Consider the following 144,179-nt stretch of genomic DNA (forward strand, 5'->3'; position numbering starts at 1 on the left):
GATTGTCAAAAAAAGAAAATAGAAAAGCAAGCACACACTTATTATCGTCGAAGAAAGGACAAATAGCCCTCATCACCAATTAATTTGGTTTCTCCACAACCAAAAGGTTTGATATTTTAAAGTACTATGGCCTAGACGTCTCTTGTATTCCTGTAGTGAAAATATTTCACTAAACATGAATTAAACCACCAAACCATGTAGGCCCCTTGATTGATACCACTGAAGAGCAGATCATAATCCCAATGATGCAACAAACAACACACTCAAGCAGTAGAGGTAAGACAATTGAAAGTTGCAAGTTTGCCATTTATTACATGTTCATCCATATTGATCCAAAGGATTTGTATTATTCCATCCCTTAACATGTTTCCAATGGACTTGATTTGTAGTGGAAGGGACCATCAAGGAGGTCCATGTCATTAGCATGGATAGAAGGACAGAGCAAGTTCTTCCAAATCTTACAGTGAAGAGGCTTACCTTACACACCATATAGAGAGATGCACAACAATGACACAAAGTGGTGGGCAATAACTGAGGACACAACATCCTATCCTGAAAGCATATAAACTTGTTCATCACTGAAGTAACAACAAGAATGTTTTGTACTGTGCAAAGGGTGAAAGAACTGAATGTCTTGGATTTGGAGTGACAACGAATGTGGCCCATGCACAGAGAGATAAAGAAATGATGCTCATGAATTTCTCATGGTGTGATTAGATGACGTCAAAGTTTAAAAACATTCTATCATTATACAATATTAATAGTGATGTGTCACCCTTTGTAGAGAAGAAAAGAATACAAGAACATGGACTAGCCATACCAGGGGACGTGGTAGCTGGAAACAAGCCTGACTTGTGGTTTTTTCCTCACAAAATACAATGTCAATAGGAATGGTCTATCTTTTTGCAAGGGGGAATACAATTCGAGATTATGAACCTACAATGGTGGAGGATATGCCAACCACAAACATAGGTGAACTAATGTGCCTTAAGAATGCTATCTATAATAACATTTTGAAGGAAGAAAATGTTGCTAATCATGAAGTCATCATGTAGAGGGCCAAATTGAAAGTCACATGGAAGTCCCCCTTGCAAGACATTTTCTCCTACGAAGCTACAATGGTGCAGGATGTTCCAACCATACACACAAGTAAACAAATGTGTCTCAAGAATATTATCTATAGTAACATTCGATAATAAGAATATGTTGCTAATCGCAAAGTCAATATATAGAGGTCCACACTAAAAGCAGCATGGAAGACCCCTTACAAGTTACTACCTCCTATGCCACTATGATAGCGAAGGTGGAGTGGCATATTGTTCTTTGAAACCCATTCGAGACAGGAAATGCATTATGAAGTGATCAGCCAAGTGAGGCATTCTCCCAATTGGTAGAGGTATTGGAGGAGGTCAACCAGGACGAGGTTGACGAAGAAACCAAAAATACAGCATGTGATATCATGGTGGTTCGTCTCCCTGAAGCTAGTGTTGTGCAGGGATTGGGAGATGAGATTCCATCATGGAACTCCCATATTGAGACAGAGTTAGTCGATGCCATGCATCTAGCTGATCGTGTGCTCAAGGACACATGGATGTTACTTTTCCTTGCCACCACAACACATTCCATGGTAGAGCTCATCGAGTAGGTTGTGGAGGATGGATGTCGACGACGGATGGAGTCAGGGTAGAAGTATTGGGCCTTATGTATGGTGCACAAGTTGTTCATTGCGAGACACATGTCAATGTCATTGGAGGTACAGAGGTGAGAGTTTTAAAGTTATGATATGGTCATGTTGGATACTGTTTACATATCATACTTACTAACTCCATTCAATGAGTGTAATTACTAAAATTAGTATTTCATGTTTAAATGCAAGTACATGTGATATATATTCTAGTGTGTGCATGCGTTCACATGTCACTTACAATGGTATTATCCCTTCAAAGTTCTGGTGCGCAGATCGGACTCAGATAGCTCACGTGGTGAATCCCGGAAGGTCCCCAAGAACAAAGTACTCTACTTTTTAGCACAAAAACCCATGTAAAAGCAAGCACGACATGAAGCAAGAGACAAATTGGGTTCAATCTCCCCCATGCCTTGTGTGAGCGCTTCACAAAGCATGTATTTAATGTATATTTCCAATCTTCATGCTCAATAATAGCCCAATTACAAAAATATGATAAGCTTTTAGCTTTTGAGTTTGCTTTCTACCAAAAATAGGAAAATAAAGCTAATGGACGGTGCCCATAGAGTCTGGCACGCCCAATCTCAATGTCCAAATAGAAATAACATATCCAGGCGCATAAGCGCATACAAAATAATAATAAATAATCGATGTCTCTATAGACATAACAAAATATAGACGTGGCGCCTATCAAAATATAATACAAAGGTCGAAAACCCGCTAGACTCCAATGCTTTCCTCCGCCACTGCTGCTATCTCTACACATCAACTGAAGCATTCACAATCGTTAGTAAAATAACACAATTAAACCGACAAAAGTGAATACCTAGCAGTCTTCAGCTACATAAATAAATCAACTGGTTAGAAATAAATCCTAACCTTAATTTATTACGAGTGCGCACTCTAAACTCATAAACGTTTATTAATTTAATATGCATTTTGCGAAATCACCCATGTACACACTAAATTAATGAAACGCCCGAAAAGGACAGGCGTCCCCATCAACTTCTCGCACAAAGAATCCTCTTTGCGTATGAGCCCCGGTCATCTAAGTTTACAGAATCCACTGTAAAACCTCACGGAATCCACCGTGGAATATGCCTCCTGGCATCATACCCCCGGGGTGGGATAGCAATTGACCTCAATTGCTATTAGCTCAATGTGGAGCTAACAGAGTGGGGAAAGCATTTAGGTCTCTAGCGTGCATCCATTGTGCTTCCTCTACAGGATGGTTCTTAAATTTCACTAGATATCTAGAATACCTTCGGCCAGTTCTAGTGGTCATGTAGTCAGTGTCTATAATGGCTTCTGGTTCAAGTATTTCAGTCTCTTCTTCTAGTAAAGGTGGGTTTTCATAGACAGGGTGGATAGGTAATTGTCCTCTAAATGGTCTCAATAAACTAATATGAAATGTATTATGAATTTTCCAATGGGATGGCAGTTCTAACTTGAATGCATTGTCATTAATCTTATGAATGATTCTAAATGGTCCGTAGAATCTAGGAGCTAATTTGACAACTGGATGTCTATCTACACTTTGCAGTCTACGCTTTTCTATTCTAAGCCAAACATAATCATCAACTTTGAAATTCATGGCTTGTCTTTTCTTGTTGGCTTGTTTGGTATAGCAATCATATCCTTGACCTCATCAAAAATAGTGTTATGCATAACAACAATATCATCGGCACTTTGTATTTTATTAGACAAAGAGGCAACAGGTGTAGATAATCTATATCCATAAATAACTTCAAAAGGTGCTTTCTTTGTAGATGTGTGCGGTGTATTGTTATATGCAAACTGTAATAAATGTAAATGAGTATCCCATGTCTGAGGTTTAGAGATAGTGTATGCACGTAAAAGATCTAGAATGGTGCTATTTGTGGCTTCTGTTTGTCCATTTGTTTCTGGATGAAATGCAAATGAGAAATCAATCTTTGTGCCTAGATTTGCAAACAGTGTAATCCAAAAATTATTACAAAATCTAGAATCTCTATCTGAAATAATCGCTTTCGGCAATCCATGGTTAGTAAAAACAGTTTTCAAAAATAACTGTGCTGCTTGTGATGCTGTTAAAGTTTTCTTACATGCAATGAAATATGCTTGCTTACTAAATCTATCGACAATTGTCCAAATCATGTCATGGTTAGATTTAGTATTTGGTAAGCCAGTAATGAAATCCATAGATATATGTTCCCAAGGTTTAGATGGAATAGATAAAGGCATTAATAATCCATACTGTTTACCATGATGTCTTTTTATTCTTTGACAAATCAAACATTCAGAGACAAAATTAGATACATCTGCATCCATATGCGGCCAATAAAAATCTTCAGTTAACATGCGTAATGTAAAAATGATACCTCTATGACCTTGATATGGGGGACAATGAATTTCATTCAAAACAAAAGATCGGAATGGAATAGTAACACACAGTCTCTTTTCAAAGAACATGAATCCATCATTATATGACAATGAATCAATAGGAATGAAATTATTTTGAACTAATTTTTGCCAATCAGAATGAAAAGTAATATCCTGGTGATATGTGTCTTTCATAGCAATCAAAGAATCAAAAGATATGATAGAAATGTTATGAATTGCAGGTCTTCTACTCAATGCATCAGCAACTACATTTTCTTTTCCAGGTTGGTAATGATAGGATGGAAACTTTGAATGAATGAAGCCCATTTGATATGACGGTCAGAAATTTGGGGTTGGCTAAGTAGATGTCTAATGCTTTGCTGGTCGGTCTTTATCATGAATTCTGAACCCATTAAATAATGCTTCCATTGTTTTAATGCTTGTACAACTGCTAAGAGTTCCTTGTCATAAGTGGAATATTTAAGCTCAGAGGGTTTCAGCTTAGAACTAGAATATGCTATTGGATGGTTGTCTTGCATTAGCACGGCTCCTATTCCTGATCCGCTAGCATCAGTCACAACTAGAAAGAATGGTCTGTTAAAGTCAGGCAATTGTAGAACAGGGGCATTGGTCAATACACGTTTGAGTAAATCAAAGGATTTCTGCTGGTTTTCAGTCCATTGATAAACAATGCCTTTCTTAAGAAGTTTGGTCAGTGGTAAAGCAAGTAATGAGAAATTACGTACAAACTTCCTATAGAAACTAGCAAGACCAAGGAATGAGCGTAATTCATGTACATTTTTAGGAACAGGCCAATGCAATATTGCATCAATTTTCTTAGGATCAACTTTTATTCCTTCTTTTGATACAATATGACCTAGATATTCTATTTCTGTCTTAAAGAATTCACTCTTGTCAGGATTTGCAAACAATTGATTTTCTTTCAGTAATTGAAAAACTAATGATAAATGCTCATAATGCTCTTTTTCACTTTGACTGAACACTAAAATATCATCAAAGAAAACAATCACACAATATTGATATTTTAGAAAAATACGATTCATCATTCTACTGAAAGTAGCAGGTGCATTAGTTAATCCGAATGGCATGACTAAGAATTCGTAATGGCCAAACTGTGTCCTGAATGCAGTCTTAAATATGTCGGATCTATCTAACCTCACCTGATGATATCCAGACTTAAGGTCAATTTTACTAAATATAGAAGATCCTTGCAGTTTGTCCATAAGGTCATCAACTCTAGGTATAGGATACCTATTCTTTACAGTGATCTTATTTAATGCTCGGTAGTCAATACACATTCGATAAGTATTATTCTTTTTCTTGACTAAGAGCACAGGTGCACCGAATGGAGAACTGCTAGGTCGAATTAAACCTCTATTTAGTAATTCTTCTACTTGACTCTGGATTTCTTTTTGCTCTATTTGATTGTGCCTATATGGGGCTTTGCAAGGTGGTTGTGTGCCAGGTATTAGGTCAATCTTATGGTCTTCTGGACGTGATGGAGGTAAACCTGGTGGTAGGTCTTCTGCAAAACAGTCCTTAAAATATGCAAGAAATTCCTTATGCTGAGGGTGCATATGAGTTTCTTTTGCGTGCAATTCATTCACCCAAATGAGATATGATTTAGTGTTCTTGCGTAGTGCACGTTTTGCTTGAGTATGCGAAAGCAGTGGAAACATATGAGATGCATGCATACCAAATAATGTAATAGATTTTCCTTGAAAATTAATATTCATTGTGTGTGTGGAATAATCTATATTGGGATTATGTTGGTGTCTCCATGGCATTCCTAGAATAATGTCGCTAGACTGTAATGGGACAACTAAGAAATTTCTTCTTTCAATATATGGACCAATTTGAATTTCTAAATCTTGAACTTCTTGTGTGCCATTGTACCTAGTACCTAAAAATGCAGCTTTTATGCGATAGTGCGTAGGTACTGTATGCAATTTCAATTCCTTTACCAATTTTGCTGAAATAAAGTCATGGGTACTACCGTCATCATGCAATATAATTCTTTCTTTTCCATGCATCATACATTTCATAGTCAACAATGAATGTGAAGTAGGCATACCTGGTAAAGTGTCGGAAATAGTAGTAAGATCATCTTCTTCTTCAGTGAAATCTGGCATATCCTCATGCTCTTCTTCGTCCATAGCTCTAAGGTAGTTGATATGTGCTGATGGCTTCTTTGAATGACAATTTGCTGCGAGATGCCCTGGCTGGTGACACTTGTAGCATATGATGGGCTTGGCTTTGGTTACATTATTTGCAATGGCTAGTAGTCTGGGTATATTTGGATTTGCTTGTGGAATAGGCTTAGGATTTGGATTGACAGTGGATGGTAATGCAGGTGGTTTAGGCCAATTCTTGCGGAAAGATGGTGATGAGAAACGACCTGGATTAAACCTTCTGAAATTGAAATTGAATTGTTTAGATCCATAATTACCGTTTGCTTGGAATGGCTGTGGTCGTCGATCTCTTCCGCGTAACTTATCTTCAGTGTCGTGAGCTAAGGAGATGGCGTCTTCAAGGGTAGCAGGCTTGAACATATTCACCTCAGCGTAGTAATGTCCAAGAAGTCCAGACATATACTTCCGCTTATGTGTCGTCTCTGGTACGTCTTCAAGCATGCGTAGCTGTAGGAGTGCATTCCAAAAACGCTCTGTATACTGTGGAATAGGCTCACGATCGCGCTGTTGGAGTAAATCCCATTGCTTGATAGCCTTCTCATGAAATTGCGGTGGTAGAAAATTTTGCATGAACTTCTTCTTGAAATCTTCCCATGTAGCAGGACATTCTATGCTCTTGAGGACTACAGTCCACCAAAGTGATGCTCTGTCTATCAGATGATTAGTAACACACTTGATTTTATCTTTCTCGGGATAAGTTTCCTCATGGAAATAGTCATCAAACTGGCTAATGAATGATAAAACAGTCTTTCCTTCTCTTATGCCATTGAAAGTGCGAAACTTGAAACTTCGTTTACTTATCTTGGATTCCTTGCGAATGGTTTGTGCTTCAAGAGTGGCGTCGATGGTACGGCGAATCAAATCTTCAGCTTGAGGTTCTTCTTTATCAGTGGACGCTCCTTGTAGCTTTGTCAATTGCGCTTGCAAGGCTTGCCTAGCTCTTCGCTCTTCTTCCAATTGCAACATGATAAGATCCAGCTTTTGTTCCATGGTAGGATCGGGTAGGTCGTCTTCAGCCATAGGATCATCCATATGTGGGGTAGTCATCCTGTAAAACTCAACAAACCTTTCTCACTCAAAATCAGTTAGCGGGATGAGCGTAGCTCAAATTTGGGGTTACAAGGCTATGTATTTTTGGGTATTTTCTTCTTCAATTTTCAGAAATTCTGCAATATTTCTGTCTCCGTTTGCTGAAAGTACTTCAACGAACTTGTAGATAGGTAGAACAGCTTGCTGCGAACAACTTTCCAGTTCAGAGTTTTTGCATACGAACAAGTCTTCTATGAGTTTTAAGCACTAGTCAATTCTGATTTAGTCTGACTTGCAGAGTTGCAGACTTAGCAGACTTGCAGAGTTGTGAACTTGCTGGACTTAGGCCGACTTGCAGAACTTGCAGTACTTGATTAGAGTCGACTTACTGAACTTGACTTCTGGAGCGCGAGACCCGGAGTATATCGACTTCTGTGCCCTGTATAACTTGCAAAGTATGGAGTGACTTAAGCTTAATGAATTAAGCTTAAGCTTAATAAGCTTAAGTTATGGAAGGAAGAAGTATGGCAGCAGCACGTCGTCAATTTTCGTGGGGAGGGGGGCCGTTTTTGCCCGCGCGGATTTTTCGGGGCCTCCTCTTGCAAGTCGACTTGATGATTGTGAAGCTTTATAAGCTTCTTAAGCTTAAGATTAAGCTTTAAGGTAATAATAAACTTGATTATGAAAGATCTTATCTCTGTTTGCAACGACTTGATGAAGAGAATGGATGAGTGGTCCTCCGCCGACAGAGCCTGGTCCTTCGCGATCTGACAGTGGAAATAGGGGTTCTTGATCGCCAGAAGTCTGCCTGTATCGACGGTTCGCGACGAGATTGACTGTAGAGGCCGTTTGTTCCTGGAGCTCCGCCTTCGCCCGAGATTGGTAGCGATTGGAAGCCCTTGATCTCTGCTCCGCTCTGATACCACTGGTGCGCAGATCGGACGCAGATAGCTCACGTGGTGAATCCCGGAAGGTCCCCAAGAACAAAGTACTCTACTTTTTAGCACAAAAACCCATGTAAAAGCAAGCACGACATGAAGCAAGAGACAAATTGGGTTCAATCTCCCCCATGCCTTGTGTGAGCGCTTCACAAAGCATGTATTTAATGTATATTTCCAATCTTCATGCTCAATAATAGCCCAATTACAAAAATATGATAAGCTTTTAGCTTTTGAGTTTGCTTTCTACCAAAAATAGGAAAATAAAGCTAATGGACGGTGCCCATAGAGTCTGGCACGCCCAATCTCAATGTCCAAATAGAAATAACATATCCAGGCGCATAAGCGCATACAAAATAATAATAAATAATCGATGTCTCTATAGACATAACAAAATATAGACGTGGCGCCTATCAAAATATAATCCAAAGGTCGAAAACCCGCTAGACTCCAATGCTTTCCTCCGCCACTGCTGCTATCTCTACACATCAACTGAAGCATTCACAATCGTTAGTAAAATAACACAATTAAACCGACAAAAGTGAATACCTAGCAGTCTTCAGCTACATAAATAAATCAATTGGTTAGAAATAAATCCTAACCTTAATTTATTACGAGTGCGCACTCTAAACTCATAAACGTTTATTAATTTAATATGCATTTTGCGGAATCACCCGCTATGGAATCACCCATGTACACACTAAATTAATGAAACGCCCGAAAAGGACAGGCGTCCCCATCAACTTCTCGCACAAAGAATCCTCTTTGCGTATGAGCCCCGGTCATCTAAGTTTACGGAATCCACCGTAAAACCTCACGGAATCCACCGTGGAATATGCCTCCTGGCATCAAGTTCACAAAAGATGACATTATTGCAAATGAGTGGATATAAGATACCTTAGGATTAGAGGTCGGTATGAGATCCAATGTTGTTAAACCATTGCAAAAATGTTCCATAAACATTTAGTAGATTCATAATCCCTTATATGAATACCACATATTGTAGGTGGCATGCAACGTAGCAGGGCTTTTTGGAGCTCATTCTTGCAAATGTATACAAAAGAAGGGGATATCATTTTAGATTGCAATGCAAGATGCGGTGACTTTGTATCAGTAGTGCTAAATTTCAAAAGACAAATTGCATGATTTTATCGCTTTACTGAAGATGGAAGATTTCTAAGAGCAAAACTAACATGTTTACATAAAATTGTACAATATTTGGCTGTAATGTAGTGCTCTTTTTTGTGATACCAATACATGGGTGCTTACCCTTCTACACATGCATGTACAACTACCTCCCACAACTTGAAAATTAATTGTGTTTGATGTGAATGGGGTGCTTCTATATAGGCAATCAAAGCATAAGGGATCATTATTGGTGAAGCTCCTGGAATTGGGCAAGTATTGGGTGATTTTATGACCAGGGCTCACAAAGTTTTTGAAGAAAATATCCACATTGTTTGACATTGCCATTGGGAGCCCAATGAAGGAAGACAATCTTAAGTAAGCTACTCCAACTGGTTAGAAGTTAATGTGTGAAGTCATCAAGGCAAGCACCAACTTTTGTATTTCAATATGGATAAGGCAAGTGTAGAGCAACTCCCACAACAACTTCTTTCGAAAGGAGTTACACAACGCCCCTTTTCTTGAAATATTTTAATGACATTGATTGGCTACCAACAATGACACTATTTGTGGATGATAGCATGGAGAAGATACAAAGGAACCCACCCAACACGTTTATATGCTCGCCCCCATTTGAGGGAAATTCCATGGAAATAGTCCTCCTGGAGCACATGCTTCCCCACTTGACCACCCCCATTTGAGAAAAACTCCATGGACATAGTCCTCTTAGAGCACATGCTTCTCTACTTGACTGAGCTAGCATGCTTCCATGGTTCAGTCCTAAACTTTGTTAGGGATCACTCATTCAACCCTCTAGCGATGGAACTCGATCGATATTTGATATGCATGATGAATATGTACTTTCAAAATTATGTAATTGTGTTTATTTACAAGCGCAATGAAATGAGGATGAGAGAGAAAAGGAGAAAAAGAGCGAAATATGCAAGTGATAGAGATTGTGTATAGGCCTTCAGTCAAAAAGTGTCTAAGACAATGGACCTCATGCAAACCCTTGACCCTTGCAAAACTAAGAGGGTTGTGAAAAATGGATGCATGACCCTTACAAAATTCAGAGGGGGAGAAAGACAAAAGTCAAGAGCCTAATACATCATTGAAATATTTATAGAAAAGCCTTGCCCCTCAAGTCTATGGGTTTGAAATTCACAAGAGTAACTAGAGATTCAAGGGTATTCCCATCTAATCAAGTGATATGATGATACAACTAACATAAAATCGGCATATCTTAGGGTAAAATTATCACAAAATGAGAGCATGTGATTGATGCACTCATTGACAAAGGAGTAGATCATAACATCTTAAGCTACAATGTATGAACTAAAAACAAATAACTTGATCTTGTGTCGACCCATGCAACAATTAGCCTGTACAGAGGATTCCCATATTTCATCCTAGGCAAATGAAAAATTCTCATGAGCATAGAGACTAAAATCATATCCATTATGTTTTATGTGCTTTCAAATCGACAATATGTAGGGAAGAAAGTCCTACCTTTAGAAGAACTTCCAAGTGGGTAACCAAATGTGAGGTTGACAAGGAACAAGCTTTGGCAATTACAATGCATTAGGATAAGCACAAGCACAACCAACCATACTCATCTTGGCCTAAACCTCCACTTGAACTAAAGCCCAAAACAGTAATTAGACCTCTTAAGGAAATGGCAGATGAGCAAGCTTTTGCAAGGAAAATGGAAATGTCACAGATTGCCTTATAGAGTTAAATGCTAGGTCGAAAGTATTCACACACATCTATGTCCATGCTAACACAGGCACAAAAGAGCACAATGAATACCTAGCATGGCCACTAACATGAAAATAGAAAGAATATCTCAACAAACACTATGGTCAGCTTTTAGATGACCTCATGGGACAAATCTTTGACAAAGAAGCCAAAGAACATCATTCAACCTCCATATTCCATGATGTGCTCTGACAACAAAGCATGTTTGAGATACAAGAACTAAAACAACGAGCAAAGGGATGAAGTCCATTCGAGAAACATAGCTTTGATGGCCAAACATGTAATGGCTATCTCGAAGGAGAGACGAGCCACATGGTAGTCTCAAAGGGACCCAATATATGTGGACCCCACCTCCTTTCATGTTCTTTCTATTGTGAGAGGTATGGACTTAGCTAGACCAATCCTAGAATATCCCCTACTTGACAAAATCCTTGTGGAGGAAAGTTACATGTTATGAGTAAAATTGGGCAAAGAACAATACTTCTCTACGTTGCACAATAATTGTCCTTGCTAGTAAAGCTAGCGTGACTCCTTGATGCATGTGCAGTGCTTGAGTATAGCCTTGGCTTCTACAATTGGCTTTTATCACCTTGTAGTGACATGGAACCATAGCATGTGACTATATACATAAATAAAATATGGTTTTTAATGATTGTGTATAAATAATATATCGAGTAGGCAAAATCTTGCACACCCGTACAAGCCATGCTATCAAGCTAATACATCAAGAACTCAAATCAATTCAACTTAATCCACATAAATGGTGAATCTTTTATTCGAGCTCTTTTGTTTTATTCAAGGTGGATCAACTACATGTACTATCAAATCTTCACCAAATGAATGCAAGGTAAAACAAATTATTGCATTGGTATATTGATTCCCCAAGCCATCAAAGGCTACCACTCCTTTTGAAGAACCATGGGTTACAACACTACTAAGCAATGGATTCAACGGAAAACCTAGTCAAGACCAAGACCTCCAAGACCATGATCAGCAAAGGCAATCCCCCACATGCAAGCACATATTGGACAAGCATGCCTATTGGCTACTTTTTCTTTCCATGGTGAATGTCCATCTCCAATGTGAAGACAAGCCTTCATCAACAACAAAGGTTCCCCTCAATAATTAGGTTTCAAACTTCAATGACCACGCTTCAACCTTCATGGTACCAAACTTGTAATTCTGAGATATACCATATCAATACCTCTTTAGCACCAATTGGGTTTACTCCCTCCTCAAGCCTCCTTACCCTTATCTTCTTATCACATTTGTGTTCTTTGGCTTGAGGTATATGATGGGTATGCAAGACTTGCTATAGAACCACTGGTTTGCTTCCAATGAACTTGAATTTGTGTTCTCTAAGTTTTCCAAACATGATCATGTTGGTAAAGTTATTGGGATGCTTTTGGAACTTGATCAACCATATCCATATGCAATCAAATTTAGTAGAGTAGTTCGTTTCTTGATTGCTTGCCCAACACACCTTATCTGGGCAACACTCAGTTGTGGCATTACTAGTGATGCAAATGAATAGTGGATATCTTAAATTACATCCATAAGGTTAGTGATCTTAGTGGTGAGTTGATGAAATTAGCAATTAATAGGATTCACAACCCTCCCTTTATGGTTTAACAGTATACCCTCAATATGTTGCTTGATTTTCTTCACTCCCTCTAATTTGTGGTTGGTGAATAGGATTGTCATTACTTGTGCCATCACCTTTAGACAACATAAATTTTTGGATAGGTATTGCTGATGTTTGGACAATTCCCACTAGTCTTTTGGAAAGGGCTTGTGTCTTGAATGGCTACTAACTACAAACTATTGTTGTCTAGCAAACTTGGGCATGGCACACTTAATTTCATCTCTACTATGTATGGCTTAGGCAGTATTTCATCTTCCTATGTGCTTGCCTTTAAACTAGCAACAACCAAATCAACAAAATTTCTAACATATTGCTCTGAGTGCTATTGTGCAAAAAATATTTTGCTATTGTAAGGAGTGAAAGGTTGATGCTACTGCTCATAATATGAACAATCATCATATGCATGTTGACCATAAGTATGGACATGTTGTTGCCTTTGCTCAATCATTGGATGCATACCAATGGTCATGCTATTCATAACTCCCATGGAAATGCCCATGCTGCTACTCATAATCATGATGATCCTTCCTTTTAATAATAGCCATTTGAGCAACTTAAGTGTTGGTAGCTAAGATGACTAAGATCAACTGGTCCATGTATTGTGTCTCTCAATTAGTCCATTATGTCTTTTAGTCCTAATAGTTTTTTGTTGCCATAGAGTAGCATTCAATGCATTCATTTGGGGATGCCAAGAGTGAGAAAAGAAGTTGGAGCTATGTGCCATTACTTAGTTTATCTAGCGGTTTCTCACTATCCAATGGACCTCTCAAATACTCATGACAACCTACTTCAATGTTTGTGTGTTCTTACTTCTTATCCTGACCTTTGATTCGTGAAATCCTACTTAATTAACCCCTTAGATACTACATGATAGCTTTCTTCAATGTTTTCAAATTTCAATGTTGTAAGTCTTGTAATTCCCTACAAACACAATTTCCTTCAGTATGTATAACAATGTAGGTGCTTGCATTATGTAGTGTTAGAATTAGTGTTGCATCCACTACATAGTCAGGATCCACCATATCTGGTGCTCCTCTTAATGGAAAGTGATTAGTCTCTGTGTAGATGGCAGATCACACCTCAAACCTATTGCTCACATAGTTTTTAATGATGCATACTCATGGTAATAGCAAATCTAAGGATAACAACAATCTTTAAAACCCATGGATCTTAAAGGGTCTTTTCCACAATTCTTGCTAGGTGTATAGAGTGGACCTGAATGAAAATACTGGCACCACAAGTCTGGTACCCTTAGTTTAGCATTCAAGTGCTCCAATCTCTAGTTTTAAGCTACAAGAGCTTTTAACCATGGGCATTTAGCCAAGGTGCAATATTTATTGATTTACCAATGGATCTGATGAAGGCTTGATGCCCATTAGCAAATGCGATGGTATTCTTTCTGTGCATCAACAAATGTAGTAGGAAATCTTTGCTCCATGAAACCTGACAATTTAAATGCAACATTGTCTTCTTATGTTTTTTGGGAGTGGTATGGCTATCAATGGTCACTAGAAACTATTGAAAAAAAACAAGACACAAATAGGTCACTTTTAGATCTACAAATAATGCAACACGCTGCCTCTTCTTTCGAACATGTAGTAGACAACTAGCAACAAGCTTCAAATAGGTTGTTATCTAGGAATGCTCTTTAGAACAAACATACCTTGGATGCTATTCCTAGAGCTCTCACAATTGCCATGATTGTAGGCATTGGAAAATGTTAAGTTTCTACTTATAACACCTTGAATACTATGTGCAATTGGTATGACTTGAAAAGAAGGATAGTCAAAACCAATGTTGCAATCATAAAGATGGCTTAAATGACAACATACAAAAAAACACATCTCTCAAGAAAAAAAAATGATTTTCTTATCATGTGTACTTCCTTCATCTTCACTAATTGCTTCATGAGACGGAGACCCTTCAATCCAAGAACCTTTAACTTTTAATGCCTAGTAGTAGCCAAGAATGTGGGGATCATGGACATGCAACACCTAGGGGTTGATACAGTAAATGTAGTGGTGATTGCAACCTCTTTTGCTCCATCCCTACATAGTATGGTGGTTCGTGATGATGAGTTTATGAAAAACCGGTGCATGTTACCATGTTGGTCATCAAGGAACTTGTACCACTTAAGGATGATACAATGGATCACTTCTATGACACATTGGATATATTGGATCATTATTATCCTTTTGACCCTGATGGCAGTGCAGCAACCCATGTTTGTATGGATGACCCCTACACTCTAGATGCCTACAATGCAAGTTAGCTATTTGATCCCAAGAAATAGAGTAGTACTCTATTAATCCCTCATTCCTAATCTTTAAATAGTCTTGATTTCGGTTTTTTAGGACAAAAACAAAAAACATTTTGATTTTGGTTTTTGAGGACAAAAACATTTTAGGTTGGGATGGAATGTAAAGAAGGGAAAATATAAATGCCTGAGAAAAACAAGAAAAAATACCGGCTATAGCGCTAGGTATATAAGATGTATGGGGTTTCATTTTTACACCATTAGTTAATACGAATACCCTTTCATCTTCATCTTCTTCTCCTTCTACTTTTGTGGATTTCTCTCCCTTCTCTCTCCTCTTCTTGGAATTCTCTCTCTTGTTCCTATATTTCCCTCTCCTCTTTTTCTCATTTACTCTCTCCTCTTTGCCTCCTTCATTACATTGTGGAGGTTAAATACCCTCTTGTACTACATTGAAAACCAAAAGAAAAAATAAAAAGAATAAGGTAAATATGCTTTCACAAACATGGCACCACACCTAGGGGTCATCAAGTTAGGTACCCTTGGTGGTCTTGGTCGATTAGCCCTAGGTATATCAAGGGCAATATACACCTAGGGAGTCATAGCTCTAGAACTATCTCCCCAAGTCACTAGCACACATCTCTTCATTCCTTTTGAATCTCTCTCTACCACTGTAACATTATCAAAAGCAAGACAACCAGCAAGTCAACCAAGAATCACCCAATATACTACAGTCTCTACCAATTGGTGATTCATAAAAGGAACCGATCCACTACATCCATGACCATGAGCTCCATGCTACTCAACATAGCTCAAGGTTCTCTTCATGATTACCCCTCAACTTTCTTGTCCCTCAACAATGGCAATACTTCCCATCCTTTACCCATCAGCCTAGTGCCTTACCTTATCAACTATCGAAAGAGGAAGCCATGATGTTTTTAATGTAATAGCCTATGTTAGTAGGTGCACTCACATAGTAATTGCACCATGCCCTATACAAGGATTGGGTCCTCAAATGTGGAACAACACTCTGAGCTTGATTGGAGTTTGAACCATCTCCCAATCAATCAAAAAGTCATGTGCATGCAAAACAAACTAGTACTCCCCTAGGGAGAGAATGCATAGGAGGCTCTCCCTTGAAGGTACAAGTAGATGTGGCAACTTGTAAATTCTAATGTGAGATAAAATCAATCACTAGTGACTATCTTTGACCATCCCATTTAGATCCAATCAATCTAGCAATATAGAATCCCAATCTCAAGAGCCCCATCTAATATCAATCACTGTCTTGCTTGACATCCAATAATGCAACTCGAATAACCATATTGAGCTTCAATGGCAACCACTACTCTCCTTCAATGGCCACACCACTATCTCACCATTCCTTATCTATGGTGCAAGCTAAAGCATGATACCTTTGACAAAGAGTGCCATGGGATTGGCACTCAGCTAGGAGGGTGATAATGTTAACCATACAAAACAAAACAAGCAACAAACTATCAAAAAGCCATAAATGGCAAGCATCAATAAAGGAAAAAAGGCAACAAAAGTGCAAATATAGCAAAGATGTAAGGGATCAAGAATATTTTAGAAATTAGTCCCACTCACGACATGGGTGCAACATTTTCTAGTTAATACCATGGCCATGCAATTATTTGTGATATTATTTTAAGACTTGGATTCAATGCCTATGCAAGTTGTCATATTCTCTAGTGCTAGAAAGAAACCATAGTTTGGCAATGATGTGGGCACTAGCTTCTATTTACTTTTGGGAAATGAACCAATGTAATTCAAATATATATACATGCAGTAATAAAATTCAACCAAGAGCTAAAAAGGAGGTACAAGCACCCAACTTTGAGTGGAACCTCTAAACTCAAACCCTATATATAAAATCCAAAAAGCAAATGGATAAGCTCAATCTTGTGTGTGCAAACTTGAGAGCTTGCTTCTCTTTGCTTCTATCCTACCCTCTTGTGCATCACATTGAGAGTAAGATTGTGAGAGTTGTCTTGCATTCTTCTCTTCTTCCCCTTGTTCTTCCATAGTTTGGAGGTTGAGAGGTGGAGTCAAGGTGTGATTGGAATATCTAGTATTCTTCTCCACATTTCCTCTCTTCACTAGAGCACTTAGGAGCGAATCAATCATGACAGAGAGGTGGAGTGGATCAAGGAGCCACACTTGGATAATGAGGCCACAGTCAAGGCTTTGAATTCATTCGGATTAAAATGCATGAGGGTGAGAAGACAAGTCTACTAAGAGTCTACTACAAACGCCTTATTGTCTATTTTCTTTCTTGCTAAGGATAATGAGGAGAGAGTAGATAGCTTTGAGAATGGAACATGAGTAGACTGTTTGAGAGACAATCGATTCCAAGAGCATTGAAGCTCCTAAAACAATAGGAGTCTAAGTCTCACTTGTCATGTGTGTAGCTCGACAAGAGAATAGCATCCATAACCATTAAGCTAGGGGCTAGAGAGTTGTATAACAACCACATACAATAAATATTTCTAAACTTGTGAGCCATCACATGACATTAATGTTAAGAGCTCTCATGGAAACTCTAGTATCATCCATTAAAAGGCACATTGCAGCCTATGAGATGAGGTTGTGTGGTCCTAAGAGATCAGTGGAAGGGAGGAGAGAATGTAAGAGGAGAGGAGTAATTAACAACCTATAAAGGCTTGAAGTGCATCATCGTTTTTGTCACATCATAGCAAGAGAGCTATGCTCCATTTGAAAAAGGGTGAGAGTGACAAGACCGCCACTTTTGTAAGACAGCTCCAAGCCTAGAAAGTTGATCAAACCCAAGAGAGGGGAATTCAAGGTCCCCTTATTTTCAAACGTATATATTTTTCTTTGTTGACAATGAACCTTTGAAGATAGCCCCCCCCCCCCCCCCCCCCCCCCCCCCCCCCCTTTTTGATAACTATAATCCCTTAAAGGAACATCCTTATCAATGAAGTAGTAGTCATGAAGAAGGAAAATAGTTAGTGAGTGTGTATTTTCTAAAGAATGTGATCACTACTTCAGCTCATACACACAAACATGTAGAAGCAAAATAGATAAACTATGTACTTATTGTTACAACCCATACTTGCTGGTTAATGAATGGGTAGTTGTATCCAAGGGATCGCCACTTATTGATACATGTGGTCTTGAGATATGCACCAATCCTAAAAATTGAGCAATTGTCATAAAAAGTATATGCTTAACTTAAACAATCAATGCTCTTATTACTCATCTATAGTGATTAATATATATAGATGAGTTTTCTTACAATCATTATGAGTGAAGTAACTAACAAGGAGGGATGCATGAGGTAGCACATGTGGCATCATTGTTGGAGCAAAGCATGGGTCCAATTTGTAAGAGGAGTACTTTACACACTTAGGAGGATGGACAATTACTCCCATGCTTTGTATATCAGATACAATTTAATGGTAAAACATCTTTTTCGTTATAGGATTGGTATGACAAAATCATGAGGATGACAAAAGAATTCCACGTTTAGAAACCTTGTCACTTGAGATGTGAAATCTCTAGTGTTGCTATAAAAGAATCAGTTGTCCTTCAAATTAAACACAAGGGTTGCATTCTTATAAGTGGAGAAGGTGGATGCTTCTTCATGTGAGAAATATATTGGGTTTAGGGAAATTGACTGAGAGGAGGTCATCATAGTATTTAAAGATATGGGCAATGTGCTTAGGTATTCCGTGGCATTTGGAGGACACTAGCTCTTTGCAAACAATATATAGTCAAATTAAAAGAGACATAGGTTACACCATAAAGGGAACAATTGAAGCCCATTATAGGGATTCTAGAACATTACAATTTCTTAACTCTTGCTAGTGTTAGGATAATTTTGTTAATAATCTACAAGTTGCAAGTGGTGCAATACTCAAGGGTAGGTTAATAGAGTTATTCTTCATGTGTTAGTCCATGCAATGTTAGGTTGTGGGAACAAGAGGAAATGCATTTACTTCATTTGGTGGCCCAAGAAATGATTTACTCTATGTTAGTAATTAGCATGTAAGTGCCATTCTTTGAAATGGATTCATAGCATTTGATAATGTTAGCAGAGTACACACTGGATAGAATTCAATATTCAAAAGGATTGTAATGGGATGATTAAAATAAATGCAACTTTTTCATTAAGCTTAGCAACTAGATTCATCATGACATATCTTTGTGAATCAAGTATTGTTGTGAGTATATTCACTAGACAAATAAATTGCTACATCCGAGAGCTAGCAAAAATTTATTTTTATGGGCTTTGAAAGTGCCCATTAAGTAAGGGAGACAAATGGAAAAGAACTTTCTTCTAATCCAACTTTTTGGCCACCTCATCTAGTAACACGTCCTCTTTCCAACTTGCTTGTACCCTTTTTAATCACTTTCTCAATCCAATTTATTAGTTATGCACTCTCTCACTTCATTAGTTAGAGTAAAAAACCTAGCGGAGATGCTATTCGTTAATTTCCAATCCAGTTAAGATCCAAAATGTATCCCCATGTTTATGACGTTTTTCATTAAACCTATTACTTACATGTTGTCCCATCTCGTGGACTACAACAAGGAAACTATGGTAGATGATATTGAATTGAATCCTAACCACCAATGACTCTTCAAAGGTTTGAGAATTAATGCCCTTAATAAGCCCCTTCCAACACAAGAATTGTTGGATGGTTTTGCAATTAGGAATAGTCCCATAGTGGAGTGGTTGATCTTGTGTATTTTCTTCCAAAGTAGTAGCATAATTACAATAAAAGGATAAAGGTTCTAGACCCTGCTCAAATTAGAGGCCTAATCCCCACTCCTCCAAGTGGGTTATAAGGACCAATAGTGGCACATGGTGGTGTACATCATAACTTCAATCATGGTTCTAAACATGTGAGATTGTTTTGAGACCTTGGCACTTTTTACTTGTTCCATCATGTCACCAAGGCAAAGTGCCAATTTGCATATGTGACATCCTTAGTCTTTATGATGCTTCAAATGGCATTATGATCTAGGTACAATAAATGTACATAAGTCAAATAAAGTTGTTAATATACACAAGTCTAACAAAGCGGTTGTATCACACATGAAAAGCCTCATATACCCATCAAGCGTGGATTACTAATATTACTAATATTTCTTACCTTTCTTAATTTAAAACCATTGTCATTTCATTGAAAGTTGTGAGCTACAAGTTTCATAGCTTTATGCTACAATTTTTGTGGGTTGTGTATTTTAACAACATATTTTATGAGTAGACCTTGTTTTTATCTTCAGAAACATGACAAATCTTATAAAGTAAGGTAGGAAGAATCACAATAGCTAGAACGTAAGGTCTTAAGTTGCTTTCGTTTTGTTGTATGTTTCTTAGCTTCAACTTCAATATTTGGAGTTGTCTATTTGTATTAATCCCTTGTCTTCGGTGTTTGAGTTTTCAAGGCTCATGGGTATTGTAAAGGGTTATTTGAAAGTGCCTTTAGTTCACCATCTATTTGAATTGTGGGACACTATCATAATCAAATAGTATAAATAGCATTTTCATCATGACATGTCCATACAAAGCTTCTCCTTAATTAAAAAAATTTGCCCTCTTTTGTAAATGTTGAGTTTTTCATACTAGATTTGTAAAACTTTAGAAGGTTTGAAGGTAGCATAAGCATTTATTCCCCGAGTAGTTCACTATATGTATACCCTCTATATCACGTGCATTCAAGGCCTATTTATAAATATCCTTATTTGTGAATTTTTTCTTAATAAAACATAACCCTTTTCTATTCAATCTGTAAGTAACCCCTTTATATGGGACCCTTCTATATGTAAAAAATGTGTAAAATTGTATTTTAAAAATCCCTTATGTTGAACTCACATGATACTTACATATATTTATGACTAATCTCCCTGGGATTTATTCCAAGACATGGAAACTTGCACAAGGTTTGTTTTATGTGCTTGTCTTGATTACTTTAAGCCATGGAGATAATGTGTGTAGGTTTGTGTAGTCGAGCTTTATGAAAAATATCATTTTTGACTTCATGGGCAGCAAAAGATTCATTCAATGTAAAATTCATTCATGACCACATGCTTAATGACAATAGGAAATTGGTTAGGAACTATCAATCAACCCACAAAACGAACCAAGGTGCTAAATAGTGCAATCTCACTGTAATAAGCCTCCACATTTGTGACAAATGCTTCTATAAGAAGGGAAGCATTTGAGTGCATCACCCTGCACCTTGCTATTTAGAACCTTATGTTCTTATGCTTCTAGGGTTCTATGTGAGCTAACTTTGATGTGCACTATTCAAAATAACTTCTTCTTTTAGAGGAAACAAAATGATCCCTTTTTGGAGTGTTGTGCTTGAAACATGCATATTGTCTATTTGGATGGCACCTTGTGCATGTTTATATGTGCCTTCAAACATTTAGGTGTTTGTACTAATGTTTGATCTTTATAATCTTTTTAGCCAAGTAGGGGGTTTTATGGGTGTAGTTTTTCCATGGAAGTACTTTACATTGACCGGAAAGAGTTTCTTTTTTCCTAGAGAAGGGCACAAGTACCCTCATCTTTTCTTGAGAATGATCGTGCAAACTTGATAAGCCAATATAAGTCATTATAGTAAGCAACAAGTCTCATAACACATCAACCTTTTCTTTGACTTTTTGATGGCCTTCACCTTGACCTAGCTTAAATTCTTTGTTAGTTAACATTGGGAAGAGCATTGGCTTATGTAATGGTGTCCACACCAAACCCAAATTTGATATTATGGAAATTTCAAAATCTAAGAAAAGGAACCTCTAAATTTGAGAAAGAAACTTTGTAATATCAAATATAACTAATAATGTGATAGCAAAAGTTGCAAAAAATTCATGGAAAAGCCTTGGAAACAATCTAAGTGGAAGTTTTTTGTATCACCTCCAAAAATTGATTGCAAATTTTTACTTGGTTAGCATAGTATCAAATTCTAAATCTTTGATATATCCTTGCACTATGTGGTACTACCAATGATTGGTGGCTTAGAGTGGATGACTATGCCTCTATTGGAATGGCAATTGAAGATGAGAGAAGGCACATTATCAATGGAGCCATAGGGGTCAAATACATTATACCTCTACATTTGATAACTTGGTGCATGAGCCTTTGAAGATTTACATGCCTTTTGTGAATACATGAAATTTAATAAATCTCTATTGACAAGGGTCATGGAAGTACACTTGATTACTTGTTTTCGAAACTATGCAATATAATATTTTAGGACTCAATACTTACTTTTAAATAGGCACCATCAACCAAGTCAAATCTATAATTGAAAGCTTCACCTTGAATGGACTTGGCTTGTAGATGAACTTGAATAATTTGAAACACTTTGTGCTAGCTTGAATGCAACCTGACCAAAACTCTTAAATCTCTAGAATGGTATAAATGGACATACCTATTTGCATCCAAGAGCTATATTGTGTTGTTAGAGTTTTTTAGCTAGCGAATTAAAAACCATAAACCAAGGTTGTTGATGGACCTTGCTAAGCTACTTTTGTTGGAAGACCAATTGTTTATAAAAATCATGAGGTGAATAATAAGTGTAGATAATTGCAAGGTGATGCCATATCTATCTTTATTGCCACAATATAAGGGCATATAGAATCACAATATCCATCATAATTGCCACGAAAAAGTGTGGTGATCAAAGTGCTACTTTTAGAGGGCTAGGGTAATGGACCCTAAGACCATGGGCCATTCCTTTGGTGATGAGCCATTAAATAGGTGCTCCAGGGGGGCTATAGGCAAGAGCTCATTAAACTATTGAGGTGCAAGAGAGCTATCACTTTATGACGCATTCATCTATTTCCTTAAGAAACAACACTTTTAGAGGGCTAGGGCAATAGACCATGAGACCAAAGGCTAGTCCTTTGGTGATGAGCCATTAAACAGATGCTCTAGGGGGGCTTTAGGCAAGAGCCCATTAAACTATTGAGGTGCACGAGAGTTATCACTTTGTGATGTATTCATCTATTTTCTCGAGGAATATCATGTGATTACACAAGCACGACCTAATACTTAAGACATTGGTTGACAATGAAATAAGCATTCTCCACTAAGTCCAACTCTGCAAATCTCCAACAAATGTTCCAACACAAGAACTCTTCAATTGTGAGCAAGAAGAAATGAGAAGCAAGTTGTGCAATTTCATAGAGAAACAAGTGTCTCACAAAACCAAGTTCATGAGCTAGTACCTTAAACTTTGAAGTGCGTATGCTAGGATGGTATGCACTTTGCTTGACAAGGGAGGGCATGGCCCCTACCTTTTTGAAATTTTGAAAGAATTCTAGTAGCTCTCCAACATACTATTTATGGTGTTTATGTAGTGATACACACTGCACAATCATAGAATACAGTCTTTTCCCCAATTCAAATTGCTGAGTGATCTAACCATTCATGCTTTTGTGCTCGTAGCAACGCTATTTGCAACAATGCCAAGCAAGAAACATCAACATTGCAAGGGCTCGTTGATTCAAGCAAGCTCAATAAGCTCTTCCATGTTAGTGTCCTATACTCACAATTTTATTATTTATCGTAATTGCATCGTCTATCTAGTTTTGAGAACTCCGCTAAAGGCTAACCAAGTAAGACCAGTTGTATAGGCTCTCCCAAAAAATGGTTTTCTTAGGAAGTATCACACATATGATGTGCGTCTTTAGTAATGGATATCTATGTGATTGAAGGCATCACGCTAGTATACGGGTGGCCCAGCTCCTCGACCTGCCCCTAGGGCTTTGAACTCACACCCCCATCGTTTGTGGGTCTCTTTTGGGGCCTGTAGAAAGTATCAAACATACACTTGGTCACTCTGTTTTTATTTCTCCACATGCTCTAAGCCTGAGGATTCGAGTGCTAACCCATCATGCACACTTACTTATACAGGCTGAATGCTGTCGTCGTGTTTGGTATCACAGGCCTGGCCGTCATCTGCATTGCTGCCTGCATGACAGATTTGCTTCACAGCTCAAGTTCCTCAGCCAGCATCCAGGTCATTCCATTCCATCAGCTCCTTTTCTCAATCAAAGATGGCTTCCATCGATTCAATTTCCTGTTTCTTCGTCTGATCTTGCTTTTGTGGTTGTTAATTGTGCCGTAAGATCAAGATATCAATCTGTGGCTGAAAGATCACGCAGTACCATGGTGAATTACACCACGGAAACTAGTGCTTGAGGGGCAATCTGGTCATAATCATTTGAATGCTGATCACTCGTCCATTCATAAAAATTTACCGATCGAAACAATCACCTGAAGTCCAATTTGCGCATACTCATTCAATGAAGATCACTCGTCCATCCACATAGAAAATTACAGACAGGAACAAATACTTGATGGCCAATCTAGGCATGGCCATTTCAAAATGATACACAATTACAAACATAGGCAAATACCTGAGCGTCAACATGGGTATAATCACCAATATGTCACTTGTCCGTCCACATAAACCATTACAGACATAAACTGATACTTCGGGACCAATCTGGGCATAACCATTTGATCTAGACCATTGCTTGCCCCTTTAGCTGCCAAGACTTTGTGCAAACTGTCTTGTTGGTCAGGTGTATGGTTGTGTATTTCTAATTTTGGATGCAGGCTTTTATGAGCCCCAGATAATGGACTGGGAGCTATTAGCATTAGATGATGCACTCTAGTGGTGCCCTTTTCCCATAGTCACAAGAAATGGCCATTTCTGGGCTTGAGAGTATTGGAAATGGTTGCTGTATACCATGCCTCTTTTTGGTGCCATCTTACTGAATATTAGGACTGGCATTGTGTGACTATTCTGCTTTCATGTGTCTGCCTTTCCCACTCTCAGCATTGGACCACCGCCACCACCTTAGTTCCTAACTTTGTGTCTTAGGGAAGCATCATAAGCCCGTGTGAAATTGCCTGCCCATGCACAACCCTTGTCTTGGATCTCATTTTGTCTTGTGTCCTCCTGCTGCACTTCAAGCCTTCAAGGCCTCATCTCTAGTATTTTCTTGGTTATTTAATCTCTGCACTGATTGATTGCTCATGTTTTCATGGCCTTCTTTAGTCTCCTCTAGTTACCCTAAGATGTACAATTTTCAATGTATCATTACAAGATATTCTTCTCACTAGATAGATCTAAACGTGTTGGGAAGCATGCAAGTGAAAACTGGAAAGGAAACAGTGATTTTAAAATCTAAGAGGGCAAGTTGGTGGGTTACTTTGGCATGCCTGTTATGGGCATTTTGAACTTTGAGTCCATTTTCTAGGCTTCACAAAAGAGTCTCATTGAGGGCTTATTGGACTTCCCTTCCAAAATCCCCTTCTTATGCTCTAGGTGTTTGACTAGTAAACATCATTGCACACCTTTTCCGGAGGTGACTTCTATACAGGCATCTACATTAGGGGTGTTTCACATTGACTTGTGTGGCCATTAGAGGATGGCTTCCTTAGGGAAATCCAAGTATCTTATGTTCTTGGTTGATGACTTCTCTAGATATGTGTGGCCTTATTTGTTGGAGTTTAAATTAGATGCATTTTTTATCACCTCCCTCTCTTTGCTTTGTTGCTTCACACCATTTTGACATGGTATCAAACTCCAAGTCTCTTGGTTCTAGTGCTGGTCGCTGTGTGAGACAGTCACACTGAGACTGCTGTTTCAGGTCTGATCACACGTGTAGACTGCTCCAAAATTTGCGTTTTACTGTTGTCTTGATCTGGACAAGCCTGGGCATTAGTTTCTTCAGCTGGGTGGTGGTTTTTAGCATCATGGTGGCCTGTTTTGCCAGTGCTGAACCTGTGTTTTTACAGCTGTACCTGCGTTTTATCAGTTCCAGCCTGCATTTTGTTTGTTCAGCCATCATTTTTATCATAGCTGCTGACCCTTTGATCTCTTGTGCAGTCACGTCTCATCTTTTTTTCACAGGCTTCAGCTTCTTCAGCCTGCATTTTCAGCCTGTTTGCATTTTCAACCTGATCTCAACATACTCAAGGGCAGGATCAATTGTGTCGGTTGCTGTGCTTTATTCACCACACTCTCTTCACATGTGTTCCTCTCTCTTGCTTGGACAGTTCTCTCCTTGCTTGAACTATTGGAACTCTTGGAGTTGGGCTGTTCATTTGAAGTGCCTCTCTCTCTCATTCCCCTTACTTTATCTTCTTTGCATCTCATCTATAATGGCTCCTCTATGCTGTAATATTGATGGCAAGCTTAAAGGACTCGAGTATCTAACTTGGAGTGCCGTAATGAAAGCTTGGTTTGTGTAGAAGCAACTCTAGTACATCATTTTAGGATCTGCCTTGGATCCTCGAAAGTCACCTCCTCTTCTATTAGATTGGAATGAAGACAACTATGAGGAAGCAGTCCACTGTCCTCGATTCTGACAATGCAGATGCCAAGGCATACTCAGCGCCCTTCTTTGATGCATCTTGAAGGAAGTCTTGGCAATCATCTCCCATAGGACATCTCCAGAGGTGTGGGAGAAGCTTTAGCTTCTGTATGAGGCTCCATTGACCATGCAAGCCGTGACTCTCTATGGTCAATTGCAAACTATTTGGTTCAAGGCAGTTGATATGATCTAGTCATTTCTTCTTAGGGTGACATATCAGCCTCACAATATGCAGTCCTCTCTTCGTGAAGCCCATCTTGTGGGCAATGTACTCTAGAAGCCACATTCAGAGTTTGATGGTGTGGCCAATGTCTCACGAGCTTAGACATCGATGACACTTGCCTATTGGTTTTGATCATATGACCTCGATGCTACTTGAGCTTGAGGTTGCTTTGCATTTATAGGAGAGATTACCATCTTGTGTTGGCGACCACCCTTTTGCTGCTTTGGCTGCTTTAGAGAAGGGTGCCGAGTGGTAGAAGAAGAGTCAGTGCTACCATTGTAATAAGAAGGGGCATCTCTCAAAGGACCAAGAAACTAGGAGAATCGTGAGAGGAGGAGGAGGAGAAGAAGAAGGATAGTGACTTCTTCAATGAATTATCATCTTTAGATTCAAACTTTGACTTTGGCAAGGTGGCGAGGTCGTGCTATCAAAAGTGGATGTAGCGATGGAAGCGTAGAAGATTGTTGTAATAGACTGCGCAACATAAGAGAAAGGAAAGAGAGACAAGGAGAAAAGAGAAACAAAAGGACATTGTAAAGAGAGAACTCAGAGATATGCTCGGGAAATGGAATCCGTATACCAAGACATGAGATAGTGGGATACAATAGTGGGTCACTAACTGATATGGGCACTGGCACTAGCTCCCTCTCTCCAATAGAACCTGAAAGTAACTGAGTATGCTAACAATGACTGAGGAGGAGGAAGCAATGGCCACAATCAACAAAAAATCAGCTAGCTGAATAATACTAAAATAATCTCTTTTGCACAAATCATGCTTTCATGACAGCAGACAATGCGAGATCATCAGGGCCATGAAGTTTATCATTAGTAGAGTAGTAGGGAGGTGCCAGAATACAACATAGATCGTACTTGGCATGAGTTCACACAATGTAAAAATCGCTGATCACAAAATAACTGCTGAATATGGGAAAATCTGATTATAAAACAGCCAACAGAGGTTGATAAGTGTATCACCCAGACTACGGGAGGCAGAAAAACTGAAAATGCAGATGCTGATTAAAAAACAGCCAACAGAGGCTGATAAGTACATCATCCAGCCTATAGGAGGCAGAAAAACGCTGGACGGCAAAATACAAACAGTAGGAGCAACAGCAAGTGATGAATAAAATAATGCAGAAAATACAACCTAGACAGCCGAGCACAAAATTCAAGCTGCAGAGGAAGAGAAACAGGCTGTTTTGCTCTAGAAAGAGGTTGCTTGGACAACAACTAGCTATAGAAGGCTGATCAGCACTAGGAAAGGGTGAGAGCAAACTGGCCACAGCCAAAAACAGCACCTAGAGCTTGAAAACAGACATTTGATACCATGCCAAAAGTGGGTGCAGTGATGGAAGCGTAAAAGACTGCACAACACGAGAAAAGAAAGAGAGGCTGTGAGAAAAGAGAAGTAGGAGAACATTGCAAAGAGAGAACTTAGAGATATGCTCAAGAAATGGAATCCATATACCAAGACATGAGATAGTTGGATCCAACAGTGAGGCATTGACTAATGTGGGCATTAGGGCTGGCTGCCTCTCTCCAATAGTACTTGAAGGTAACCAAGTATGCTAACAATCTGGTCAGCTAGCATAAAATGACTAAAACCTCATAAATCAAGTGCCAAAAAAATTGCACAAAATAAACTCATGTGCCCAGCCAACTAAAGCACATCCAAACTCACTCATGAGTTAATTAATTTGCTAACTTGTGTCGGCCTTTGTAGCTTTCTAGCCCTAGTAGTACTGTCGTCTCTCACAACTCCCAAGTGCCAAAGAGGGAGTGTGAGAGGGTAGTGGTGGTGGGGGAGTTGAGCATCATCCATATGCAAGCATGGTGGACTCTTGAGTGTGGCTTTCCACAAGCATCAACTAAGTTTGGTAGATTAAAATCCTAGGGTTGGTTTGCCTTTGAGGTTCACGATGGGATGTTCGTTGACAAAGAGCCGTCTTTGCTCCTAGTTTGTTCTTACATGAGGGGACACTTTGGCGGTGTGGTTGAAGGGCGGAAATCCATGCTCATGACATGCTTTTTGAGAGTTCGTTTGTGCTAGAGTATTGAGATTCAACTATTTCTACTCTTTTGGTTATCGGTGGTATTATCTGATAGTCATTGTTGTATGTACTTAAATCGTAGTACATGTTATTGTATTGATCACCCACGATTTGAGCTGCATATTGCTGTGTGTGACCAATTGCACACTCTTTCAAGCAGTATGTTGTTGCAACTAGCAATTCCAATAGCCTACTGCCCTTCCATTTTCAGCATCATCTCAGCTTCAATTGGTAGTTATAGCCCTTAGGATTTGTCTTCAGTGGACATCACTCTCTAGCTACTCCCTTAGCCCACTCCCACAAGAGTCATCATCGTTTGCAACATGAAATGAAGTTCCTTACTTATGGCATTTCTGATGAGAGCAAAACCCAATAGACAAATGACAACTGATATTTTCTCATTGTTGTTGGATAGCTTTGCCTTTGAGCTTCTTGTACACACTTTCATTCATTAGCAACATTCATTCACTATAAATTTATCTTCCTTCTCTTTTTATTTTTTTACGTTTTATGTTTTGCATTTTGTGTTTTTGTTTGAGTTATTGTGTTTTAGTTGTGTTCTAACATTCTGGTGTTTTAGTCATGTTTGAACATTCCGTGTTTTCTCCTTGCAAACCCTAGCATATCTTCACAAGACCACCAATTGCCCTAATGGCTCCAACATTCGCTCCACTTTTTGCCCCATGTTGGCGAATTCCCCTTGGCATTAAGACATTGTCAAATAGAAAGAAGTCATCCATCTTTGGAGTAGTGAGCTCTTAGCGAAGTAATGCTGCCTCCAACCATGTCACCTTTGCCACCACACATGCCGCCTCCGCTTGGATCATGAGCTCTTTGTACAAAACCCTCCATGGTTGGAAAAAGAAAATCCATGTAACTTGCTATTTGGAATCCTTTGACTCCAATCCCTTCCTACTCATCATTTGTTGGCTATGATACCAACTATAAGGCACTAGGTCTTAAATGTACAACTCATAGAAAATATAAGAGAATTCTGAAGAGTGAGATTTGAACAATGCTTTTGGTTCCACTTCATTTCTGCCAATTTAGACTCTTTTGATTGGAAAGAACCCACGTCTAATGAATTTGTTGTTAATCTAAAAAGGTGGATTACAAACTTAAAACCTTAATTAGCCATTTAAAACAGCCCCAAAACTCAAAATTACCAAACTTTATATTTGAAATTACCAAAGTGTCTATGTCGCATAAGCCAACACATAAACTTTGGGAGGATCCCCATCTATAAATATGAGGCTGCCTAGCCACTCCACATTATCCTTGTTTTGCAGATCCTTCATCAGCTGGCACTAGTTTTCTGCTGCTGTCTACACACCTCCTTGGCGGATACCTTAGTTTGTGGTGCAGCCAGCCCTCTACCAGCTCCCGATGATCCATCTACTCAACGAGATTGCTGCATTTTCTGCAGGTGCTCTCATTGGAGCTTGTCTATGAGATTGGCCTGCATCACTAGCCCCCTTAGGCTGCATTTACAGCTGTATAGACGTGGCAGATTGCTGATGTTATCAGTTGTGCACTTGCTAGTCCCAGATTAGGCAGTAGGAGGCTGCATTTTGCTGTTATTGCACCTGCCTGCATCATCTTCAGCGTGCTACATATAGTTTTCGAGCTGCTGCCCTAGCATTTTTGCTTCTATGCAGGCTGCCTTATTGCCATTGTATCCAATCAACCTGATCCAGACATTATGATCTGCGTTTGCAGTTGCCGATTGCATCTAGAGGTTGCTGCTGCGTCTCGTGATCCATTTACAGTACCATACATTCCTATTCATCTCTATCCTGATCCATTCCAAGACGTGAAGGTTTGAGGTTTTGCATAGTGTGTTAATGACATTCATTTTTCATTCGTGCTTCTTACTTTGAGTTTCTCTTCACCTTTGAGTTCTACTATTCTATCATTGTGTTTGTTGTACACTTTGTGTTTATCTTTTGTGTTCAATTGTTTCTTTACATGGTATTAGAGCTAGGTACTCTCTAAAGAAACCTAAGCCTTGATTTTAAAATTCGACATTGGAGACAAGAAAGAACTTTGAAGGGAAGATGGCTTCAAACACATCTTCACCACTTCAATCTCCAAAATAACCTATGCCAAGAACGGAATAGGAGTGCTAGTCACAAGTAGCTCTTAGAGATTTGGACACACGTTGAGATACTACTAACTGAGATCTCAGATGCTGAATACAGTTTGATTCCCATGCATTGAGCCCAACAACTTCTTGAAGGTAACAATGATCTACTCTCTTTAATGATGAGTGCAAGTTTAAAGATATTGCAGGATTGTTGGCGCCTCAATTGGGATGGGCCCTCCTTGTGGAGAAAGAAACACCAAGTATCTACTTTTCCTCCAACCTAATCCATCTACATTGGTGCAAGGTACACTTGATGTGATAAGAATAGCACATTAGGAGTCAGGTTTTCTTGACTTACCCTTTCTTTCAATGCGGCGGACTCTTAAAAAGCAATAATGATGGGTTTCCAAGAAGTTAATAATCAAGTTAAGATTGTTGATTTGGTTGCTCAAGTCAACTTTCAGCAGCTTGCTTGGGGTGAATGCCAATATTATTGAATGGTGAGAGAGCAGTGACAATACTTTTTTAGCGAATAAAAACCTTTAGTAGACTGTCATGCTATATGAATTTATAATAGCCAAAGTTTTGATCTTGCTTTACACTTCCCATTTCTGATTTCTATTGTTCCAGCTTCCAGCATAGGGCTTCTTTTTTCTGCTTTTAGAACTAGCCAAAGCTGTGTTATCTGAATGTAAAACTGTATTGAGGAACTAATACATCTGTGGGTTTTGCAGGTTATCAAGCATGATGGTTTGCGGAAGTCTTATGGAGGCAATGATGAGGTGACTTTTTATAGGGTGCAAATTATAGGAAGCAGGGGTTTCTCTTGAGGGCTCCAAATTTCTTAGGATGCATGGATAGGAAATCCAGGGAATGTCCGCATCTCAACGACTGCACACATTGAAAAATTTTTGCATGTGCAGCCATTGAGAATGGTTCCTTTTTAAGCATCTTCTGCCTCACAAATCCAATCACTGAGCTTTCCTAACTTCTATTTCATTGCAACCCATATTTCAGTAATTATTTCACAGAATTTGCCAACAATCACTGTCTCACCATTGAGTTTGCATTTGTTTTTTTGTAAGGCACATTACATAATCGATATTAGATAAGATTGGGAAACCAATCTTGCTAGAACCTATGACTAAATCATGAAATTTTTGCTGATCCTTCCACATTTCTGTAGTCACAAGAATGGCTGTTTTCTAGCCTGACATTTGTATTACCATTGTTGTTGTATGTTTCCCAGGTTCTCTAATGTTTGGCCCAAGTATTACCCAAAGATTTCTTCATCTAGTACTTGTTGGTTGATCTTCTCACTACCTTTGGCAAGCTATCCTAGTGTGAGATAGACCAGAACCATTTCCAAGTTGTTCCCAATCCCCTTTTTTCCCCAGGAGGAAAAAGCTGCAATAATTGAAAGCTTAGTGATAATCACCACTAGGATAGAAAATTAAAATACTACACAACAAATTGGTCTACGTGAGAAGAGGATAAAACCAAACAATAGAGAAGGGAACATGCTCCTAAATGGTTCTCTGCTTGAGGGGAGATATCAGCAATACAATGCTAGTAGACAAGCCAGTTTGGTGGTTTGTAATTCCAAACCATATGGGGAACCCCTAAATGAAGATGGTGCTAGTCGTCGAAGTATGTAAGGCGGCCTCTGGCCTCCTGCGCATATGATCTGAATCACCCTACAGCCACTTTTGTCTACCTGTGAGGGTGTGAATGATGTCTTGGAAGTAGAACTGTGCTGCTACTTGATATAGCTGCACTGTGTCATGCTATCCTATTGAAATTCTCTCTCAATTATGATGGTTTCCCTTTCTCTAGGGCCTCTTCTTCGTGATTTTGCTCCTTGGAAACTATCATAGTTTCTTCTCTTGCATGAAGTCACTCTTTAAAGGCTAATTGCCGGTTATTACCTAGCCATTCCCATTTCTTAGTATCGAGTTGTTGCTATTGTGGGCAACTTTGGCAGTTTCCATTGCTGTTTCCATTTCATGTGATTTTCTCTTGTCTCTTTTGTGCCTCGATCCTATATAGGAACTCTTCTTCATAATTTTGCCAATTGGAAAGTACCATAGTTTCTTTTTGCTCCATGGTTCCTTTCCTTGTGATTTCTTTCCAAGTCTATTTTTCCCACCATCAATCATGATTGGTAAACTCTCTCTTGTCTCACTATAATGTATATGCATATTCCAAAATCAATACAAGAATTGTAGTTATCAATCAACTATGCTTCTTACTGTGCCTTGCAATTAGAACTTACACCCTTTGCCAAGTCAATTCATTGGTGGTTATAAGTAGTCATGTCAGTTTTCTTTAGACCGGAGGTACCCCACAAAGGATAATTGTTGAAGCCATGCATCTTGACAATAACCCTTGAATCCCATAATTAGAAGAGATGGTTCTCCCTCTTAGATCCCCATTTTCAAGGATGATCATTCAACATAGTGTGAGGTGGATGTGATCATGGCCACTTTCAATGATCATAGTATAAGGGGAGGTAACCTTGTGGTCTGCAAACTGGTTTGACCAGCTAGACCTGAAAACCCTTAAGTTGATGGAGAAACTTCAGTCCCCATTTTGTTGGAGCATCTTTACACAGCTAGAATTTAGACCCATATCACCTTCAAACCCAACTTAATTGAGGTTCTAAGTTCAATTTCCTACAAAAGTACAAATGTTGGTCTCTGATATCATAGTAAAATTGAGATAATGGTCTCTTTGTTTGCACTATTGTGCAATGAATAGGATGTTTGTGTAAATTAGTTTGACAATCTAGAACCCAAAACTTTACGATGATGTCAAAAACTTTCTTACATAGGTAGGATTCAAATCCGATCCCCTCCCTATTTGCTTGCTCTTGTTTCCCCCCCTAGATTGAAGCCAAAAACCTTAGGATGATGGAGGATCTATAGTCTCCCCTTTAATGGGAAACTTATCTATACAACTTGGGCTAGCACTCAAATATACAACTTGAGCTTCTTGTTAGAGATTTGGTAATCCCTTGGACAGGTATATGCAGTGTACGGGGCAGATTTATGCATTTCTTGATCAGGTCGGGCAGTTTGGGCAGTCACCAGTAGTTGGGCAGGCTTGGGGGCAGGTTGATCAGGTTGGACAGGCTGTACAGGCCAAGCAGGAGTGCAATGTGGCATGCATCATTTTCTTGTGGCATTATTCTATTATTTTATTGCTGGTGGTTACTTTTGTGCAGCAGGCTGAGATGTATGCACACAGCCCATTGTACATGTATGCATTCTTATTCAACATTCATTTACCACAGATTTTTGTGTTCTTCTGTTTCTTTCTCTCTCTTTCTCTCCTCTTTGTGTCCCTTTCTTTCTTTCAGTCCGGTCATACCCTTCCACATTCGCTACACTTTGACATGGTATCAAAGCAGTGTTGAAGGGCTGATTAATCATGGGCAGACCTGAAGAGGAGAGTTTAGTGTTGCAAAAGGTTGCGTTTTCAGCGTTGAGGGCGAGCGGAAGGGTTGTGCATTGACAAAGGCTGAAATAAGTGGAGAAGCATGGGAAAGGAGCAAAGTTACTCATTTTTTGTAGGTTTTGTTGTTCGTGAAGGTAAAAAAAGACTGTATTTTTAGCCTCTTGCTGCAAATTTTGAGTTTTCATCGCCTGTAATGGTTGAAGCGGGTTTAGATGACCGGAGGAAGCCCTTGTAGGCTGCCCTTTTAGAGTCAGAGGGGACTGCCCTTGTTTTTGTGCAAGTTATTTAGGTGAATGTCTTTTGAGCTCAATGTAGAGTTTCAGGCTATTATGGACCGTAAGGTCCCTTTGGTACCAACTCTTTCTTGAGAAACTCGATGGGAAGAATTACCACATAAGGCAAGTAATGATGCTTGCTACCTTGGAGTCCTATGATTTGGTGGAGCTCGTGATAGAAGCCATAGACCATCCTATAGCCCGTGACTAATCCAAGCTATCTTCAGATGGGAAAGTTGAGTTGGCAAAAGTATAGGTACATCAAGATAAGCTGAATGCCTGCATCCAATCGTTCATATTTCTCTCATGCATATTGGCCGTGATAACCCACATAGAGCATTTGACTATTGCTTGGGATATATGGTTGGAATCAGATCAATTGTACAATTGGATGACCGTAATGAAGTGGGTGTCTCTAGAGGTATAGATGTAGACATTGAACCCGACCAAGTCTGCTTCCATGCAGGAGCATGTCAATAAGCTTTGGCAATTGCAGATACAAGTCCGGAACACAAGGAAGGCAATTACCTCAAAGGACATGGAGATAACTCTTCTCTCACAGTTATTACCCTGATTTAGTGCATTCTACTTGGCCTTGATTACTTTAGGGCAAACAATCATCCCTAAGTGGGAGGAGTTGGTTCTGATAGTCTTGGATCAAGAGGAACAACTCAAAGAACAAAAAATTCCAAAGGAGGCATTGACATGTCAATTGACTCAGAAGAAGGGGAAAAACAATAAGAGAAAAGACCAAGCAAGACAAGGCAAAGGAGTCTACTTGCCACATTTATGGCAAGATAGGTCATTGGAAGAAGGATTGCCTCAAGAAGGACACCAAGAAGGAGAAATCTGTGAAGAATTGAGGAGTGGTGGAGGTTGCTTTTTTGTTAGCAACCTTCCTATATTTGGAGGTGATTGAGGATTCGACCCCGATAGCTTTTGATGTAGCAATGATGGCCCTAGAGACTCGTGAGTGGATTGTGGATAGTTGCGCTTTTTGCAACACGACTCCTTCTATAGATAGTATTGCTGCATGCGACCGATGCGTTGGCAAATTCTCATTAGTAACAACTCTTCAGTCCCTATCAAAGGCAAAGGTGATATGTAGCTCATTTTGGATGAGAATGGTGGTGCTCAAACATTAGAAGTTCTCTATGTGACGGGTTTGGGATATCATCTAATTTCAATGAGGAAGATTTGTGCACTTGGCCTTATGGTCAAGTTTGATAAGGACTTCTCCTGAGTTCTTGATGGAGAATCAAGACAGTCTTTGTGTAGGTCACATGGAGAATGGACTCTACAAGGTGTGGACTGATTTCAAGGATTGATTGATCTTCGAGAATAACCAAAACTCTTAAACTTTATTTCTTTTAGTTTCCAAAACTTTTGTTTTCAAAACCCATGGAAGCTTGAAATCAAGAATGGTTATTTAAGTATAACATCAATTTGCAAAATAAAGAGTTACTTGTCCAAGGGCAAAAAGTTGTTCCTTTTTAGAGCCTCTCCTGTTTTATTCATATACTCATAAAGGAGACCCATGGTTCTATCCTCCATATTGGTGATGCGTAGCACTATGTAGATAGGATTGAGAGTTCTCACTATAGCCTCCACCTCTTTCCACCAAGTATCATTCATGACATTGTGCTGAAATGCCATGGTCTTTGGATACTCATACTCATTCCACCTCTTTCCATCAAGTATCATTCATGACATTGCGTCAAAATGCCATGGTCTTTGGGATAATCATACTTATCCCACTGCATGAACTGATTAAACTATATAGTGTGTACCAACTCCTTGTGAATGCGCACCAACCTCTCAAGCACAATGAAGATGTAGGTAAATCTAGTGGCAAAGGGTTTAAAGAGCTCAAGTGTCTAAATGAGCGAAAAATGGTAAGGACCTTGGGTCTCCTCACAAAATTGACTATACTTGTGGCAATGCTTAAAATGACCTCAACCCATTGAATTTTGCCTACATGCTCAATCAAAAGATTAATAGAACGAGAAATACATGTTGAGAAGCCCACTTCTTCAGTTTACACACTTCATTTAGGATTCTGCATTAATAGTCCCAAAAAGGGCTAGTGTCTACATTTTGGCCACTTTTTCACTAGGCGCTCACACAGTGGTGCGCCACCCTAGACAGCTTATACCTATAAATAGGCAATCACTTCATTCATTCCTTTCTCTTCAGTCATTCTTCACTACCTTCTTTGGTCACTACCATCACTTCCCTTCTCTCACTAACCCCTTCAACTGCTCTCACACCCCTTCAGGAGAACATTGTGATTTGTGGCTCGTGGCTGCCTTCACCCTTCCTCTTCTGCTTCAGGCGCCTTGTTCCAAAATGAGGCCTTGCATTTGGAGCATCTTCCACATGGCGTCACCATTCTTTCCTTGGCGTCAACACCCTTCCCCTTCAGGCTCCACCTTCACTTGTGTTTTTTAGTCTAGAGGTCTTCTCTTTGCCTGGCATCAACATCTCCAGCTTGGCGTCAGCATCGTAGCCTTTGTCGATAGTCTTCATCATCGAGGGTCAATGATTTTATCACTCGTCTATCACAGGGACTGCTCGAACTTGCATTTTTGCAGCCTGGCTTATCCTCCACTTGGCGTTACTTGTTTGTCATAGAGGTTGTTGGGACTCGCGCTTTTGTAGCCCAGCTTATCCTCCATCATTTGGCATTATCATTATCCACTTGGCATCAACATCTAGGCTTCTCTCCCTGTGTTTGATAGCTCTGACACTCTGGGATTTGCATTTTGCTGCCCAGGTCACTCTGTAGCATCGGAGGATTTTAGTTTGCTCCCTTGACAACTGTTGATCATCTTCAACGGCATCAAAAGACTGTGGTTCCGTCCCTGGACATCTATTCTTCACCTTCCAGTGATTACTTAGATAGCCCACTATCTGAAGCACTGCATTTTACTCCCTTCACTATACAAATTTCCCATAGGTATTATTGCTTGATTCAGACAAGATAGTGCAGTTATTTTTGAGCTTCGGCTCCGTTGTATCAGCTTTTCTTCTCATAGCATGATTTAGTGCATCATCACCATGTTCTTCGTGTGCTTCTAAGTTTCTCTTCTCTCTTAGTGTTTGTTGTACACACTTTGTGTTACTCCCCACAAACCCTACTATCTTTTTGCACTGTCACTTATTTGTGTTAGAGCATACTTGTTATTTTTGACATCATATGGTTTCTATACAATGGCTGGAAACTCCTCCTCTAACATGCTTCCCATAGAGAGAGAATTGTTTTCATTATTATTGACAACTTGCATAACATATTCATGCCCAGGTGACATCTCGCAAGTGCTACCATATAAATGCACCTATCATGGTAAGGCTTGGCAAAGAAGCATCCACGGCCTTCACAAACATAGTGCCCTTATAGCATGAGACCATGACATTATAAATATTTCTCCTATGAACGTCAGACCATCCATCACACAAGATGGTGCACCCATACTTTTTCCATGTATCTTTTAATGGCTCCAACTAAACCTCAATGCATGCCTTCTCCTTTTTGAGCTCCTATGTGTGTAGTGCCTTTGAGGATAGGCCCTTCCATTCACATTCAATGTGGTTGATGGCTCTTATGGTTTGCTTCCATTGCTTTGTTATAGCCACATGGAAGGGAATGGCACACCTAATGAACAGTCTCATCAACTTTGAGTTGCTTTAGCTCTAGCTTGCTTTTGTATAGTAGCTTGCATGCTAGCTTTTTGTAATGACCTTTAAAAGCACCTAAAATTTTAGGCTTAGGCAACAGAGTCCTTGTTGCACGTGAGTCAAAGACCGAAGTTGAAACTAAGACACTTGTAGCAGGAGTTGATGCAACCCTACTTCTCTTTGATGGCCCAACTACACTTGTGCTACCCTCCTATTGAGTTATGGCTAAGACTTGGTCTTGTTCTACATCAACTATCAGAAGACCAAGTTGTTACCTCCTCCATAGATCAAGAGAAAGATTCACATCTCTTGGCGCATTTGCACATGAAGCTGTGTCCCTTCTCGGCACATGAGCAAGATGGTCTTTGACCCTAGTGACAGTCCATGTTTTCACCATGCCACAATAAATGCATTTCCATGTTTTAGATCCACCTAACCCATCATAGGGGTTTAAAAGAGTAACATGGTGCCAATTAGGATCGGGTGCCATGGTAATTTGTTAGTTGCAAGCTGCCCAAACATTAAACAAACAACACATAAGCCTAAAATAGTGTGCAAATGGCCGGCTATCTTGGCTAAAAATTGCAGAAATTCAAGTCTAAAATCTCCAGCAAAACAGGCTGAATGATTACAAACAAATGGCACACAAGGCTGAAATAGTGTGCATACATCTAGCAAGACAAAAATTTTCATATAACTTGGCTGAAAATTGCAGAAATTCAGCTCTGAAATCTGCAGGAAAATAGGCTGAATGTTCATAGTTGAAGCTTACCTTTCGAGAAGAGAACTTTTCAGTGTTGCTGAGGTGATCACAGGCTGGTGGGCAGAAGTTTGGGGGGACTGGGGCAGGTTTGCAGCAGGCGAAAACAATTAGGCAGGAGGTGAAACGAGCAGGTGAAAATGAAAATGCAGCCTGAAAAGGGGGTTTTACCTTGCCCATTGTCATGTTGCTACACAGACACTGTGTGAAAAACCCTCGAGTGCATTATCATCTAGCTTTCTTATTAATCTAGAGAGTCAATGTCATATTAGTCATTAGTGTTAGTGTCCATAGTATGGATGGTTCAAACTTTCGGGATTTTTGAATAATTTTAGTCTATTTTTGATATTTTGGGCATTATTTTTTGTAAATATCCTAAAAAAGTGTAGAAAACTTCTAGAATAGGGTGTGCTGCAAAAAGCAAGTTGCTTTTCAACTAGTTTTAAAGATCTCATGCAAAAAGAAGGGCTCTCGAATTTGCACGCAGATCACAGTTTTTTGGCAGTAAACAACACTTAGGACAAGGAGGGACGAATGATCTGGGAGACTTTTGATTAGGTGTTCTAGAGTTTTACCCCCTTTTGGAGCCAATGAAAGCATTAGATTTGTTGTCTGAGCAGCAGAGTAGAAGTTAGTGTTTGGTGCAAGTTTTTGGGTATAACATAGTGAAACAGGATATGGTGAAGGGGAAACTCATTGTAAATAGGTTTTCTTAATCAAGGATTGGTTTTGGAATACTTTGAGCCTCTGATCTCTTGCATGTGTGTTGCTTCATCTCTCATTGGTCTCTACTCTATGTAATCTCTATCATTGTCTCTGCTCTCATATAAGAATCTTCTTGATCCATTACTACCGCTAATTTTGCCTTAAGAATCTCTCTAACATCATATACATCTATCCTCCATTACTACTACTATTCACTCTCATAGCCAGAGATCTGGTGTCTTCCCGGTATACGCGCAGATTATCTTGACATCTTTTTGGTAAACCCGATGTGAAACAGCCGGGGTGGGAGTTCAAAGCTATGATGAGTCCAACTACAGGTGAAGGTGTTGTGCAGCAAGAAGACACGTTGCAAATGTTTAGGGAGTTTGCAATGTATATGCAACAATAACAAAGCTTGGAGAGGATGGAAGAAGCTATAACAAAGGCACTTTAATCAATGGTAAACAAGATAGATCAATTTGGAGGTCGCAATGTATTTAAGTATGTCAAGACATATACAAAGGAGATGGAGAAGAACAGGGTCTCGGAGCAACAAATGATAGCAAATTTTGAGTGGGTTTTTGTTATGGAGATAAAAAACAAGGATTAAAGAGATACAATAGGCACATGCTAACATTTGGGACAATTTCAAGAAGGGGCTTAAGGAGGAATACTTTATGGAATATCTAGAGCGGGTAACAATGAGGACTTTCTTGGAGTGGGTTGCTAGAGCCAATAAAGGGCTATCGCCTTACAGAATTGCCACGAGAGTTTGAGCGTAAATACTCTCTATCATTGAATATGGAACAACAATTTCTTGAGGTTGAAAAGACTGAACTTTTCTTGCAGGTTGCTAACTCTACACCTCAAAGAAGTCTTGAAGTACCTTTGGAAGATAAGGATGTTGAACAAGGATTGAAAACTGAGTGGAAAGAGGTGGAAGATGTTGTTTCTTTGCTTGCAAAAAGACAAAAACAAATGGACAAGATGATTATGGCTAGTATTATTCTAGCTTCTACTTTAGCGGAGCAAGTAACGAAGCCAATAACTATAAGTCCCAAAGTTGCAGACTTAGTTTTGGATGAGTTGGTAAAAGGTATGTGAGAGTTGTAATTGGAGTTTTCAAGACTTGAAGAAAAAGGACAACCCTTTAAGCAAAGACCTCAAACTCGTTGAGGTTCTGTTTCGAGATGCATATGGTGTGATAGTACTGATCACTTTCGAAAGGATTGTGATTCATTCAAAGATGCATTAGGTAAAGGTGTGGTCTTCTTTAAATATGGTAAAATTCATTTGTGGGAGACGGGTTTACCTCTTGGTACCAACTTTGGAAAAGGTGGTATGAGAAAACTTGTGGATGATACGTCATCTAGACATGCTTTAGCTGTTATGGAAACTGCTACATATGGTTTGCAAGTGGAATGTGTATTAAAGAAAGAGGTTGAGATGAATGAGAAGTTTGAACAAGTTAATGAGCTTTGACCTTATGCAGTAAAGACAATAGAAAGAGGGAAGGTTGCTAGGGATGCTTTGCACGAAGTTGGCAATTGTATTCGACAAACAACAGGTTGGGATGATCTTATAGACTCTTTGTTAGTGTATGCATATGTTGCTAGGAGCCAAAACAATGAAGCTATTATTGAAGAAAAGCACAAACGAGAAGAAAGCAATGAAGGTACATCAAAGAGTGCAACAAGGGGAAATGGAAGAAAGGACACAGAGTTACCTCGTGATGCAACTCCACATGATGTTCCTCCACCCGAAGTATCTATGGACGATGCAGTAAGGGAGAAAAAGCATAAGCAAAACAAAGGTAAATCTAAAACTCCAACTTACGAATTGCAATGTGACATTGAATTGGCTATAGATGTGAAGAAAGTGTTTGAAGAAAGAATTCTCAATAGTAAGGTGGAGTTTACTTTGGGAGAGGTACTTGGAATTGCTAAATGTGAGTTTTATGAGGAGATCATTGATATCATCAAGAAGAAGTGTCAAGTTTCAGGAGATCTTATCAATCCTCACTCACAAGGAGATGGAGAGACCTTAAAGTCCCAAGGGATACAATGTATACACGAGGTACACGGGGCACATGCACATGAAAATAAAGATGCAAGAAGCGTGGTGAATTGTAATCAGTTTTCGAGACAGATAAAGCAAGTTCAATTTGAGTATGATGAAGAATCTAAAGTCTTTCACAGAAGCCATTATTCAAGGAATCATTGGGCCAGGGCTACGACAGAGACTCTAGTTAAGGTTGGTGATCTTGATGAGCCATGTGCTATACTCATAGATCATGATTTAGAAATTAATCCGATGTCAAAGAGTCTCTACTCCAAAGGAAGGTGGCTGATTGATACAGATCATGGGTGGAGAATTTAGGCTGTGAACAACTCATCAGGGGATTTGTATGGTGCTTGTCCTAATGTGAAAGTGACTATTGGAAAAATTTGAGATAAGCAAAATTTCTTTGTACAGGATATGTCTCCTTGGACAACTATATATTACTGTAGTCCGTATGGAGACTAAGGTGATGGATGATGGTTCTGCTTATGCTAGAATAAGAATTTGTGATGGATAGCGTGCTATTCAGTTCTTGACCGTATGTGTATAGTGGATCGTGAGAGGAATCGAGAAAGCCTTCGTGAGCATCCTTTACTAAAGATTTGAGGAAAGGTCAAAAGTTTCATTGGCATGAATCACATACAAAGGCAATGAGGAAATTGAAACATTTATTGTTATCTACACCCACACTAAGGAAAGTAAATTACGAGTGTGGAAGGGCTATCATTGTTATAGTGGATACTAGTCCAACAGGAAATGGGTGGGCTATTGGACAAGATGATGAAGAGGGAAATAGATATGTTGTGCGGTTTGGAGCCAAAATCTTAAGTCCTTGACAATGAAATTATCCACAAGCTAAGAGGGAATTATGGGGAGTGGTCATTGCATTGAAGTCTAATAAAGAATACTCTATTGGTACATCAGTGGTTGTCAAGACAGATTGTCTACCTTTGCTTGGGATGATCACTAGTTGCTCAACTCCGGATATTGCTATGTTGCAATGGATTGCTTACATCAAGTCCTTGAACCCAAAGTTTCACCATATAGCAAGTAAAGATAATCCAGTTGCAGATATGTTATCGAGAGCTAGGTATGAGAATGAAGAAGACATAGTTGTTGAAGGAGAGGATGTTGGTATAAATTTCTACTCCACTTCTTAAAATGAGATCATTGTTGTTGTTCATCTTCTCTTGAATCATTTTCAGAAGACATGTATGATGGTGAGTGGCTACTTATTGGCCTCTACTTGAGCACTTTGACTAAGCAAGAGGGATGGACTGATTAGTAGTTCAAGAGCATCTGAAGAAAAGCATATGGGTATTTCTTGAAGAATGGCCATCTATGCAAGCATCCAAAGCAAAGAAACAGGACTATGATGAGAATAATATGTGATAAGGAGACTCAACAACAAATTATCAAAGAGTTTCGTTAGAGTCTATGGGTTGGTCATTGAGGTGTGCGGACCACTTTTATGAAGATCAAATAAAGATATTGGTGGAAAGGTATGTATAAAGATGCGTTGCAGTTTGTAGAGACTTGTGCTGCTTGCCAAAAGTATTCCAATGTGCGATATTGTGATGGTCTACATTCTACCTATCCATTAGCCATGCATTACAAATGGGCGGTTGACTTGGTGACTATGTCTATGGGACTTTGGCAAATGCGACACATTGTACTTGCCAAGGAAGATCTAACAAATCAAGTGGAATGTTGGGCATTAAGAACAAAGACTACAAGTGCGGTATGTAAATTTCTTTTGGAAGATGTTATTTGTCGCTATGGTTGTATGGGAAAGATAACTGCAGATCAAGGAGAGTTGGATGCAGAAGAAGGTAGGGAATTCTTATTGAGGTTGGGCATAAAGCTTGCTCTCACTTTAGCATACAATCCTAAAGGCAATGGAAAAAGTGAACATGGGCGTCCACTTATTATTGAAGCTTTAGCCAAGGCATGCAGAGGTAAGATTCGAGAGTGGCCCGGGCTACTTCCGTATGCTTTATGGGCTAATCGCATTACACATAGTACAGTGATCGGATATATGCCCTACTGAGTTGATGTAATGGCCAAAATGGTTATGCCTATTGAGGATGTTATTACTACTTGGAGTGTGCTACCTTGGGAGAATGATATGAATAGGAAGGACCTTCTTGCTTTGTGGATTCAACAGCTAGAAAGGAGGCCTAAAGATATTGAGATTGCAACCATGTGTTTAAAAGATGCTAGGTTGAAAAATAAAGATAGGTTTGACAAGAAACACAGGCTTCATCCAAAGCCCATTGAGAAAGGAGATTGGGTGTTAGTCTATGACAATAGTCTTGACACTCAACATAGTAAACTTAGAAAGGTTTCTAAGAGATGGTTTGGTCCTTATATTGTGAAGCATGTACATGATAACACAACTTATTCTTTGTGTGAGCTAGATGAACATGTGCAAGATGAAGAACAGATTTATGTTGACTTGGATGATCAAGAGGACGATGAAGATATAGGGATGGAAGATGAATATATTGATCCAGATAAAGATTGTGACACGAACCAGATCAAGTGCAGGTTCAGAGGGAATGGATGTCATGTCACTACACAAACGCAGTGTGAAAAACCTTGGAGTGCATCATTATTCGGATTTTTTATTAATCTAGAGAGTCAATGTCATATTAGTCATTAGTGCTAGTGCCCATACTATGGACGGTTCAAACTTATTTGACAATTTTAATCTATTTTTGATATTTTGGACATTATTTTTTGTAAATATCCTAAAAAGATGTAGAAAAATTCTAGAATAGATGTCATGCAAAAAGCAAGTCGCTTTTCAGCCAATTTTGGAGATCTCATGTAAAAAGAAGGGCTCCAAAATTTGCACCGCGTGTAATCACAATTTTTAGACAGCAAAACAACATTGCGGATGGTGAGGAGGGAGAAGGATCATTCCGGGAGAATTTTGATTAGGCGTCCTAGGGTTTTATCCCGCTTTCGCAGCTAATGGAACCATTAGATTTGCCGTCTGAGCAGCAGAGTAGAAGCTAGTGTTTGGTGTGAGTTTTTGGGTATAACAAGGTCAAATAGGACAGGTGAAGGGAAGACTCATTGTAAATAGGTTTTCTTAATCAAGGATTGGTTTTGGGATACTTTGAGCCTTTGATCTCTTATATGTGCGTTGTTTCATCTCTCGTTGGTCTCTACTCTATGTAATCTCTATCATCATCTCTGCTCCCATACAAGAATCTGCCTAATCTCTTACTACTGTTAATCCTAGCTTAAGAATCTCTCTTAACATCATATACATCTATCCATCCCTTACTACTCTTATTCACTCTCATAGCTAGAGACCCGAGCCAGTGTCTTTCTGACATACACACAAATTATCTTGACACCGTCCCTAGATTTGGAAACCAAAAAACTAGTAGAAAACTAAAGAGCTTGCAATCCGACAAAGGAGAAGAAATTGTCTTTGAGGATCTTGCTAAGTTTTGTGTAGATCGGAGTATTCACTAGGAGTTTGCCAACATGAACACACTTGTGGAGAAAGGCATATTGGAGCTAAGAATCGGAGCGTGATCGAGATGGTATGGACTATGATGGAGCATTGGTAGACATTGCAATGTCTATGGGCTAAGGCAGTGGCCATTGCTTTCCATATCCTTAATTGGTCACCTACATCGGCTGTGGCTGCTATGACACCTTTGAGGTTGGCTTTGATGTAAAATATGATGTGTATTATTTCGGGGTGTTCAAGTGTGATGCCTATATTAACATCCCAAAGAAACAAAGAGATGAGTTTGAGCCGCCTTCCAAAAGACAAGTGCTTGTGGAATATAGCTATCAATTGTAAGGATACAGGCTTTATGATCCCATTTCACGGTGGTTTGTATGAGTTGAGATGTTCGGTTTGCGGAGTTTACATCAGCAAAGGAGGGTGAGAAGCACCCCATCCTTGGATATCCGAGTGACAATTGGCCACTTAAGTGAGTGCCTTTGGTGTCTATGCCTTTTGAGGCTCCATCAATGGAGGAGGAGATTTCTTCACCACCGGATTCACCCATAGAGTAAGCATCAGTGGGTATTCTAGAGATTTCATCAGAGGTCAAGTGATGAGAGGAGTACTTGGCTCCTCGTTGAACACATGATACACTTTGTGATACAGGGATTGAGGGAGTTCATGAGGAGTGGCAACTGTAAGATGACCCACAACAATCTCGGAGGAACCAACCACATTCCACCAAGCTTGTTTGTACTAACTATTGCTTGATGACTCGTGCCATACAGGATAGGGAGCCCATCTCCATGAAGGAGGCTTTGCAATCATCATATTGGTGGAGGGTATAGAGCAGTAGTTGGAGGCCATAGAAAAGAATGGCACTTGGGATCTTGTGTCGCAACCCGTTCATAGGAAGGTGATTGGAGTCAAGCGAGTCTTCAAGACCAAATACTACAGTGATGGCACTTTGGATAAGCACAACGCATGGCTTGTTATTAAAGGGTTTGTGCAGCGGCATGGAGTGAATTTTCATGATAGCATTGCACCTACAACTTGGACCTTAAAGCCATTCTTGCCTTAGCCAGCCATAGAAGATGGCTAGCTTATTAGCTTGATGTGAAGTTCATCTTCCTTAATGGTGATTTGAAGGAGGAGATCTATATTGAGCAGCTCCTGGCTTTTCCTCATCAAATGGCAAAGTTTACAAGTTAAAGAAGGTCCTCTATGGCCTCAAACAAGCTTTGCGTGCTTGGAACGAGAAGATAGCCTCATTTCTCCAAGGGAAGTTAGGGTGTCAACGTTTCATTTGCTGATCCCTAGTTGTATGTCCACACATCAGCCAGAGGGTGCACTTTGTTCGTGCTTTATGTGGACAATCTCATTCTGACAAGTGACCATGCCTAGAAGGTCAAGCAGACAAAGAAGACACTACATGAGATGTTCGAGATGATGGATATGGAACTTCTCCAGTTTTTCTTGGGCCACGAGATTTGGCAGACTCTTAAGGGGGTTTTTCATCTCTTAGAGGCGGTATGTGTAGGAGCTTTTGATCACCTTTGAGATGGAGGGTTGTTGATCTATTTTTATTCCCGTGGATCCAAACAAGAAAGCTACAATCCATGCAAATTCACCGGAGGTAGATGGTACCTGCTATAGGCAATTGTTTGGGTCATTGATTTGGCTCCTAAATACTCAAATTGATTTGTGCTTTGCTATTGGTTTGCTTGTAGGGTTCATGAGTGAACCCAAGATGGTTCATTGGTAGGCTACTATGAGGATTTTATGGTTCTTGAGAGGGGCCCCTGTGAAGAAATGCTAGGGTTTGCATTGAGGAAACACAGGATGTACAACCAAGAACTGAAACACAAAGACTCAGACAGAGACAAGCAAAACCCCAACCCTAAATGCAAAACGTAAAAACTCGAAACCCAAACATAGAGAGAAGAAACTCTGAAGTGAATGAATACTGTAAATGAATGTAAGAGTGTACAGAATGCCCAAGGGCAAACCAATGGAGTATGGGAGAGTGATGTCCACTAGAGACCGGGATTCCAAGCGTTGTGACCATCAGTCGAAGTGTTAGAGTGTTGGAAATACCAAATGTTGATCACCAAAGTGTTAGAGAATTGAGGCGACAATAGGAGAGGTGTTTGCTGATGTAGACGGCTTGCTAGACAACAAAAAACGCAGGTACTGAAGTAGTCACCTAGTGGAAGAGATGGCAACAGCTTGTCACTTGGCACCAGATGGTGAAAACGTGGGTTGATCAAGTACTATGATGACTCAGCAAATAGAGACCTCTAAACAGCAAGGCGATGGCTGAAAACAAGCCGTTTAGGATTGGATAGTGATAGGTTGTAGTCGATAATGGTTGTATAATAGATGGTAGGTGGTTGATGGTTGAAATATGCATGGTAGAGTGAGAAACTTGCACAAAAGGATAAGGCTGAATGGTGGACAACCTATCTATTTATAGATGTTGAAGGGTATCCCAAAAAATTAGGATTTTGGAGTACCACTGAAACTGTCTCGAACCACTCATCAAATTTGCATTTTTCATTAATTAAGCATGTTTTGGGATTGTTAAAAAATGCTAATTAGCTATAAAGTCTATTTCATCTCAACACCCCGTCTCAGACCCAAAATTGAGCCTAAAAGGAAAGACTTTCAATGTTTACCCCAAGGTGTCTCACCCCAAAGCAACCAAAGCATCGGACAAAGGGTGCACGTCAGTTGCCCAATGGCCTACCAAGACTATAGAGGTAATGATTATCTTATCAAGGGAGTCCAAGTAGTCACCCCCAAAGAGAACATCGTGTCGGACAAAGGGTGCTCATCGGCTAAGCCTACCAAGACCTACAAAGGAGGATGGAATCATATTAAACAAATTTTTTTTTGGTGAAAATTGAAATTTAGGGGTGGCGACCGATCAAGTAACAGTGACACAAAAAACAGGATTAGGGATGGTACACCCAACACATCACAAAATAATACAAGCTTACCCAACCACTCGAGGATGTCGATGATGAGAGAAAGGTGATAAAGTATCATGTGAAGAAGAATGGTGGTGTAATTTGCCGATGGAAACAGCTTAGGATCCGTCCAATGGTGCTTTGAACAATGAGATGCATAGTATGCTACATGTAGAAGGTGCCACGTGGACAGTGTTCCTCATGGGGAAATTGTTCCCTTGCCCAAGGGTCCTATTACAAAGATGATGAAATCATGTAATGCATAGGGAAAGGTACAATAGGGAGGGGAGGTTGATGTCGTAGACAAGTGCTGAAACCTATAGAATACCAAGGGTAGGAACCTTCTCTCAACCTAGATGTCGATGTTGAAGAAGGAAGAGGAGTCCTAGGATATTGGTCTTTATGTGGTGCTGAGAACCATGTGAAGGAAGATGTTGAAGCATCCCCACTAGAAAAGCAAGGACAGAAATCATTGCCATGATAGCATCAAGAGAGATGCTGCATGATCTGCTGTGGTGGGAGGGAAAGCCTCCATGTTGGTAGAAGAGCAAAACTCCAAGTAGATGGAATCATGAAAGGAGCAATGCGCATCTCCTATCTCCAGCTGAGAAAGGACTTGCATGTTAGCCCTACATTGAAATACAAAACTTGCAAAAGAGATCAAAATTTGCAAGCATAGATGTGAGTAGTGAGATACTCCAGAAAACAAAAGTGAAAATAAAATATAAAAAAGTAAAGCTAAGTGCAATGCAATGAGTATGTAAGTATGCAGTGAAAGTCTAAAAAGAAAAAGGGTAAGTGTGTGGCCACCATCACATATGGCGAGGTGGAAAAGTGGTCCTAGAAGGTGCAATGGATGTCCTAGGAATGGATGTGTAAAGTATAATAGGTGAGTCACTAGCAGACCAATCAACTAAGCCTTGAGGAGTATTGAAGGAGATAGGTTGCTGAGGTTGTCCGTGTGCCACATGTCCAGTAGCCATTGGGGTAGATGGAGGAGATGGTGAAGCTACGGGAGGCGTAGCCCCACTAGACTAGCTAGCTGGAGTGGAGGCAATCGCAATAATTTGCGGTGGTTTTCTAGGAGGAAGACCTTGAGCTTTGGTACAAGACTCCTTGTCCACATGGCTGGACCTTTGGCAGTATATACAAAACCTATTTTTCTTAGGAATTTGCTCCCAAAGGGTTGTGTTTTTTTGTTTCCGTTGGAGGAAGTGGTGTCACCCTTGGTTTGGCTTGCCTTCACATCTTGCGAGTTCTTGCCACTGGTGGTTTTCCCTCCCAAAGAAGAGGCAACGAACCCTCGTCCATTTGAATGGATGTGTGTGGAGGACTTTCTATAGACTTGATCATGCAATCTCGCATAATGTAAGAACTAACACTCGAACTCGTAGAAGGTCAGTAATCTAGATAGTGAGATAATGTGCTGAATAAAATGGATGTATTTATTGTGGGTAACTTGTTCAAGAAGAATGAGATGTGATTGTCGTTTGACTTTGGGGAGCCAGTAGTAGCAAACTCAACGGATAACTTCTAATATTCAGTCAACTCGACTTTCAAACCATTCCCTTAATGAAAAACTCTTGAAGCTCAATATCGAGATTGATAGGTCGAATGCGATCTCGAGCCACATAGCAATTAATGAGATGACTCCAACGCTCAGATGTGAGGAGAAAATCTTGTGGCATTGCAGCTCTCCATTGATAGATGTGATTAGGATGAGCTAATTGAGGGTCCGTTGGCATGGGCTTGGTATCAACGATGAGGTCCCAAAGTTTTGGAGATTCGAGCACTTGTTGAATAAAGTTTGATCGAGTGGTGAAATTCGACCTGTTAAAATAAGTCTTATCCGTGAAGACATTTTTGGCCATTTCAACAAGAGTGGTAGTGCTAGGAGATGGAAAAGGTGTGTAATGGAGGTAGGGTGAATTTGGGGGGATAGTGTGGGGGAGTGGAGTTTACTTGGGAAGGAATCCCAAAGTGCCCACTATGTATACGAGAAGTGTGCATAACGGATTCAAATGTGGGCAAGGTTGGACTGGGTAAGGCATGGCAACGGCCTAAGAAGTCCATGGTGGAGGGATAGGGATACAGGAAGTAGAGGATGGAAATTTCTATGTAGAAGTGACCCAAGGGATGTGTGGCAATAGTCTAAAGCAAAGGATGGATATCCAGGTGTCTGAAAGGTCATGTGGGGGGTTGTGAGTGTTCGGGGGTAGTGAGGGGAATTCCTATCACAACCGTCCCAGAATGGAAGGATGTGGTAAAGTGGGGATATGTGAAAGGTATAGTGTTAAGGGGTGGCATTCCCCCTAACGATGCACCAAGAGGTGGAGTAAGTGGAGGGTAGATAGATGGTGGAATGGAGAAAGAGAAAGTGTTAGAAGTGGAGATGTAAAATCCAATCCCTAATGTGCTTTGAGTAGAATTGGAGCGTAATCCAAGATTTTGGAATGAGGATGTGAGTAGATCAGATCGTGGAGAAGGTAATGGTAGGATGGGAGGGAGTTGAGAAGTGTGGTTTGTTTACTTAAATGAAAGAGATGGTAGAGACATATCTAATGAAGGGTATCTACTTCGAGAGCCTCCTCTATTAAAGTTAACATACTAAAAACCATTCGGATCCTACACACCAAACGGAGAAACAAGAGAGGGTTTTGGCTCATATAACTCAAAAGGGTTATATGAACCTGACATAAGGGCTGTTTGAGATAAAGGAGATTGATTGCTAGATGCGCTGAATGTCGTGATCCCTCCAACATCAGAGAGATGGTCAGTCTCACCAATTGGTCGAGACGGAGTACTAGCACTCATTGGAGGAGTGTAAACTGAACTATACGTGATGGTAAGTACTCCTCAAACTCTTCATCAATAAGATGACCAAAACGAGAAGAAGAAGATGGTAAAGGTAAAGGTATGTCTACCTCCTCCTCTAGGCCATGATGCCTTCTTAGAGCCTTCAATGATGGAGAAGCTTAATAGGGCATCACAGGATCCGAAGAAGAAGGTGCTTGAGACATTATGAGTCAAAATTGAGTCGCTTGTGAGTCTCGCACAAAGACTATTCTGATTCTCTTTAGAAGAGCATCGTTTTTGATACCATGTGAAGATATACTAGGGTTTGCACTGAGGAAATACAACATGTACGACCAAGATTGTGTGAGAGTGTGCAACAGAAGAAGGAACTCAAACATAGAGGAAGAGAGAGAGACAATCTGCAAGAGAAGAAGAAAAGAAACTTTCACTGAACAAGGAACAAATGTTGAATAAAGGAGGAGGATTGATCAGTCCCTGCATGCAGGCCATAGCATTAGTGAGGGAACTGCATCAGGCTGATGATGACGCTAGCATCGAAGACACAGGAAGATGACAAAGTCGGAGTGTGCACTTGCCAAGGAGAGAGGAAAGATGATAATATATATGATAGCCAAGTGGGAAATGGCTATAAATAGCCAAATATTTCAAAAATTGGCCGACCTGAAATTTGGGGCAAAAAATATGGCTGACGAGCAATGATTGTTGGTAAAAATGCTAGAAATACTTAGAAAAATCCCGAAAAGGGTGGACAATGTCCGGCAAGTGAGACAAGTTGAAGAATACAGAAACTGTCTCGGGAAATGCACATAAAATCCCAACTGGAGGAGAAAATGCACTAAAATGTAATAAATCGAGTGCTCTAGAATGAGCTATCTCCTTTGTTAAAACAAGTGATAGACAGGTGAGAGATCCTAAAGTCCTCGTTTGACTCAGATTGAGGCTCACAATCAGGAGATGACAAGGCATGACAAACATGATTGCTAACAGATTGAAACACGAAGACTTAGACAGAGACAAGCACAACTCAAACCCTAAATGCAAAACACAAAATGCAAAATACAAAAACTCAAAACTCAAACATAGAGACAAACACGGAGAGAAGAAACTCTAAAGTGAATGAACGCTGTAAATAAATGTAAGAGTATACAAAATGCCCAAGGATAGAGCAATGCAATTTTAGAGAGTGATGTCCACTGGAGACAAATCCCAAGTGCTATGACCACCAATTAGAATGTTGGAGTGCGGGAAACATCAAACGCTGATCACCAAAGTGTCAAGGAACTAAGGCAACATCAAGAGAGGTGTTTGTTGATGTAGACGGCGTGCTGAACAACAAAAAACGCAGATACTGTAGTAGTCACCCAGTGGGAAAGATGCAACAGCTTGTCACCTAGCACCAAATGCTGAAAAAATAGGCTGATCAGGTGCTATGATGACACAAGAGATCAAGACCTCCAAACAACAAGGTGATGGTTGAAAACAAAAACTCAAACATAGAGAGAAGAAACTCTAAAGTGAATAAATGCTGTAAATGAATGTAAGAGTATATAGAATGTCCAAGGGCATAGCAATGTAGTGTCAGAGAGTGATGCCCACCGGAGACAGATCCCAAGTGCTGTGACCACCAGTCGGAGTGTCGAAGTACGGGAAACACCAAACGCTAATCACCAAAGTGTTAGGGAGCTAAGGTGACTACAAGAGAGGTGTTTGCTGATATAGATGGCTTGCTGGACAGCAAAAAACGCAGGTACTACAGCAATCATCTAGTGGGAGAGATGGCAACAGCATGTCGCCTAGCACCAAATGCTGAAAATGCAGGCTGATCAGGTGCTATGATGACACAACAGATGGAGACCTCTAAACAGCAAAGCAATGGCTAAAAGCAGGCTGCCTAGGGCTGGATAGTGATGGCCTGTAGTCGGTGATGGGTTGGACAGCATATGGTAGCTGGTTGATGGTTGAAATCTACATGGTAGAGTGAGAAACCTGCACAAAAGGATAAGGTTGAATGATGGGCAGCTTGTCTATTTATAGATGTTGAAGGGTGCCCCAAAAAGTTAGGGTTTTGGGGGACCACCAAAACTTTCTCACTCTGCGCACCAAATTTGTGTTTTTCATTAATTAAGCATGTTTTGGGGCTGTTTAAAAATGCCAATCAGCTGTAAAGCGTGAACAATCCCCAACCTAGGTATTTATCATCTAGCAAGTACAAGATATACAACCTTTGTTCTATGGGGCTAGACAAACTTGGATGGAGATGTTGACCATAGGAGGACGACGACATGTTATTACTTTTCTTTGAGTGCAAGTGCTATCTCTTGGAGTAGTAAGCAGTCCACAGTTGCCCTATCATCTATAGAGTAGGAGTATAGAGCCGCGTCTTCTACCGCTTGTGAGATAGTGTGGCTTCGGAGGTTGTTAGGAGAGCTTGGCTGTCCCGTGACAAGTTCTACTACCTTTCGTAGCAACAATAAGAGTTGCATTACATTGGCATGGAATCGTGTCCTCCACGCTAGGTTGAAGCACATTGAGATATAGTACCATTTCATTTAGGAGAAGATCTTGGATGAGACTATTTATGTGATGTATTGTAAGACGGAGGAGAACTTGGCTGATTTGTTTATGAAAGCTCTTCCTTGGGCCATTCCTCAGCCACACTCAAGATCCTTGAGCCTTATGCTGTGTCTAGGATTTGAGAGGGGGTGTTAGAGACTTGGTCGTCCCCTGGACAGCGGGCAGAGGCAGTGGACAGGGCAGATTTATGCATTTCCTGATCAGGTTGGGCAGTTTGAACAGTCACCAGCAATTGGCTAAGATTTGGGGCAGGTGGATCAGGTCAGACAAGCTGTACAGGCTGAGGAGTGCCATGTGGCATGCAGCATTATTTTATTATTTTATTGCTGATGCTTAGTTTTGTGCAGGAGTCAGCCAACCTAGACATTTTTTATCATTTCTTTTGGCATATTTATGGCAGGCCTGCTCCCCAGTCATTCTCACTTATTTTTTGCAGGCTGAGAGAGATCTCTTTCTGAGATATACACACACAGCCCGTTGTACATATCTGCATCCTTATTCAGCATTCATTCATTGCCTGTGTGCTTCTATCTCTTTCTCTCTCTCTCTTCTCTCTGTATTCCTTTCTTTCTTTCAGTCCAGTCATACACTTCCACATTCTCTGCACTTTGACACTTCTATGCCATAACTTAAAGAAGATAGTGGTAATGCATACATATCTTTCCCATAAGCCATTCTTCTCACTTTGTTAGTGTGATTGCACATTTAACTAGAAGGTTTAGGCCAACTGGTTTGACCACCTAGACCCCAAAAACTCGAGATGATGGAACCTATCTCCCCTATTGTTGGAAGCATTCTTATATGGCTAGGATTCAGATATAAAACTTGGAACACACATCCCTCCCAAAAAAAGAAATAGAAAAGCCAAAAAATAGAAACACTCACTCCCTCCTCCTCCTAGTGTATAACTTGGGCTTTGATACCACGATGGAAAATGAGATGGTGGTAGTACACACATATTTTCCTAATAGGTTATCCATCTCTCTTTGGTTGTCCCATTTTTCGATTAACTGGGTGATTCCTGCCAATTGGTTAGGCCATCTAGCTCCCAAAATCAGAAGATGAAGGACCTTCTTGGACAATTTGGATGGACGTGTGCAACCGTTATAACCTTAGGTCATTGAGTGACTAGATGTGAACATGTCCAGTTAGCACAACTATAGCACCTAGTCAACCACCTATTTATTGCATGCCACCCACTTATCGGACTCCTCACATAATCTTCTGTGTATCTACTACAACAAAGCGTGCATTTGCTGATAAGACTTGTTTCAATAGGTTGAACTTTAGAACTTGGTCAACTTAATGCAGCATGTCTTGGACTCACAAGGTGCTGCCATTAATAAATGGAGATCCGTTGGTCATGTAGCTACCGAATCATTTCCCCAGCTAGTCCCCATTAGTACATTTGAGGGGTTTTCTAGCTAGTTTGCAACCCTTCCTATGGACTTTGGTCCTCAAGCAATTGTTGTATCCCTTGAGGATAGACAAGATATATTCTTGGCTTCTCCTTAGATACCCTCCAGAGTATAGAGGACCTTGGAGCATCACACCTCCCTTTGTTTAGATTTTCATAATAGTGATTCAAACATTATCATTTTTCCCACTCGCATATCCTTAGATTCTAGTAGGGCATGCTCTAGTTTGTACTCACTTTTATACTGCACTTTTCTATTCTTACTATCCTACATCTTTAGCATGCTGACCCTTTGGTATTGGGAACTCTTGATCTAAAGCTAAAAACGGCACCTAAAGCATCTTCATTGAAGTGTGTGTATCCTATGGTCTCATGTGGTACTTATGCTTATTGCTTGTGTTTTCAAATAGGAACTAACAACTCTAGGGACCTATTGTCTTTGATCAGGTTGGAGACTTGGATAGTGTGGCACTCCTATATCAGTTGCTCCTCTTTGATTGAGTTTCACACTTTTGGAACAGCATGGAGGCTTCCCGTCCTAGGCCAAGTTACAACCTTCCTTGAGCTACCAAGGAATTCATTCGTTTCATAAGTCTTCAGCTGGCCACATACTTCACTTGTTGTCATTGAATGTGTCTCCTCCCCTCCCCCCTTGGCACCAACATGATGGGGTGAGAGGGGTTTCTTACTTCTCCCTCCACCATTCAATGGTGAGAGGGGGCAGTATCTCTCTCTTGGTGCTTACAAGATCTTTGCCACTATATTGATATCATCGTGCATTTTTGACATTTTCAGGATGTGGCTTGATGATCATACTTGTAAAAGGGTACTTGCACAAGCGAAGAATTCCCTTACAAGGGCACTACTCACTTAGCATTCTATTCGAGCATGACACTTTGCATTACCCCTTGTATTTCTCATGCATGGGCATACTGTTTATGTAAAAATGGGGTGCTTTGAATGGGGGAAAACCTAAGTATGCAGGTGCCATCTAAGGATGAAAACTCCTTGCTCTATATAAGCATGTCTCCCTCTTACCTCACCAAAGGAATGATTGACTTGGATCCACCACATTTGTAGCATGTCATCATGATGGCAGTCTACTATGGCAGTTACCTCTGTAGCATTACCTAATCATTACTTCTACACTTATCACCCCATCCTTCCCTTGCAATGACTCATTTTATGGAGCATGTTAAAAATCTCAAGTCTTACTATTTATTTATTGCCATAAAAGAAATGAAAAGAAAAATGTAAGACCCATTAAAGTGGGCTTCTTGAAAGAAGATATCCATCACCTCTGCAATCATGGTAGGCCCTTGGGCAGCCCATCGAGGCATCCTTGGTCCAATGCCTTGGTTTCTTTGGGGTTGGATCTTTCAAGTATAAAAGAAGATGAGGATGTGATTTAATTACAATGCATTAATCACTAATTAGTTCTCCTTCAAAACAACCCCAAAAAGGATTTAATGCTATATTACCAAAAATAAATGGATTTTTTTTTGAACATTAGGACAAACGCACCAAAATCCTCTATAAATAGAGTCAATTGTTTAGTGCATCCCTTATTTCTCATTATCATTAGCTCACACCCTCACACTGCTACCACACAAGACATTCATGTGGTTATATGTTACTTTGTGCCCAAAGGCTTCATGTACACTACTCATGCAAAGAGAGAGTCGCCATACCTACCATTGTATGTAGATATCATGCATTGGATCTATTGCCAATAGGCAACTTTAATGCACATACAAAACATCATCATGCGCCATTTTTTGAGAGTGAAGAGCCCATGTACAGGGATTTAGTGCCAAAGGAGATGGGACATGGAGGAGTCATAGTATGAAGACCATTTGCTAGATTAGGACAGGTACATGTACTATCCATTTTCGATGGCCTTGCTAGATGGCTACGATCCAGAGCTTCACTTGCTTTTGACATGAGCATGCACATAGCAAGGGATTGAGATTGCAGTCTATGATAGATAGGCCTAATGTGAGCATAGTGGATGACTTGATGGAGCCACTATCTCATACCAAACATACAATCCTTTACAATTTCACCACATCCTATTATTGTAGCCGGCAACCAGGGTATGTCTCCCTAGTACAATGGTTTCAAGGGTATCTTTGGACCTTCAAGATCACATGCTGCTTTGATCTAGCACCACCATTGAGCATCTCCCCAATTATGCCAACTATCTATACATTGTTTGCAAGATATGGATCCCCATATGCTACTAGAGGACCTCATTGACATAGTTCGTTGCAACACTCCCAAGGAGGGAATTGGTTCATGAAACCAAGGAGCAAATGCACCAATCCTTGTCCAATGTCATCTTCTTGGCTCAGCTTTTGATCTACTTCCAATCCAAGGCATTCCATGCGACAAAATTATCCAAATCTCACTTTCTTCGTGATAAAAGTGTCCAGAAAGTGCTCAATGCTGAGATTTCAAAGGAAATGTGTAGATCTCAGTCATAAATGAGAGAAAACTCAAATTGGAGGAGAAAGGGAAGAAAACCAATAGTAGATAAGGCTGACTTTAGTGCTCCAAAGCTGTTGTGCTGATTCCCAAAGCACTAGGAAGATCAACTAGCTGTCATGACCCATGCATTGGAGAGAGAGAGAGAGAGAGAGAGAGAGAGAGAGAGAGAGAGAGAGAGAGAGAAGAGTGAGAGAATTACGAAAAGAGGAGAGACTGTGCGGGTCGCACGACGGATGATGAAGTCAGGCAGGAGGTTTGCCTTGTGCGCGGAGAAGCCAAGCTTCACGACGAGCTGGCACCAACATTTGCAGTGACCTGTGTTTTCCATTGCGCCCAAACTGTAGACTGAAGAAGATATCATAATCACAAAGCATCGCTTTTCCATTTTCGAGACTGTAGGCAAGACGAGTCAGGAAATGAGGGGCAACACAGGGACCTGGTCCTGACGCTCAGTGCTACTGTCTTGTCGCCCTGCAAAGACCGGAATTGAGGGCCAACACAGTGACCTGAAGATCAGTGGTTCTGAATTGCTGTCCCTGCAGTTTGCGCCTGCCTTCAAGGCCCCTGCAGCACACACAAAACAGAGGTCTTTGCCTATACCTCTTGCCCCACACACAGGAACGAGAGAGAGAGAGAGAGAGAGAGAGAGAGAGAGAGAGAGGAGAATACGTCCTTGCACAGGCCGGGAAACGACAGTAACAGGGACAGACAGATAGACATTTTACAAGGACAGATCTGTGCCCAGGAGGCAGCAGATTACTAACAAGCAGAGACTGTAGACAGTACATTCTGCTGTGGCACGTGCAATCTGCCCCTACGCACAGACAAAGAAAGCAGACCCGCCTTCCAGATATTGATAGCACTGCAATAGGGATGAGAGAGAGAGAGAGAGAGAGAGAGAGAGAGAGAGAGAGAGAGAGAGAGAGAGATGTTAAAGTGGTGATACAACATGGCTGGTCTGGACATGGATTTTATTGACCAAACGGTGGCAGTCCTTTGTCCGGATTCTGAAACAGAGGAACCAGAGGATATGGTTCCTTGCACAAAGGAGATGCCACCTGGTCCTGACTTCCAGCCTGCGGGCAAACACACCAAGCATACTCCGGAAGATACAATGGTTCATCAGGATCATTGGGAACGTTCTTATGCTTAGGTTGCTTCTGATTCTGTGGATTCTTAGGATGTGGATTGGGAGCATTTGCTAGAGTTTGCCAACACTGTGCTTGGTGATTATGTTCAACATAATCATGTAGCGTTTTTAGACTCTGAAACTGAAGATGTTCTGGAAGCCACTGTGGATCCCCAAAATGTTTTGCGCTCATTCTCAGTGTTTTATGAACGTGCTGTTATACTCTTCTTCACTGGTAGGATCCCAGTGCTTTCCTATATTCGCCAGTGGCTGCAAAGTCTACTACAAGGGGAGTGTGTTGAAGAGATTTTTGTTGGGCCCCGAGGCATTTATGAGGTGCTGTTGAAATCCGAGAAGCATCGTGCCGATCTACTGATTAAACTGCCATTGCTCTTTGATTGCCGTTTGGTCCATGTTGTGCCATGGCGCCCAATGGCAGATTTTCAACCCTTGCTTCAACATGAATGCCCGGTGTGGGTTGAGGTGGAAAACTGTCCGGTTGTCTATTGGCCACTGTTAAAGAATGCCATGGCCATTGTGGGCATTGTTTTGGTCCCCCCGAGCCTAAGAGCCACGAATCGTAACCGTTTGTGTATGTTATGGGACACTGCTCGGAAAAGGCGTGCTTGGTTACGTCTTAACTGCTCTGGCATGTATCCTTTGCACTTTCGTCTGAAATGGGGTAACTTTGTAGGGCATTGTTTTTCGTGTGGAAAATTGGGGCATTTTATGGCCGAATGTCCAGCAAAGCAACCGACTTCAGACGCTGAGCATGTTTTGCCTCCCAAGGAAGATATGGTGCTTGATGCTCCGTCACAGGATGCGACCCAACCACCTAAAGTTTTGGATAAAGGCAAACATGTTTCGGGCTTGGATTCCCGTGACAATGATTGGATAGATGTACGTGCCAAAAAAGGTAAAAGGTTTGATGCTGGCATGGCGGATACTGTGCCTAATGCTTCACAAGATTCCTTGCGTACTTATACGCAGAGGAAAGACATGTTGTCGTCAGAGCACCCTTCTCATGCTATGGTTTCTTTTGTTCCTCGCAATTAGCCCACTAGGAAAGTATATACGGATGGTCCGAAGGGCCCACCTGCTAAGTTGGCTTTTGATGCTAGAGGTAATGTGATTACCCCATGGGATCGGCGTTATCCCCGTTCCATTCCCAAGTTAGTGGATACACCATCTACCTCTAAATCTGCACGTCGGAACTCTTTTGCAGTGTTGGCTGATTTTTTGGATGAGGAAGTACTTGACATTCTAGCAGAAAAGGTTAAATCGAGGCAAGCTTTGCCTCGTTCCTGATCTTCTTTTTGAATATACATGAAGATAGCCACGTGGAATGTGCGAGGGCATTTGTTCTTGCAATAAGCAGCATGCCATGTGGAGTTTATTGCATGAGAATCAGTGGGATGTCTTTTGTGCTGTTGAGCACAAGAGTCACGACGAAGCAAGAAAAGTTGTGGATTGCCATGGCTTTTGCTTGTTTTATGCAGGGACACATGCCATGCATTATTCTGGTGTGCTTATGATTATACATGAGAAATATCAACTTGTTCTTATAAAAAATGATGTACATGGTCGTTTTGTGGTGATTGAAGTTTTATTTGAAGGGGAGATCTTATGGTTACTTGGGCTCTATGCTCCAAATGACCCTTTATCCCGTCGGGATCTTTGGAATACTTTGCAAACCTCCTTGTCACTTGGCAGACGGGGTTTCTTGATGGGGGATTTTAATATTTGTGTCAATCCTTCACAATCCACATCAAAGCATTCGGTGATGAATACTCCGGAAAGCCGTGTGTGGAATGCGTTTGCTCTTGCCATACTTAAGCAAGATCTCTGGTCATGGCTACACCCTTCTTCTACAGGGTTTACTTTTCATTCTGCGCAGTATACATCTACATGGTCGCGGTTGGACCACATGTACATCATGCAAGATGACGCTTTTCTTCCTGAGATGCTAGAAATGAAAGTGTTGCAACAATATGCCTTGTCGGACCATTTTCCTCTACAGCTTGAGATGCTTGTTCAACCCATTGCACCTTTTAAGCAATTTCTGGATAGACTCCCTTTGCGTTTCAACTCGTCTTATTTGAAGCATTTAATCTTTCAGGGTCATATGCAGCAATTGATTGATAGATTTTTATTGGACTTTCCCTCTGAGGGCAATGCTTCTTTTGAACAATTGCTCTCTAATGTGCAGCGGGTTGTTCGGCAGTATGGGATCCATCATGCCTCTCTTTGTCGGTGGCGTCGACACGCAACGGAGGAATTACTGGTTTTGGTTCGTTCTCTACTAGTGGAGACTCCAGATGATGTATTTCTGCTGCCATTGGCTATGCGTTTGGCTAATCTTCTTAAAGAGTTTCAATTGAAATCTTATCAATAGGCCAAATTGCAAAATTTGACTGAGAATTTGCAAGATGGTGCTTGTCAGACTCATAAGTTCTTTCGTGCTCTTCATGCATCTCCCACTCGAGAGAATATGACTAGACTCCAGGATGCAGAAGGTTAAATGGTCATTGATCCTCAAACTATTGTGAATATGTGTAGGAATTATTTTCTAGACCTTCTTGATTCTACTCCTCCACCTTCTTACCAAACTACTCATGCTCGCTCAGTTTTCTATGATTTGGTCCGCAATCAAGTTCCACATGACATGCAAACTACTTTGGAGATAGATATTTGTGAGACGGAGGTTATGGATGTTTTGTTATACTTGCCCAAGGATAAAAGTCCCGGTTGGAATGGTCTCACCAATGAATTCTTTGAGGTTTTTGCTACCAGTTTGGTGAAACCATTGACGGCTATGTTTCAGCAGGTTTGGGAAACGGGGTTTATGCCTTCCTCATGGAAAGGACTTATCAAACTACTTCCAAAAGTTCCTTCGCCGTCTATGTTGAAACATTGGCGACCAATTTCTTTGATGGGTTCTATGTATAAAATCTTTTCCAAAGTAATAGCGAATCGGCTCCATAAGCATCTTCTTGCCCTTGTACATCCTCTTCAATATGGTTTCATTAAGGGCTGAAACATTTTTCATAATGTCTTGAATGTGCAAATGGCTATTGACTATGCAAGGCACTCTAATCAGGAGGTGGTATTGATTCAATTGGACCTGGAAAAGGCTTTTGATTATTTAGACTGGTCCTTCATTGCAGAACTTATGTCTACTATGGGCTTTGGTACTCGGATGGCTCGTTTGATCTACACCATTAGTGTTGTGGCTTCTTCGCGAGTTATGCTGAATGGTGGTGTTACCGAGCCTTTTGTCCTTGCACGCTCTATGAGACAGGGTTGCCCTTTGAGTCCTATCTTTTTTGCCCTTGTGACTCATCCGGTTCTTTCGATGTTATCTCATATGGCAGCTTCTACTCAGTTGGCTGGATTGTCTCTTCCTTTTGGACAGCACTTCATTAGTCAATCCTTGGCTGATGACAGCTTTATGATTTTGCATGCGGATAAGGATAATCTTCGTAAAGCATTAGATGTTTGGACTCTCTTTGGTCATGCTTCTGGTCTTCATATCAATGCTTTAAAATCAGCCATTCTCAATTGTACGGAGTCAGATTTGCAATCACTGGATTGGCAGGGAATGGTTGTTTCCCGTGGTTCCATTGTCAGGCAACTTGGGTAACCTTTGGGTGTTGATGTTCGGCCGAAGCAACTACTAGAGTGGATTTCACAGAAACTGACAGCTAAGTTTCTGTATTGGAAGTCATAGACTTGGCCTTTCCATGTTCGCCTCAAAGTGGGTTAGACAATTATGTTGCCAATGCTCACATATTTCTTGCCATTGCTGCCTTGGACTACTACTACATTGAATGCTCTTACTCAGTGCATTGGTTTCATGTTATGGAAGGAGGACTCCTTACATGCAGGTATTTCATGGATCTCTTGGTCGCGTGCATGTACCCCCAAACGCATGGGTGGTGGGGCTATTTTGGATGCCAAAACTCATATGCTGGCACTCTATTGGTCTCTTTTTCGTGCCATGTGCTTGGATCATCACCCGTGGGTTTTGATAGCCCGTTATTTTCTTGAGAATCATGGGCTTGTGCATGGTCATACTCAAATTTAGAGCTCCTGGTGGCATGTTCTTAATGCAGACTCTCGGTTTTCTAGTCCTTCATCATCCCTGCTTGCTCACTTGGTATGTTCCTGGAAATTGGTTCTCCAGAAGGCTCAATGGCATCCAGCAGAGGACCGCTTAGCTACTAACTCTTTTCAACGGAAACTATTGGCAGCCTCGCGATTACTTTCTTGGGAAGGCAAACATGAACTCAGACCAAAATTTAACCGTATGGCACGTTTGGGCTTGACTTCAGTTGCAGATGCCACCCTTGCTAGTCGCAATGTGTTTATATCGTTTCGTACAGCCAGAAGGCTTTTCAAGATCCCTCGTGGATACCGTGATTTATGGGGACAGCTTTTGATGGTGCTCCAGAGTAGACAATCCTTTCCTGCCCTTGCTTCGGAGTCCGTGGCAGGACTTGGACCTTGCAGGCCGCCTGAATTTGGAAAAGGCCTCAGCTAACCAGGTGTATCATCTTCTGATTAAAGATCATCAATGGCTAGTTACTAAAGCTAATATTGTATGGGGATTGCGTAAATCTCAGTCATGGTGGAAGGTAACTGTGATGGAGGGCTGGTTGAACAAGACACCTTTCAAATGCAAGGTTTTTCTTTGGAGGGTGATGATCGGTGGTCTTTCTCTTGCTTCAGCCCTTTCCAAGCGTCGAATCTCCAACGGCAATTGTTTCTTTTGCACCACCAGTGTGGAATCGGCCCGTCATCGATTTATTTCTGCCCTCTTGCTAAGAAAATCTGGTCACTCTTGTCGGCAGTTTTGGCGAGCAGTGGTTGGTTTCTCGTTAAGCCCTTTTGACTGGGTTTTTGCGCGGCCAAATACCCCACACCGGCTCAGTCGCATATGAAGATCTTGTTTCACTTTCTTAGATACTGGGGCTGTTGGCACAATTGGACCATTCGGAATGTTTTTCTTTTTGATTCAGCCTATAATGTTCAAGGACATATTGCTAGGCTTAAAGGCCTTTTGCATTGGCAAATAGATCTCATTCGGCACTCTGACTTACTCCCTCGGGAGGACTTACTTCCTTGGCATATGGCAATTTCCTCTGCGTCTTTGCCATGACTTTTTGTCTCTTTTGTCGTTTAGTACTTTAGAGAGAGAGAGAGAGATTTTACACACAATGGCTTAGAGCCATCGTGTATTTTGTAATCATGTAAACTTGTACCTTTTTTTTCGTAATTAATACAATTACCTTTTACAAAAAAAAAGAAAGAAAGAAAGATATATTAATGTCTACATAAGGCCAATGTGGCCTATGAGACAAAATCCAGAGTACATCCATGTCTAATGCCATCTCATTAGTAAGGTAAAGATAACATTACAAATAAGTGGGTGGCCTATGAAACAATACTGAAAATAACTATACAGTGGGACTATACTAGGGTTGAACCATGTGTAGTGTTGTTCCATCGATAGAAAAGAAAAGGAAAGGAAAGGAGAACCAAATCTGATAGAGCCATGTACAAAAAGTGTGGTGGAGACTATGGGTTGTAGTTGATCTCAAGATTTGCACATGATCTCAGCTATGATACAGTCCCTAGCTGCTTCACTAATATGCCTGGTGGTGAGTCTTCGGTGTCTCGTGATAATGGCTCTGATCCGACTATGGTATGGCCTTCTCAGATGTGGTCCTGGTAGACGGGGTTGTCGTGCTCGACGAAGGGAAATGGCTCTATCCAATGTGACGGGGTCGTCGTGCTCGACGAAACGGTGTGGCGTGTAAGTTGTCTGGCGGGGTGGCTCTGTCTCTGCTAGGCTGGTAGTGTTAGTAGGGTCGGCTCTGTAGAAGAAGTTTGTCATTGCTCTCTGTGTGTGTCCTTCTGGATGAGCTGGCCTCCTGTCTTGTAATAGTGCAGTTCGGCACCTCCCGAGCTCTAGGAGGAAAAGACCTAGGCATCTCTAGTCCTCGTACTCCATGACGCGACGAAGAGGCCCAAATCCATCACGGAAGAGGCAATGGTACCGTCCTCATATGTTATAGTATACTCTGCATCTGCATATGTAGTGCTCCTCCGTTTCAGGCTCTCGACCACAAAGCTGGCAAGTCCTATCCTCTGCTAGGGTATTTGTCCATCTGCCTGTCTCCATCTGAAGCCTATGTGAGGAGGTGTGAATCTATCCGATAGCAACCCGTATGCTATGGGAGAGATGGGTGTCCATATATGCTAGCCGAATAGTGAAACCATCATCAGAGAGACACAATAAATGACTCCTGTAGAACCCCATCCTCCATCCTAGAGGGAGTGGTGGATGGATCCATGTCCTTGCTATCTCAATCCTCAAGATATCAGCTATGATCACTTGGTTCAGCTCTGATCGGTTGAGAGAAAGTGTAGGGCAGTCAAGGCTATAATCCAAAGGTGGAAGACGATCAATGTCCAAACCATGTAGGCTCATCCAAATAGCCATATGTGAAAACCAACAGTTCTTCTCGCCTCCTGCTGCTAGTTGTCTAGATGAGGTTAGTGCCAATCCAGAGTATCTATGGTGTGGAAGTTTCCATAGTCTGTGCCAAAAGGTCACTGCCCTGAAGAGTGCCTCCGTAACTATAGGTGTTGCCCCTAGCTCTGCTCTGACAATGGGATGTGGAGTGGAGGGCTTACTCCTAATCATGTGTGCTATCATCATGATCAATGGCCTTTCCATGCTATCCCAACCATCATAATAATCCCTCTCTACTCCAATCTGATCAGTGAGTGGGCTAAGATGCCTGTGGTACAAGCTGCAACCCCATATCTCTGCTCCATATAGTAATGTAGGTGTGACTAGGGTGTCAAACAACCAGAGTTTGGTGTAGGGCTCCTGGAAGTGTATGTGAGCACATTGACTTTCGAGTGCCCCTAGTGCTGTGTATCCATGTGCCAGACGTGCCTCTGATGCCCCTCTCAACGAAAAACGTGGGCCAGAGAAGGTGACTCCCAAATAGACATATTCCCTCACATGCTCCAGTATGTCTCCCCCAAATGTGAACTGGTACATAGATCTAGTCACCCATGCTGTTGAAGTATTGAAAACCATGGTTTTGGTCTTTCCAAGGTTCACTGTGAGGTCTTTGTCTCTACAGAAGATGTGCAAAGCGTCTAGATGGCACTGCAATCCCTTTGGTGAGTCTGAAATGAGAACAATATCATCTGCATATAGTAATATCGGTATCAGCACCCATGCCAAGTTGGCTCCAGCTCCTCCTCCTTGGTGTATGTAATCAGACACTTCATCTATGTATAGATCAAATAATGTGGGTGAAAGTGGACATCCTTGTTTCACTCCTATGGTACTATCAATCCTCTCTGATAGCCCCCTAGGTGCTCGTACATGACCTGTCACTGCCTCATATAATGCTTAGACACCCCATCATATACCCTCTGGTGCTTCAATGTCCTGCAATGTCTGCATGATGCATGTATGAGGCACTGTATCAAAGGCTTTGCGAAAGTCTACAAAGCAACAATAGATCCTCTTGTCTCGGGCTCGACCCTCCTCAATAATGGCTCTTAAGTGTGAGAACGTGGTCCAGCGTGGTATATCCTCGTCTGAAACCCGCCTGTCTTTGTGCTCTCTTGCCTTGCATTTCAGCCCATTCACTGAGTTCATGCTCCAATATAGATCCGTATATCTTGGCCAAAGCATGACCGATCATGATAGTCCTGTAGTTGCTAGGAATCAGGGGATCACCACTTTTAAATAGCCGGATTATAGTATTGTTTGATCAACTCATAGGGAAACCTTCACATACTGCTCTATTGAACATATGTGCTAATATGGGTGCTAATATGTCACAAGCATGTGAGAAATGTTCTGCTACTAGTCCATCCTCATCCTGTGCCCTCCCATTTTGTAATCTATAAATTGCATCTCTAACCATTTTCCATGGGAAGAAAGACCACTGCCTACAAACTTGTGGGGGCTGCATAGGTGGCTGTCCTGGCAGGTCATACAGTTGTCTCCCATAGTCAAGCCAAGCATCAGGTGATGTAATCTGTATGGGGGGCTGTCTTTCATGAAACGTCTTCCATGCGCTCTTGCTATCCCGCCCCAAAAAAAGCTGATATATCTCTGCTTCTGCTTTCACTAAGTAGTCTCGTTTCTTCTTTCGCACAAGGTGTTTGAAGAACGCCTTTGCTTGGCGATGTGTTTGAGTGCCTAGCTCCACTTCTCTCTATAAGCGAGCTCGGGTGACTCTACACTCATCATCATACCAGCTATTTTGGGGAGCAATAGATCGTGTGGGTCCACCTTGGGGCGAGGTGTGTGGGAATACATACATGGCTGATCCATGTATGGCCTCTGCTAAATCCCTTGTACATTCTTCCAACGATCTACTCAAATCCAAATCATGTAAACTGGTCTACAGAGAACCACTGTAGATGTGCGAGGTGTCTTTTGTAAAATAGTATTTGGGATGTCTAGGGAGGCATGGTGTTTCATGTTTCATATGTACACAAGAGAGCATGAATGTCAAAATAGCATGATCTGCTGCTATGCCAATTGGTCTCTTAGATATCTTGAAGTTTTGGATGCTTGGTATCAATGCTGGTGAGCCCATCAAGTAGTCCACAGTACTTGCCCCTCCTTTGTGATTCCAGCATGTCAAATTGTCAAATCCTGGCCATTGTGGCAGACCATTAAAGATGGCTAGTCTGTGTGCACTTCCCAAAGTCAATAGGTGTGTCCCATAGGTACTCACTTCTTTATCCTGGGCTTTCCTGCATAGGCATATTTCATCTATGTCGATCTCTTTGAACATGGCATTATCATGCATATAAAAGTCACTCTGTCTATCTCCAGTGCGTGCATTGAAATCACCTACTAATAATATGTCCCCAGTGCTAGCATATCTCATGATATCCTCATAAAGTACATCAAAGGGAGATTCATCACGTGTGGCATAGGTAGAATTTGCAGGAGGAAAGTAGCATATTGCGATGAATATATCCCGTGGTCTTCCTGGATGTATCCTAATCCATAAATATCGTGCATCATCATCTCTTTTCATTACTTGCACTATCCCTTTGAGGTCTTCTCGATATAGTATGGCCACACCTCCAGAATCCCTAGTACTTCCTAGTTTTCTAGCTACTGGATGAGATGCACTTTTCCACCTATATCCCCGCACGTCTGGTAGTCGGCTATCTTTACATTGGTGTGTTTCTGTGTACATTGCTATATCTATGTTTCGGAAGCTATCTTCAAAAGCTATCTTCAAAGTAACCAGCATCCAAGTGTAGGGCTCCATTACAGTTCCATATTGACATCCGAAGTGTCTCATAGGCCTCATACCGTCATGAAGTCCTTTTGTCAGTGATGATGACTCGTCCATCCCTATAGACAGCCCACTTTCCCTCTTTGTGAGCCTCCAATACCTTGGGCATGTGTTCTCTGCGATGCGCTATTTGTGCTGGTGTAAGGTCCTCATCCAAATAAATCTTCTCACCCTTGAGGGCCCTCCTCTTGGAGAGGAAGGCCTTTTTTTTCTCTATGTTCCCAAAGCGAATAATTAGAGCCTTGGACTTAGAGTCCTCTTTCCCCACTCTCCAAGCACTGACAATAGGAACGTCTGAAGCCCCAATTTTGTCAGCAAGTGTCTTAGCATCTTCCTGTGGGTTGCTCTTCTCCTCCCATCCTACTATCCATACGTGTAAAACCCTAACCTGTCTCCTGGCCTCTTCTTCCAAGGTAGCATTCATTACTTCAGTCTTGTTCACGGATGTTCCCTTATTCTTTTTTACTACCTCAATCCATGGGCTGGCTTCTTCTATCTGCTTCTGTGTTGTCTTTGCCACTTCTACCCATGAGTGAACCTCCCTTTCACATGCCTTCAAAGCCTCTTTCTCTGTTTGTAGTTCTTCTCGTACGTTCATTTGTTTTTTCTTAAATGTATTCAATTCTTTCTCCAGTTCTAAGATTTCAGATTTGTAGGCATCTACCACTTTCAGCATTTCAATTTTCAGCATGTGCATTTCGGACAGCATTTGTGCCTATAAGTCATTCTTAATCTTTCTCTGCATGTCTTGCATTTCTGCCCTCTGATTTACTATCAGTTTGGCTTTGACCTGCTCTCGTATTTCTCTCTCCAATTCTTGTCTCATAATTCGTAGTTCAGAGCAAATCATGAGATGAATTTATTCGTATTTCTTTTCATTCATGGTGCGCGAAGTCTTTCCATGCCTGCCAGATGGTGGGGAGATGGTCCAATCACGGACCCTATGGCCATATGTCTTGTACGGTGTGTTTTTAGAAGGGGTGTTGAACATTGCTTCCATGGACGGTTGTGTTAGTTCTTGATCAGATTTTTCTCCGAGATATTCATTTTCCACAGTTTGATGCTTGCATTTGTCTACATTATCCATCTCTCACATACTCTATGTGCAAAGCCACTCAGCTTGTACTTTGTACTGCCAAAATTAGAGCAAATTCTGTGATTCCTGCAAATTTCCAGGGTTTTCCTAACCCCTCACTAAATTTTTGCAAGCCCCGTAATCTTTTATGAGCCCGAATGTTTTCACACTGTTTGCAGTCACCAAGACACAGCAGACAGGCCAGCATTCATGTCATTCTGAGTACATTTGCGTCCTTGCAGGACAGTGGCTGTCTCCTTGCGCAGAGTCGTGACCTTGCAGAGCACTTCTTCGGGTCAGCACTTGTGCCAATCCCACTAGACTACTATCACTGCCGTTGCTCCCACCAGACTGCCGCCTCTTGTAGGACGGACATGACAGTCACGTCAGCTCTTCTCACTTGCGCCAGGCACGTCCGTCACGCCAACATCCCGTCACTCACGTCAGACACGTCTCGTCACCATCCCTCTCGTCACCATCCCGTGACTCACAAAACCCTTTACTCTTGCATGGTCGGTTAGACATGGCTGCCCTCTTAGTCCCTTGTTTTTTCCCTTTGCTATCCATCTGGTTCTCTTCATGTTATCACATCTAGTTGAGACTAGGCACCTAGTTGGATTATCCCTTCCTTTCAATCAACATTTTGTTGGACAAGCATAGGCTGATGACTCTTTCATGATATTGATAGAAGATAAGGATAACCTCTGTAATTCATTGGATGTTTGGAATTTGTTTGGGCATTCTTTGGGCCCTCGTATTAATGCCGCTCCTGTGAAGAAAACTGCTAGGGCTTGCATTGAGGACACACAGAGTGTACAACCATGGCAGAAACACAAAGGGACAGACACAGACACAGGGGAAAACTCAAACCCTAAACGCAAAACTCAAAACTCAAACACAAACAGAAGAAGGGAGAGAGAGAACACAACTCTGAAGTGAATGAATGCTGTAAATGAATGTAAGAGTGTACAATGTGCTCAAGGGTAGAGCAATGTCGGAGTGTGACGTCCACTGGAGACGGATCCCAAGTTTGTGACCACCAATCGCAGTGTAGGAGTGCTGAATAGTGAATGGCAACAGGCTGGTCACCAAAATACAGTAGTCTGGAGGCTGGAAACTGGTAAACGCAGCAGTGTACCACCGATCGGTAGCTGGAAACTATGCACAAGTGCTGTAAACAGCAGGGTGACAGCTGGAGAAGGTGTGTCGGAGAGTGTCAGGACCTGCAATGCTGTAAATGCAGGCTGGCTGACCCTGGCGATGATGGACGACAGGCTGAACAGTAGTCTGGGGGACAGTTTAGAGCAATTGCCAGCAAGTGAGAGCTGTTGCCTACAGCAATGGACATGTTGAGGATAATGTGGCTATAGTCGATGATGACTGGACAGTAGATGGAGATGGGCTGCGGGCTGAAAATTGGGCGCCAACAGCAGCAGAGGGTATGTGGACTGGTGTAACCTGCAAACAAGAATGATGGCTGAATGGTGGGCAACCTATCTATTTATAGATGTGGATTGGAGCCTTCCAAATTAGGGTTTTCATTGAACTCTCTTGAACCACTCCCCGTTTTAGGGTTTCCATTGAACTCTCTCGAACTGCTCCTTGTTTTAGGGTTTTTACTCTAAAAGAGCATTTTTAGTGTGTTTTGGGGCTGTTTAAGAGGCTAATCAGCAAGACGCATATTTTAGCTCAATACCCCTTCTCAGGCCCAAAACTAAGCCAAAAGGTTAGGCCAACCACTGTGATGTTTATTGACCCTAAGGCGTCCCACCCCAAAGCAGTCAGGGCATCAGACAAAGAGTGCATGTCGGCTGCCTAGTGGCCTACCAAGACTACAAGGGCGATGGTTATCTTACCACGGGAATCCAAGTAGTCACTCCAGAGAGGATAGGGCATCAGACAAAGAGTGCACATCGGCTGCCCAGTGGCCTACCAAGCCCTACAAAGGCGGATGGAACCACATGGATTTTTTTTATTTTTTATTTTTGAATAAGTGAGGTAAATTTGATAGGATGCGGCCGATTGAGTAATAGTGACCCAGAAGACGGAAGTAGGGAGGGTATACCCAACACATCATAAAACAGAACAAGCTAACCCAACCACTCAGGGTGTTGATGACAAGGAAAAATAGGTGATGAGGTATCCATGTGATGGAGAATGGTGGTGTGGTAACAACAGCCACCGGTGAAAACAGCTTAGGATCTGCTCAAGTGGTGCTCTGCACAATGAGATGCAAAGTATGCTACATGCTGAAGAATGCTCATGCAGCAGGTGCCACTTGGACAGTGTCCCTCATGGGAAAATTGTTCACTTGCCCAAGTGTCCTAGTACAAAGATTATGAAATCATGCAATACAAAGGGTAAGGTACAACAGGGGGAAGAAGCCGATGTCGAAGACAAAGTGCTGAAGCCTGTAGAATACGAAGAAGGGTAGGAACCCCCTCTCAACTTGGATGTAGATGCTGAAGAAGGAAGAGGGGCTTGATGTCAATCTTCGTATGGTGCCGAGAACCATAAGGAATGAAAGAGGAGGAAGTGGATGAAGCACCCTGCTAGAAGAGCAAGGTAGAAGTCACCGCCATAATAGCATCGAGAGAGATGTTGCACGATCCGCCTCGGGAGGGGAAACCACCATGCTAGAAGAAGAGCAAGCACTCCTAGGATAATGAAACCATGAAAGAAATGGTGCGTATCCCCACGTCTCTAGCCCAGGTAGGACCAAACCAATCTACAAGTTAGCCCTACATTGAAAGACGAAACCCTGCAGAAGAGATGAGAATCTACAAATATGGAGGTTAGTGGTGAGATGCTTCAAAGAAAAACAGAAAAAAAAGAAAATCTAACTCAAAATAAGTGCAATGAATGTGTATGTGTGAGTAAATGCAGCGGAAGACAAAAGAATGGAAAAGCTAAGGACAATGAATCCTATGGGCTTGACTCTAAGAGTATGAAAAATAAATGCTAGATTGACCTAGGGTATCCGAAAGGACCTAGAGACATGCTAGTCTAAGAAGTGGCCACCATCGCGTACGTCCAATAGTAGGGCTCTGCCAAGGGAACACGTGATGAGGTGGGGAGGAAGGTGAGATAGATGCATGAAGTGCAACGGGATCAAAACCTGCAAACAAATTAGCCAATCCCTCAGGGCTAGTGAAAGAGATGGGCTATTGAGGCTGTACTTGAGCCACATGTCCAGCAACAACGGCGGCTGCTGAAGGAGCAAATGAAGCAAGAGCGGAAGGCATAGCCCCACTGGACTGTGCAATCGCAATGGTCTGCAGATGCTTTTTAGGTGGAAGACCTTGGGCCTTGGAGCAACACTCCTTGTCCACATGGCCTGCTCTCTGATAGTGCGTGCAAAACTAGTTTTTCTTAAGGAGTTGCTACTAGATAGGTCTATTCTTTGGTTCCATCTCAGGAAGAGGAGTCACCCTTTGATTGGCTTGCCTTCGCATCTTGCGAGTTCTTGCCACTGGTGGTTTGCCCTCTCAAAGAAGAGGCAACCAACCCCCTCTGCTCTAAATAAGGCTGTGATGAGGATTTCTTGTGGACTTGGATCATGCAACCTTGTGTAACGCAAGAACTGGCACTCAAACTCGTAGAAGACTGGCAATCGAGGTTGGGAGATGATGTGTTGAATGAAATTAAAGTATTTCTTGGGCAACTTATTCAAGAAGAATGTAACTTGATGGTCATCTGACTTTGGAGAGCCAGTAGTGGCGAACTCAGCAAGTAACCGCCTATATTCAGCCAACTTGACTTTCTAATCATCCCCTTTCTTAATAGAGAACTCTTGAAGCTCAAAGTCGAGATTGATGTGCCGAGTACGATCACGAGCCGCATAGCAGTCGAGAAGGTGACTCCAACGCTTTGATGCGAGCGGGAAGTCTGCAACTGAGAGTGAAACTCAGGAAGCAACCCTTGCATCAGCTCAACATTGGCTGTGGCATTGTGGGCTCTCCATTGACGGATGTAGTCAGGGTGAGCTAGTCGAGGGTCCGGCATAGGCTCTAGATCAATGACGAGGTTCCAAAGACCCTGAGACTCAAGCACTTGTTGCATGAAATTAGACCAAGTGGTGAAATTTGACCCGTTAAAACATGTCTTATTCGTGAAGGCACTCTTGGCCGTTGCAACAGGAGTGGTAGTGATCGGAGATGGATAGTGTGAAAAAGTGTAGTGGGGGTAGGATGGGGGAGTGGAGTACACTTGCGAATGGGCCCCAGAGTGCCCACCAGACATGCGGGTAGTGTGCAAGGTGGATCCATAGGTAGGGATGGGTTGACTACGCATGGACATGGTAGCCACATGAGGAACCCAAGGAGGTGGGATGGGAACACGGGGAGCAGAAGATGGGAATCACTGTGTAGGTGTAACCCAAGGAGAGTGTGAAGACGCACCATAAGCTGAGGATGGAAACCCTGCGTTTGAGTGGTCATGTGAGATGTGAAGCTGGGGATAGTGAGGGGGATGCCCATCACAATCGACCTAGGAGTTATGAGTGTGCTCCTTTGTTGAAAGGTGAGAGACACTGTGTTAAAGGGTGGCATTCCCCCTAACGAAGTACCATGGTGCAAAGAGGTAGAGAATGGGGTAGAAAAGGAAAAGGTGCTAGGAGCGGAGATGGAAGATCCAACCCGTAGGGTGTGTGATGTAGAGATGGAGTGTAATCCAAGGTTTTGGAAAGATGATAAGAGGTGATCAAGGTGTGATATAGAAGAGGGTGGGATGGGAGGGAAGGGAGAAGTGTGTGTGATATGTTTAAATGAAACAAAAGTTATAGATGTATCTGAATTCCGTCTGCTTCGCGAGCCCCCTCTATTGAATTTCACATACGCAAAGCCATCCGGATCCTATACCTTAGAAGAAGAAACAAGCAAGGGTTTTGATTCATGCAATACAAAAGAATTGTACAAACCTGACATTGAACTTGGCTAAGATGATGAAGATGGATCGCTAGACGTTCCGAATGCCGTATGTTCTCCGTGATCGGAGAGGTAGCCAGCCTCACCAACTGGTCCGAAATAGGAGTAGAAGAAGGTGAAAGTGGAGTGATGTCCTCCTCACGGAGTCCATAATGCTATCTCAGGGCCTCCAATGATGGAGAAGCCTGATAAGAAATCATAGGAACTAGAGAAGTTGTTTGGGACATTGTGATTCAGTTACGAGTCGTATTGTGTGCCTCGCACAAAGACTAGCTCTCCACAATATCTGTAGAATACTCTTTACAAGAGCACTGGCTCTAATACCATGTGAAGAAAACTGCTAGGGTTTTCACTGAGGACATGGAGTGTACGACCACGATAGAAACACAAAGAGACAAACACAAACACAAACACAGAGGTTAAAACTCAATTCCTAAACGCAAAACTCAAAACTCAAACACAAACAGAAGAAGGGAGAGAGAGAACACAACTCTGAAGTGAATGAATGTTGTAAATGAATGTAAGAGTGTACAGTGTACTCAAGGGCAGAGCAATGTCGGAGTGTGACGTCCACCAGAGATAAATCCCAAGTTTGTGACCACCAGTCGGTGTGTAGAAGTGCTAAATAGTGAATAGCAGCAGGCTAGTCACCAAAACGTAGTAGTATGGAGGCTGGAAACTGGTAAACGCAGCAGTGTACCACTGATTGGAAGCTGGAAATTGTGCACAGGTGCTGTAAACAGCAGGGCGACAGCTGGAGAAGGTGTGTCGGAGAGTGTCAGGACCTGCAATGCTGTAAACGCAAGCTGGCTAACCCTGGCGATGATGGATGACAGGCTGAACAGCAATTTGGGATAGTTTGGAGTAGGCTGGCTAACCCTGGCGATAATGGACGACAGGCTAAACAGCAGTCTGGGACAGTTTGGAGTAGTCGCCAACAGCTGAGAGTTGTTGCCTGCAGCAATGGATAGGCTGAGGATAATGTGGCTGCAGTTGGTGATGGCTGGACAGCAGATGGAGGCAGGCTACGGGCTGGAAACCGGGCGCCAACAGCAGCAGAGGGTGTGTGGGCTGATGTAATCTGCAAACAAGGATGATGGCTGAATGGTGAGTAGCCTATCTATTTATAGATGTGGATTGGAGCCTCCCAAATTAGGGTGTCCAGTGAACTCTCTCGAACTGCTCCCCGTTTTAGGGTTTCCACTGAACTCTCTCAAACCGCTCCCCGTTTTAGGTTTTTACTCCAAAAGAGCATTTTTAGTGTGTTTTGGGGTTGTTTAAGAGGCTAATCAGCAAGTAATGTATATTTTTGCTCAACAACTCAATTGTCTTTCCTCGGTTCCAGTGAATCAAATTTTTAGACCTTGGGGTGGTAGGGTGTGGTGGTTTCCATATGACAATATTGTGCAGCATCTAGGTTACCCTTTCGGTGTTGAAGCTTAGCCAAAACAATTTATGCAATGGATGTCTCAAAAGTTGGAAGCTTAGTATGTTTATTGGAAATATAAGCCTAGCCATTTCATATGTCTCTCAAAAGTGGCACAAACTATTATGCTGCCCATGCTTATCTATTTTTTGCCACTTTTGCCGTGGACTAGGACTACTTTGAACAACCTTACAGGCATATCCACTTCATGTTGTGGAAAAAGGATTTTGTGCATGTTGGTATTTCCTAAATTTCTTGGAATCATGTTTGTGTGTGAGTGTGCGCAACAAAAGAAGGAACATGAACATAGAGACAAAGGAACAGAGAGAGATTCCAAGAAAAGAATAAAGAAATCTGCACTGAACAAGGAAAGAATGCTGAATACAGAAGGACTATGCACGCAGCCCACAATGTCAATGAGGGCACCAAATCAGGTTGATGATGAAGGGAGCGCCAGAGATAGAGGAAGATGACGGAGTCGGAATGTGCATGTACCAAGGAAGGAGGAAGATATATATGTCTACTAGGTGGGAGAAGTGCCAAACAAATAGGCACAAACCATAAAAACTGGTTGACTGCAATTTGGGGCCAAAATTTGGCCGACCAGCATTTAATGCTAGAAATGCTTTGAAAAATCTTGGAAAGGGTGGACAATATCCAAGAGCAGTGAGACAAACTATTGTATGCAGAAATTGTGTGGGAAATGTACACAAAATCCCAAATGGAGGAGAAAATGCATTGAAAGGCAATAAAACCGATTGCTCTAGAATGAGCTACCTCCTCTATCAAAACAAGTGACAGATAGGTTAGAGCTTCTAAAGTCCTCTTCTAATTCGGACTGAGACTCATAGGCAGGAGATAACAAAGCATGACAAACATGACTGCTAATACCCCCTCTCAGATCTTGGATGTGGCAGAAGACCAAGGGATAAACAGATCTTGGGATGGCAAAAGGAATGTCAATGCCGATGAAGTCCGTTGATGTAGAATGCCGATGAAAAGCTCCTCATGATCCTAGGAAGCCCCCTTTTAACACTAGGGGCTAGGGAATCCATAGCCGCATCATCGAGATCGTCCTCCTCCAAAAGGGATGGGGGATACGAGGAAACCACCGGAGGAGACGATGGGGGATGGGAAGAAACTTGTGGAATAGTGTTGGAATGCATGGATCTGAGCATGGCTATGGTGGCTTGAAGATATAGAGTTGAAGATAAAATGTCACACAAGTGAATTAGGTTCCAAGATTGAGACTTGGACTCATAAACACAATCTTGTGTGGTTGGATAATAACTCAAATATTTGATTGAAAGGACAAAAGTACCATCATATTGCATTGAAAATGAGAGGCAAGTATAATGCTTTATAGCTTGAGGATAGGTGGTATTTTCCTGCTTTGTGCATATGGGATTCTGGATAGCGTGTATATTCTTTACCCAGACTGCTCCTCAAAGAGGCTATACTAGGTGTGATTGCCTAAATCTCAACACCCCTCTTCAATCACAACCTGAAAGGCGTGCAGAGGCTTTAGTGAGTCACCACTGTAAAGTGTGGGCACACCACAAACGTGGTAGATTGCAGAGGCTGTCGTAGAAAAAAGCTAAGTGTGGGTACCAAACACATGGTGGACATCCAAAGGCTGTAACAAGGGCCTCACAAAATGTACAGAGGTTGTAATACCTGATTACATGAGGAGTTTGCAAAGCTTATGATAGAAGCATTAGGGCAAGGTTATACAAGGCTTCAAAAAAGTCTATTGGAAAATTGGGAATAGAAGGACTAGTGAGACTTTTCCTTCTGCTCCTGGTTGTCTTCTGCTTCTTCTTCTTCTTTTGCTCCATGATCTTCTTCTTCTTTTACAGCTGCAAGATAGGCATTTTGAGACCTTTTTTTGGCATGACAAAACTTCTCAGTGCGTCTGGTCCTTTTGCAAAAGTCACAAAATAGCTGGTCCTTTCTTCCTTTGTTCCTGTTACTAACATACAACATTTGTTCATCTTTACTTGATTCTTCTTTATTTTTTATCATATTTTCTTCTTCCAATAGAAAGACCTTAATGTCAACCAATTTGTGATTTGGAATATTAATTAAGGTGGTTGAAACATTATCATAATCAGAAGGCAAACTTTTTAGCAAAACACCAATACAAATATCTTCATCCATTTTGAGATTTATCCCTGTAAGCTGGGTTAGGAGACTTTCCATATAGTTCAGATGAGATGCCAAGGATGTAGTTCAGATGAGATGCCAGGGATGTATTAGGCTTCATATCAAGTCAAAAGAATTCAATCAATAAACCATACTTTGAGGACTTGAACCGTGCACCAAATAATGTATCTAATCTATCCCAAGTGTCATGGGACCATAGTACCCCGAAACGGCGTTTTGAAGAGACTGGGACGGAAATGGTTGCACGCAGTTTCAGGATGCTGCGGCCCACCGGCCCCGTTTTGCGTGGTTGTTCAACGCTTCTCCTTCCCGAATCCCCACTTTGTCTCGACTCTCGCTCGCACAGCTCTTCTTCTTCCTCACCTCGGTCGCAACAATTCTCCTTCCCCACCTCGGACCTACAGTAGCCACCTCCCACATGCTCTTCCTCTTCCTCTTCCTCTAAGCTCTTCTTCTTCTCCTTCTCCTTCAGACTTCTTCTTCTTCGTCTTCTTCTCCTTCTCCTTCTCCTCCTCCTCCTTTAATCCATTACCTAGGTCCTGACTCCTAAAGGCTAATCATATCATGGTGCCAAACCCATATTGGAGGCACGTCACTCCGATCAAGGGATACGAGGGCTCCGGCGGATCAAATAAGTGGCGGTGCAACTATTGTGGATTGGAGAAATCGAGGAGTGTAACGCGTGTGAAAGACCACTTGGCTTGCGTTCCCAACAAAGACATCGGGCCTTGCGCAAATATGTCGGCAGAAGTAACAGTAAGTCTCTATCTTTGGTGCTGAAACCGTATGGGTATTGAGCTAGAAGAGGATGAATCAACACCATATGGGACTAATGAAGCACAAGTGGAGCAAAGAGCGGCTAGTGGGCCTAGTGGCACTAGCCAAATTGGAGGTCCCAGTGGTCCATAAAAAAAAAGTGCATCCATATGTATCGGGTCCAAGTGCAAAAAGGACCCCGTTGCCATCTTCTAGTGGTGGTGGGCAAAAGGGCTCCTTGCATGGTGCGAGTGTCCATGTAGGACTTCAAAGGCAGGCAATTATAGAGGCAACTAGGGAACTCACACACTTATTTATTTGGTGTGCTATCCCTTTCAATATGGCCACTACACATCAATGGAAGAAGACAATCAGGGCAGTAAGCCGTATAGGGTGTGAGTGGGAAGGTCCATCCACAGATGCATTACGCACACGGAAGCTTCGAAAGGAGAAAGCATCCATAGAGGCTCAATTGGAGCCCTTGAAGGAGACATGGATGAAATATGGATGCACAATATTATGCAATGGATGGTCAGATATGCGCCGAAGGAATGTTTACAATGTTTTGATATCTTCATGTAAAGGCACCATGTTCATTAAGGCCATCGATGCCTCTGCCTCAGGTCTTACCATCACAGGAGCTTTCATTTGGGAGTACATGCGACAGGTCATCATGGACATAGGAGTCTAAAATGTGGTGCAGGTGGTGACAGATAATGGAAGCAATTGTGTGTCTATGGGACGTATGCTTGAGGAGGAGTTTCCTAGCATAGCATGGACTCCATATGCATCCCATTGCCTTGACTTGCTTATTGAAGATGTTGGGCAAATATCTTGGGTGGATGACATTTTCAAGACGACAACAAGCATGGTAAGATTTGTGAAGAAGAGGCCATCTGTCACAAGCATGTTTCGAGCCAATAGCACACTTGAGCTATTGAAGCCCTCCACCACTCGATTTGCTTACATGTTTATTGTATTGGTTAATACGGGTCCGTCCAAATTTAATACGGACCATTGCATGCTAGGAATGACTCACATGGAGTGAGAGAGTCTTCAAAGGCTCTTGCTTTTAGACGCAATATTTTAAATGAGAGTTGGTGGGTTGAGACAGAGGCATTGGTGAAAAGTCTTACTCCTATGTACACTGTATTGCACATCACTGATATGGAGGGGAGTACTTTGGGGCTTCTATATGAGTATATGGATAAAATTGGCGAGGCCTTGCTTCGCAATAGCTTTTTGCCCCAAGACAAGTAAGTTTTTGTTTAACTTTTACACGTGTAATTATTTGGTATTAATGACTCCTTGATGATTGATCATTATTCTAACATCTAAGGTTTTAACATATTTTATCTATAGGGTTGATGAGATTCGTGCAGTGTGGAATGCACGATAGGATTGGTTCCATAAACCAATCCATGCTGTCGCATATATCTTGCATCCCCTTTGGTGTAGTGAGGAGCAGTACACTAGCGAGGAGTTAGAGGAGAGCTTCATGGAGTACATGAGGTGCCTCATAGAGGATGATATAGATATGATGAAAAGAGTACAGGATGATTTGCTGGCATTCCGTAATCATTCTCTTCATTTTGACCGACCCACAGCTAGGCTTCGAGAGACACAGCTTCAGCCTGTCTCTTGGTGGGAGAAATACGGCAATTGTGCTCCTACTTTGGTATGTGACCGGTGACTTTTATATTTTGAATCTTGATTATCTAATGCATTATGCAACCTAGGTAACAAGTTCTGTAATCTATTGCCCACTCAAATGTTGATTTTGTGGCATGCATATTAGCAATTGCCAATTACTTAGCCTCGATCTTTTAAATTTGAATAGAAACGCATTGCCATTCGGGTGCTCTCGCAAGATTGTAGTTCAAGGCCTGCTGAGAGGAATTGGAGCACATGAGCTCTCTTCCACACCAAAAAGAGAAACAAGCTCACAACTGCCCAGTTGGAGCGTTTAGTGTTTTGCCATTGTAATCTCCAGTTTCTTGAGAGGACCACTCTGTCCCCTAAGCCTTCATATGTAAATTGGTAATGATTAGTATTATGTATAATTAACTTTTTAACCTTGAGTTCTTGACACTTGACATTGCTAATTTGCTTGGAAGTTGGATTGTAAATTGTGATATATATGAAGTTTGAACATTGAACATATTGAATCTCCTCTCATCTTTGTCTCGTTCACCTTTATAAGTGAATGTTGGCAAGATTGATACAGAGAAGGTGCGTGACATTCCGCAGATACCACAGGAGGACCGGGATATCTACTCCATGCTCTATGAGGAGCTATTGGCACCGATGCATGAGACTCGTGTACAGAGGAGAGTTAGAGTAAGGGCCACACATAGTCGTGCATCACAGGCAGAGTCTGAGCTAGAGTCTGAGGATGAGGCTGAGGTTGCTTCATCAACTTCTCGATCAGGGACCTCGGAGTTGGACGAGGATATGGTGCACAGATCCTCAGAGTCCAGACAACTCGTGATATACAGGAGTTAGTTTAGCTGTGCAGAGTCCAGACTAGAGTTGTCGGTTGTTCATTGATGTTGATACTTATAGCCTCACTGGACTTTGGAGTTTTGACAGATAATAGATTATTCACATGGCATAGTTACTATCATTGTATCTTGATTCCACTTATTATGTATCTTGATTCTTGTTTCATTGTTCTTAATGTCAGTCTTCACTGCTCTTTAAAGTTTAGATCATAGATTATTCATGAGTCATAAATTCTAATTCATTTTGTTACCTTATATTTTGAAAATTGAGTCTTAATTGTATTAAGCTGTCTTAAGTTTCAACCATTGAGTCCTCAGTCTTGACTCTTGACTCCTTAATCTTCACTCGTGAGTCGTGACTCATGACTCGTGAAATGTGACATGAAGACTCAAATGTGATTTTAATCATATGACATGAAGACTCAAAGTTTTGTATGAAATTTGAATACATGTTGTTGTAGACATTGATATATTTACATACCCACATATTACTGTATTTTTTTTAGTATACAATCCGAAACACCGTTTCCCCGTTTTCAAAATTTGGCCGAAACTCCGGTTTTTCCCGTTTCCGTTTTCCCCGTTTCCGAAACCCCCCCGTACTATGCATGGAACATATCACAAGCATCTACATGATGGATGTAGTTGTCATTCAACTCCAATTTGATGATGGCTTGTGCTTTGTCATCATTCTTCTACCAAGTAACTGCAAGAGTTACATCTCGAGGCTTCTTTTCTTGTCCATTGGTAATGGTTCATAGGCCCTTCTTCATTAGGACGAGTTCGATGCGGATTTGCCATGTGTGAAACCCGACTCCTTTAAATCGACATGTCGGTGAATCTTTCCCCATGTTGGAGCAGCAAATCAGCATCAAAATTCTTAGATTTAAGCAGCAGAAGAGTTAATCTTGAGTGTGCTAACAAGCACAAGTGCCAAAAAGCACTAGGTTAGTATCAAGAGATACTAGCTGTGAAGAACTAGATGTCAATCTTGATGATGATTCTTTGATGCTTGTCTTGTAACTTGAGTGCCCTCCTTGCTGGTTTGATTCCTAAATGTTTGCTGGAAACTGAGGTTAGATTGGCAAGCACTCCAATAGGTGAAATTGAAGTGTTTTATGAGCTTGAAGAACCTTGGCTATTGGTTGCCGTTTTAGGGTAGGGACCTGATTTTTCACTCATTGCAGCTCACAGAGGTAGCCATTTTGAAAACCCTTTGAGTGGGAGAGAGCCTAGGTATAGACTTCCAAAGCCCTATGGTCTCGGCGGGAATCGCACTGCGTGAAGAGAGAATGACTACATGGACGGAATCAGGCGCAGATCAGGCAGCATCTTCAAATTCGCGCAATGCTGAGCAACTAGGAGACCAATGTCCCAGTGTAATGTGCCACGCAGGAGCGCACGGAATTCAAGAATGTTTTCCTAGAAGAGAACTTGGAGAGAGATGGCCTATATGTGGAGACCCAACTCCTCCATGTCAAGTAGGCGCTACTGTCTAGAGACAGAGTTATGGCAACGACCTTGAAGAGAGGCAATGTTGAAGCTATAGTTGCCAATGTCAATGATTAAGGTGCGAGGAAGGAGCTTTGGAAGCAGAGAAACACTTCTCCAAAAGGAAGTTTAGAGAGATTTGGCCTATGAAGAGAGATATGAAAGCTTCAAGTTGACAAGGTGTTGCTGACTATGGGTGCCATGGAAGCTTCATTGAAGGTAGAGATGCAAATGAAGTAAGAGATGGGGTCCCACACTCAAACTGAGCTGAGCTGAGATGGAGAGGACTTAAGTCATGCTCACCATGGCTTTGATACCATGTTGGAATGCATGGATCTAAGCATGGCTATGGTGGCTTGAAGACATAGAGTTGAAGATTACAAGTGAATTGGGTTCCAAGATTGAGACTTGGACTCATAAAACAATCTTGTGTGGCTAGATAATGACTTAGACACTTGATTGAAACGACAAAAGTACCATCATATTGCATTGAAAATGAGAGGCAAGTACAATGCTTTATAGCTTGAGGATAGGTCGTATTTTCATGCTTTGTGCATATGGGATTCTGGATAGCCTGTATATCCTTTACCCAGACTGTTCCTCAAAGAGGCTATACTAGGTGTGATTGCCTAAATCTCAATAAATAGATGGTACACAAGTGGGAATGGGTGTAGCAATAGATAACTACCTTGGAGGACCCTACATAAGAGAAGGGGAGTGGAGCTTGTAAAGCTTGCCTCTTGTCAACATGTCACGATAACAACCCTTGTTGAGAAACCACTTCTTCGGTTCACACACTTCATTTAGGGTTTTGCGCTGAGAGCCCTAAAAAGGGCTAGTGTCCACATTTTGGCCACTTTTTCAATAGACGACCACACAAAGGTGCGCCACCCTAGACAACTTATACTTTTAAATAGGCAGCCACTTCGTTCATTCTTTACTTCTAACACTCGTACTACCACTCTCTTCAATCAGTCTTCACCCCTCTTCCACCATCATTAGACACCCTTCCCGTCTCTCACCAGCCCCTTCCACTGCCCTCTCACCCCTTCAGGAGAACATTGCGCTTCGTGGCTCGTGGTTGCCTTCACCATTCCTCTTCTACTTTAGGCACCCTATTTCAGCATCAAGCCTTGCATTTGGAGCATCTTCCACCTAGCATCACCATCATGTGCTTGGCGTCAGTACCCCTTTCCATCAGGCTCCACCTTTACATGCGTTTTTCAGTGTGGAGATCTTCTCATTGCATGGCATCATCATCTTCAGCTTGGCGTTAACATCCTAGCCTCTAGTGACAGTCTCCATTACCGAGCGTGAGTGATTTCATCACTTATCTATCACAGGGGCTGTTGAGACTTGCATTTTGCCTAGCTTCTCTCCCATCACCTGGCATCACTCATCTATGTCAAGGGCTACTAGGACTTGCATTTTTGTAGCCTAGCTCCTCCTCCATTACCTAGCGTCACTCGTTTGTCACAAAGGCTACTAGAACTTGCGTTTTTGCAGCCTGGCTCATCCTCCATCATCTAGCATCATCATTATCCACTTAGGGTCAGCATCTAGGCTGCACTCCCTGCGTTTGATAGCTCCAACATTTTGGGTTTTGCGTTTTGCTGCCCAAGTCACTCTTGACATCAGAGGACTCGGTTTGCTCCCTCGACAGTTGGTGATCATCCTCCACATCTTCAATGGCATTAGAGGATTGCAATCTGTGCTCCCTCAACAGTTGTCCTTCACCTTCTAGTGATTACTTTGATAGCCCACTGCCTACTAGAGGACTACATTTCTCTCCCTTCACTGTGCAAATTTCCCACAAGTACTGCCGCCTGATTCGAACAAGACAGTGCTGTTATGTTCTAAGCTTTGGCTCCGCTATATTAGCTTTTCTTCTCATAGCATGATTCAGTGCATCATCACCGTGTTCTTATATTCCTGAGTTTCTCTTCTCTCTTAGTGTTTGCCATACACACTCAGTGTTATTGCCGGCAAACCCTATTGTCTCTTTGCATCGTCGCTTATTCTGACATGGTATCAAAGCACAGCAACTCTAAGAGCTAAAGACCCTATTCATCAAAGAAGGCAAAGATAGGTTGCAAGTTCAACATCTTGTATTGATTTCCCCTTTCATTTCTGTTGCATTACCAAGAGACAGAGATACCCTTCTCTTCCTCTCCTACCCAACCCCACCCTCCCTTTTACAGGTTGACACTCTAGTGCTATGACTTCTTCACAAGTAGATGGAGAGACCACTAGGTGCTCCTCGTCTGGCATCACCAGAATCCCCACCAATGCTTGTCACCATGGATCTTTGCTCCCTACCCCGCTGCATATGCGTCTACCCCCATGCACTCATCATGCCACCTCTCCCTTCTAGGCCACAAAGTTTATTCTGTACCAACTTTCAGATTTTTATGCTCAAGGCAATAAGATGCATGCGATGCGCACTAAGCCCTTTCAAGCCACAAGAGGATTGACTAGTACCACAGCCCCCTCGCGACCGCCACAATGTGTTATTGAGGTTGCTTCTACTTCTTCTAGGGTTTCAAGAATGCCACCTCAACAACCTATGGTTTTGTAGTCCGCTCTCTTGAGAGAGAATGATTGTTGGATACCGTCCCCTCGGCACTGCGCTCCTTCAAGAGAGAGTGATTGTTCAACCCCTTCTATTGCTTCTGCTCCGCTGTCCACTCCACTAAGAGATAGTGATTGTTGCCTACCCTTACATGAGGCTTCATTTTTCCCACCCTTGACTACTTAGGTTTGAGAGGCTACCTCTGGGAGTTCAACCTCCCAAATGCCTTCTTCAATATGACCAGCGCTTCCTTCATCATTAGATGATTTGAAGTTTGTGATCCATGAGTTTTTGGATTCCCTATCTCTCGCAGAGGAGGATTCAAGGGGGCTATACTCTCTTTGCCCTTAGACGAGGCTTCTACTTGTTCAACTTCAGATGGAGCCCTTTCACCTCCACCCTTAGGGGGAGCACCTTCTCATCATGAAGTTCGTCACCTACCCTTTACTCTTTTGGGATGGCTGTCCTCAAGTAGTCATTTCTCCTCCTGATACCCAGGATCTTCAAAGACCGCCTAGATCGGGGGCTTGGAGGTTCGTCCACGACTTGGTGAGAAGAGAGGTTCTCTCACAAGGAGTTACAGAGCATGGAGTTACAACATGGAGTTACAGAGCTAGTGGTTTCTCTCGTGAGGTGAAGTCAGGTTCCACAATTCATCTTGTCTATTGTTCCTTACTACAATTTCGCTTTCAGGTGGAAATCTTGGATCTTCGGGATCCTCTTCTTCTTCATTGTATCTCACTTCGCTCCTCTTTCTTCATCCCTTTTTGGATCTAAGAGGAGGTGTTGAGAAACCACTTCTTCAATTCACACACTTCATGTAGGGTTTCACACTGATAGTCTCAAAAAGAGTTGGTGTCCACATTTTGGTTACTTTTTTAGTAGGCGACCACACAGTGGTGCGCCACCCTAGACAACTCATGCCTATAAATAGACAGTCACTTCATTCATTCTTCACTTCTAACACTCCTACTACCACTCTTCAGTCATTCTTCACCCCTCTTCCTTCATTATCAAACACCCTTCCCTTCTCTCACCAGCCCCTTCCACTGCCTTCGCACCCCTTTAGGAGAACATTGCAATTCATGGCTTGTGGCTGCCTTCACAATTCCTCTTCTACTTCAAGCACCCTATTTCAGCATCAAGCCTTGCGTTTGGAGCATCTTTCACTTGGTGTCACCATCATCTATTTGGCATCAACACCCTTTTCCATCAGGCTCTATTTTTTTTCATTGTGGAGAACCTCTCCTTGCCTGGAGTCATCATCTCCAGCGTGTCAGTACCCTAGTCTTTGGCGACAATCTCCATCACCAAGCGTCAATGATTTCATCACTCATCTATCACAAGAGCTTCTGAGACCTGCATTTTTGCAATCTGGCTCTTCCCCCATCGCTTGGCATCACTCGTCTATCTCAAGGGCTGCTAGGACCTGCATTTTGGTAGCTTAGCTCCTCCATCACTTGGCATCACTTGTCCATCACAGAGGTTGTTAGGACCTGCGCTTTTGCAGCTTGGCTCATCCTTCATCATCTGGTATCATCATTATCCACCTGGCGTCAACATCTGCACTGCTCTCCCTACATTTGACAAATCCGATATTCTAAGTTTTGTGTTTTGCTACCCAAGTCACTCCTCGGCATTAGAGGATTGCAATTTACTCCCTCGATAGCTGATTATCATCTTCCGCATCTCCAACGGGATCAGAGGACTACAGTCCGCTGCTCCTTTGACAGCTGTCCTTCACCTTCCAACGATTACTTCGATAGCCCACTATCTAGAGGACTGCGTTTCACTCCCTTCATTGTGCAAATTTTCCACAGGTGTTGCTCTTGATTCGGATAGAACAGGGCAATTATCTTTTGAGCTTCAACTCCATTGTATCAGCTTTTCTTCTCATAGCATGATTCAGTGCATTATCATCGTGTTCCTGTATTTTTGAGTTGCTCTTCTTTCTCAATGTTTGCCGTAAACATTGTGTTACTCCTCACAAACCCTACAGTCTCTTTGCACCATCGCTTATTTTAACATGGTATCAGAGCATATTTGTTATTTTTGACAACCCTTGTAAAAGAATCCTCAATATAAACTGCTTGCTCAGTGAAGATAACCCAAGTTCCAAGCCTAGTAAGGCCATAAATTGAGAGGAGTGGAAACCCCAATTCGGAACATATAGAACCTATGAAAGGGAGCTCAAAGCATGGTCAAGAAACAAAGGCAAAGTGCCAACACCACTAATAGGCACCAATACAATGTCATAAATAATGGCGAAACCCTTAGAAGGATGTAGATCTTGCAACAAATCACCTTGTGGAGCCATATGACTAGAAGCTCCACTTTCAACTAGCCAAGGCCTCTTAGAAAACAAGGCAACCATTGAAGTGTGAGAGTGCGCAATGGAAGAAGGAACTTGAACACAGGGAAAGAGAGAGAGACAATCTGGAAGAGAAGAAGAAAATAAACTTGCATTGAATAAGAAACAAATGTTGAATACAAGAGGAGGATTGATCAGTCCCTACATGCAGCCCACAACATCAGTGAGGGCACGAGATTAAGTTGATGATGACAGTAGCACCGAAGATGGAGGAAGATGATGGAGTCGGAGAGTGAATCTGTTGGAGAGAAAGAAAACTAAATGAGATCACTGACTAAGTGGAAAATGGCTATAAATAGCCAAATATCCCAAAAACTGGCCGACCTGAAATCTAGGGCCAAAATATGGCCAGCCATAATGCTGGTGAAAATGCTAGAAATGCTTAGAAAAATCCTGATTCGAGGAGAAAATGCATTGAAATGCAATAAACTGAGTGCTTTAAAATGAGCTACCTCCTCCGTCAAAAGAAGTGATAGATAGGTCAAAACTCCTAAAGTCCTCATCTGACTCAGACTAAGGCTCATAGGCAGGAGATGACAAGGCATGACAAACATGATTGCTAACATGAAGAAGGCTTCTCCAATTGAACAATATGAAGGAACATGAACTCATGGGTAATCGTTGGAGTAGAGGTAGAAGGCTCAGATGTTTTAGCTCCATCCTTTGCTTTTGGACTGCTCTTGAATGAAGTTGAGGATATTTCTTCCAACATTTCTCCTCTAGATGTGTCCCCTTCCCACAGTATAGGTAGGTAAGCCTCTCTAAATTGAAGTCAGAGCTTGAAAAACTCTCTTGTCTTTTAGCCTTTGACATCCCTTTCTTCTTCTTTCCCCTTCTTGAACCTGTAATAGAAGCTTTGGTGGAGGTGGAGGTGGATCCACTAGCAATATCTTTGGTGCGCTTGTCATGCTCCAAAACAAATGAGGCAAGCTCCTCCCATAGAAGCTTCTCATGGGTCCTTGATGTAAAAAGGTTAGTGTAGAAGACATCAAACCAGGGAGATGGCATCTAAGTCAAAAGAATCATAGCCATATCCTTTGAAGAGATCATCTTGCCAAGGGACGCAAGCTCATCATCCCACATATCCCCCAACTTGTTAATACGATCCTTCATGGAAGGAGAATCATCAATAGTGAGCATCTATAATTTCTTCTTGAGAGTAATCCGGTGGGCAAATGTCTTCTAATGGTACAAAGAAGCAAGCTTTGTCCACACTTTTGTTGCTGCACATGCACTAGGATAGAATCATGTAAGCTCTTAAAGAGGAAAGATCGGTCCCTAGAGTTGAGCCAATTCCATAAGGCCATACGATCCATCGATGATCCAATGGTGGGATCCTCCATTGAATAGGGAATAGGGTGGGTATCAAAGGTATCAAGAATACACTCCACCTTACACAACCAAAGCAAGTAGCGTGAATTATCAAGCCAATCTTCTTTGGGCAGAGAAGGGAGTATGGGCACTTGTATAGAGGGTGCCATAGATGGCATGTGGTGGCCAATAGATTGGGCCTTCCATGAGATATAGGGAGAACGGGGAGGAGAGGGATTTCAAACAAATGGCCCAGGTGACCTCCATTCTTTATGATCTGCGTGATAATCTCGTGGCCTTTTGGAGGAGTGCTAAGAAGGCTCCTCATCTGTATCATCAAAGTGACGAAACGGGTTTTAAGACATCTTCAAAATCCTGCAAGACAACCATAAGAAATTTGCAATTTGGTGGTAGACAGCCCCAAAACAGGAGGAATGGCTACAATATCACAAGGAAGTCGATGTAGAGGATCTACCTGGGGGAGAAATACTATTGCCTGCACAAAGAAGTTGTCGCCTTCAAAAAGAAAGCTGTGTTTTTAGCAAAAGGCCACTGTAGCAAGGTCACGGGGCAATCCAGGGTGGTCTCCTCCACAAGAAATCTTCTCTCTCTTAGACGATGACACCACATGAGTGTGCACAATAGAAAAAGGGACATGAACACAAAGACAAAGAAACTACAAGAGATTGCAAGAAAAGAAGAAAGAAATTTACACTGAACAAGGAAAGAATGCTGAATGCAAAAGGAGGACTAATCAGTCCTTGCATGCAGCCCATAGCGTCAGTGAGGGCACCAAATCAAGCTAATGATGACTGCAGCATCGGAGATGGAGGAAGATGATGAAGTCGGAGTGTGCACGTGCCAAGGAAGGAGGAAGATATATATGTCTTCCAGGTGGGAGAAGTGCCAAATAAATAGGCGCAAACCATAAAAACTGGCCGACTGCAATCTGGGTCCAAATTATGGCTGACTAGCATTTAATGCTGGTAGAATTGTTAGAAATGCTTAGAAAAATCCCGGAAAGGGTGGACAATGTCCAGCAGGTGAGGTAGATTGTTGTATGCAGAAACTGCCCGAGAAATGCACACAAAATCTCAATTGGAGGAGAAAATGCACTAAAAGGCAATAAGATAGGTCAGAGCTCCTATAGTCCTCATCTGACTCAAGGCTCACAAGTAGGAGATGACAAAGCATGACAAACATGACTGCTAATAGTTTGTACCCCAAAAAGCATGAGTGGTGGGGTTTGGATGTTGAGGCTCACATGGTTGTTGTTCTTTGGTTCCTTTTTGAAGCAATGCGTGCTGGTCAGCACCCTTGGGTCTCTATTATTCTCTTGTTCCTTGAAGACTAGGGACTTTTGCATGGTAATACTCAAATTTAGGGTTCGTGGTGGCAAGTACTCAACATTGATTCCTAGAGTTCAACATCTTCGTCTGTTTTAGTGACCCATTTGGTATGCTCATGGAAGGCTGTTCTCCAGAAGGTGAAGTGGCATCTAGCAGAGAAAAGATTATCTGTTAATTCCTTTTGGATGTAATTGTTAGTTGTCTTGCCTGCTCTATGGAAAGGGAAACAAAAGGATCGACTCAAGCTCAATTGGATGGCATGCCTAGGTTTGGTCTTTGCTGCAAATGGGACTCTATCAGCTCATTGTGTGATGTCTTTTCAGACAGTCACGCAAATTTCTCAAATCCCTTGTGGACATCATGCTCTATGGGGCAAGATCTCTATGCAGTTGTAGGATCAACAGCCCTTCCTTGCACCAAATCCTGATCATTCTTGGCAAGATTGGGACCTTAGGAGTCAACTAAGTCTAAAGGGTGCTGCAGGTAACCAAATCTATCACCTTATGATTAGAGATCTCCATCGGTTGGTGACCAAAGCCGATGTTGTTTGAGGACTGCACAAAACTAGGGTGTGGTGGAAATTGACTATCATGGAAAGGTGGCTCAGTGAGACTTCATTTAAAGGCAAAGTTTTTATTTGGAGAATGCTGATAGGTGGCATGCCCCTTGCCTCGGCTCTTTCTAGGTGTTGTATTCTGAATGACAATTGTTTCATGTGTACTACTGGCATGGAGTCTCCCCGCCATAGACTTACTTGCTGTCCATAAGCTAGGAAAATCTGGTCTGTCCTGTTTGACATCTAGAGAGATGTGGTCAGGCCTCCGATGTCCCCATCTGATTGGGTCTTTGGCAAGGCGAAATATCCCAATCCATTGCAGCCACACATAAATATCTTGTTTCATTTTCTTAGATTTTGGGGCTGTTGGCACAACTAGGTCACCCGGAATGCAATTCATCTTCAATTTGGCCTCCAAGGCTCAAAGTCATATTGCTAAGCTCAAGGGTCTTCTCCATTCACAAGTGGATCTTATTCAACATGCTGGCCTTCTTCCTAGGGAGGATCTACTTGCTTGGCATACGGCAGTTTCTTCTTCTCCTTTGGGGTGACTCTTGTATTTTTCATGTGATTAATATAATTACGCATTACACAGGCAGGCAGGCCGGGAAGAGAGAGAGAGAGAGAGAGAGAGCACTCTTCAAAGATGGCATAAAACTCTTTCTAGTTGCATTTAAGTCTCATTCAAAGGCTTCCCTTCCACTAATTCACAAGTGGCTGCCCAAACTTTGGCCAAGCTTTCAAATTAATATTTTAAAACCACTCTATTTGAAAATTTCATATTTAACCTTAGAAACTTCATTGTTTCAAAGTTTCTAAGTGAGTTCTTTGGTACTCTGTGTGCTAGGGCCCAAACTCTAGTCATTGCATGTCCAGCGCCCCTGTCCATTGCCAAAGCAATGGTCACCATACCTAGAGCTAAGGGTACCTGAATTAGAGCTAAGGTTAATTAAAGTGTTATAAGTTCTTTCACAATTCATGAAACACATTTTGGTGTCATCGAGGCAGATTAAAAATCTAGCATTGGGATTCATAAGGCCTTCCAAACGATCAAGTCCAAAATTTGAATTTTTACATTGTTCATTTCCTGGACACATTCTCTTCCCCAAGTCTATGTTAAGATAAAACATGGTCATTAACATTAATACCTTCATTAGCTCATTCTAAACAGCCCCAAAATGCAAAATGCTACAAAGTTTGTGTCCCATAAGCATAAAACTTTGGTTGGTTCCTTGTCTATAAATAGATGGGCTGCATAGTCGCTTGCATCCTTGATCATTACTTCGTCACCCATCAATTGGAGCCTCATTTCCACTGCTGTTCACACCCCTCCTAGCAGATATCTCTGTTCATGGTGTGCTGTCCAGCCCTTCTCCAACCTAGCGACCTGATCAGCCCTCCTCTACAGCCTGCTTTTGCTGATCATGATTTGTCTCACCATCGTCTGTGCATCCAGCAGCAGTTGCATCAGTTAGACACTGTGTTTTCTAGTTTTGCAGGCCCTGCCCAGCAGCTGACGTCATCATTCCAGTTGTCACTGAGCTAGGAGCAGCTGTGTTTTGTTCCAGTGTGCATTTCAGGTCAGCCAGCCTGCATTTTCTTCAGCTAGGTTGTCCTACTGTCTCTTGCACTGATCAGCCTGGTCTGGACACCTCGCCCTACGTTTACAGGAGCTGATCACTTTCAGAGACTGTGTGCTGGATTCTGGGATCTGTACACAGTCCAATGCACTCTGGTAGCTGTCAGAGATTCCTCTTCCTGCTCATATCTGCCCATCCACATGAGACATGGAGGTTCAAGGTTCATTGTGTATAGATTAGCATAGTTTTTTTTATCATTCATTCAGAGTCCTCTTGACCTTTGAGGTCTACTGTGTTCATTGTGTTGCTGTCATACAGTTTGAGTTTATCTTCTTTGTTCAAGTGTTTCTTTACATTCTACCTCTGTCATTAGTTTCTTAAGCTTTGCTTTGTTTTTATGAAGCCTTGGTTCTTCAAATTGTTGACACCACAGATGCAAGATTACTGCAATTTGCTTCAATATTGATGCTGCATCTTGAATTGGAAGGGAAGCATTGTCGGTAGGAGACTCATGTTAAATAGACCTGTCACTCTACAGATGACCATTGCAGTATCTTGCTAGTCTCATGTACTCCTTGATGCATGGCCCCTTTGAATGTGCTGTGAAATTTTGTCATGGAGTGATGAGAAGCTCAAATGCCCACCTCTGATGTCTTTACTCATCAGTTCTGGTGCCCAATGTTCAGGATGTGAAATGCCGAGAACATAGAATGGGTGTACCAAAAACATTGACAGGGTACACAATTTAGACACTGTTTAGAAGGGATTGAATTAGTAGACTAGATGGTTAGGAGATAGCATGTGCAGACTTGAAAAATGTGTGGATCTAACAGCTGGAGATACCTTACATATATTTTTAAGAAGTTTGTAGTACCAACTGTATAGGTTGGAATATGAGGCATCTGCCAATCTAGGGGGTGCGAAGGAACCTGAATGAGCATTTGGGGTTGGAGGCTGTGTCCTAAAATATGACTTAGGCACAGGTGAATCTATGCTCAACTAGTTTTATACCCTACCTGAGGAGCCAGAGCAGCTGAAATGCAACAAGTGTAAGGCATGGAGATGCAAAATTCAAGAGAGGACAGCCCAAAAGCCAACTACCAAAAGCAGTCCATTTCATGCACAAGAGAGATTTTTATCTAGAAGTATAGCAATGAGCTTCAGCTTAATCAAGGCAAAGCCATAACAGACATCCTCTCTATCCAACCTCTTCCTTTCAAAATGCCGAGTGGGAGTTTTGTGCTTTAATTACATGTTACAATTGGCTGGCCACGGGTGTTTTATAGCAACATTAGAAGAACATGACAATAAATGCGGTAGGTAACTAGACATTAATATTTCCAAGAAAATGGAGGATAAATTGAAGCAAATCTAGATCTAGCAGTACCCAAATGAGGCATTTTATGTGCTCTCTACAAGAAGCAAGACCAGCTGGAAACTAAAAAAGGGGAGCACAACTGAATGGATGGATGAGGAAGTACATGCTGCGGTGGCCTCTAGATAAGATCCACAGGTTACCAGACTTTAGGTACCACGGTCTAGGTCTGTTGCTAAAGTCACACAAATCTAGAAAACCCTTCATTTCACATTAAAAACATGATTAGTCTGCACAAGTGCAATTTGCAAATGACCTACTGCATTGGAGAACAACATAGACTTATGTTGGATCTATCTACCCAATTTGAGTGAGAATATAACTACTTGCCATAATGTAGGCTATAGCATGCAGAACTGGAGAGCCAACATGCAATATGGATTAGGAGGATCATAATGAAGGCTTGCATTGCATCCACTACATAGCCACAATGGACTGCGGGAGAATCTTTTTTGTTCTTGGTCCAGAAGTCTTGATTCGTGTGTGTGATCTACTCACTAGTCGCATAGCATCTTTTTCAGTAGCAGATAAACCTGTACCAAGCTGCATGAAAATGCAATCAGGTGGTAAGCATCTGGGGGATCAGTTCTTATATCAGTGGTGTCAAGATAATAGGTCGCCATCTTTGAACCCTGTATATTTTTGATATTGTGGTGGTAAAGTTGGTATCTTTATTTACTTAATTCTGATCATCAGCAGTCTGCAGCTCTGGTTATCATGAGCTTGGCTTTAAATGATGCAACTAGATTTTTCTCCCTCATTAGCATGAGGCTGGCTAAAACAATGTGAACAGGTTTTGGGTCACATTAGAGAGCATGTGCATATATCTCTAGTTGTATTTTGAAGAATATGGCTTTACGACTGGAATTTTAGCGGTGCTTAATCTGGCATTGTTGCATTACCAATGTGGATGACTATATTACTGCTTACATCATTATGTCATTGATAAAGTTGATATGTGCAGGTTAGATTGATGATGAATATATCTGCAGATCTGTCATCTGAATTTTCTTGGAACACCAAACAGGTACTTGTGCCTACAAAGGCTGACTTCTGTTTGTTATAGTGACTTTTCCATGTGAGAATTTGCATCCAGAAAGCTGAATCTCTTTCCTTTCCAATGCGAAGCTTTTTGTATTTGTGGCTGCTGAGTACACCACACCAAAAAATTCGTGGAATCAGGTATATTGAAGTGTCCAATTCAAAGACTTAAAGCATATTTTGTCTTGGCTCCTCATAAGCAATGTCAATGTAGGACTCAAATTAACATATTCTGATATCCAACTATAAGCATTCTCTGCATTAGATTTCGCTTTGGGATCTTATAATCACCTCAAAAGAGGATGCCAAGTTCCAATTCCCTGTTTATAACAAATACGCTTTGATTGATCAAGTAAGTTCTTTCAACAAAGATTTTGTTTTGTCTGGTTTCTTGCCATTTGAGACTTATTTAGCTTTTAATTTATGTGCAGGGGAACAATTTACGTGGTTGTGATTACAACCTAACTATGTACTGGAATGTGATGCCTGTGACAGGCACAACATCTACCAAGAAAAGCACTTTCACTGGTTTTAAATTCCCTGACAGTTATTTTTAAATAATAACAGGCTGCAAATCTGAAACTTCAGAATTTCCAGTTTTTCATGATATGGATCCACAATGCTTGACATAAAAGAGGCATTGCTTAACAGCAGAGATGCCCCAGTTGCATCAACTCATATCTGCATTTTAGTAACAATGGAAGTAAACTTTTTGAGGAATATAATATCAGTTTTAATACTAGGTCACCACAACATCATTCTTGAAATCTTTCATCCACATGGCAAGCTCTGAACTGTTCAAGTCTCAACAAGTACATAAAGCAAAAACTGTGCACGTGCACATGCATGTGTGTGTAGGGGATAGCATATTACAAAGAGTGGTTTGGGAAACAACTTGCATCTTCTCCTGAGCAAGGAGGGGGAAATCTGATTTTAACTGTTATGTCTTCTCTCATCTCTGAACTGGAAATTCAGCATATGAAGATGATGTTCCCAAGTATAGAAATTCACCAGTATCAAATTGTTCCAATTCCACACGCAGTTATTTTTGCAACAAATATTTCTCTCTCTTATCATCAATTGCTTCTTTTGGCTCTCTCTCAAATCAGCCTCAATTGGATTGATTTTGATTTTGATGCATAGAGAAAGAGAGAGAGAGAGAGAGAGAGAGAGAGAGAGAATGGTTGGCATTTGATTCTAAAGGCAATGTGATTACACCCTGGGATCGTCGTTATCCCCGCGCCACCCGCAAGACAGTGGATATCCCATCTACTTCTAAAGCTGGCCGGCCAATTTCTTTTGCAGTCTTAGCTGATTTTCTGGATGATGGTGTCCTTGACATTCTAGCAGACAAGGTGAGATCGAGGCAAGTGGTGCCTCCTTCCTGATTTTTCTTTTTACAAATATATAAAGATAGCCATGTGGAATGTGCGAGGCATTTGTTCTCGCCATAAGCAGCATGCCATGTGGACTGTCTTGCATGAGAATCAGTGGGATGCCTTGTGTGCGGTGGAGCACAAGAGTCACGGTGATGCAGGAAAAGTGGTGGATTGCCATGGTTTTCACTTATTTTATGCAGGGTCACATGCTGTGCATTATTCCGGAGTGCTTATGATTATCCATGAGAAATATCAGCCTATTCTTATTAAAAATGATGTGCAGGGCCGCTTTGTGGTAATTGAAATTTTATTTGAAGGAGAGATCTTATGGTTGCTGGGCCTCTATGCTCCGAATGACCCTTTATCTTGCCGGGATCTTTGGAAGACTTTGCAGAGCTCTATGTCACTTGGCAGAAGGGGTTTCTTGATGGGAGATTTCAATATGTGTGTTGATTCTTCACAGTCCACTTCAGGGCATTCGGTGATGGATGCTCCGGAAAGTCGGGCGTGGAATGCCTTTGCTCTTGCGGCTCTTAAGCAAGATCTATAGTCTTGGTTACAACCTTCCTCTCCAGGGTTTACTTTTCATTCAGCGCAGTATGCATCTACATGGTCGTGGTTGGACCGAATGTACATCATGCAAGATGATGATTTTCTTCCTGAGTTGCTGGAAATGAAAGTATTGCAGTAATATGCCTTGTCCGACCATTTTCCTCTCCAACTTGAGATACTGGCACAACTCATTGCGCCTTTTATGCAGTTGTTGGATAGATTCCCTTTACGTTTCAACTCTTCTTATTTGAAGCATTCAATCTTTCAGGGCTATATGCAACAATTGATTGAGAGATTTTTATTGGACTTTGCCTCTGAGAGGGCACAGTTTCTTTTGAACGACTGGTCTCTAATGTGCAACGGGTCGCTCGCCAGTATGGGATACATCATGCCTCTCTTTGTCGGCGGCGTCGCCATGCAACGGAAGGCTTACTGGCTTTGGTTCGTTCGCTTCTGGTGGATACCCCAGATGATGAGTTTCTAGTATCACTGGCGCAGCATTTGGCTGATCTTATTAAAGAATTTCAGTTGAAATCCTATCAATAGGCCAAATTACATAATTTGACTGACAATTTGCAAGATCATGCTTGCCAGACTCAAGTTCTTTCGCGCCTTGCATGCTTCTCCTGCCTGAGAAAATATGACCAGACTTCAGGATTCAGAAGGTCGCATGGTTACTGATCCGCACACCATTGTCGATATGTGCAGGAATTATTTTCGGGATCTTCTTGGTTTTTCTTCGTCGCCTTGTGACCAGGTTACGTATGCACATTCAGTTTTCTATGATCTGGTCCGCCATCAAGTTCCACTTGATATGCGAGCTACTTTGGAGGCAGATATTTGTGAGGAGGAGGTTATGGATGTTTTGTTACATTTGCCCAAGGATAAAAGCCCTGGCTGGGATGGTCTCACCAATGAATTCTTTGAGTGCTCCGCTACCCAACTGGTGAAGCCATTGGTGGCTATGTTTTAGCAGGTTTGGGAAACAGGGGTCATGCCTTCCTCATGGAAAGAAGGCCTTATCAAATTGCTTCCAAAGGTTCCTTCGCCGTCAATGTTGCAACAATGGAGACCAATTTCATTGATGGGCTCAATGTATAAAATCTTTTCCAAAGTCCTGGCGAATAGACTCCACAAGCACCTTCCAGCTATTGTGCATCCTCTTCAATATGGTTTCATTAAGGGCCGCAACATTCTGGATAATATCTTAAATGTGCAAATGGCCATTGACTATGCAAGGCACTCTAGTCAGGAAGTGGTATTGATTCAGTTGGATCTGGAAAAGGCCTTTGACTATTTAGATTGGTCTTTCATTGCAGAACTTATGTCAGCTATGGGTTTTGGTGCGCGGATATCCCGATTGATCTACACCATTAGTGCTGAGGCTTCTTCACGTGTTATGCTCAATGGTGGGGTTACAGAGCCATTTGTCCTTGCACGCTCGGTGAGACAGGGTTGCCCTTTGAGTCCTCTCTTCTTTGCTCTGGCAACTCACCCCGTTCTTTCAATGTTATCTTCAATGGCAGCTTCTGATCAGCTAGTCGGATTGTCTCTTCCTTTGGGGCAGCACTTCATTAGCCAATCTTTGGCTGATGATAGCTTTATGATTTTGCGTGCAGACAAGGACAACATTCGCAAGGCATTAGATGTTTGGACACTCTTTGGTCATGCTTCGGGTCTTCGCATCAATGCCTTCAAATCAGCCATTCTCAGCTGCACGGAGTTGGATTTACAGTCATTGGGCTGGCAGGGTCAGGTTGTTCCCCGTGGCTCCATTGTCAAGCATCTTGGATACCCGTTGGGTGTTGATGTTCGGTCAAAGCAGCTACTGGAGTGGATTTCACAGAAACTGGCAGCTAAGTTTATGTATTGGAAGTCGCAAGCGTGGCCCTTTCATGTCCGCCTCAAAGTGGCGCAAACAATTATGCTGCCAATGCTTACATATTTCTTGCCATTGCTGCCCTGGACTCCTACTACTTTGAAGGCGCTCACTCGCCCTATTCGTTTCATGTTATGGAAGAGGGATTCTTTGCACGCAGGTATTTCGTGGATTTCGTGGTCACATATACATGTACCCCCAAACGCTAGGGTGGTGGGGCTATTTTGGATGCTGAAACTCATATGTTGGCCCTTCGTTGGTCACTTTTTTCGTGCTATGTGCGTGGATCATCACCCGTGGACCATTATAGCCCGTTATTTTCTGGAGGACAGCGGGCTTCGACATGGCAATACACAAATTCGGGGCTCCTAGTGGCATGTCCTTAATGCACACTCGCGGTTTTCCAGCCCCGCCTCTTCTCTATTATTGCATTTGGTTGGCTCTTGGAAAGTGGTGCTCCAAAAGGCAAGTTGGCATCCAACGGAGGACCGCTTGCATGCTAACTCCTTTCAACTGGAATTGTTGGTAGTCTCAAGATTACTTTCGTGGGAAGACAAACGTGAGCTTCGACCAAAATTTAACCGCATGGCCCGTCTGGGGGTGACTTCAGTGGCGGATGCCACCCTTGCCAGTCGTAATGTCTTCGCATCGTTTCGTACGGCCAGGAGACTTTTCAGAATCCCACGTGGATACCATGACTTATGGGAGCAGCTTTTGTTGGTACTTCAGGCCAGGCAACCTTTTCCTACCCTTGCGGTGGATCGTCCTTGGCAGGATTGGGACCTTCCAGGCCGGTTGAGTCTGGAAAAGGCCTCTACTAATCAAGTGTATCATCTTCTAATGAAAGATCATCAATGGCTGGGTGTTAAAGCTAATTCTGTTTGGGGTTTGCGGAAATCTCAGTCATGGTGGAAGGCAACGGTGATGGAGGGTTGGTTGAATAAGACACCGTTCAAATGCAAGGTCTTTCTTTGGCGGGTGATGATTAGTGGTCTTCCTCTTGCCTCGGCCCTTTCCAAGCGTCGAATCTCGAATGGCAATTGTTTCTTTTGTACCACTACTGTGGAATCGGCCCGGCATCGATTTATTTCTTGCCCGCTAGCCAAGAGGATCTGGTCGCTCTTGTCACAGGTTTGGCGTACAGTGGTGGGGTCCTCGCTAACCCCTTTCGATTGGGTTTTTGTGCGACCAAAATACCCCACACAGCCACAATTGCATATGAAGATCTTGTTTCACTTCTTCGGATTTTAGGGATGCTGGCACAATTGGACCACTCGAAATGCCTTTCTTTTTTATTCCGCCTCTAATGTACCGAAACACATTGCCCAACTTAGAGGTCTCTTGCATTGGCAGATAGATCTCATTCGGCACTCGGACTTGCTCCCTCGGGAGGACTTGCTTACCTGGCATATGGCAATTTCCTGTGGGTCTTTGCCATCACTTGTGTAACTTTTGTGTGGCTTAGTGCTGGGATCTTACACGTTGGCTTAGAGCCCTCGTGTATCTTGTAATCATGAAAACTTGTACTCTTTTTTCATAATTAATACAGTTACCTTTTACGAAAAAAAAAAGAGACCAAATGGATGTAGCTCAGTTGGTTAAGTTGAATGCATGGCAACTAGAAGGTCTTTAGTCCCAACTCCTAGATTCTATATGGTCTTTTACTATAGGTATAGCATTAAAGAGACGTGGACTTGAGTAGTGGGTTAATAAAATAAGTGGCTTACCACTAGGATAGCCACTAGATAACGAGGAGAGAGAGAGAGAGAGGCCTTTCACAACAAAGGATCGAACTTTTACCTCGGATTAGTGGGTTAATAAAATAAGTGGCTTATCACTAGGGTAGCCACCAAATTATGAAGAGAGAGAGAGAGAGAGAGAGACCCCTTTCATAGTAGAGGATGGAACTTTCACCTCTACAACCACAAGAGAGAGAACTTAAAACTCTACATTTAAATGTTGACAAAGTTGGATGGGGTGAACTTGTACATCTCCTGTGAACTTGACAAAGTTGGAACACATAAAAATCTACATTCAAATGTTGAAAAAGCTAGATGGGCTCAACTTGCACATCTCCCTCAAACTTAATGTTCAATGTCCTAATGAAACATTTGGTGTATTTGGTCTAGTCAATAGCTTAGGCCAAGTAACAAAACAAAAATGCAGTCTACAACTTAGTCTTCCTTGGCAAGGGTTTTATTACTCAAGTTTAGACTATTCAATATAGAGCTTCATCTCCCTTGATGGCAACTTTTACTATGCTCAAGGTTGTACCACAATTGTGGTTTATTAACCAAAAAATTTGGTTAGTGAAGTAGATATATGTGTTTAGCCATGGGTTCATCGCTTATGTATCACATTAGGATGTATGCTTTCCCTAAGGTACCTTTATTTAAACCTAAAAAGCACAAAGAACGGTTACGATGGTAGTTAGTGTACCAGAGTCCACATGTAATTTTATGATGACATTATTGCTATGTTAGCTAGCAAATTGATAGTGTATTATTTAGTGGATCTTGATGCTTTCTAACACACAAATATTATTTAGGATGCTCATGGCCTTTCATCCTCATAAAAAAGTTGAATCATTTATTATTTAATTTGTATTCCAAAATTTTAACATAATTTTTGTAACACTTATCGTAGTGGTCGTAGGCCTTAGGTCAATTTCTAGAACTCTAAGAGGGTAGTTAAAAGTATAAAATTAGGATACATGCACTTTTTAACAAAGAAATCAAAAGCAAGCTCTAAATAAATTATTGCTTCTCCTCATACTAAACCCAAACACATTACTATGCACTTTTTCATAGTGGAGAAGGAATTAGAAAGAAACTTGAATGCATGACTAACTTGAAAAAAGCTTGAGCATTATATAGATGATGTTATATGCTCTTTTTGGGAAAGGGGAGAAGAGAGGACTTAATTTTTGGAGCTCATCTTTGAAAGAAGACTTGTTTGTACTTTTGGACTTGAATATCACAACATAGAAAATATATCATATATATGATGATGAGGCATGGCGAGCTTTTGACGCTTCTTTTTTCAAGATTTTGTATGATTTTTTAAATATCTTATGCATGCATGTATGATTAAGCAACTAATCATCCATATTCGAGGGTGTAAACCTCCAAAGATTTTTTTGAACTTTTTTTCAAACTTTAGTAAAACAGGTTTTTTCTTTTTTAAAAAACAAAAATAAAAGAAAGCTTTGAAAAGAAAAAGAAACCCGCTTGAAATATTTTGTAGGAACTCGTCTAAATCTTTGTTTTTTGGTAACAAGTTTTTCCAAAATAACAAATTGTGGATAACTAGAAATTTTCACGGGTGCTTTCATAGTAATACTTGTTCAACTCTTGCCAACCTAGTCAAACACTCTTTTTTGCAACAAATATATGTAATCTACACATTTTGCTATTCCCATTTAACATCTTATATCTTCATATTATTTGTAATTTTGTGATTTAATTGAGATTGCATGTGGGGCAATCAACCATGAACTCCAACTTTCCATAATAAAATCTTGAGCAAGAACTAGCTATGTCAAAGGCATCATGATGATAACAAGAATAATGATCTCGACTTAAATATTGAGGACAAAATGTTGATCAAGTTGGTCAAACATACACGATTCACAAGCACAATGCAAGGAATCTGACATCTCTCAACATGCTTTCACCTTTATTGAATATGATGGTAAAAAATATCCAATATTATGTCTAAGTTCACTTGGTGATTGCTTTTAGGATAAGTTTTTTTAACAAAAGACAATATCAAGTGTTCCACCAACGAATTTATTAACTAAGCAATTCTTTGGTCGAACTTGACTTTTAAAATTTTAAATGGCAAAAAACTTGAAAGAAATTCTAGAGAATGGTCAAGCATTAGTTTCTATCATGTCCTTAGCTTATTGAATATGGAGAATTCTTAGAAGTATTCCCAAGTGAAAATACAACATCGAATTGGAGTTTACACTTCATGCAAAACCACTTTATTTCGAACCATCTCTTTTGGATCAAGTTATCACTTTAGCTTATGATGCAAAGCTAGCGCAAGGTAAATAACCTAATTAGCTAGGTTCATTTTCAAATTTCAATCTAGCAAAAATCATTCACTTAGTTTTGCAAATTCTTGTATGTAGGTTTAAAGGAACAATAACATGACTTGATTTATTCAACCACCATTCCAAATAATAATACATCTTGATTTATTCAACTACCATTCTAAAGAAGATCAATTAGCTTTATAGTGTTTATCCAACTTCTCAAAGCCCAATCCTTGAGCAACAAAAAGATCAAATGGTAATAATTTTAATAAAAACTCCAACATCACCAATAACCACCACAACAATGCCAACAACAACACTACAACCTAAAAGGGAAAATTCAATGATTGAATGCAAGTGTTTTTAATACATGTTGGTATGTTAAATCAAATTGTACATTGAAGGGAGCTTCTATTCCACATATACATTCCATAAAAGGAGTTTCTTTTTTACAAGGACTTTTAATCTCAAGTTCACGACATTGTATTATAAGAAAAAGACACGCACAAGGAAGGTTAGCACATTGATAAACAAGCACTAGGTAACTCTAATCCATCTCAACATATTATTTTGTGCATGTATGTGTAAGTTAGGGGATTCAAATTCTTCTTTACTACTTGATTATGGGAGCACAATGATTTTATCTTGTTCATAAGTTAGGCCTTGAAATGATGCTCACAAAATACAAATTGAAAGCTAAATTTCAAGGAACAATATAGAATTGACCAAACAGATTACTGGTATGCCTTGACATCACGATTTGACTAACACATTGATTAACACATTCATCAAATTGACTACGCACAAAGATAGCAAAGAACTTCTAACTAACCAAAATATTTAAATCTACAATTTACTAGGTCATACCGAGCTAAACAATTGAGCGAAAAGGAAAATAAGTAATATTTTTTTCTAAATGACAATATCTTTATAGAATGAAACTATAGATATCTTTTACTACCAATATGGTTGACACTAAGATCCATGAAGACACTACTAGTGGTGTTGACATGTAAATGGATCAAGACTAAAACTAATATGCATGCACTTGAAGTGATTCTATCCAGTAAGGTTGACCTTATGGTATTAATTAGATATTGAAATGCATTACTCATATCATATAATAACATACTTTTGTATAATAATTCTAGAGTAGTTTGAATAATTCATCATATGAAAGAGAAAAGAAGATGCCATATCACCAATGCATTATATTAGTCCCATCTTAGGAACCATACCACACGACTCAAAGCTTATGATACTAGGCATTTCCTTGGGGCCTTGTTGTCCCCAAGAATGCAACTATATTTTCTATTATGTGATGTAAACTTGGTCCTAGGGCCAAGCTATTTGACCCAAGGATTGAGCTTGGCCAAGATCATGACCCTAAGCATGCCAATTGATTATGCTCTACAAGATTAAGAATAGACACTTTTTATTGGACCCAATCTAGCTTAGCACAAGGGCGAAGCTCATGCCCTTGAGCTTGCAAAATACTCATGCACACTTTATATTGGTACTTTTTGAGCTATTTGACCCAAAAAGTAAGTTTGCTCCATGCCCCTATATGCATTTCAACTAACTTTATTCTACATTCTTTAGCTTGGTTCTAAGCCCAATATCATTGTACTAGATTACTTAGACACTCTATCACATGATTAGCTTAGCCCTAGGGCTAAGCTCCTACCCTTATAAATTAAAAAATAATATTGTTCCCTATGTTTTAGCTTAGCCCTAGGGCCAACTATCATTTGACCCAAGAAGTCCACTTGGACCTAAGACCATGCACATGCATCTATGCCAAATGGATTTGATCTACAAGCTTTGGCATGGCCCTACAACCGAGTTCATTATGCTATGCCTACCATAAACACCCTATCACCTGATCATCGTGGCCTTATTGCTACAATGCTACAAGGCCAACTTGAGACACATCCCTAGTGTAAAATCGGTATGGTCTTAGGACCAAATTTTTAGCTACTCCATTTTAGCTTGGACCTTGGGCTAACATTCTATTGGGCCTTCTCAAAAGCTTTCTCAACTTGTCCCTAGGGCAATGTTAAGCTTACGAGCTCAATTCTAACCTTCTTACTTGAATTTCCCAAGAAAGAGATTGATCTTTATGTTCCTATGTTACTCTAGATGCATTCCTTTGGCCCTAGAGCCTTAATTTTCTACACTACTCTAAATGCACTCACTTGGATGTAGAACCCATCTCATGCCCACCCAAAACCTTATGTTCCTAATCCATATGTGTGTACAATTGGCTCTAGAATCTTGTCTAAGAGACAAGCCTTTAAGTTTATATGTTACTTTATATGCATGTATTTGGCCCTAAAGCCCATATCATATCCAAGGGCCGAGCCCTTGCACATGGAATTTACAGTAGCCTTGAGCTTTACTCACTAAACAATAAAGGGTTTGGCCTAGGGCAAAGCTCTAACACTTGCTCTAGAGGCATAAGCTTACGTATGGGGCTCACTAGCTAAGCTTAACTATTTAGCTAGAAGCATGGTCTTGGAGTTTCTCTAGAGGAAAGAACTTATCTTGCCAAGTTAGTTCATATAGAATATGGTCTAGGACACGAATGAATCCCTATATGTGTAGGAGAAGTTGAGTTCCTTAGGCGCATGGCATATGTCCATGCTTTTATTAATGCTAGTTTTTTTAAAGCTTGGTCTAGGGCATGAATTAATGCCTATATGTGTAGAAGGACTTGATTTCCTTAGATGCATGGTTTAGGTTCATGCTTTTGTTGATGCTAATTGTTTTGAAGCTTGGCTTCCTTTATTAAAGCTTAGCTTTTCTTTCCAACAATACTATATACAAACCACCTTTAAGGAATAATGAATTGACAACTTGGTACATCCTAAGAACTAACATTTATATCAAGGTTAACATTACATTATTGTAATCCACCTATGTACTAGTCACATTAGGCTAATGATCAATTGGCTAGGATATTGATTTGGTAAGTGTGTTGACATGGCAAGTCAACAAACAAGAATGTTCATGAATTCAGGTGAGCAAGTTATCAAGTTTCAAATTCAAGGCTATCAAAGATCATGAGATGCTAGTTCAAGACTAATCGTAGCTATTTGTGATCATCCTAGACAAGCCAATAAGGTTTCTTCAAAGATGTGGAACTAATCAGAGTGTACAATCATGCTTAAGGCTAGAGTGCAATCCATGTTACAATGCAACCTAGATTTGATGTTAACAATCTTTATGCATCCATGTTACTACTAGAACATGACATTAGATTATCATTTCCACTACAAGATATAGGCCTTATACCGACGTTAAAAGTGACAAAAATGTAAATAACAAAATTTGCCCCCGTCGTCGCAAAAAGCGTCGTTATTAGCGACGCCATAGAACATTCAGTATCAGCGTCGGTATCAGTGTCACAAATGCGTCAGTATACCGACGCCAATACCGACGCTGATAGCGACGGTTTGCGACGAAAATAATGACGCCAATAATGACACGAGCAGTAAATTTGCGACGCTAATAGCGACGGTAACAGGGAAAAAAATTTGTGGTATAGCACTATATGCTTTATTTGAGCCATACAAAATAGTTTTTGCACTGTGTACAATGCTCGTGCAAACAAAAACAAAGTATATTGAAATCATAACACTGATACATGAAATAAATACATGATCGAAGTGATTGGTACAATCATGACAAGATATCACTAATACATAGAAAATGTCTACACAGATCAGGCGACCAAAAAATAAAGGTGTGTGAGCTCCAGGGATCCAAGGGGGAGCTACATATCCTCGCCCTTCGAAAGCTCGTCCCCCCGCAAAGGAGCATCGAACGGACTTTGCAAAAAAAGAAACAACAACACATCAGTCCACCATACAATAATGAATTCTAATTAAACATGGTAACTACAGACAAGAAAGATGAGTGACTTACAGAGCCGCCGTATCTATACAATCGGCCGATCAATGAAGTGAGACCGTGCCTCTCTGCATATCAAGTCTCAAGGCCGATCGGATCACAATTTGTAATGGAGTGTTGCAAAGAAAACAAAATGCTAACTGTTAGAAACATGATTGTCAGTACAAAGGATATTGCAAAAAAATAAACAAGCAAAACAAAAGAAAAACTTACAAAGTCCTCCAAATATGTCCTGTGGCCGCCATTCCCAAGATGATGGACCACTCCGGCCTCAAGTCGTGCCCTCGCCGCCTCGCGCTTCTGACTCTAGCGTCCTGGAGAATCTGTAGCCTCCTCCCTCAGTCGGTGCCAGTCGTCCACGTCTAACCACTTGGGCTTTACAGCCCCACTCTTGATTGCCTTGCGTGCGTCGAATCGTCTATGTGACATATATGCACGCATGCAATCCATCATCCAGCCCATAGAAAATCTATCTATTGAGGCTGGAACCGGAAACTCCTCATGCAAGGATGCTACTATGTAGTCCTTGCTCCCCTCCGGTATGTTCTTCCAATGATCTAAGACATTGTGCCGAAAAACTTGTTGGCATAACTCTCTCATGCGAGCCATCACCCTCCTCCCCTCATCATTCATGATGATGACTCCTGACCTATCATCGACTAGATATGCATATCCCCCTGGGTTATGCCTAAGATGGATCCTCTCCCATCTGCGTCCACGCTCGTGGGCATATCTAGGAGACCCTTGTGCATACGGTGTACCGACGGGGTAATATCTGTAGGAGTGGCACCCATAGGGGTGCCACCTGCTGAGGGCTGAGCAAAAGCCGGAGTAACTGGAGTAGACGTCCCCACAGGTGTGACAAATCCTGGAGGTCATGCAATTCCAACTGAACGACGAGACGGAGACACCGCGTCCGTGCCTCCACAACATCTACTTGAGCCTGAGCCACACTCCCTGGAATCGCCACGAGAGCGAGGAGTTGCACCTGTATCCCGTGTCAACTACGGGCTCAGTGCCTCCATATCTCTGTAGCATCCCCCTGACCCTAAAGCACTTCCTCCCTCCGGCCCAAGTCTGGAGCGTCGAGTTCGTCTACTCAAAGCTAAAGCATCCGATCGCGCTGAAATAGATCTAGCAGAGTGACCTGACGAAGACCGAGACAGTTCCTGGTGTGCCATGTCTCTGAATCTCGCGAATCTGATCTGGAGACATGTGCGTGAAGATATCCTGTAACTCCTCATCGCTTATCCCTCAACTCATCCTAAAAATTTCACCTGCACAAACAAAAAATGATGTTAGAATAATCAATTTAAATCATACAAAGCAGAGTAATATAAATCCTTAAAAAAAGATCTCACTTGAAATGCATATCTTATGTACCCTTATAAGCGATTGGTCAACGAATTGAGTAAGTGGATGCTTCAAGTATGAAGTATCCTATGGTCCCATGTCAATCTCCTGACACAACTCCGCATACACTAGAAGGTCGATAGACATGTCACCACAAAAGGATGAGTCCACCTCGTTCTCAAAGAATTCTTGGACTCCTGTATTTCCATCCTTGTTAGCCGATGCTAGCTCCAAGCTTTTAGTGGCCTCCACCCCTTGCAATATCAACCCCTCTATTTACATATTATCTTCATCTATGCTCGGAACATCGCTTTGATCATATACTCTCACACTTCGGGGAGTTGAAGGTATAACATACCACCATCGAGGATATCGGGGGTTTGGATAGAAGATTACATGTTCACAAACACGTACAAGAGAGTTTAAACCATTGTGACATGTACCACGTCATAATACAATTAACAAACAAATGAGTCCATGCACCTGTTCACAATGGACTGGCAACACAAAGGTGTCGTGCAAATCTGTCCTTTTTTTTTCGAAATCTATTTCGAGAAATCCAGATGGACCTCGTTGAACTGTTGCTCCAACTCCTCCAAGTACCACTTTGAACCACTGCACATCGAATAGTATCATGGAGAAGCTACGGTAATCCACCGTAACAATACTTTGCAAGTTCCCAAAATACTCCATCTCATCTACAACCGTGTTTGGATCCGTTGCTCATTGCCGGCTCTTTGCTCGAACCTTGCCATGATACCACAGTCCATTGTGGAGCGCATTTTGTCAATACGCTCCATGCGAAAATGCCGTCTGCGCGACCACGCTGCACTATATATTTTGTATTCTACATTGAAACACTCAAATTAGATGTCGCATATAAAATATAGATACGACAAATCCTTAACACCTCATCACCTTTGGACTACATCCCCTCGAGAATTCCCACTCCTCCATTGAGACCTCTGTCCTTTCGCGAGACGCTGCAGTCAAAGCACCATGCAACCATCGCGTTGACATGAACCGTGGCATCTTCTCCATGCCCTCAGGATATTGAATCGGTCAATAACGTGTACTACGTCAGAATTCAAATCGCGCTTCCTCTCGATCTTGCCTAGCGATCTGGTACTTGGCAAGCCATATCTCCATAGAGGCATGGTGCAACATACAAAAGCGATTCACCTTCTCCTCCATTGAGACATCCATTCTTTTTTCTACCCCATTTCCAACCACCACATCTCCAGTCAGTCTATCATCGTCCTTCAGCGACCATAGCATTTCGTTGTCTGGATCCACCGTTGGTAGCCATTGTGAAATATGCACTAGCGCCTCAGACACCAACCAACCTTCAGCCATGCTACCTTCTGGCCGAGCTCGTTGTTGCACAAAGCCTTTCAGGGTTTTCATGAAGCGCTCCAAGAAGAACATCCATCGCGTATGGATAGGTCCAGCAATCTCCACTTCATCTACAAGATGCACAAGAAGGTGGATTTGTATCGTGAGCATGCTGGTAGGTATGTATTTCTCAAAGAGACAGACCGTCTCCACTGCTCCCCGCCTCGCGAATTCAATAGAGGACGTCTTAACCTCCTTCTGTGAGATCCATTGCACCAAAGTCGACAACTTGTAAATGGCCCTGCGTATTTCTGGAGTAAGACATCCTGCGATTGCGATCGGTAGTACAAACTGCCATAAATGAGAAAGCATTATGAATAATGGCTACACTCCAAATAGCAAAATGCGCACGCCAATTACAATCCATTCATAGTACAAACCTGGCATATCTTATGCCAGTTATGGGATTTTAGCCCTAATAATTAGTCGTCTTTAGAAAATGCAGACCTGAGAGAACGCATCATACCCATCGGAGTGTGGATAGACTTGACTACTTGCTTCACAATGCGCTCTTCTTTCGTGGACAAAACCCAAGGAGCACGAGGTAGCTGCACGCGATCATCAACACTCGACTGCGGCCAAAGCGCCTCCATCTTACCTACCTCCTTCAAATCCATTCGTACCCCTATAGTGTCTCTCTTTCCTGTGATGTGGTCCCATAGCAAGCTGCCCACATTCTTGAAAATATGCAAGGGATCCAAAAAGTGTTTGACCTGTAAGTGGGTCCAATATGGCAACTCGTAGAAAACTGAGAACCGTCGCATTTCGTTTGGATGTGACTCCGTGTGGACCATTTTCAGCTCATACTAGCTTGTGGCATTCATACGTGTTGGAGGTCGTCCAAGAAAACCTTCCCTGAGTTCATGATCCTCTAACAAGAAAGCGGTGTGTCCTTGATATACCATCTTCTTCATGGTGTTGGGTATCTCACACGCCTTACTTACGCCTACGCTCATATGGGAGTGTGCGGGTGATCACTAGGACACTGGGGCACTTTTTACTCTCGGTAGGAGAGGTTTTTTCCCCTAGATTATGTGTACTATTTTGTATGTGCTTGTGGTGCACACTTACGGGCACTTACTGTGTTCGGGTGTGAACAACCCCTTATAACCCTAAGGTATAAGGGTTATCATTTGTACTTTCAGCTGACACTCTATTCAGTACTATTGCATTGGGTATCGTGCTCAACTCTGTCTCTCACTCTCACACTGTCTACTGCACTTCAGCTGCACCTCGATCCTCTCCCATCTGACATTTGGTATCAGAGCTCAGCTCAGAGCAGTCTTCAGTCTGCAGTCTGCAGCCCCCGCCAGTTCTGCCCCAGCCGCCTGTTCCTGCCCAGTCCTGCCTGCGCCTGTCAGTCCGTCAGCGCGCAGCACCAGACGACTCCTCTGCCCAGCGTGCAGCTCCAACAATCAGCGCGCAGCACCGCCCTACCCAGCGCGCCACCTGTACCTGCGTGCTGCCACCTCTGCCCAGCGTGTCCTCTGCCCTGTGTCTGCCCAGCATGCCCCTTCGCCTGTCAGTCTGCCTGCGCAGCCTCCCTGCGCTGAGCTAGCCTGTGCCGTCAGCTCCAGCTGCCAGCGCGCCACCTGTCTCCACCAGCCAGTCCTGGGTGCCGCCTCCTCTGCCCAGCGCGCGCCCAGTCCTGCCTGCGCGTGTCACTGGACCTGCACGCCTGTACCTGTGCGTCAGTCCGACTGTACCCAGCAGTCATTACCTCGGGAATCGTGCCCGTCGTCAACACGCAGAGGTAACATTCTGCACTTTTCTTTTACACAGGAGTTCCTGCAACAGGTTCAGGTTCAGCATTGGGAAACGTGCTGAACAGCAGGTTCAGTTTTCAGCATTGGGAAACGTGCTGTGTCTGTCTGTGACACATTGAATGCACATTTTGGGGCTTTTGTAACAGACATTTGTGACAGAAATTTTGGGCAGAAAATTTTGGGGCTTTTGATGTTTTAGTGCTGCTGAGCACTAATTGCACCTTGGGAAGCGTGCATCAGTGACAGTTTTTGACAGAGTACCCTTTGCACATTAATTGCAGACTTGTGTTTGCTGCAATTTCTGGAAATTTGCAGATTTCCAGCCCGTACTGCATTGACATTGCTCTATTGCCTTTTGGGAAATAATGGCAAATCAGGGAGGAGATGTATTCACCTATGTGTCCAAGGAAGACCGATTGGATGGGAACAATTATTCCCTTTGGTCTTTCATGATGAAGAATGTATTAGTGGCCAAAAATTTGTGGGATTATGTCAGTGGAGAGGAAGCACGACCGGGAGTTGTGGCTCCCGCTACTCCTCCTCCAGGAGGACGTGCAAGAGGGCAACCTCAGCCCCCTCCACCTTAGCCCGCTCAGCCACTTCCCCCAAGAACTGCAGCTCAGAAAGCTTGGGATACACGGGATGCACAGGCTATGTTGCTGATTGCATTGGCAGTTCAGCGTTCTATCATTCCTCATATTCGTTCAGCAGCTTCTTCATAAGAAGCTTGGTTGACATTGGAGCAGATGTTTGCAGGAAAGAATGAGACTCGCATCTCTTTCTTGAAGAAAGAGCTAGAGACTCTAAAGATGAATGAGGGTGATTCTATGCAGGATCATCTCAACAAAATTCAGGACTTGCGGGAGCAACTCATGAATGTGGATGAGTACTACTCAGATGCGCAGCTGATTTCTACGACATTGAATTCACTGCCTCCCTCTTACTTGGCTTTTCATACTGCCTTGAACCTCACTATGAGGATTTCGAAAGAGCCCATCACTTTCATTCAGCTTGTCAGTTTGCTTCTAGAGGAGGAGCAAACTAGACGGAACAGTGGTGTGGATGGTATAGCCTCTGAGCAGGCTTTTATGTCAAGGCAGAAGGGTAAAAACAGCCAAGGGAAAAATGCTTCGCAGAGTTCTGGTAGTAGTAGCACTTCACAGACAAGTCAGAAACAGGGGGGCACGCAAGCCAAAAAAGGAAAATGCCATTACTGCAAGAAGCCTGGCCACTATATCACTGAGTGCAGGAAGCGCATTGCCAAAGAGAAGAAGAAGGAGTCAGGGATGTCTGTTTCTGCAGCTCCTTCCACTGCTAGTGAGTCCGCGTCCTTTGTTGCAGACAGGGACTATTGTTTTTACACTTGCAGTTATGATGTCTCTTGGGCTGATAGAGCATTTAGCTCTACAGAAGATGCTGACACTTGGTTCTTTGACAGTGGTGCTTCACGGCATATCACATCTCGTAGAGATTTGTTTGCTTCTCTTGGTGCACCTCCCGTTGGGAAGTCTGTTCAGTGTGCTAATAATGCATCATACCCTGTTCGTGGTATTGGGGAGATTCAGCTTACAGCCATTGATGGCTCTATTCTCCGCCTACAGGATGCTTTGTATGTGCCTGGCATTAAGAAGAATCTGCTTTCCATTTCTTCTATGGCACGTTGTGGTTTGCAGGTCACCTTTGATGATGACCGTTGCATGGTCCGTGACAAGGAACACATGACATTGGTCTTGACAGGTTCTCTGTGTCATGGGTTATATGAGTTGGATGCTCTTTCGGTAGATCAGTCTGCATATTTGACATCCACTCTTACTCCTGCCATGTTAGAGGCAGAGTTATGGCATGCTCGTTTGGGGCATGTAAACTATGGCAGCTTGATGCTATTACAGCGTACTAAGATGTTGGATGGATTACCTCTCTTGGAGAGACCTCCTGAGCATTTATGCGAGGGTTGCATTTTGGGGAAAATGCATCGTTTCTCTTTTCCCCGTGATGTTGCTTTTAGAGCAACAGCCAGATTGCAGCTTGTGCATTCGGATGTTTGTGGGCCCATGCAGACACAGTCATTGGGTGGTTGTTACTATTTTGTAACATTTATTGATGACTTTACACGTTTTTGCTGGGTCTACTGCTTGAAAAAGAAGTCAGAAGTGTATGATGCATTTTTGGCTTTCAGTGCACTTGTGGAAACTCAGTCTGGTTGCAAGATTAAGACTCTCCGTTCGGACCGAGGGGGGGAATACATGTCCTCTATGCTGAATTCTTATTTGCAGCAGAAGGGCATTATCCATCAGTACACTACTACATATACTCCACAGCAGAATGGGGTAGCAGAGAGGAAAAATCGGTCACTCATGGAGATGGCCAGATGTATGCTGAAGGCAAAGAGTTTGCCTCATAGTTTTTGGATGGAAGCCGCCATGAGCGCTTGCCACATTTTGAACAGATGCCCTACCAAGGCCTTGAAAACCGTCACACCTTTTGAGGCTTGGCACAGCCGCAAACCTTCTGTTGGCCACTTCCGTACTTTTGGGTGTCTTGCATATGCCCATATTCCACAGGTACTTCGAAAGAAGTTGGACAACAAGGCTGTAAAATGCATCTTTATGGGATATAGCAGCAAAAGCAAAGGCTACAGACTCTATGATCCCGTGACCAAGAAGGTTTTTGTCAGCAGGGATGTTGTATTTGATGAAAAATCAGAATTATCCTTGGCTAGTTTTGATACATATCAGGCTGCCCGTGATGTCTTTGAAGGGCTGCTGCCCATCACATTTGGTGATTCAGCTGGTACTTCAGCAAATGAACCTAATGTTCAGCCAGCTGCTCCTATGGAACATGCAGTAAATCAGCACATTGCTGAAACTGAAATTCAGCAGGAACTTGTACACAGTCAGGAAGCAAGACAGGTGCCTAGATGGTACACGCAGACTATGAGAGATAGTCATTTGGAAACACCCTTGGCTGGTCGTACTCGAAGGCAAACTCGACTGCATGATTCAGCACATTCCATGGAGTTTGTTATGGCAGCATGTACTCATGATAATGAGGAGCCTGAATGTTTTGAGGATGCACGACATAGTGTGCATTGGATGGCAGCCATGCAAGCTGAATTGGATTCTATTCATAAGAATCATACTTGGGATTTGGTGTCTTTGCCAGTTGGCAAGCGTGCCATTGGTACGAAATGGGTCTACAAATTGAAAAGGAATGCAGATGGATCCATAGATAAGTACAAGGCACGGCTGGTAGCTAAAGGCTACGCACAGAAAAAGGGCATTGACTATGAGGAGACCTTTGCTCCTACCTCCCGTATGACGACCATTCGGTCTATGATTGCCTTGGCTGCACATTTTGGTTGGAAAGTGCATCAGCTGGATATAAAGACTGCATTCTTACATGGGGAACTTCAGGAAGAAGTGTATGTACAGCAGCCCATTGGTTTTGCAGTTGAAGGCTCAGAAAATTTAGTATGCAAGCTGAAAAAAGCTCTATATGGTTTGAAACAAGCTCCACGAGCTTGGTACGCAAAGATAGATGCTTTCTTGCTTAGTCAGGGGTTTGTAAACAGCCCATCTGAGTCTACCCTTTATGTACATAAAGAAGGGGGATCCATGTTGATTTTGTGTCTATATGTAGATGACCTTTTGCTCACTGGAACACATGCTGATCAGATTTCAGCATTCAAAAATAATTTACAGCAAACTTTTGACATGTCTGACTTGGGTATTTTGCATTATTACTTGGGCATCCAGTTTGTACATGATGCTAGAGGCATTGGATTATGTCAGTCAAGGTACATTGGGCAACTTCTTGAGAAGTTTGGCTTACAGGATTGCAAGCCAGTTTGTACACCCATGGAACCTGGGCTCAAACTGTCATTACATGATGACAGTGATTTGTTTGATATCCATACTTATGCTCCAGCAGTGAGATGTCTCATCTATCTATGCCACACTCGGCCAGACATACAGTTTGCCGTTTCAGTTTTGAGCAGGTACATGCATCAGCCTCGTATGTCGCATTGGCAAGCTGTGAAGCGTGTGTTTCGTTACTTGCAGGGTACTAGAGCTCTTGGATTGCTTTATGCCAAGGGGGGACCACTGCAGTTACATGCTTACAGTGACTCTGATTGGACTGGTGATTTTGATACTCGTCACTCCACTAGTGGCAATTGTTTCTTTCTTGGCTCGTCATGCATTTCTTGGGTTAGCAAGAAACAATCCACTGTTGCCACGTCGTCATGTGAAGCTGAGTACAAGGCAGCCTTCACTACTGCAGTTGAGTGCGTATGGCTTAGACGCTTACTTGCTGATTTGGATGTATCTGTTACGGAGCCTACTCCTTTATATACTGACAGTCAGAGTGCCATTGCAGTGGCACGGAACCCTGTGTTTCATGCTCGCACGAAACACATAGAGATTCACTACCGCTTTGTCAGAGAGAGGCTACATGCAGGTGATATCAGCCTTGTCTACTGTCCTACCACCAGCAATGTGGCAGACATCTTCACCAAAGCTCTTCCACAAGACAAATTTGAAGCATTTCGCGATGCTTTGAATTTGACGCCCTTTGGTGGCGGATGATCCTTGTACACTTGATCACTCTTCACTCCAGGGGGGTTTGTTGGGTATCTCACACGCCTTACTTACGCCTACGCTCATATGGGAGTGTGCGGGTGATCACTAGGACACTGGGGCACTTTTTACTCTCGGTAGGAGAGGTTTTTTCCCCCAGATTATGTGTACTATTTTGTATGTGCTTGTGGTGCACACTTACGGGCACTTACTGTGTTCGGGTGTGAACAACCCCTTATAACCCTAAGGTATAAGGGTTATCATTTGTACTTTCAGCTGACACTCTATTCAGTACTATTGCATTGGGTATCGTGCTCAACTCTGTCTCTCACTCTCACACTGTCTACTGCACTTCAGCTGCACCTCGATCCTCTCCCATCTGACACATGGTTCGTGACCTTCGGGAGTCAAACTGTGGCCCACACAATGGACATGCATGATAACTTGAGGTGACTAGATATGTTTCAACACCACGACCCAATGAATACAAGCTTGAACGAGATAAAATATAGATATTACCAACGAGAACAGAGGCATGTTCGCCTAAGCACTCTTTGAATCCCGAAAAGTCATGCATCGTCCACATGAGAATGGCTCGAATATTGGCAGACCGTCGACCATCGCGCTTGCTCATATCTTGCACGGTGACCCTCTCCTCCCACAAAATCTTAAGCTCATCGACTAATGGACGAAGATACACGTCCATATTTTTTACTTTGTAGCGGTCGGGGATGAGTAAGCTAAGGATAAGATGTCCTTTCTTCGTAGAAAGCCATGGAGGAATATTGTACTTGACAAGGACTATAGGCCACACACTGTAAGAAGTTGAGCGTAGACCGAATGGGTTCACGCCATCCATTGCAAGATCGAGCCGAAGATTCCTTGGCTCTTGGGCAAAGCCTGGGAAGGTAGAGTCAATGTGGCTCTATGCGCGTGAATCCGCTGATATTCGTTGAACTCCATCCATGGACCTATTTTGCACATGCCACATTGTCAAGCTCGCCATGCCAAACGTACGAAACATGTGGTTTATGTGAGGGATAAGTGAAAAGTGTCTGAGAACTTTTTGAGAGATAGTTTGCCCTTGCAAGTCCTGTCGATACCTATGAGCACCACACTTTGGACATGTCTCCATAGTCTCGTATTCTCCTCAAAACAGTATGCAATCATTGATACATGCATGGATGTTATTATAGTCCATGCCAAGCTTTCGTAAAACATGTCGTGCATCATCATGAGACTCAAGCATGGTATTTGCAAGTGGTAATATATGATATTTCAATAACCTGAAAAAAATCATAAACACCTTGAAAAAGCACAAATTTTTTTAATCATCTATGCCGAAAAAAAATCAATGAAACGTATGTACAAGGTACCTGAACAACTCAGTCACACTCGCATCGCTCCACCCATATTTTGCTTGCACACTTAAGAGTGCAAGCAGTGTCTTCAGGCGAGATACTCGGCACCCATCATATAATGGTATGGATGCTTCCTCTCTAAGCAGATCAGAAGTCTCGACATCCATGGGAATCAATGCATCGATCATTGCCTCCATCTCAGGCTCCAAGATTGTAGGTAGGTCTGGAAGGTTGCCTATCTTCTCTAGCATTGACGGTATAGATTGGCCTCGCAAGTGGTGGATTGGCTCATGCAATCCATCCATCGCACACCCACAAACTCTTCTAATTGGCCGCAAAGGGTGCACTCCTCCTTAGGACGAGACATCACCTCCCTGGATAGAAAATTTGCCAGCCAGACCCAATCTTATTGTATATGGTATTCAATTAGCTTGCGAGTACAATGCATGATTGATATTAACTTTTCTTACCATTTGCTGAAAATTCGCAATCGCCCGATCAATAATCTCAGATTGAAACTCGCCAAATCGTCGTACGTGTTCTATAGACAATCGACGTTTTCGTCTAATTGCCAGCTTGCATTGAAAGCAAGGACATGGGACACGCTGATTAAGATACGCCTCGCGATCTTGAACAACAAGACCTTTATCATTTTCCATTTTGTCTACGTTACAACTGTTATCATTCTTTTTTTTTCCTTAAATTGTTATCCTCTCCTTCCATCTCTCTCTTTTTTTTTTCTTTCTTAAATTGTTATCCTCTCCTTCCATCTCTCTCTCTTTTTCTACGTTATGACTACAACCACGACCACGACCACGACCACAACCACAACCACCACAACCATGATGACGACTATAACCGACTACGACTATGACCACGACCACAACCATGACGACTACGACTACGACCATGACCACGACCAGGCTACGACTATGACCACCACCACCACCACCATGACTACGACTACGACCACGACCATGACTACGACTACGACTATGACGACCACAACACGACCCACGACCACGACCACGACTACGATGACCATGACCACGACCATGACTACGACCATGACCATGACCACGACCACAACCACCACGACTACGAATACGAATACGACTATGACTACGACCACGACCACGACCACGACAACCATGACTATAGGTAGGTTGCACTCACTAAGAATAGGATTGGCGATTCACCTCATCTTCTCTCTATCATCAATAGAATTTCTCATTTACCATTTACAACCATGACTATGACCACGACCATGACCACAACCACAACCACGACCACCACGACTACGACTACGACCACGACCATGACCACGACCACGACCACGACTACGACTACGACTACGACTACGATGACCACGACCATGACCACGACAACCATGACTATAGGTAGGTTGCACTCACTAAGAATAGGATTGGCGATTCACCTCATCTTCTCTCTATCATCAATAGAATTCTCCTTTACCATTTACAACTCACCCATCTTCTCTTCACACTATTGCACACTACAATCTCTATGAGGGCATGAGATTGGGATCTCCACAGATACCAAAGCATGATCTCTAGCTTGATGGTTGCATATATACTACTACTACTCATGGAATAAACCTTAAAATAGTTATTATGCTCAAATATATGCTTGTTAGAGCAGAAATTTGTTACTAAGACTATTCTAAGGAAGAAATGGTTAATGATAAAAGAGTGTCCTTCCTTGCAAGTGATTTTATATTATATTTATTAATTAAAATTAATAGTTGAAGATGAGTTTCCTAAGAGATCTTGTGGTAATGATGTTTTAGTTTTGCGAAGCACATGAATGATGCTGTTTTAGTTTTCTGTATTTGTCTTTTTAAGAAGAGATTGATTTTTATGGAATATCCAAAGTTATTTTTGGGATTACGTTATGAAAAATGAATGTTTTTTATACTAATAGGCTGATTGCCTTCATTGTATATTTGCGTGGTGGAGGCTAGGACAAGCCCCATGTATGAGAGGTCTCTTTGCAAAAAGAACATTATGCTAGGAGGCACAAGTATGCTAGGGCTCTCTAGCCATATATCCCTTGGGTTTGTTGAGGATCGGCCTAATCCTTATGAGCCTAGGATGAGCTTATTGTAAGGTCCTATTTACTTTTCTCTCTTTCTCTCCCTCTCTTATTTCCTCTCCCTCCCTCACCCTGACCCTCTCTTTCTCTCTTTTCCTAATGATTTTTCTATCTTTTTCTCTCTCCTCTCCCTCTCTCATTTCTTTTTCTCTCTCCTCTCCATCTCTCATTTCCCTTTCTCTCTTTCTCTCCCTCTCTCACCCTCACCCTCTCTTTCTCTATTAGGTTTAATGATTTTTTTCTCTTTTTCTCTCTCCTCTCCCTGTCTCATTTTTTCTCTCTCCTCCCTCTCTCATTTCCTTTTCTCTCTTTCTCTCTCCTCTCTCTCTCATTTCTTTTTCTCTTTCCTCTCCCTCTCTCATTTCCTTTTCTCTCTTCCTCTACCTCTCTCATTTCCTCTCCCTCCCTCACCCTCACCCTCACCCACACCCTCTCTTTCTCTCTTTTCCTATTATGTTTAACATCTTCTCTCTTTTTCTCTCTCCTCTCATTTTTCTCTCTCCTCTTCCTCTCTCATTTCTTCTCCCTCCCTCTCCCTCTCTCATTTCCCGATTATGTTTTCGTCTCCCCCCCTCTCTCTCTCCCTCTCCCTCTCTCATTTCCCTATTATGTTTAATGACTCCCTCTCCCTCTCTCATTTCCTCTCCCTCTCCCTCCCCCTCTCTTTCTCTCTCCCTCTCCCTCCCTCTTCCTTTCCCATTTCCTCCCCCTCTCCCTCTCCCTCTCTTTCTCTCTCTCTCTCCCTCCCTCTCCCTCCCCCTCTCTTTCTCTCTCCCTCCCTCTTCCTTTCCCATTTCCTCCCCCCTCCCCCTCTCCCTCTCCTTCTCTCTCATTTCCTCTCCCTCTCTCAATATACACAACTTATACAAAAAAAATAAAAAAGAGAGAGAATGCACTCTCCCTCTCTCTCATTCTCTCATTTCATCCTCCTTCCTCTTCCATTTCCTCCCTCTCCCTCTCCCTCTCCCTCTCTCATTTCCTAACCCTCCCTCTCCCTCTCTTTCTCTTTCTCTCCCTCCCTCTCCCTCTCCCTTTCCTCCCCCTCCCTCTCCCTCTCCCTCTCTTTCTCTCTCATTTCCTCTCCCTCTCTCAATATACACAAATTAAACCCTAAACAAGTAAAAGAGAGAGAGAATGGACTCACCGTAAAGATTTGCAAGAGGGTTTGGCGGCTCCTCCTCTCCTTCGCAAATGACGGTGGCGGCGGTGGCGACAAGCCTTCTTCCTCTCCCTCTCTCACCCTCTATGCAAAATGCTCACTCTCCCTCTCGAAAAGTTTCACGAATGCGCGATATGAAACGCTCTCGGGTTTCGGCCTACTTTTTTTTCCCTATGGGACATCACTATTTGCGTCGCTATTAGCATCGCATTTGCAACGCAAATAGCAATGCCGCTATTCTGCATCGCTAATCAGTGTCGCTATTGCTTTGTTTCCTTATAGTGTTCCACCTTTGGATTCTATTGCCTTTCTATAAGCTATGCATTTGGGAGACTAATATCCCACAATTAGTCATCACTAATCTCATCCACTACACCTACTTTATATAAAACCATCCACCCATGGAGGAACTCTAGTACCACTACGTTCTCTACTTGCAATAAGATAATTTGCTCATATGAAATTAACACACTGCCTTGTAGCATCAATTCTTGTAAATATCCATACATAGTTCATCTTCCATTTAAACCCTAAATAGGAGAATTTTTGGCTAAAAGGTAGTCACATCCCTCATACTCCTTGCAATATGGGTCAACCCTTTTGGATTGAGTTGGGGGCATTGCTCATGTTGCAATAAGATAATTCTCTCATGTGAAATTAACACGTTGTCTTGTAGCATCAATTCTTGTATATATCCATACATAGTCCGTCTTCCATTTTAAGTTTATCTTTCATTTAAACCCTAAATAGGAGAAATTTTTACTAAAAGTAGTCACATCCCTCATACTCCTTGCAATATGGGTCAACCCTTGTAGATTGAGTTGGGGGCATTGCCCATGCCTCAAGAGTTGAGTTAGGAGCTATTCTAGGCCATGTATTTATGCTTTTCTAAACTAAAAGCCAATCCCAAGAGTTGCAAAGTCACTTGCAAACTATCGCTATTAGAAATTACATTTAGATAATGCACATCAGTAAAATTAGGCATAACAATGGTGTTACCTTGGCTCAAGTACATTAGACAAATATTATAGTGAAAGATTGTTCTCATTTTTCATTGATTGTGAAATACATGTCCCTTTTGTTTTCATCTCTTCTTTCCAAGATTTCATGGCTCTCTCTCTTCCCTTTCTTCTATTCTCTCTCCTCTTGCCCTTTCCTCTCTTCTTTCTCTCTCTTGCACCTTCATTCTCTCTCCTCTCAAAATCCACTTCTCATAGTTGGTATTAAAGCCTACTCTTTAGTCCATTTTCTTATTTTAACCATATCCTAGATCTAGAGATATCAAAAAATGACAATGTACAAAACCTTGCATGGGGCATTTTATGGTAGTATATAGAGCCTTGCATGGGACATTTTATGGCTAGAGGACTCCTACAATTAGTCAAAGACATATTTGAAGTAATTTTGAAGATAGGTCAATTGCCAAAATTAATATCAAATTTAGGCTAATTTTGGAGAGTCGGAGTAAGTGGCATTGTAGCAAGTTAAGTCGAGGTATCTCTTTAAGTAGTATAGTCACTTCCCTCTTGCTTACAAATTCTTCCATAGCTTCCATGGCTTCAATCTCTCGTATATTTCAAGAAGTGGATCTTTTAGCATTCATGAAATCCAAGAGGACTGTTATCATTTTGTTAAGGTTTAAAAAGTCTAAACATCATCAAGAAGACATGTTTTTGTTTTCCATGTTAGTCATGGGAGGGAATTTGTTTCACTCTTGCTCATAAGTGTTGATACATATGAATACGCCAACTCATGCATGATAGGTAGAGATGTATATAGCGAATAAGTAGGACACATAGCACTACGCTAACCCACACTATCAATTGTAGCGAGTTTCTATGGTGTTAGTATATACGGCATGCATATATAGTCATTTCAATATGTAGAACGCACTAAAATAACAGAAGTGGTAGAGCCCAAGAAGCCCCCTTCCAAATAAAGAAGGATAAAATAGCACATATAGGTGACTTGGAGTGAAGAAGGAAAGAAACTACAGAATAGGTCATACACCCATTTTCTCACCATTGGAGATCAATACATGTGAAATAATATTTTGGAATTAATTTTTGAGATTTTTATATCAATTTTAAGGCTATCAAAGAATTACAAAGGAGTCGTGTTGAAGATTCAGGCGAGTGTACATTCTGGGCTATAGTATTTTTGTCGTAAATTTAGGGACAAAGTAAAGTATCTTATATTCATCAAGAAAAATACATGTGATGGCTGTTAGTAATGATAGATACAAAAAGCCAATAGCCAACAAGAACTCTCAATTGTTCCTTGGCTTTTTCATTGGTGGAGAGGAGGGGCTAGCTTTCGATGAAAATATAAGTTCTTTCTTTGCTTTAAAAATGATGTGCTCCCCCTTCAGCTCTTTCTCCAGGAGAAGCAGATCTAACACTTTGGCGAGGTCGCCTAATGTAGCAAGCACACACATTGCTTCACCACGCATTTGGTCAAATAAGTAAAGAAGCTTTGACTACTTGATTAGCACCACCTTCTCCAAGGTAGATGTCACAAGTATCGCTCGAAAAGGTCTAAAATTGGTCAAAAATCAAATTTTCATGATTATTTCTTGCCCTCCTGGTGAGCACTTCTTATGAAAAACCACCAAATCTACAACAAGGTTACCAATATACTCCTTCAGAGCTGAATCCTTCCGTTGATCCGCATGTCGAGCTTCTCCTTGCCTTGATACAAACTCATCTATATACAATATGTTCTGAATGACAAAGTCAAATAAAACAATATATTTAGCGACTAACCTAGAGTTATCAGAAAGCGATGAAACTTGACGGTAGGGTGCGTCGGGTCCCCCGGATTCCACTAGTGAAATCTTGGCCAAAAATGATACCTACAGAAAGTGGCCCCAGACGCCAGACTTCTGGAAAGTGGCCCCAGATGTCAAACTTCAGATAGGGCAACTGCAAGCATCATTTTTTGCCAAGATTTCACTGGTGGACTCAGAAAGTGGTCCTAGACGCCAAACTTCGGACAGTGCAGCTACAGGTATCATTTTTGGCCAAGATTTCACCAGTGGACTCTCGGGGACCCGACGCACCCTATCATCAAATTTCATTGCATAAAAATATATGGTAATTAGAAATCTTACCTTCTCCAGATCATCTTGTATCTTCATTTCCTTGTGTGTCAAGGAGGCACCTCTTTGGGCAAAGGGATCTACAAACTCCTCGGTAGGAAGCTAGGGCCTAGGTCCAAAAAAATCATGTTGTAGTGCTTCAATTCAACATCTGGCACAAGGTGATCTTCTTCAACCGAGGTAATATACTCCTGTGCTGCTATGATCGCACTCACAGTATCTAAGCTTGTGCCATCATATCTTCCAATCTCTACCATTGTTGGATGCACATCCATGTAATCATAATCAATCAGGTCTTCCATTGAATCCCTGACTAGGATAGAAAACAACTCTTCCTCCTTCATTTCCAAGTATTGCAATACATCTAATAGAAGCAAGTATTGTGCACCATCTACTTCAATGGGTGTCCAGGAGGCAAGGTTGGGTTTGTCGACTTCTAGCTGTTCTGAAAAAGATGGCACCATGAGAGCCAACCCTTGCTCTGCCACCACTCGATGTTCCTCTTCAATATTTATGAGCTCTTCAATCGGTTCTTCTCCCATGTATGTGATAGAAACAACTTGTGGATTTGTATCTTCATCGCTCTCCTCCTCTAGGTGTGTATCCAAAGGTAAATTTCCAATGCACAATCACACTCCACGAGATCCAAAGGTGATGTACCTGGTGCACTTCCCATGGAACAGTGCATAGTCTATGTGAAGGATCCACATGGACCAGACACCTATTCACCACTTTTTGTGATTCTTCCTTGCCTAAAATACCATGAGCTATTCCAGAGGCACCCAAGTCATGTCGGATCCCTCGATGGAGTATGTGCATGTAGCAATGGTGCTCACAAAGTCCTTTTTCCCATTGTCCTTCTATCTTCCTAGCTTCCTTTCCACCGCCCATCGACATTTACAAATTGCACGAGTGAGAGCTCGGTGCTCTTTTACAAGATTTCAGGGTGCGCCTTTTTATTTTAAAATGCACATTTTCCCTTTTGCATTTGCCTTGGACTTTTAAGGTTGCCCTTGCGCTTTTGGCCTTTTCTCCTATTCTTTCTTTAGTCTGGCTACCTTTTTTCCGCCTTTTCCCTGCGTCTTTTTTATTTCCTTTTGCTTTTTTTGTGTTGGGATTAACATTACCCCCCTCCTAGACGAGTCCCAGTCCCATGGCACTCACCGTCGTAGGTAGCATGCGGAGCTTGCACCAAAGACGTGGGTGGAAGGGACTATTGTGGCTTGCCTTGGAGGAGTTCTGATGTTGGTGTGGATGAAGGTCGGTGTTGGTGTTCTTGGGATGCTCATGGTGGATTCTGCTCATGATGATTTTCTGGTGGTAGGAGATAGAGATTGGAATTGAGCAGTCGCCCTTGACAACTGCTATAGTGCTTCCTGTGTCTGTTTGGGAAAAGAGGGCGTAGGAGATCTAGGACTCATAGGTGGGCGTGGCACTAGCTGAATGATTTGCTCAAGGCTATTAGACGATTGTGCCATTTGGTTTGTTGAGCGAGCAGCCTTGCCATGAGCAATGTTGTGCCTATGATGCTTGTTCTCCCCTTGGAAAATCAAAGGCTCTTTGGGCACTAATGATTTTTGTGCATGCTCAATGGCTACATATGACATCTGTCTATTTAGCATGCTAGGCTGAGGCTCTTTCTTTCGAACAATCATGTCTGGTTTGTTGCCTCGAGACCTAGAGTTTCTCTTAGATTTCCTCATGTGCTTCATTGCTTTTGATGCACTCTGGCCTTCAGCTGATGGAGGCGGTTTAGTAGGGGATTTTGGTATCCAAATCCATCAGTTACCTACGTAGTACCCTTGAGCACGTAGCAATGCTTTGGATATCCATCACGGCGTTGTGCTGACCCTTCATCGATGCCTGCATCTATAAGGGTTGGGCTTCTTTTGGGGTCTCCTACGATATTTGTAAGTCCAAAGCCCGTCCTTGGCATTGTCTCTTAACCTTCTTGTTTCAGGCATGGCCTCACTCACTGGTTCTCGTTGTTCGACCTGTGCTTGTACTAACTCTTCCAACAAGTCCTTGCTCTCGTCAGCAAGCTTGACTGTTATGTCAGTACCTTGCTTGCCTTTCCCTCGAGGTTTGATGAGGTCACCCTTGCTAAAGGTTGTGACTATCCTCACACCCGGTAGTGTCAGGTGTATCCTCTGTGCTACATAGTCGGCCTCACACTTGGTCGCGCTTTTGAAGGGTCTTCCTAGGAGGGTTTCTTTCCCGCAGCTTAGCACTATTTGGAGGAACATGAAATAGGATATGCAAGCTTTCCATTTCAATTGTCGCAAGGATTTTGCACTTCCCTATGAGTGCTTGTGGGTGTCCCCCATAAGGGCTAAGAGTTGCACTAGTCGGTGTGAGCTCTGGTTGGTCTAGTAGGGTCCATGATTCATAGGTCAAGATGTTAAAATCTGCTCCTTCATCAATTAGAGCATCGATAGTATGCTTTCTTTTTGCGGTGAGTTTGACCCTAAGATAAGCAGTTGGTACTATGTCTTCATCTTCCAGGTCTTGGCTTGTAAATTTAAGCCTTCTGACAGATGCCTTTGAGTCCCTAACTGCACAGTCAGACGTGGATTCTCTACTGAGGTCTTGGGTCGTTTGTGCAACGCTGCTCAAGGTACATCTATCGTCAGGATTGTCATGTCTAGTCATCCTCGCATTGATAGCTTGATGATGTTGCATTCTGCTTCGACTAGACGCAGTTTGAACACAATGTACATGTGTTCTTGTGGTGTGGCCTTTTTGCCCTAGATGGCTAGATTAGCCCGTTGAGGTTCTAGGATCTCTGTTTCTCTCTATTCGGGTATGGGCTTTTGGTTGCTCTTTTATAAGTGAGGATCCATGCTCGTGCAGAGCCATTACTACACTAGGGTCTAATTTGGAGGACCTGTCACACGACGCACATTTTTCCTCCAACCTACTTGGGGAGGTGCGAAGTAGGGCCATTACGGTAAAAGCCATGCATAATTTGGAGGACCGTTTATAGCCAAATTTTGAACTACGTGCTCTAAATTTTAGCCCAGTGATGGATCTGTGATGTGCCTTTAGCTCTACGTAGCCTTTGGGGTCAATCTCGGGGTTTAGATGTGTCAAAATTTGTGTTCTAGATACTTGTCCGATTTTGACAATTTTTTGTCCAATTCTCATATGTTCGATTTTCAAGAGTTCGATTATCAGAATCGGACGTACGATTTTGGGTTGGTCTGATCGGTCGGACAAGGGTGGTCCGATTTCTGGACTGGTCCGATTCTGGACTGGTCCGATTCTGACTAGTCCGATTCTAGGAATCGGATCGAAAGTGTGGTCCAATTTTCAGAGTCGGACGATTTTTTGTGAGGTCCGATTTTCGGAGTGGTCTGATTCAGGGACTCGGACGGCTTGGTTCGACGGCGCAGATGACAGCCCGCGAGTTGCGCACGATGCCTCTAGGTCAACGTCTACTCCACCGAATCATCCAGCGCCTTCCAAATATGTGAAAAACACTATAAGGAAATGCCATACATGCTTGGAATCACTGTGGTGCTCAAATCAAACAGCACTCCAAGGATTTGTGCCCCTATTTCCCTGTTTTAGCCTGTCATACGGCAACAGAAAAGCCTACTGCTTGCTTCTTTTTCTTTGTTTTTTCCTACCCTAAATGCATACAAATCACAAAGCAATCACCTACACTACTCCAACATGATTTTCCAAATCCAAAAAACCAAAAACCTACTTGCTAAGGAGATCGAATACCTCTTCAAACTCCCTCGCTTCCTACCTATCTACCTCAAGCACTGGTTCGGGGAAAACCTACTCCAATGCTCGATTCAAAGCGCGCAAGCGCTCAAGGCTTGAATCCGTTGTTCCCAGCCAACGAAACCAAAATGTGGGAGCTTTCACTCAACCGCCAAGACCCACGGACCGATTATTGTTCAAGCATTCCAAGCCGAGCACTAATGGCTACCTCTCACATAGCCGACATGCCATCCATATCTACGGGAGTAGTGAGCTTACCTCCATGCCAATTGAGTTACCTCCTCTCTCGCACAGTCCGATAGCTCCACGATCCAAGTGCAAGCTTCAAGCAAGCTCCATCCCCAAGCTCCATGCTCCAAGCTCCATTGCCGCGAGCAAGACAAGTGAAGAGAAGAGAAGAGAAGAAGAGAGGAGAAGATGGAGAGCTTCTCCTTCCCGGTCCCTCACCCTCACACACTCACTCCCTCACACTCTCACACTCCCTCTCTCAAGCACAAGCTCAAGCAAGCAAGAATAAGAAGAAGAAGAAGAAGAGGAGAGCTACTTTTGGCCACACACAAGAATGAGCTTCTCATTCACTTTTCAACTTTATATACAAAACCCTAAATCCCTTTTGGACGGTCATCCCCTTTTCCCCTTTTTTACATGGCCAGCCATAGCCTAGGCCCTTTTTCCCATTGTCCTTCTATCTTCCTAGCTTCCTTTCCACCGCCCGTCTACATTTACAAATTGCATAGGTGAGAGCCCGGTGCTCTTTTACAAGATTTCAGGGTGCGCTTTTTTATTTTAAAATGCACCTTTCCCCTTTTGCATTTGCCTTGGACTTTTAAGGTTTCCCTTGCTCTTTTGGCCTTTTCTCCTATTCTTTCTTTAGCCGGGCTACCTTTTTTCCACCTTTGCCCTGAGTCTTTTTTATTTTCTTTTGCTTTCTTCGTGTTGGGGTTAACACGCATTATACTCAAGGGCCAAGAATCCTCCATTTACAACACTTGGGGCTCACAACCCTCACGAATGATAGTAACATCCACAACTACACTTTCACGCATGTCTTGATCAAGGCACAACCATTTACCCTTAAGCATCCTCCATCTACGATACTTGAACATTAGGCATAAAGTTTGTCGTGCGACAAAGTACCTGTAATTGGAAAGGAAAGTTAGCCGATTCATCCCAAAGTAATATAATAGTCAACTAAGAGAGAAAATTTTTACCTAAAAGCAATGTCCCTTGTGACTCAACACTCCACTGTGTCAGGACTATGACATATTTTTTATGTCCAAGTTTTGCCTAGAATCCTTGTTACATAATCCTTTGATGTATTTTTTATGACCTACGTGCTTTTGGTATGTCTCAAACCCTTACATTCCTTGAACATGTGTGCAAAAATTGCAATTGGTATGAACTAGCTTAGATGTACATTCTTTGAGCTGGTGCTTGGCTTTATAGAATTCAATATGTCTGCTAAAATTTTTGTGCTACACATGTGCAAAATGTCGCTACTACACAATGGCCATTCTATCCTATTGAGATTCAATATGTGCATAGACTCAAGGGTTCCATATTCTTGACTCCCCTTGGGTAATATGTACTTGGAGTCATAGAAAAAAACAAGTTTCTCTACGAGTTGCTTAGTTGTACATCCCTCAAATAGCAATCTACCAATTTTGAGGTGGTAACACTTAAAAGAACCAGTGAGACTCTCGACATTTTTCCACTCACAACAATCCAAAGGGTATACTTCTATAAATACGAGACAAGTTGTTACGTGGGTATCATGAAATTTGTCATTCTCAATGAGTTGCAAATACTTATTGTTTGCAATGTTTCATTGAAAGGGCACAGTGGGCACAATATGTATTTATTTTTGCATGAATACATGTTGTACAAACGCCTCTGTTACATGGTGAGAATCAACATTCCTTTGTCTGAGAGCTAAAATTTTACCCTTCGAGTTCTTTGATACATCTGCAATTGCAAATGCTTTCACCCTGAAAGCTCCCTTCATACTTGGACACATATGTACCCAAGACGAGCAATGATATGTATCAATGATCCAATTCCCTTCTTCATCTTTTTTGTTACGTACTTCTATCGAGAGAATGCTTGTTCTTTTCTTAGGCATTATAACCTATGCATTAAATGTAAAGAAGTATGTATTAATCCCTAAATAATAAGCATTTTAAGTTTGTCTACTAGTAATCATCAATATGACATACAAATCAACATGGCATTAAGAGATGTTTACACTTTTGTAAACAGACATAAACATAGATATCGAAATGCATGTGGATATATACATCGACATAAAGTATAGATTTAATTTCAAAACATCACTTTAATCATACCATTTACAAATATAATGAAAAGAATAGCACAAGAATAAGTCTCATAGAATTTTGCCAAAATAAATTTTATTATAATGAAGAGGAGTTTGATTTGACTTAATACATTGTATGAAATGTGGGTATTATAGAGTAGTTGTTACAAGGATAGCAGCCACATGGCATGCAAATCTTAATAGGTACATTGGATTGACACCTGAGATATTCTAAGACTCAACACATTGTGTGTTATATGGATGATATGATACAAGAGTTTCATGGATCATTGCCAATTGGCATGGAGATCCAAACGGACACATAAGACCAATAGAGCATAGGATTTTTGAACCATCGACTTCCAGTAGATCCATATCATCCAACACAAAGGAATCACTCACCACATCAAAATAGTTGATCGAGAATTATATGCTTCACCTAAACCTTGTACAATACCTACATGTACAAAAAAAACACTTGCATGAATACCTTTTAGCAAAAATACTTGTATGAATCCCTTTTAGCAAAAAATATCTAGATAACTGCATGAATAAAAGCAATACAAAACAGGGCCAATTTACCTATAAGCTGATCTGCTGAAGATAAGATTGAATCATTGCTAATCAAAACCCATTGCAAATGATGGACATAAGAAAACATCAACCCCATCAAACATAAAAGTCACTAATTAAATGAATAAATTTTGGCACCACAAAATATGGCAGATTTACCTGTAAATTGAGCTACATAATCTCTGCTCTACCTTGTGTTAAGTGCTGCAATAACAATTGATCCTTAAATTAGAACTAGCATCAAACCCTATTGTAAAGATAGTAGAAAAGGGATAATGCAGAGAGGAAGAAAGAGAGAGTATGTGAGTACGCAGGAGAGAGAAAGAAATGAACACCTATCCAATCTTGCCCAAATTGATCTCAACAAAAGACAATTTTGTAAGAGTTAGTATTTACATGAAGATATATAACACCATATTGGGGAATCTGGGAATTTCCCATAAGTTTGGGACACGTGGTCAAATCTTTGGATTTGTCATAACTTGAACACTATAACTCCAAATCAAGCTCTCTATAGCTCAATAGATTCCATTTTTCAAGTGCTTTCCAATGATATGTCACATCATATGGTTTTGAGAAACTTATTGGCATGTTATCCCGGTGCCACCTTTTTAGTATTCAAAAAATGGGAATTGGGAGATTCCCAAACTCACTAATATTGTGTTATATTGAAAAAATAGTAGAAAATAGGAAACATAGAGAGAGAAAGAGAGAGGGAGAGAGAGATAAGAACTTATGCAATGTTACCCAAAATTATCTCTGCAATAGAACAACAACAAGGGTTAGAACTAACATTATGTTGTATTGAAAAGATATCAGCAAAAAAAAACCAAACAAAGAGAGAGATTAATACATTTGCCTCTTGCTCCAAATAAACTCTGCAAGAAAACAACAATTAGAACCAACATCAAATTCTACTGAAAACACAACATAAAAGAGAAACAACACATAGAGAGAGGGGGGGAAAAAAGGAGAGAGAGATGAGCACCTCTGTCTCCTGCCCCAAACAACCTCTGCAATAAAACAAAAACAATAGTAAGAAATGACATCAAACCCTATTGAAAAAATAGCAAACAAGAGAAAATGCAAAGAGAGATGGGCACCTGTGTTTTGCCCAAAATTTAAAGCTACGTGGAGAAGAAAGTGCAGAGGTAAGTAGAATGCTCAAAACCCTAATTACTCTCACCAGGGAGCTTCAATGGAGACGAAAATTCACGAGTATAGAGAAGAGAGGGAAAGTGGTCTATTGCTCAACTTTTGGATCAAACTGATTTTGTGAGAGGAAAAAAAATCGAAATTGAAAATTCTCAAAAAAAAAGGGGGAAATACGAGGTGAGAGAAACTCAAATTTTGTGTACTATTCATTCTCCCTTTTTATAATCCCCCACTATCTCTTTTTTTAATAGAAAACCCAAGTTTTGGAGAGAGAAGATTCACCCTCCATGGATGTCAACATCTAGCCTTTCTATTGGACAATCCAAAAGGTCCACATCTTAAACTATATTATTTTTAAGGGCCCATTTGTGAGTTTATTTTTTTTCTAATGCTCACTCTCAGTTAGTAACCTAATACATCTTAATCTAAGTAATCCAAACCACACTGATCTACTAACTACATCTAAGTCATAACCCAACTTATTCAATGACGCACACAAGCTAGAGATAGCTTGACACATAGTTGTCATGTCGAGCATACATGCAGCTTGAGCATGAAGTCTCAACACTTCCCCTCAAGCTCAAGACAATAGCTATACACCAAGTAGCTGTCTAAAGTGAGTGAGCTTATCTTTACCTAAGGACATGGTAAAGATATTTGCTACTTGTTGATATGTCTTCAAGCGCAAGAGTTTCACCTTTCCTTCAAGTACCACCTCATGAATGAAATGATAGTGTGTCTCTATATGTTTTGTTTTGGAATGATAAATAGAATTTGTTGCTAGAAGTACATTACTGAGATTATCAAAATATAGTGTCAGTGGAGCCTCTACCTACATATCTAAATCTGCCATCAACTTCAACAACCTAGCAATCTCACATGCAGCCAAAACTAGCACCTATATATTGCGCTTTAGTACTCAGTAGTACAACAATCAGTTGCTTCTTACTACTCCAATTTTTCATCCCACTGCCAAGATAAATGCATAGCCACTAGTAGACCTACAATCTTAAGGACATCTTCCCCAACCCGCATCAATGTAGCTAGTGAGCTTTAGGCCTTATCTTTCTCATAAATTAGCCCATGTTCTACCGTTGCCTTGACATATCACATAATCCTTCTTAGAGCATATCCAGATGTGGGTTCTTGGGCTTTTGCATAAACTAACTTATAAGCCCAACTGCATAACTCAAATCAGGCCTAGTGATAATCAAGTAAATTAAACTTCTAACCGTCTACCTGTACATAGTGACATCTGCAATCTTAGCTCTAGTATCTATGTCTAGTCTGATATTTAATCCAATGGTGTATCAAGTGGTTTACACTCTATCATCCCATATTTTTTCAGCATTTCCAAAGCATAATCTTTCTACATCAACCACAGTCCATTGACTAAATTTATCACTTCAAGGCCCAATAAAAAATTCAGCTCACCTAAATCTTTCATGTCAAATTCAGATTTTAGCATACTCATCACTAACTACATCCAAATGAGGCTTCCTAGGCATCTGCATAAACTAGCTGACAAGGCCAACAACGTAGCTCAAGTGTGGCCTTGTGATAGTCATATAAATCAAAATTTCTACTATCCTTTTAAACATAGTAGGGTCTTCTATCTCATCCCCAACATCAGCACTCAACTTCACATTTTACTCCAATGGCATTGAAAGAGGCTTACATGATGGCATACCATACTTTGATAGCATAATATCCAAGCCATACTACCTTTGGAACAAGCACATACCATCATCACATCTGATCACCTCAATGCCAAGAAAGTACCTTAGCTCACCCAAATCCTTCATCTCAAACTTCTTCTTTAAAAAGTCATTAACTTCTAAAGGAAAATGAGCCCTAAAGTAGAAGCATGGAGCAAAAGCAAGAGGTATCAAGAGAAGAGAGAGAGAGAGAGAGAGAGAGAGAGAGAGAGAGAGAGAGAGAATGTGGAAATTCCAACTGTCACAATGTGTGATTTTCCTTCCCTTTATTCAAATGCTATTGAAAGAATAAAGAATGAAGTGACAATGATGGACGACCACCACCTGCAGTGTACAAGTATGCAAGTATGCGAGTACTACCAATATAACTAATACATGGGCGACTAGGCACATGTGGCTTTACCCCCAAAAACCACCCACTTCAAGGAAAATGTGCCCCTAGTGAGGAGAGAATAAGAAAAAAGTGACAAAGTAAAAATATACATAAGTACAACAAGATGAGGAAAGGCATCATCTCATTCAATGCCCATCACTTCCTTAAGGAAGGCAAAATGCTTCGTTGTGACAAACTTTTAGTGAGAAGATTTGCAAGATTTTATTCAATTAAGATATTGACAAGCTCAATGGACTTGTCCTCAACAACGACCTCTTGAATGAAGTGGTAACACACCTCAATGTGCTTTGTCTTTGGATGGAAGATTGGATTCTTGGTCAATTGAATAGCATTCATTGACTATGAATGTAGTGTAAGGGCTTCATCAATAATGACCTAACTAGAGAGCCTGCTTGCAAGTCTCAGTGGCTACAACAACATACTTTGCCTCTATAGTAAATAGGACCTTGCATTTCCACACCTTGGACATCCAAGAAACACCACCTCCAGCAAAGATGAAGACCTTGTGGACTTCCTACTATCTACATGTCTTACATAATTAGAGTCATTGTATCCCATGACTCTTGTATCTTGGCCGCCATAATAGATGCACATAGATGATGTGCACTTTAGATACCTCATGATACTCTTGATGACATCCCAACGCCATCTACTAGGTGTAGCCATATAACATGCCACAACTTCTACTGTACATGCTATGTCAGGATGAGTGGCTATCATGGCATACATCAAACTACCCATTGTAAATGCATAGGGGATCCTAGCCATTTCGGCCTTTTTCTCATCAAACTATGAACAATCAGCCTAACTAACCTTCATGTGAGAAGGTAAATGATAGCCAATAGGCTTAACATCCTACAGTTGAAATCATTCAAGGACATTTTGGATATACTCCTTCTATGATAAGTAGAGGAACCCCTTAGAGAGATCACACATAATGCACATCCCAAGAATATATGGGGCATGTCCCATGTCCTTCATCTCAAAGCTCTTCTTGAGATTATCTTTCAAGGCTCCTTGCTCATCATGAGCACTGCGCCAGCAATCAATATATCATTCACATAAATGATCAAAATCATAAGGATGCCATTACGAGTCTTGTTCGTGTATAGATATGGATCCATATTAATGTGGGAATGTCCTTGTGTATGAATAAAGGCATTAACCTTGTGATACCATTCCCTAGGTGCCTATTTATGGCCAAAAAAACTCTTTCGTGATCTACACACTAGGTGTTCCCTACCATGTTCTGCAAAGCCCTTGGACTGCTCCATGTAAATGTCATCATGCAAATTCCCATGAAGAAAAGCCATATTGACATCCATCTGATAAAAATATAAGTCAAGTTGAGCAACCAAAGTGAGTACCAAGTGTAAGGTAGTCATCTTCATAGGAGAAAAAACTTCATCAAAGTCCACACCACATTTTTACTTGAAGCCTTAGCAACCAATCTGACGTTGTATCCTAGCTTGGGGCATCTAGGGGTACTTTTCAACTTGTACACCTACTTGCATGGTAGAGCGCACTTGCCACTATGCAAAGGAACCAAATCCACATAAGATTTTTTTGCAATGAGTCATACTCTAACTACATGGCCCTCTCCCAAGAGTAATTATCACCTCTGTGCATAGCCTCATCATAAGTAAGAGGTCACAAACATCTATCACCATAACATAATCTAGAGAGGGCTCAAACCATGTAGGCTATCGTCTATCTCTAGTAGACTTCCTCAAAGTTGGATATGGGGCATGTATATCTTCTAGAGCATCAGGAGCCTGTGCCACTAGGGTATTAGCTATTTCTTGAGGTTGTCTAGCTAGCTGCACTATAATAAAAACTCCTCCTAAAACATCACCCTGCATGCCTCGATGACATGCTCATGCTTCTTATGCATTTTCTCCTCATGGAAAATAACATCATGGCTACTGATACCCTTTCAAGCCTACGAACCCCATAGGCAATAGCCCATCTCATCTACATCCCCCATAACCAAGAAAGATGCATTTTCTAGACTTAGGATCCAACTTATTGCACTTATCCTTGGGTACATGGCAAAAAGCCTCACAATTAAATAGATGCAAATGAGAATATGAGAGAGTTTTTCTACACCATACCTACTCTACAACCTGATAGTCAAGAGTAGTGCATGGGGACCAATTTATCAAGTGCATGACAGTAGTAGCTGTCTCGCACTAAAATGCTATGGTAAGCTTGCCTGGCTAAGCATACTGCAAACTTGCTCCTGAAGTGTCATATTCATGTGCTCAACCATACTATTCTAGGGTGGGGTGTACGAGGCAGCCAATTGACACTTAATATCTCTCTCATCACAAAACTACTCAAAGACTTTAGAGACATACTCACCCCCATTATCTGGGAATTTTAGTCTATACCTAAACTGGTTCTCAACCAAAGTAAGCCAACGTTGAAATGTAGCCAAGACTTTTGATTTCTACTTTATGGGAAATGCCTAAACCTTATGCGTATTATAATCATAAATGAAAGTAACAAAATACTTTGTGCCACACCTAACAACTTGTAGGGCATGGGACCACATACATTCGAATGAACAAGAGCTAATGGCTCACCCATGCATGTCATACTAGACTTTTTGTGCATATTATGTGTTTGTCTTCCCTTTCCCTTTTCCTTGTGCTTGTCCTTGCACATCTTATGGAATTTTTGGCCAAATATGCTCTGCTTTTCCATAGTAATGACAAGTCAATGAGGACTTACAACCACGTGATTTATTGTAAGACTATCCACGTGACTCAGAGCAAGATTGTTGAGAGTCTCTACCACGACGTTCATTACCACTCCTACCATTATTGCCTCTAATTGTCAAACCATGAGAGATGGGGGAAGCATTGACATTATTCTTGTTAACCTCTTCAGTCAAGAATTCCCCTGTACATCCTAGAACTGTAACCCATCAGTATAGGGATGTTGGCATACATAGCAGTGAGAAATGTATCCCATGATTCAGGTAGTGTAACTAAGACAAAGAAGAGAAGAAGAGTGCCCTTGAGTTCAATCCCCTACAAAGACAAACGGCCAATAGTGGAATGAAACTCATTTAAGTGAACATAGAAGTGCCCTCCTTCATGTGAAGGTCCATGACTTGCTTTAGCCAATACCTGTGAGAAGCAAGGCTATGTTTGTCATAGACATTGCGATTCTTTTCCCATAATTTCCATAAAAATTGCCCATTAGAAACATCATAATAAAACAATTGCTTAGAGAGAGATAATATGATGGTGGACTTACATAGCTCATCTAGTTTAGTCCAATATATTAATAGGTTCATGCTTGACAACCTTATGTTTCAAGGGCCTAACTTGCATTTTTTGCACTAAAACTTTCTAGATTTGGGCCTTCTAGTAGTTGTAGTTAGTGCCATCCAACTTGTCAATGTTAAAGATAGCACTGTTAGTCAATCCATTAGTCCCTTTTGCTATGTCTTTTGTGTACAAATTCCTCTTGCCCTTTTGCTCTTTCTTTTGTGCATAATGGTTGAAGCTATGGATGAAGATGATAAAGATGAAAATTTTGTTATTATTAAGAGAGAGATTTATGGTTTCTTTTCGATTTTGAGATTAACGGGAGAGCCATACACATAGATTTTTTGTGCTTTGTCCTCCCTGATATTCTATTCATTTTCTACAAAGGGAGATTCTCTCTCTCTCTCTCTCTCTCTCTCTCTCTCTCTCTCTCTCTCTCTCTCTCTCTCTCTCTCTCTCTCTCTCTCTCTCTCTCTCTCTCTCTCTCTCTCTCTCTCTCTCTCTCTCTCTCTCTCTCTCTCTCTCTCTCTCATTCAAATCTTTACTTGATGGTGAGTATTGTGCCAACAGGGCATCCTAAGTACTCGAGCACTTTAGCAAAGCCAATCTTTTCTATCAAGTATTCAAATATTTACTTCATGGTAAGTCTTGTGCCAATAGGGCATCCTAAGTACTCAAGCACTTTAGCAAAGCCAATATCATTAAGTTTTTCTTGTTTAAGGATTCCATAATCCTCTTGGAAAGATAACTTGAGAACTTTTTCTTTCTTCCTACTATAACTAATGATCTTAAAAAATCTACAAATTTGTCATATGAGGAAATAAAGTTGAAGTTCTATTAGTGTCTTCCTAGATGATTACATTATCATTCATAAACATTTACTCCACAAATAATTTTCCATTAAAAGAAGAGGGAGAGCATGAATAGATCAAGAGGAGACCAATTGATCTAAGTTGTAGAGGAGTGGGCCATAATTACTACAAAGAGCAAAGGTTCTAGTGGACATTCTTCTTGGACTAATCTATAGAGAGAGAATGAGAATCTAAGGAACCCATTAATACAAACTTTAGTGGAAACATTAAGACATCTAATAGAAGCAAGTATTGTGCACCATCTACTTCAATGGGTGTCCAGGAGGCAAGGTTGGGTTTGTCGACTTCTGGCTATTCTGAAAAAGATGACACCATGAGAGCCAACCCTTGCTCTACGACCACTCGATGTTCCTCTTCAATATTTATGAGCTCTTCAATCGGTTCTTCTCCCGTGTATGTCATAGAAACAATCTGTGGATTTGTATCTTCATCACTCTCCTCCTCTAGGGGTGTATCCAGAGGTAAATTTCCAATGCACAATCACACTCCACGAGATCCAAAGGTGATGTACCTGGTGCACTTCCAATGGGAACAGTGCATACTCTACGCGAAGGATCCACATGGGCCAAACACCTATTCACTACTTTTTGGTGATTCTTCCCTGCCTAGAATACCATGAGCTATTCCAAAGGCACCCAAGTCATGTTGGATCCCTCGATGGGTTATGTGCATGTAGCAATGGTGCTCACAAAGTCTTCCAAAACCTGAAGGGGGGATCTAGTGATGAGAGCACGCTTTCAAGGTTGAAGTTCTTAGAGAAAACCTCGAATATCTCATCACCCTGGTTGGCAAAGATAGTCTCGTGAATCCAATCATCAAAGTGTGTGCAAGCATCCATTATAGCAGGTAGGAGGGATGTGGTGGATATAAAGAGATGAAGAGAGAAAGTGTGAAATGAAACAATGAAACAGGAACTAAACTAGTTCTACCTTAAAAACGTTAAGTTTTAAACCATTAAGGATCTTCTTCTTCCCTCTCTTGCCTCTCCTCCCTTTGTCTTACTCTCCCTTCTCTCTATAGACTCTCTCTTCTTGCTTGAAGCTTGCACTTGGATCGTGGAGCTACTGGAGTGCACGGGAGAGGAGGTAACTCAATCAGCATAGAGGTAAGCTCACTACACTCATGGATAGATAGCGCGTCAACTATGTGAGAGGTAGCCACTAGTGCTCAGCTTGGAATGCTTGAAGCAATAAGCGGTGATCTGTGGGTCTTGGCAGTTGAGCGAAAGCTCCCACATTTTGGTTCCATTTCTAGGACCAACAGATTCAAGCCTTGAGCGCTTGCACGCTTTGAATCGGTGCTTGAGGTAGGTAGGTAGGAAGCGAGGGAGTTTGAAGAGGTATTTGATCTCCTTAGCAAGTAGGTTTTTGGTTTTTTGGACTTGGGAAAGCATGATGGAGTAGTGTAGGTATTTCCCTTATGATTTTTTCTTGCATTTAAGAAGGATAGGAGCAAAACATTGGAGCACACAGTAGGGTTTCTTATTGCTTTATAGCAGGCTGAAACAGGGAAAAGAAGGGCAAAAAATAAAATTTTGGGTTAAATATTAGTAAGGGAAGTAAGATTAAGGTGAGTACAGGCCTGGGCAGGGTGATAAGAGGCCAAGAGTGGCAAGAAAGGCCACATTTTGCATTGCAGGGTTTCAAGAGAGCTGGAGAGAGGGAGAGAGCTTCATTGCATGGACCTGCTTAGATATTGTCATCTAGGAGTTATTTGACTAGCACAGGTAATTTCACGCCTTTCCCTACATGAGTAGCTTGGATTTAGAGATGCTCAATAGGTAGGCAAGCCTCGATCGCTCGACGCGACGAATTCTTGAAAGTTCGGTGAAAAAACGCGTCGCACTCGGCCCATACGAGTGACAACAATTCTGGGCCGAGTCCCAGAATTGGCCCTCGGACCACTCAATCAATTTGGCCCTTTAGTATTCGGGCCTCGGCCAACTACACTCGGACGCCTTTCACTCAGCACGTTCGAGTGAAGCATTCAGACCACTTACATTCAGCCCACCTGACTCGGCCATTCAACCCTCGGTCCACTCAACCAACCCCATTCAGACAAGTTATCATTCGGCCCTCAGCCCACTTGGCCACTCGGCCTTCGGACCACTCGGGCACTCGGCCCTCGGACAAATGCACTCGGACTGGCCGAATTTAACATTCGAACCAGTTACATTCGGCCCTTAGCCATTTGGATGGGCTGAATCGGGCATTCGGCCCCTGCAATTTGAATCTACTGGGCCGAATTTGGATTTTTTCATAGATTTGACCCATAGACCCCGAAACTAACACAGAGACCATGTAGACCCAAAAGCACATCATAGACCTATCACTAGACTAAAATCTAGAGCAAGTAGTTCAAAACTTGGCTACAAACAGTTCTTCAAATCGCCCATGGTGTTTACTGTAACGGCCCTGCGGGCCAGGGGGACTACCCCTGCAGACCCCCGCAGAGGGGGCTCTGCTCCCTCTACACCTCCCGCAAGTAGATTAGAGAGAAAATGTGCGCCGTGATAGGTCCTCCAAATTAGCTCTATTGTAGTAATGGCTCTACACAATCATGGATTCTCACTTGCAAAAGAGCAACCAATAGCCCATACCCAAACAAAGACAAATAGAGACCCTAGAACCTCAATGGGCCAATCTAGCCAACAAGGGCAAAAAGGCTAGATGGAAAAAACATCTAGTTAAAGTGAAAAGCAACAACATCAAGCTACAACTACGAGGATGACTAGATATGACTGTCCTGACAATAGATGCACCTTGAGTAGCACTGCACTAATGATCCAAGACATTAGTGGAGAATCCACACCTGGTTGTGCAGCTGGGGACTCAAGGGCATTTGTTAGAAGGCTTAAATTTATAAGCCAAGACCCGAAAGATGAAGACATAGTACCGCCTGCTTATCTTAGGGTCAAACTCACCACAAAAAGAGAGCATAGTGTCGATGCTCTCATCGATGAAGGGGCAGATTTTAATATCTTGACCTATGAAGCATGGACTCTGCTAGGCCAACCAGAGCTCACACTGACTAATACAACTATTAGTCCATACGGGGGACACCCACAAGCACTCAAAGGAAAGTGCAAAATCCTTGTAACTATTGAAACTGAAAGCTTTCTTATCCTATTCCATGTCCCTCCAAATAGTACTACTTATGGAAAGGAAACCCTCCTTGGACGACCCTTCAAAAGGGCGACCAAGAGTGAGGCCGACTATGTAGCACAGAGGATACACTTGACACTACCAGGTGTGAGGATAGTCACAACCTTTAGCAACGGTGACCTCATCGAACCTCGAGGTACATACAAGGAAGGTGTTGACATAATAGGCAAGCCTAGTAATGAGAGCAAGGACCTATTGAAAGAGTTGATACAAGCACAAGTTGATCAACGAGAACCAGTGAGTGAGGCCATGCTTGAAACAAGAAGGTTAGGAGACAATGCCAAGGACGGGCCTTGGACTTACAAATATCGTAGAAGACCCCAAAAGAATCCCAGGCCTTATAGACGAAGGCATCGATGGAGAGCCAGCACAACGCCAAGATGGATATCCAAAGCGTTGCTATGTGCTCAAGGGTATTACGCAAGTAATCGATGGATTTGGATACCAAAACCCCCTGCTAAACCTCCTCTATCAGCTAAATGCCAAATCGTATCAAGAGCAAAGAAGCGTAGGAGGAAATCTAAATAGAAAACCAAGTCTAGAGTTAGAAACATCTGAGTGACCGAACCCCTCACGATCAGAATCAAGAAACCAAACGGGACTATTCGAAGGGTAGATCCTCAACCTAGCGTGCTTGATGAGCAGATATTAGATATAATCATTGAGGGTAAGAAAAAGGCACTAGTACCACAGGAGCCTTTGATTTCCCAAGAGGATAACAGGCATCATAGGGACAACATTGCTCATGGCAAGGTTAAATGCTCAATAAAGCAAATGGAAAAATCATCTAACAGCCACGAGCAAATCTTCCAGCCAGTGTCAAAGCCACTTAGGAGTCCCAAGTCTCCTACACCCTCTTTCTCAAATGGACACATGAAGCACAACAGCAGTCGTCAAGTGTAGCTGCTCAATCCCAATCTATCTCCATCTAAGCTTCCAAATGTCTAAGAGGTGGAACATGACACCACCTGTAGCTCTCGGCCCAAGGATATGCCTATGCAACCTAATGTGACTAGATCATCTGTACAAGTGAATGCGCAAAGGGCAACAAAAGACACGACCACTTCTGATTTGCTTAAGGACTTGACACTACAGCCTACCAATAATGGCCAGTCCGCTGAACTAGCTGTTACTACTTCCAATCAGGAATTGCAGTAGTCACAGCCATTGGCCGTGACGATGCCCTTAGCCATTCACTGGTGGAGCAAGTGTCACAACCAACATCCTTGATACCTCCAACACTGTTGAAGCACCTAAATCCTAGGCTTGAGGAGAAACCTCTCAAAGATGTGGCCAAGGAGATGGTGCATCCAACCAATCAACCTAGCAAGGCTGTTCAACAGGTCGTAGCTAAGTCCCATGAGATCACACCAAAGAAAGAGAGTGCTAAGGCCCACCAAGCACATCAACGATTGACCTAGTTCAAGGTCCTGAGTCTTTAAAGGAGACACACAATTGCCCGAGAAAAAGAGGACAAAACAATGGAAACAATGGCAGTTGCAAGTGGTGGTGTTAGGAGAGATGGCAATGAACCCATTGCCATCTCTCCTAACAGTGGTGAAACCTCAAACGCATCCATGTGCTCTGATAATTCAAAGTAACCATTACCATCAACATTTGCTTGCAACACTCAATCCACCGCCAACAAAACTCGCATTGACCAATCAAGAGTGGATACAACACTATCACAACAAGGTGACAGGACTACACCAGTCACATCTGAGGAGAACCATGACATAGTAACAATAAAACCTCAGGCAAAACACAAAAACCCCGAGTATAAGCAATCCTAGCATTGACCAATCTTGCTCATCTAGGCCTGAGCCCCTAGCTATGGTAAAGCCTAGGGAAACTCCTAGAACCTTGCATGAGATAGCAACCGAGCAAGCCCTCATTGAACATAGAAGTGTCATAGAATGCTTAACTCAGTTGGATGCTAAACTCAAAGTATTCGCACATGTCTACATCCTTGCAGACATGGATGCATTCCCTAGGGGGCAGCTAAAAGAATACTTGCCATTTCCCCTATCTTGGGAAGAGCAAGAACATCTTGACGAGCACTATGACAGGCTCCTACATGAACACATGCGACTCATCTCTGACGAGGAAGCAAACGAACTATTCTTAATAGTGACATTCAATGATGTGCTTTGCCAACCAAATCTCTCAGAGATAGAGCAACTAAAGCGACAATCAGAGGGTCGAAGTCGATTTGAAAAATGTTGGTTTGAAAACTGTGTTACAATGGCCGAACTGGGAGCCCAAATTATGACAGTCTCAGAGGAGCGAGTAGCCAAATGGCGGTCTCAAAGAGACCCAACCTATATGATGCCAACTTCCTTTCGAGTACTGACTGCCATTTGGGGTGTGAACTTAGCCCTAACTAGCCAAGAAAACTCTTTGGCTGATAAGGTTCTTATTAAGGAGGAGCTACATGTTGCAAGTAGACTCGGACAAGGCACCATGCTACTCGATATTGAAAAATATTTATTGTTATTGAGTAAGCTGCCATGAGTACTGGATGCGTGTGTCACACTCTAGTACAATCTTGATTCCTACAGTTGGTTTTTATCCTCACGAAGTGACATGGATTCGTAAACATGTACATAAATAAACAATGATTTTTGTGACCTGTATAGATAATATCTACACACAAGCAATGATAGTCAAGCATAAGGAGAAGAGTTGGGTTTGACAGGCTGAGCTCCTCAGGTCCTCCTCTCACCACATGTCTAGAAGTCATGTGACCATTCCCGCCTCCAGGTGGAGGGTATGCAACCTTCACTACCGCCATAGGAATCCCTAACCAACAATCTTTGATGGCGTAGACGGGGCGTCGTCCCCTTTTATACACCTTTTTCCTTTACGGTCTATCCTTTTGGGGATGAGCCCTGCTCCGCTCCATCACAACCAATCCATGCAACTTAGCATAAGCCAAGATTTGCTAATGGCTAGAATATGCCCTGCAGTCGAAGCAAGATGAATATCATCACGCGGGTCGTCCCTCTACAACAAACATTGCATACCTCACCTCACCCCTCCTCCTCATATGCGCTTGATAATCCACTGATTAATCCCTTTCATGCAAATAATTCTATCTTGCCTCAAAGCCTAACCTTGGTTCACATTTTGCAAATATTCCCACAGTAGCCATCATGGAGCACACAATGCAGCTAGCATGCAAGAAGCTCTCCTCCGTAGAAGGAAGCATAAGGCACAAGCGCCTCCACTAGAGCGATATGTGCTTACCCTTAAGAGGTACGCATCAAAAAGAGGCCCTAAGCGACATCATCCAGGACGCAGGCCGAAAACTCCCCAAGACAAGAGGACAAAGGCTCAAGGGAGCACTCAAGATGTAGCGACACTGACTGTGCAAGTCCTCACCAAACACTCGAGCACCAGGTGCTTGAAAGAGAAGAAGGAAAATAGAAACAAGAGGAAATTTGATGAGCTATTTAAAAGCATTCTTGAAATAACTATAGCCACCAGGGACTACACCATTCAGGGGTCTCGGTCGATAACTTCCCTGCCCAGCCTGATAGGAGCCCACCACCAGCACAACCCTAGTCATCTGATCACCCAAATTCACCCCACCTCATACGAATGGAATAGGCCCTATGTTGTATAAGCTGCTTGCCAAATGCCATCTTGTCATAACTTTTTGTCCTTAAGTGGTTTAAGGGGCAGGCTCCCCAACCATAAAAACCTTTCTTACCGACTAATAATATAGGTCACATCTTTAACAAGCGCTAATAATATGCATCGTAGTCAGCACCATAGGATTTTGATAAAGTAATATCTTTTTGTATTGCATTTGCCATTATAATTGATGCATGTGACTTGCATATACTCTCACGAAGTGTCAAGTGGATGCAGGATGACACAGGTCTTTGTACAAAAGTGTTCAATGCCCAAGTCACCACAAGACCACCAACCTCATAAAGAGC

General features: G+C 41.8%; 2 protein-coding genes and 1 pseudogene across 3 annotated transcripts; 2 read left to right on the forward strand and 1 right to left on the reverse strand.

Moving 5' to 3' along the window:
* The first annotated feature begins 23,790 nt into the window (after window positions 1-23,790).
* On the forward strand, window positions 23,791-95,209 carry LOC148041947 (signal peptidase complex subunit 3A-like). 2 transcript variants are annotated; one of them, XM_087684348.1, is made up of 6 exons: window positions 23,791-24,033; window positions 31,496-31,543; window positions 94,354-94,416; window positions 94,518-94,571; window positions 94,696-94,782; window positions 94,862-95,208. In XM_087684348.1, the coding sequence occupies exons 1-6, from the start codon at window positions 23,908-23,910 to the stop codon at window positions 94,985-94,987; spliced, it is 504 nt and encodes a 167-aa protein (XP_087540474.1). In that variant the 5' UTR covers window positions 23,791-23,907; the 3' UTR covers window positions 94,988-95,208. The 2 variants fall into 2 exon arrangements, with proteins under 2 accessions (XP_087540474.1, XP_087540483.1); XM_087684357.1 differs by lacking the exon at window positions 31,496-31,543 and having other exon boundaries at window positions 94,862-95,209.
* On the reverse strand, window positions 67,952-68,629 carry LOC148041948 (uncharacterized). Its single transcript, XM_087686168.1, has one exon. It carries the CDS (start codon window positions 68,627-68,629, stop codon window positions 67,952-67,954), a length of 678 nt encoding a protein of 225 aa, XP_087542294.1.
* LOC148041949 (uncharacterized) lies at window positions 78,816-80,785 on the forward strand (annotated as a pseudogene).
* Window positions 95,210-144,179: the final 48,970 nt, after the last annotated feature.

Source organism: Lygodium microphyllum, chromosome 1, assembly GCF_053477565.2.
Source record: "Lygodium microphyllum isolate KBCC chromosome 1, Lygodium_microphyllum_v1.1.10, whole genome shotgun sequence".
In the NCBI taxonomy this organism is placed as follows: Eukaryota; Viridiplantae; Streptophyta; class Polypodiopsida; order Schizaeales; family Lygodiaceae; genus Lygodium; species Lygodium microphyllum.

Bases quoted from the DNA above. Each gene is read 5' to 3' on its own strand.
- LOC148041948 (XM_087686168.1), bottom strand. From the start codon at position 68,629: ATGCACATGCTGAAAATTGAAATGCTGAAAGTGGTAGATGCCTACAAA.
- LOC148041947 (XM_087684348.1), top strand. From the start codon at position 23,908: ATGCACACTTACTTATACAGGCTGAATGCTGTCGTCGTGTTTGGTATC. The intron at 24,034-31,495 runs GTCATTCCATTC...TGGGTTTTGCAG, and splicing joins GTTCCTCAGCCAGCATCCAG to GTTATCAAGCATGATGGTTT. The intron at 94,572-94,695 runs GTATATTGAAGT...TCTCTGCATTAG, and splicing joins CAAAAAATTCGTGGAATCAG to ATTTCGCTTTGGGATCTTAT.